The sequence below is a fragment of the Protopterus annectens genome, chromosome 1.part0 (assembly GCF_019279795.1).
Source record: "Protopterus annectens isolate FY-2018-M chromosome 1.part0, PAN1.0, whole genome shotgun sequence".
NCBI classification, from domain to species: domain Eukaryota; kingdom Metazoa; phylum Chordata; order Ceratodontiformes; family Protopteridae; genus Protopterus; species Protopterus annectens.
In genome coordinates, this window is record NC_056725.1 from 403,718,408 (window position 1) to 403,862,586 (window position 144,179).

A 144,179-nucleotide genomic window follows, 5' to 3' on the forward strand; every position below is an offset into this window, starting at 1 on the left:
GTTGCCTGCTACAGCAAAAGCCATAATTCACAAAGAGCTTACAAAGCATCTAAGGGATCTCATTGTTGAAAGGTATCAGTCAGCAGAAGGGTACAAAAATGTCCACAGCATTGGATATACCATGGAACACACTGAAGACAGTCAGCAAAAAATGTAGAAAATATAGGACAACAGTGATGTTGCAAAGAACTGGATGTCCCTCCAAAATTGATAAAAAGACATTACATAAACTGGTCAGGGAGGCTGCCAAGAGACCTATATATACACTAAAGGAGCTTCAGGAATTTCTGGCAAGTTCTGGTTGTGAACCACATGCGACAACAATTTCCCATATTTTCCATATGTCTGGTCTATGGGGTAGGGTTGCAAGATGGAAGCCTTTTCTTACACAGAAAAACATACAGGCCTGGCTAAAATTTGCAAAACAATACATCAAGTTTCCCAAAAGCATGTGGAAAAATGTGTTATGCTCTGATGAGTCCAAGGTTGAACTTCTTGGCCACAATTCCAAAAGGTACATTTGGCACAACAACAACATTTTACATCACCAAACCAACACCATCCCCATGGTGAAGCATGGTGGTGGCAGTATTATACTTTGGGGTTGATTTTCTTCAGCTGGAACTGGAGTTTTAGTCAAGGTGGAGGGAATTATGAACAGTTCCAAAAACCAGTCACTTTTGGCCCAAAACCTTCAGGTGTCTGCTAGAAAGATGAAGAGGAATTTCACTTTTCAACACAAGAAAACATACATCCAAATAAACAAAAGAATGGCTTCACCAGAAGAAAATTAAAGTTTTGGAATGGCCCAGCCAGAGGGCAGACCTAAATCAAATAGAAAATCTGCGGGGTGGCCTGAAGAGGGCTATGCACAAGAGATGCCCTCACAATCTGACAGATTTGGAGCGCTTTTGCAAGGAAGAGTGGGCAAATATTGTCAAGTCAAAATGTGCCATGCTGATGGACTCCTAACCAAGAAGACTGAATGTTGTAATTAAGTCAAAAGGTGCTTCAACAAAGTATTAGTTTAAGGGTGTACAAACACAACAAAGTATTAGTTTAAGGGTGTGCACACACAACAAAGTATTAGTTTAAGGCTGTGCACACTTATGCAACCAGCATATTGTACATTTTTTATTCTTTATATTTTTCCCCTAACAGATTTGCTTGTTTTTCAATTGAATTGTACAGGTTATAGATCACATTAAAGGTGGGAAAAGTTTTGATATGATTTATTGTGGTCTCATTTTTTTATATCACAAAAACCTGGCATTTTAGCTGGGGTGTGCAAACTTTTTATATCCACTGTAGGAGAAGGGGAACTATTTGAAACATGATTTTTTGATCCTCATGCAGTATGACTAAAGGAAAATGAAAACAAGGAATAGAAATATATGCAAAGGAATAAAAACAATAATTGAGAAATCATAGAATGAATAAAGAAATATATTAGCAATACAGTTATGGAAAGATCATATAACTATAAGAACATTTTATAAAAATTGATCTGAGTAATGGATAATATTTAAGGAAAATATAAAAATGTTTTTACAATGGCAATAAAATGTGAGAAAAGTAGAAAAAGATATATATATATATAAAAGAACACGTAATACGTTGTAAGGTTTAGAGCATAATGACAGAAAGTACTTTGACAAAGAAAAATAATTATAAGAAAGAATTAAAGAAAAAATACAAGAATTGTTATATAAGCAAAGGCAATTTTTACAAGGAAAAAGAAGTATTGAGTTACTTAAGCAAATTAGTAAAGGGAGATGGTAGTTTAATGAGACAAAAAGTATAAAAGGAGAAATAAAAATTTAACAGAAAAAGAAAATAAAGGGTTGGAAAAGGAGATTTCTTTAAATGTGCTAGCTAAAATATTAGGATAAGTAAATACAGAGTCAGTTGCAGAACCCGATGGAATACAGTATGAAATGTATAAAATTTAAGGGATTGGCAAAACAAAATAAAGATTTTGAATGAATGGTTAAATGAAGGTTTCATGTATTAAAATTTTGCAGCTGAATAGTTGAATTCATATAGAAGAAGTAAGATAGAAGACAATTAAAAAACTGGAGAAAGATGGTACTGAATAATAATGATTATAAGATCCTTATGAAAATAATGCAAAAGAGATTTAAAATTAAAATGCAAAATATTATGGAAGACAGTATACAGCGTATAAAGGGGAAGGGTTGTCACAAATTATTAATGATAGCTGGAGAAATTGTGAATGATATTATGATAGAAAAGCAAAACTAATGATATGAGACCTTAAAGCATTTGATACAATTGCACATGAAATCTTATTGGTAATAATAAAATAGTATATCATAAGTGAGAGTGTTTTGAAATTATGTATGCCAGTATATAATGATAATAAAGTAAAAGTAATTGTAAATGGTTATTTAAGCCAAGAGGTACATATGAAGGGTGGTGTAAGACAGGAATGTTCAATGAGTTGTATACTTCTTTCATTAGTTATGAATGTGATAGTATGCAAAATAAATCACAAAATAAAGGCAGTGGTCTATATAACACCTGAAGAGTTAAGAATTCCATTTCTGTAACTTATGCAGACGACATTATAGTAATCGCATAAAAACAAATTTGGATTCAAGAAGCAATAGTTTGCACATGTGAATGTCTAGAGGTGATAGGGATGCCTTTAAATAAAGAGAAAGGCAAAGGTTTGGGTGATGTAAAGATGGGGGGGTATATTTTGTAATGACTGAAATTTCTATGTTAAGTATAACATTTGGAAATACAATGTTTGCAGAATTCAATCGAAAAAAGAAATAGAAGAAATAAAACAATCTGGTCTTTTCTGGAGAACATATTAATTATAATTCAGAAAAAGCTTACTTGATAAATACAGTACTGATGAGAAAATATCATATAACAAGTGCATTTATGTTGCCAACAGTATTTGAAAAGGAATTATTGCAGACATTTTTTTTTCATTTATATGGAGCCCTAAATTTAACCCAGTAAAAACAGGACTTTTGTATTTAAATAAAGAGGAAGGAGACCCAGGGTTAATTAACCTAGTGGTATGTGTTGTTTTATTAAATTTTTACAAAGTGCTAAAGTGGATAAATAAAAAATATGAGAAATTAGTTGTAAAAATGTACAGATATAAGTATGATAAATTTTGGGGTATGGTAAAAAAGGGTAAAAGAGAAGTATATAAATGAAGAAATAAAATGTAACCAAGAAAAAGTATATTTGTAGAGAATATAAATTGATGATAGAGAAAAAAGACAGAAAAGTATGGTATAAGAATGTAATGATAAAATATTACTCTGTAAGATCATGGGAAAAATCTGTCTTGTGTCTTTCGGCTTTTCCCGGTTAGGGGTCGCCACAGTGGAACTCCGGTCCGCTAATGATTGGCAGTTGACTTTTACGTACCAGCTTGCCAGGCCTGACGCACAACCTTCAACGAAGGTACGCCCATTCACGCATGTCTCCACACAGAAGACGCTCTAGCTAAGAATCAAACCGGACAGCGTCTTACTGTGAGGCGACAACGCTACCGCAGCACCACCATGGCGAGTATCTAATGGATGAAAAAAAAATAAAGCTATAAAAATAAACAAATCAGAAAGTAGAATGCCAAAAGTTTTTGTGGTGACTGGTAATAGATAAATTGACAGCAGAAGGAAACTTGCCATATAAAAAGAAAAGCAATAGAATAATGTTTACATTGTCAAGAAGAAGAAACTGTGGAACGTGTTTTTGAAATGTAAAAGAGTAAAAAGTTATGGGGAAAACTATAAAAAGAAAATTTATTTGACGATATAAAAGAAGTAGATAAAATAAACATGGATATGATTAAATATGGGTATTATAAGAATAGAAAAAAAAATGTTAAAATAATAGATAAAATGTTATTTTATGTTATATGGGTTATATGAAATAAATGAAACTATGTTTAATGGTAATTGAATTTTAGTAACAATATTAATTAAAATCGGATGCATCCACGATGGTGCAGCAGTAGCATTCTTGCCTCACAGCAAGAGGTTCTCCCGTTCGATTCTCGGCTGGAGTGCAGGGAGTGCCTTCTGTGTGGAGTCTCCATGTCCTCCCCGTGGTTGGGTGGGTGTTCGAAAGACATGCGTAAATGGGCGTGCCTTCGCTAAAGGTTGAATGTCGAGCTGGCACCTCGGCGTTCATAAAAATCTACTACCAATCATTAGCAGACCGGAGTTCCGCTGTGGCAACCCCTAACCAGGAAAAGCTGAAAGACAAATAAATAACATTAATTAAAATCAGATGGTGATTATGGAAAAAGGAGAGGGGTCTAAGAGGGATGAAACTTTAGTATGATTGTAAAGGAAAATATGCATATGTGCAATTAGATTTGCATATCTATATACATTTGTAAATATTTGTTAAAACATAAATATGTTGTAAATAAGAGTTATTTATATATATATATATATATATATATATATATATATATATATATATATATATAAAAATGAAGGAACCCTACTCTTTTTATAGGTACCATGGGTTCTTTTGGATTTACCTGAACTACCACCAATTCACGCAGGTTATAGCTCATTTTAACATCTCATTCAAAAGATAATACACTCAAAAGTGCAGCACCCCCTTAAGCTGCACTGTCAGCAGTCTACTTAATGTGGGAATAGAACCCTCAACCTTCACTCCAAAGGCAAGGTTGCTAATTGTTGTGCCACTAACATTAACTTGCATACTTATTTTATACACAGTTAATTTACTGTAGCAGTTTTTGTTTCAATATGGTAAGGCAGAGATTAATCATGGAAGTTTTAAACATCAGTTTTAAGAGTTTCACAATACCTTTTATTCACTTATGATATCTGAAATAATATGTTATACAAAATAAAGCAAACTAATTTCATAATGAAATTATATACCCTTTTAGTTCACTGTCTACACATTTGAATTTGAAAGTGTAAACAACATTGTTATGGAATTAGAAACTGTACACTTTTATGAATATGAGTTCAGTACAGCTTGAGATTCAGTAATATGTATTTTACTGCATTAAAAAAACACATTACTTTTGCAGATCAGCTTTGGAGCTGGTGCTCTAACACTGAATGACAAGCATGAGTTTCCATCATTCCTGCGCACTGTGGCGAGTAGCCAGCTTAAACTAAGTGGAGTCGCTCAGCTATTTTTGCAATTTGGATGGAATTGGGTTGGAATCATTGCCGAGGATGATGACTATGGGCAAGAAATTAGTCAACAATTAAAGAATCAGTTTGCTGAGAAGGAAATTTGCATTGATTTTTTTGAAATGATTCCATTAGTTAACCTGGATAAAAAACATTTTGTCAATATTATTCAAGCATGCTCAGCAAATGTGATTGTAATTACTTCCTCTGCTAGCAGGTTGTACCCACTCATGGCTGAACTTTCTGTCAGTAATATATCAAGGAAAGTCTGGGTTGGTACTGAAGGTTGGCCTGACTCTATGATGTTTAATGAAAGACAATTTTATGACATCTTACATGGAACACTTTGGTTTTCTTCTCACAGCAATTTCATGGCTAACTTTAAAGAATTTCTTTACAACATCCACCCATCTAATAAACAGGGTGACAGGTTAACTAAAACTTTCTGGGAACACATATTTGGTTGCAAATGGAGTGACAAAGTCAGAGAAAATGCAACACTTCCTTGGAGTGAAACAAGTACACTTTGTACTGGACTGGAGAACTTACATAGTGTATCATCTCCATTTTTTAACACAGCTCACCTCAGCTTTCCTTACAATGTGTATAATGGAGTCTATACTATTGCATATGCAATGCATAATCTACATACCTCCAAATCTAGAGAAGGACCATTTAGAAATGGAACATACATAACTATTTCAAATTTCCAGCCATGGCAGGTAACCATTTTATTTATTCTGACTGCAATAGCTTCAAGAAGAAATTATTGTAAGACCAGGAACTGTATTCTGAAAATGTTCACTGTATTTGTTTGATAAAACACGCATATATAAATATCTGTTGCAATTGCTTTGCATATTTAAATAGGAACTAAGTCATGATAATACTATGTTTTCCATTTTATTTCATCCTTATGGAACACAGAATCAAATATCTTGCAAACTATATAAGAACATTCAAAAATTAAACACCACTACAGTTAAATTTTCACCAGTACTTCTCAGTTACCTTGAAGTATATAACATTATGCATGAAAAGCAGCTTCTTAATGTATTTCCAGGAAAAATGCTAGTTAGAACAGTAGCACTTAGTATTAGAAGGCTGGTTCAAAGATCATCTTTTCCCCAAGTGCAAAGTTTTTCTATTTGAGGCTTTGCTTATTCATCTAGCCATATGAATGTCTGAACATTACAGTGAACACAGTACTTACATGATGTTGATGTGCACAATGAGGTTCTTGACATACTCAGCAATGTGAGCAGTACCTGTGTCAGAACACTAAGAAAGACATTGAGCAGTTTATTATATATGTGATTGTCACTCAACATGTTACTGCTTTGTTATCACTCCCTTCAACAATAATTAAATGTGACACGTTCAGTATCTGGTTCCAATCCATTTATATGTGACACATTTAGAATCTGGTTCCAGTCCATTTCAAAGCTATATTTAGTATTTTCATCAGAATGAATTTGCAACTATTGGATACTAACACATGAATTGAGCTAACAAAAGCAGCATTATACTTCCAAGGGTTTTATCCATCACTTTTTTCACTTGGACATGTTTGTATGTTATCAGGGATTCACTGGACTTGTATATCTTCTTTCTAACCACATTGACTGTCCTCCCCTGTTTCTACCCCTTATCTCAGGTTGCCCAGGGAGACCTTACCATGTTTAACCTGAGGCATGATAACTTCCTCAAGGAGGCCTTTGTAGGCCAGTGATAGAGCCTTTCTGCAGTATGGAAATTCCCTACTCTAATTTTTCTCAGTCGCTCATCTCTGATAATATGGGTATTTTCAGGGCCAGCATTTATGGCAAGAAAACAAGGCAGCCACATACAGCATTGTTTTTCTAGATTCACAATTTTATTTTGTAATTTTTTTTTAAATATTTTTAAGGAAATCTCCAACCCTGAATAATGGCTGTACACAGACACACAATAAAAGTGTCTGTTAACTGTTATGACATACCCAGCCCCTCCAATGTAGTCCATGTGCTACCAATATATTGCAACCTACCTTTGATCTGTATTCAAAATGCATCCCACATCCCTTCTCATGTTTAACTCCACTCAGTTTTTGCAAAAAATATTTGGCATTAAGATGTGCACCTACCTTCCCTTTGCCAAATAGTCAAATTAACATCAGTTTGTATGATTTTTTTTTTAATTTTACTGCTCCAGTCAAGGTCAAGGCTCTTATTAAATTGTTAACTTATAAGTCCTGAAATACCCCTATGACTCTTGCAAGTTCCCAGATATGAGAAATCATTGATATATGATCTAAGGGTTAAAAACTACCATGGGAATGAAAGGCTAGGCTAGGTTTCTTAAGATCCTCACAGATCAATAGTCCCAGATGCACCTATAAAGAAAAAGGACCAGACTCTACGTTACTGGCATATTTATGTCATACACTAACACCAATGGGCAAAAAGAGTGATAATGTGTTTGGACAAACAGAGCTTACAGTTCTTTACTTCAAATTATTTCATGCAACAATCTAATATTCTAGGAAAAACTTCTGAGCAGCATTTGGTTATGATTAAGCTTATAGATATGCAAATCTAGTTTCAAGTTGCCAGGAGGTAATAGTCAAAAAATTGACCTAGACAAGAAGTACAGTTGCAAAGCAAATATGATCAACTAATAACAAGGTAAGCAACAAACAGAGCTACAGTAAAGGTGAAGCAGATAGAAAAGGAGTGGAATGATGACAAAACTGATGTTTTAAAGTACTCATGGCCAGTATAGCATTAAGTCAAACCCAGAGATTTTACCAGTTCTCACATGTGCAAGTGAAAACTACTATTGCATTAAGGCAAAGAACAAATAAAGAATTGAAGAATGCATTTCAGCTGTATGTGAATGCAAAGCAGAAAGAACCTGCTGCATGGGTGAATATAATGATCTGAAGTTGTTGTCTTCATTTGCTCTTCAACCTGTGGGACATGGAACCAGGATGGATCTGACTCGGCCAGCATTTCTCCAGCATTGGATTTGAGATCCAAGCTCCTCTGCTCCCCATAATGCCCCTGTCTTCTTCCTCCCTTCAGATCTTGTTTGCTTTGCTCATTGCAAGCATTGTGGTCTACTGCTACAGGCTTTTCTGTAGATAAGAGAGTTACATCTAGTGAGTTAAATCCTCTTTCTGTTTAATTTTTTTTTCTATCCTTTACCTTCCCCTACCCTTTCATGTTCAGGCATTGGTTTAAAAACACAAAAAACTCTCCTTACTCTCACTTTCTTTGTCCTATCTCTAAGTGTGTGTGCATGCATGTTTTCTGTTTGGGCTCTCTCTCTCTCTCTCTCTCTCTCTCTCTCTCACTAAAAATGCAAGAGACTCTCAAACCAGGCTTCTGTAAGTGCAAAAAGTGTGGCCATAAGCTTTCCCCAGCTGATAGCCACACTATGTGTGTTGTTTACTTAGGGGTTCCTCATCTCGATTCCTTCTTTTTGATCTGTGCAGGGTTCAATACCTGTGCATTGATCGACAGGAATAATAAACTTCTATTCAAGGGCCTTCTCCGTCCACCTACTACAGGGGCCCAGGCTACCCCTTTTGCTTCTATTCCTGTCTCTGCCCCAGCCTCTGGGACTCAGCCTCCCGCTAAGAGAATGGGGGATGGAGAGAAGCACAAGTACTGAGACAGGCCAAGGAAGCAGTCCCCTGATCAGTCTTCCTCAGCTGAACCACCAGCTAAGCTCCATTTTACTCCTAGCACTGGTTCTCCCTGACTCCTTTCTCCTTGCTTCTCCCTGGAGCCAGAGGTGCCTTGGAGCCGTTCCCCAGTATCGGCATCACCTCTCCACCTCTCTAGGTCAGTGTCAGTGGGCTCTTTCTGGAGATCCACCTGCAGCCTTTCCGAAGCCAAGGTGGACAGGATGATGTGGAGATTCATCTGCAGTCAGATAAAGATGGGAGTCTTGCCTGCCCCCTCTTCCTCTGGAGTGGGGGCCATGCAGTCCACCTTCAGCCCAATCACTCCTCTGACCCGACCCCCAGTTTCAGAGTCCTTGGGTCTAATGACCCTCAAGTTGAGGGGTCTGTGCCAATGGTACCTGGTACCTTGATTCTGACCCTTGTGTGCCTTATGTGGGTCCGCTCCAATGAGCTCGGAGCTGTCCTGCTCTTAGAGCCATAGCCTTGGCACTGGATCCAAGGGGGTGGTTTTGGCTGCAAGTTTTCCAGAGCAGAGCCTTCCAATTGGAGTCTCGGTGCCTGGAGATTCGGCTCCGGCTCCCCTGTTGATCCAGAGGATTATGGACCTGATCATAGCCTCAACTCAGGGGGTTTGTTCTCCTCCTGCCTTTGATGTGGTGGAGAGGGTTCTGTCAATCCCAACAAGACCCTTGACAATCTCACCCTCGGAATCTGTCCAGCTCCCTCTGTCTCTAGTCCAGATTCTGCCATCCTGCCTCTTCAGGGACAGCCTGCTGCCTCTCTGCCCTAGGGAGCTCCCACATGGGAACAGCTGGATATTTCTGAGTTTTCTCCAGAGACCCTCCTATGAGGAGGTTCTTCAAAAACCCACATGTAAAAGTAGGAACTTAGACTCCCATCTGGAGTCTCTCACAGAGGATACTGACTTGGAGGAATAGGAGGGGTCTCCCTGATCACCCCCAGAGGATGTCTCATTTGGAGACATCATGGGGATCCTGTGGTAGCACAGGGGGTGGTCTGTCTAAAAACCCAACCCTGATGAGTCAATGTTCCTGGAGGCATTTGGAGCAGGACAATCTACTTCCTGGTTGTCAACTCCCACAGATCCTCTGGTGGATCTTGTTGCATCTCAGATGTAGAAGTAGCCTGACATGATGGACCCTATCCCCAAGCACCCTGATAAGGTCCTTAGCACTCTTACTGATAAAGCACACTGGTCAAAGGGACACCCTGTCGATGTCATGGTGGTGGCGGCAGCCACCAAGTAGGAGCTCACACAGGAGAACTCCACATTCCACATGCTGGGCCGAGAGTCTAGGACCTTGGACTGTTTTTGGAAGCGGGCCTATGCTCCAGCAACATTCTCTGTACATGTGGTGCACTACATGGTACATGTTATTTAGCTACACCGAGACCTAGTGAAGGAGATCGCCGAGTCTACCCCAGGGTTCCTGTCTGCAGAGAATAGGAAGGTTTTCTCCTCTTGAATGGCCACTCTCACCTCCATTGACAATACCTCTATGCAGCTTCTCTCTCATGCTACTGAGGGAGCCGCTAGAGCTGCTGAGCAGGCATTGCCATTGCTGCACTTTGTACCTTCTCAGAGCCCTTCAGGGCATCATTTACAAATGCCCCATACAATGGTTCCACTCTCTTTGGAAAGGCAGTATGTAACACACTGGTCCAGTGCAAGAAGGACAGGAAGACTCTGTCTGCCATTGGAATCTGTGTCTCAACCCCTCAATGATCCTTCTCCAGGAATCAGCAGGGGCTGAAGAAGATCTGGTTCCGGACATTTCAGGGTTATTCCCAGGATTCTTAGAACTCACCTTTCCCCAGAGGCAGAGGGGGATTCGACAGACACTGCCCTCATGGCAGAGGGGGTTTGATGAACCAAGGGTCTCGGAATTCATTCTTGGACAGGCCTGCACAGCAGCCCTGAAGAGTTGTCTGGCTGCTCATCTCCGGAGGCAGCCAAGGGTCAGCTCTTGCTGCACCCAACAACCTGGGAGTTTATCTCAAATGATCAATGTGCGTTGCAAATCATATCCAGAGGATATTCAGTCCCCTTCTTTCAAAGGCCAGTTCGGGCCAGATATCACCCAGACATTCCACCCATGCAAAGGGAGGCAGCAGCACAGGAAATTTCCAAGCTGATAGAAAAACGAGTCTTGCCGCCCATAGCCCCAGACCAGTCTGGATTAGGCATCTATTCCAGGTTCTTTTCAGTGACAAAAAAAAAAAAAAAAACTAAACAGGGGACTTGAGGCCATTTCTGTATCTCTCTACCCTGAACCTGTCAGTTGTGAAGACGAAATTCTGGATGGTCACACTCCAATCTATCCTGCCCTTCCTGCAGGAAAGCAACTGGATGTGCTCAGAAAACCTTCAAGATGTGTACTATCACATCAAAATGGACAGATGCTCTTGGAGGTTCCTCCACTTCCAGCTGGGGACCAGTCATTACCAATTCAGAGCGCTACTCTTTGGTCTCACCACAACTCCCTGGGTGTACACCAAAGTGATGGCAGTGGTAGCAGCTCACCTGTGGCTGTAGAGCTTCCAGGTCTTCTCCTACTTGGACAATTGGCTCCTTTATGCCCCCTCCAGGAACCAACTAGGCCAAGCCAGGGATTTCCTTATCAAACCACCCACCAGCTGGGCATCACCATAAATCTCAACAAATCCCTGTTAAAACCGGTTCAAGTTCTGGACTTCATTGGAGCACAGTTGGACATCATTCAGACCAAGGTTTTCCTGACACCTGACAGACTTCAGTCCCTTAAACGTCATGTCTTGCAAATTCTTCAAGTTACATCTCCTCCAGAGGAGTTTGTTTTAAGGGCATTCGGGTCCATGATGGCCACGATCATCCTCATTCCCATAGCTTGGTTTCTCATGAGGGTGCTCCAATGGAATCTGGTGGTCCAGTGGTCATTTCTAGATCTACCACTGTCACATCCTGTTCGTCCATTGCGAGCATGTGCATATTCTCTTCTCTGGTGGATTCAGTCCCTGGATCTTCTACATGATCGCCCATTTATTCTTCCCCTCCCTCTGACTATGGTGACCACAGATGCCTCCCTACTCAGGTGGGGGCATTGCTTGGGAAGGACAGTTCAAAGCACATGATCTTCCCTGGAGACCCAGTTGCATAACAATGTCCTGCAGATGAGGGCGGGGCTATTGGTGGTGCAAGCTCTTCATGCCCATCTTCCCCTACGGATGATTGCCATCCAGACAGATAATATGTCAGTAGTCTGGTATATCAACAAACAGGGGGAACCAGGTTTTATCCCCTTTGCCACAAAGCCATGAGATTGTGGGAGTGGGCAATCTCCATAGGCTGTTTTCTGGTGGCAATGCACATTCTGGGGAGGTCCAACATTCTAGTGGACTGGCTCAGCAGGTCTATCCTGATGCCTTACAAGTGGTCTCTGAATCCCTCAGTAGTGAAACAGATCTTTCTAAAGTGGGATCAGCCTTGCTGTGATCTCTTTGCCTCTCCTTCCAATGCGAAGTGCAGCCAGTTTTTCACTCTGAACCCTCCCTCTAGGGAGTCCTCCAGAGATGCTCTAGTTCATGCTTGGCCCTCTGGTCTTCTCTATGCTTATCCTCCACTTCCCCTGATACCAAAACACATTCAGAAAGCACAACGGCTGGGGAGCTCAGTCATCCTCATTGCTCCCTTTTGGCCTCACCAATTATGGTTCCCTTCTCCGTGATCTCATGTAGTGTGTCCTCTCTGGATGTGGATCCGGTTCCAGATCTGATTTCAAATCCCTCAGAGATTCCACATCCAGATCTGGCCAGTCTGAAGCTCACTGCTTGGCTGCTCCAGTTCCCATGATAGTTAGAACTCTCGAGCTATCTTCTCCAGTCAAGAAGATTTTGATAGTGGCTTATAGATCTTCCATGAGGAAGGTTTATTCAAGTAAGAGGAAGTGTTTCTCAATTTGGGCATCTCAACAGGATTTGGATCCCTTCACTGATCTGGTTCCTGTTATCTTGAAGTTTCTGGCAGGCATTTTTCAACAGGGTGTCAGCTTCTCTATGGTTAAAGTTCAGCTGGTAGCTATTTCTAATTTCCACATAAGGGATAATTCAGCTTCTCTACCCTCTTCTATGCTCTGTAAAAATTTATTGAAGGGTACTATTCTTCTTAGGCCACAGATCAAGGACACTACGCATCCTTGGGAGCTTATTTTGGTCCTTCAAGCCTTGGTTTCTTCCCCCCTTTGAACCTGCTGCTTCAGTGGATCTACAGTTCCTTTCTTGGAAAACAGCCTTCCTGACTGCTATTACTTCAGCTAAAAGAGTGTCAGAGCTTCGGGCTTTATCGATTAAGCCGCCTTACATGATCTTTCATAAAGACAGGGTATCTTTGTGCACTAATCCTTCCTTTCTGCCTAAAGTGACCTCAGAATCATACATCAACCAGGTTCCCTGTCTTCTTTCTGAATGTCCATAATAAGGGAGAGTATAAATTCACCTGCTGGATGTTCATAGACAATTACGTTTTTACTTGCACAGAACAAAGGCCTTCCACAAGTACAATCAACTTTTTGTTTCCTATTATAACACATTTTTAGGGAAACCTGTATCAAAGGTCACCATTGCTCATTGGATTTCTCATTGTATACTATTGGCATGTTCAAGCAAAGGAGTGTCTATGCCAGGTCAAGTTAAGGCACATTCTAATAGGTCTATGGCTACTTCAGCTACCTTTTGGTCCAGAGTTTCCTTGGATGACATTTGCTCTGCAGCTACCTAGGCATCTTCACATACTTTCATCTCCCATTACAAGTTGGATCTTCTCTCCAGAAGTAAGGCATCCTTTGGCTCTGGCATGTTACAGAATATCCTTCCATGAGGGCCTCCCAGGTGTTTGGCAGCTGAGAACTCTGTCCCACAGGTTGAAAAGCAAATGAAGAAAGCAACTTCAGATAAAGAAGTTATGTACTCACCATAATGTTCCATCTGAGTTGTTGCTCTTCATTTATCTTCAACCGTCCCTTCCTCCTTCCCCCTGCCTTATATGGGCTGTGTGGTGGTCTGGCTGGAAAAGACATGGCCCTTTCTTTAGCATAAATGGTCATTCCTTATGGTACTATCTGGATTATTGTGCTAAGGGATAAGACATTGTATCAGGTTGGGTTGCTATGGTGGGCAGCAAACTCAATCTGAAGGGAGGAAGGAGACAGGGGCATTATAAGTAGAGGAGGAGCTAGGGTTGCCACCTTTTCAAATGCCCAAAGTGGGACATTTTTGGTACAAACGTCAGATTTTGCAGGCCGAAACATACCCACAGCCAGTACAAAGGACAGAACCTCACTTTTTTCCTAAATAAAAGTTTATTCTTGTAACATTTTAGTTGCTTATTCTGTTTCTTATAACATTTAGGTGTTTCAGATACAGAATAACTGCTTTATGCAACTATTACATAAAATATAGGAAATAATTTTGTCCTAAAATCTCAGGACATCTGCCATTTTTACAATGTTTTTGCAGGACACAACTGCCCAAAGAGGGACTGTCCCTCGCAAAGTGGGACAGGTAGTAACCCTAGGAGGAGCTTGGAGCTCGGATCCAGTGCTGGAGAAATGTGTCCAAGTCAGATCCATCTCAGATCTGTGTCCCACAGGTTGAAGACAAATGAAGAGCAACAACTCAGATTGAACACTATGGTGAGTACATAACTTCTTTGTAGTGCTATTTAAACCAAACAATAGCATCATTTCCATAAATGAAAAATATCTTAGAGCAGTTCTAAGGAAGGAATGAAGACATAATACTGCAGAATCTACTGCTTCTATGATGCCTAAGGCTAAATTTATGTTTGATTCTTACTAGGGTTTTCTGGTAGATCAAACATGATCCAGATTTTTTCTAAACTGTACACTTCAGTATCATTGGCATTTTGGTTTGGGGCAAATTAAAGTGGAACATGATAAGCGATTAAGAAAGCTGCTTGAAAGGCTGAGACAAAATAATCTCAAACAGAAAAAATACCAGAAATATACAATTAGCATTAAATACATGGGACATGTCTTGATACATCATAACAGACAGCCTGGTCCAGTGAAAGCCATTATCCAAACGAAAAAAAAAATAGATAAGCAGTCCTAAGATTTCTTGGCATGCCCATGTATTTATCTACGATTATTTGTTATTTGTTGTGAATGCCTGTGTCTCTAGCAAGTTTGCTTCAGAAATATTAAGCTTTGGAAACAGGGAAAAAAGAAAATTAATGACAGAATTTCCAGCTCTTTACTATCATGATGTGACAAAAACATTTGAGATAAACAGTAAGTCTGGTATAAGAACAGTTTTGTTTCAAGCTTTTCAACCATTCACCTATGGGTGCAACATATTGAATGAATTGCATAGATGATATGTTCAGCTTTGAAAAAAAATCATATAGATACTGTGTATGGCATGAGAAGTTCTACAAATAGAAGGCAAGACTGTACTGAGACAATTCTTAAGCTATTACAGACCATTACATTTTCCGATTGCTAGTGAAATTACAGAAGTCTGACTTGAAAGAAATGTTTTGAAACTGTAAAGAGAACCACATATTATTAATACATTTAGCAGATCACACACCCTCAAAAAATAATAAAAAGCAGTTGACTCGACTTAGAAGTGATATCAGTCATTCCCTACCTTCCTGTATCTGAGAATAGAGTGTAGGACTTTGCAATGCGTATGGAGTCTGGCAAAGAAATGTAGTTGCTGAGAAACATGGTAACATCAGAACTGCCAATGAAAGGAAACAAGCTCCATTGTTTATATCACTGTATTGCATGTGTCATGATAAGATCAGTTTAGGTGCAATTTTTGAGCTTTAAAACTACAGAATAATAGTTGTTAATCAGTTTAACGACAAAATGCTTGAGATAATACTTAAAGCCAGTGCTGGGATGGTCTGATGCTATGTTTGGCCAGGTATATATCATTTAATAATAATAAAACCAATTAAGCCCACTGGACACACAGTACCTTTTCAGGGACAACCGAGGAGCAATGTCTAGCTAAGTTATTTGCTCAGTGTCACACAGTAGACAAATGAAAGCCACACAAATAAAACCCCAGTCATAGCCTTAGCCTTCTGGACCAACTACCAGTCAAGATGATAGTAAAGATCTGCCAAAGATGTAAGGGGCTTTACAAAAAGCATGCGAAAACAAAAGATGATATCACTTGAAATTCCAGAAATGCTTGGAAGCAGAAGGGCTACCAGCTACTGATATTAAATTTCAAAACTGTCAATTTGATTTGTGAGGAATGATAATAACTGTATCCAGAAATGTTTCAAATTTAAACTTGATGGATACGTTGTAGATGCAAAATAGACTATGCAATTTTTTTATTCTTTTTTTCCTTGTTTTGTTTTTGACTTTGGTATTTTGCCTGTAGTTTATATGTGCAAGTATTCAGTCACTATGCTGTTCAGTGTAACATTCCCCATGCATGTGATTCTACATATCCTTATATCAGACAGTAGTCCTCTGTCTGTTAGTAAAAAAGTAAATTTGTTGAAAAACGGGAATTTTGAAATATTAGACAGCCTGAGATACCCAGAGTCCATGTTCAGGTTAGGAAAGTCATCTACATTTTTAACCATATCATGGGAAAGTGTTTTGTTTATGCAATGCATGAAAGATTATGATCAGGTTTCTGATCATAACCAACTTATTTTGTGCTTGACACGTGTTTGCCAAGAAATTCACCTCGAGTGAATCTCAGGATGTGAAACGGGGCATTCATGTTAAGAACACATAATAAGGGCTATGATCTGTGGCAGCTAATCATAATTCTTTGCAGTGCATGGAGCTTTGTGTGCTCCATGTATTAGCAGTTATGCAAAAAGGAAAAAGAAAAAAGTGTAGGACCTAAAGTGTTTTATCAGCTTTCAGAGACTGAAAGATGATAAAACACTTTAGTGCTTTTGAGCAGACAGCAACCAGAAATGAAGCATTCCTCTGAAGAAAACTGTCTTAAAAATTGCTGCACTTCTTTTTGCTATATTTTTTTTATTTTTAAGTGTGGCGGAGAGAGGTATCTTACAGCTTTGAAAGCAATTTTACCTTTTCCCAATTTTTATTTACCAGGCAGCAGTATCCACTGTCAATCGTCAGCATAATTTCTGATATTAACAGTGCTTAGGAGTACTTAAACACGTGTGTCTTTTTCATGTTTTAGAATGTAATCATGGCATTCCATGCACTATAGGATTGTTACATTGCTTTACTACCAAGGAGCAATACCTTGTTACAACTTGCTGAGTTATATATCTCTATCTATATATATCTATATATCCATATCTATATTTATGTCTATATGTATATCTGTGTCTATCTATACACACACACAAATGTATATATATATATATATATATATATATATATATATATATATATATATATATATATATATATACACAGATATATAAATACACACATTATATATATATATATATATATATATATTTCCACGGTGGTGCAGCGGTAACATTGTTGCCTCACAGCAAGAGGTTCTCCCTTTCAATTCTCGGCTTAGGTTGGAAGTGCCTTCTGTGTGGAGTATTCATGTCCTCCTGCCGGTCGAATGGGCGTTCGAAAGACATGCGTTGAATGGGTGTGCCTTCGTTGAAGGTTGGGCGTCAGGCTGGCAACTTGACACCATAAAAAAAAACAACTGCCAATCATTAGCGGACCGGAGTTCTGCTGTGGCGACCCCTAACTGGGAAAAGCTGAAAGACAAACAAAACAAACATATATAGGGTTTTATATATATATATATATATATATATATATATATATATATATATATATATATATATATATATATGTATATATATATATATATATATATATATATATATATATATAAAGGTATAGATATATATATGTGTGTCTGTATATATATATATATATATATATATATGTGTGCATACGTAGGTATATACCTATTTCATGTAGTAGAGTGATCGTGTGTGTTTGTGTGGTGGATGGTGTGTGTGTAGTAAAACCGCAAAATTCAAAACTTCTGGTATTCGAGGTTTTGAATTTCGTGGTTTTTACTTTTCATTGTTTTGTGGATTCAACTTCTTGGGCTCGAGATACTGAAATTCGAGATTTCAGTATTTCAGGCTTCTGAAATGAATGCTTTTCACAGAAAGGCACTTTCGTGTAAGTATGCCTGTTGCGGAGATCACACTACCGTGAGGATAAGGGAAAATTCCCTTTTTCCCACGGTAGTGCGACCTCGGAGTGAGAATATTTAAGTAGGGGGGTGTGGAGGGCTCAGCCCCCCACATGTGGGGTGCAGGGGGGCTTGCCCCCCCCTGCAAAAACATAAAAGTAATATTTTTTTTTAAGTACACTTTAATGAAAGCACTTTTTCGGTGAAAGCACTTTCATTTAAGTGTGTTCGGTGATTGTGGATTCGGACTATTATGTTCCATGCATGTACATATATATATATATATATATATATATATATATCTATAGGTATACATATATGTATATTTCACAGTTATTCATGGGGGAAAGATTACTTGTCGTCGCCTTTAGTATTACTTTAAGGTAACTCCAAATGCCAAAGAAGTGTGGTAACAAAAAGGAAACTTCTAAAATGGAACAGTGGTAAGAGGTTTTATCTTCTTTAAATCCAAAGGATTCAAGGCATGACATCTTGCTGATAAACATTTAGAGCAGAAAGAAGCTGTAATATTTATATCAGCTACTAGTCCTAAGTATTGCTTTTTGAGACAAAGTAAGGTCATTTATTTAGAACAATCAGAAAGCATTTATGCAAAATAAGTGACTTTATTCCAATGCAAAATTGCAGTGGAGAGACATTATTAAATGTAATAAAGGAATTCCAGGAGATGACACAAGGCACATACCATGTCTTGGCTTTCACATTCTTACTTTATTATTAAATTTCACAGCATCCCTAATGTTAATATTTGTGCATCAAACATGTAGGTTTTTATTTTTTCTCACAGAGGTATTACAAAGTCCATAAAATCCATCTATCTTGTTTATCCATATAGTAAAAATTTCTATAAGATTATATAATGTAACATAATATAGCAATATCACGTGTGTATATAGCATATTGGTTTACTGTATTAGCTGATGAAAAGTTTTTCCCCAAACCATTTTTTGAAAGCCAGTGAACTGAGCTTTTGTCTGAGATTTTGTGTGTGTGTGTGTGTGTGTGTGTGTGTGTGTGTGTGTGTGTGTGTGTGTGTGTGTGTGTGTGTGCGTGTGTGCGTGTGTGTGCATGTGTGTGTGTGTCTTAGCACTTGTTTGTTTTACATATATAAAATGTTTGAACCAACATGAAACTCCAACTGATTGCCTCAATCACAATGTAAATAAATAAAAATCCAATAAAAAACACTGTGAAACTCTGGCAAAAGTATGAAAATAATTTAATGTTGATTAGGCACTTTTGACCTTTAACTGGTCTTCTTCAGAATAAAAATTAAGTGCACGGAGAGCATTTTTACATCATCCAATCAACATGACTGTCCAATAAAAACACTTTACCAATTAATGTAATATATCCTTAAAAAAATATCAAGTCACTGCCACAAAATGCCATGAAAACTTTTCATTCTTTTTGTAGAGCATGGCATCCTGAGCCTAAACAGTCTCAACTGACTCCTTTCAACAAGGTATAGCAGCATTTGTAATCTGATGTCTTCCCAGATCGCTAAACTAATCACTCTGTCAAGTAGCACAAGCCTGGTTAACCTGCCAAAGAACCTCATCTTTGTTTCACATATCTATGGTCACATCCCTTCAGCTAAATTCAAAGCTCATGACTATAAGTGAGAACGAGGCTGTAGACTGACTCATTGTCTGACAGATGTAGCCTGTGATTCACCCTTGCCTTCCGCATCACTGTCTAGTATGATGTCTGCCACCATAGTATAAATTCCCAGCTTCCCAATCACTTCTGCCATCAGACAGGAATATGACCTCAAGATACTAAACATTCTCTAACCAGGATGACTGCTACCCCTCCCCTACCAGGATGCATTACAATCCTGCCCTTTTATTGAGAGAACAAATATGGTCGGTAGTAATCTGAATACTTGTTTAACATCTCTTGTTCTCTTGATACTTGCTTATCTTACTTTGCTCCTGTCATAGTACTGTGATTGAACCTTTAAGAGTTATGCAAGATTTGTGACAGTATACTGGTACAGGATAGACAGCTGTTTCCCATTTTGGTCCTACCTGATTTCTTTTCAGACTTTATCCGTGTGAACCAGGTAACCCTTCTTGAACACTTGTAAAGTCACTGTGCAATTTTTGACACAGTTCTTGCTTTGTTTGCCCTTAATTTGTGAGGCATTCTTAGCAAGTGGTTTCAAGCATAAATTCTTCTTCAAGTTACACTCACTTGCATGTTTTAGTTTAGTTTTAGTTTTACTCTTCTACTGTCCAAGGTGCTCAGCCTTCTACTTTGAGATGCCTTATTAAGGAAAGGTGTGCAATATCATTGTCACATTGGTGACATTCAGCATTGTCTGTTCTGTCAGGAACACATCTGAATTTATTCTTCTTGAGGGCTGTTTGGAATCTTTGAATTAATTAAATCAAGAGTGATGATGCTCAGTCCTGTATTGAGTGAGGCAGTTCTAGTGAAGGTACTGTCAGACATCTCAGGTTCCTTCCCTTTCCTATTATTTTTATGGGAAATAAGTTGGAATGTATTTTTTAGATGCAAAGCCTTGGAAAGTTCTTGGAGATATTGAAGCACCATTTACTAAGTATGGTTACATTATCCTATTTCCATACAAGATTTAAACACCAACTAAAATGGTCCATCATTGTGACAGTAACTCATATGCTGCTACCTTTCCAACTTGAGTTCTGCAATGACCTGTACTTTGAGTCATTCATAGCAGCTTGTCTGCCTGAAGTGTGAGCAGAATGTTACAGGCAAGCTGCAGACAAAAACATCTCACAGAGAACATATCACCCCTGAAATATGGGAATTGACTGGCTGCCAATAATGGCATGTTAGGGTTTCAAGTGCCAGAGTCTTACTTATTATCCATTACTGGCAAGAGTCCTCTCTGCTTCAAGGTTATACTGAATTCATTTTTAAAGTTCATCAGTTCTGGTGTGCTTTAAAAATGCTGCTGGTGTTTCATATATCTACCTGGAAACATCTGGACATTTTTCTTTTGTTCACTCAGCACATGCTCTGTGGAACTCATTACCTTCCCAATGAATAACATGAGAGTGCGTCATCTTTCATTAGGTCCCTTACAATACCACCTATGTAGGAAATATACCTAAAACTGGAACAAGACATTTACCACTGTTAGTTTGTTTTCAAGATGTTTCAGTCGAACACAGCTGAGTGCTTTTATGCAATTATTGATTATTCAAGGATGTAGCCAAACATTCTTTATCACACAGTTTTGTAATTTATTGATTTTGTATTTTGTGCCCCTAGCACTACTTTCATTATTTTTTTATTTTTTGCATACACTTGTCATTTAAGGAGTTTCTTTCATCACTGAAAAGGTGGAAGTACAGGGCATACATTGAGGACATTGGTGTACAGTTCCACAAACACTGGCTATACCCTTGTTATTTTATCTGTTTTATTTATATAAGCATCTAATTGTTGTTCTCATGTTTCTGCTGCTTGTTTATAATTTTGTAAAGTATTTGTATTGAAGCACCCAGTAAATATTAAATTACAAGAACTAGCCACCTTTTTATCATTTATATTCAATTATTGTTAGCAATATATCATTACTAATCCAGCCACTGGGGATGCACAAGCCAGTGCATTTCTTCATGCCAGTCCCAAGCCCGGATAAATGGGGAGGGTTACATCAGAAAGGGCATCTGGTGTAAAACCTCTGCCAAATAACATATGCGGACAACAATACAGATTTCCATACCAGATCGATCGAGGCCCGGGTTAACAACGACCGCCCCCAGTACTGTTAGCCAACAGGGTGCTGGCAAAAATTGGGCTACTGTTGGCTGATGGAGAAGAAGAGGGGGAAGGCATGCCCAAAAGCAGAAAAAGAGGAGAAAAGTTAGGAGTGTAGCAGTGAGGGTAGGAACTTTGAATGTTGGCAGTATGACTGGTATAGGTAGAGAGCTAGCTGATATGATGGAGAGAATGAAGGCTAATATATTGTGTGTGCAAGAGACCAGATGGAAGGAGAGTAAGGCCAGGTGTATAGGAGGCTGGTTCAAATTGTTCTATCATGGTGTGAATGGGAGGAGAAATGGGGTAGGGGTTATCCTGAAGGAACAGTTTGCCAAGAGTGTTTTGGAGGTGAAAAGAGTGTCAGATAGAGTGATGTTTATGAAGCTGGAAATTGATGGTGTAATGATGAATGTTGTTAATGCATATGCTCCAAAAGTTGGGTGTGCGATGGATGAGAAAGAAAAGTTTTGGAGTGAGTTGGATGAAGTGATGGTGAGTGTACCCAAGGGTGAGAGACTGGTGATTGGAGCAGACTTCAATGGGCATGTTGGTGAAGGGAACAGAGGGGATGAGGAAGTGATGGGCAGGTATGGTGTTAAGGAGAGGAATGCAGAAGGTCAGATGGTAATGGATTTTGTGAAAAGGATGGACATGGCTGTGGTGAATATGTATTTTAAAAAGAGGGAGGAGCATAGGGTGACCTACAAGAGTGGAGGAAGATGCACACAGGTGGATTATATCCTATGCAGGAGGGCCAGTCTGAAGGAGATTGGAGACTGTAAAGTGGTGACAGGGGAAAGTGTAGTTAGGCAGCATAGAATGATGGTCTGTAGGATAATGTTGGTGATCAAGAAGAGGAGGACAAGTGTGAGAGCAGTGCCAAGGATCAAATGGTGGAAGTTGAAAAAGGGAGATTGTGAGGTGGAGTTCAGGGAAGAGTTAAAACAAGCACTGGGGGGCAATGAAGAGTTACCGAATGGCTGGGTAACTACAGCAGAGATGGTAAGGGAGACAGCTAGAAAGGTGCTTGGTGTGACATCTGGACAGAGGAAGGAGGACAAGGAGACCTGGTGGTGGAATGAGGAAGTACAGGAGAGTATACAGAGGAAGAGGCTGGTGAAGAAGAAATGAGATAGTCAGAGAGATGAAGAAAGGAGTATAAGGAGTTGAGGAGCATGGCAAAGAGAAAGGTGGCGAAGGATAAGGATAAGGCATATGGAGAGTCATATGAAAGGCTGGACACTAAAGAGGGAGAAAAGGACCTGTACCGACTGGCTAGACAGAGGGACCGAGCTAGGAAAGATGTGCAGCAGGTAAAGGTGATAAAGGATAATGAGGGAAACATACTCAAAAGTGAGGAGAGTGTGTTGAGCAAATGGAAAGAGTACTTTGAGGGGCTGATGAATGAAGAGAATGAGAGAGAGAGAGAAGGTTGGATGATGTGGGAATAAATCAGGAAGTGAAACAGATTAGCAAGGAGGAAGTAAGGACAGCTATGTAGAGGATGACGAATGGAAAGGCTGTTGGTCCAGATGACATACCAGTGGAAGCATGGCGTTGCTTAGGAGTAATGGCAGTGGAGTTTTTAACCAGATTGTTTAATGAAATCTTGGAAAGTCAGAGGATGCCTGAGGAGTTGAGAAAAAGTGTTTTGGTACCTATTTTTAAGAATAAGGGTGATGTGCAGAGCTGTAGTAACTACAGTGGGATAAAAATGATCAGTCACAGCTTGAAGTTATGGGAAAGAGTAGTGGAAGCTAGGTTAAGAAGGGAGGTGATGATTAGTGATCAGCAGTATGGTTACATGCCGGGAAAGAGCACTACAGATATGATGTTTGCTCTGAGAGTGTTGATGGAGAAATATAGAGAAGGTCAGAAGGAGTTACATTGTGTCTTTGTGGACTTAGAGAAAGCATATCATAGGGTGCCTAGAGAGGAGTTGTGGTATTGTATGAGGAAGTCGGGAGTGTCAGAGAAGTATGTAACTGTGGTACAGGATATGTACGAGGGTAGTGTGACAGTGGTGAAGTCTGCAGTCGGAGTGACAGATGCATTTAAGGTGGAGGTGGGATTACATCAAGGATCAGCTCTGAGCCCTTTCTTATTTGCAATGGTGACGGTCAGGTTGACAGACAAGATCAGACAGGAGTCCCCATGGGCTATGATGTTTGCAGATGACATTGTAATCTGTAGTTAGAGTAGGGACCATGTTGAGGAGACCCTGGAGATGTGGAGATATGCTCTAGAGAGGAGAGGAATGAAGGTCAGCAGGACTAAGACAGAATATATGTGTGAGAATGAGAGGGAGGATAGAGGAATGGTGAGGATGCAGGGAGTAGAGTTGACGAAGTGGATGAGTTTAAGTACTTGGGATCAACAGTTCAGAGTAATGGTGAGTGTGAAGGAGAGGTGAAGAAGAGTGTACAGGCAGGGTGGAATGGGTGGAGAAGAGTGTCAGGAGTGATTTGTGACAGATGGGTACCAGTAAGAGTGAAAGGGAAGTTCTACAAGCTGGTAATGAGACCAGCTATGTTGTATGGGTTGGAGATGGTGGCACTGACAAAAAGGCAGGAGTCAGAGCTAGAAGTTGCAGAGTTAAAGATGTTAAGATTTGCACTGGATGTGACAAGGATGGACAGGATTAGGAATCAGTATATTAGAGGGTCAGCTCAGGTTGGACGGTTTGGAAACAAAGTCAGAGAGGCGAGATTGCATTGGTTTGGACATGTGCTGAGGAGGAATGCTGGGTATATTGGGAAAAGGATGCTAAGGATGGAGCTGCCAGATAAGAGGAAAAGAGAAAGGCCTAAGATAAGGTTTATGGATGTGGTGAGAGAGGACATGCAAGTGGTTGGTGTGACAGAGCAAGATGCAGAGGACAGAAGAAATGGAAACAGATGATCCGCTGTGGCGACCCCTAATGGGAACAGCTGAAAGAGAAGAAGACGTTAGCAATATATCATTACTACTGACTGTAGTAAGAACTATTTATTAAAACCATCCAGATTAAAAAAAATTCACTCAGTGTTTTGTTCCTCCATGGTGAACTGTCTGATGCATTACAGCAATGTCTCAATAAGAAAAAGAACTTAATGGAAAACAATATTTTGTTGCCGAACTTTCCATCCGGTAGCAGCACCACTCAACAATGAACATGTCTTTGCGACCAGCTATATGAACAAATGTGGAATACACCTCAACATAGCCATACCAGAGCCCTTCTTCCACACAAAATGCTGCCAAACAGTCTGTCTCCCTGCCCCTTTCAAACCTATCAACTTTCTCCCAAATACATTTTTCAAAAACAATGAAAGCTGAACAATAAAAACATCTAACCCAATATCATTAAGATGTACACAGTCACTATGGAAACAAGATGGACCCTTATCCATAAAGTTTCATTGCCCTATAACCAAAAATCCTAAATCACCATCTCCCCCAGCTATTCTGAGATTAAGAAATCTCCTGGTAAGCTCCATTGCCTTAAATTTATCATCACCACTCCAAACAATTCTGGAAATTATGGATAACCTAATTACCATAGTCCCTGGAAAACTGTGAGATACCACTAACAAACAGGTAAGCAACCTCCCTTTAGGTATATTTCTGTTATCATTACCTCCAGGATGTATTAGTAATACAACTGGATCACTTGATAACTATATTAGCTCCTCCATTCCTGGCAACAAATGACATCACTGCATACCTCAATGACCACACCATTGAACCTGCCACTGCACTGGATCCAGGTCCAGGTTCAAACCACCAGGTCTCAGTTCTGCTCATATGAACACCCAGTAAATAAAAGAGAGCTCCAACATGACTGAAAGCTTCCATCCTGCAAAAGAAAAAAAAAAAACAGATAATTAATATCATACTCATAAACATCCTCCCCTTTAATACCCTACTAAATGTAATCCCAAAAATGCACTAGAATGCCATCTTCCTGTTTTTTTTTAATCACCCAGAGACCTGTCTTCCTCTGCCAAATCACAGGGCCTTCCTATATGGAAAGAATGAGTGGCATAATTATCCATTCCTCCCCTTGCGCTCTCAAAGCCCTTCTAACCCAAGTCATTAATTCTCTGGCAACTACTCACTCTCCCGTCACATGACGAAAAATAAAGCCAGTGCTCAAGCCACCAGACATGATACATGTACTCCACTCCTTGGAAAGACCACTTGCTCACCCTTGCCCTTTTTATCAGACTTTGATCACCTTAACCAAAATCTACATTCACTGAAGAAATTCTAATATCCTCCAATTGCAGATAATCCAACAGCTCAGTTACTCAGAATGCCTCGACCTTCATGAAAACTGACAGTGTGAACCACAGAATATACTCAAAATAAGAAACTGTCATCTTGTGAAAGCCTGCCAACAATAATGGCAACATACACTTGCATAATGGTTAGCTGCTATCCACCCCATTCCCCTCCACAGGGCCTTCTCCCATATTTTCAACAACTTCAGAATCCTCCAATCCTTCATAGCACCCTGCAAGCGTGACATTTTTGCAGATGCACTCAGTGCTGCTATGTGTACCCTAGCCATACAAACTGGCTTACCATCTCACCTCCAGTCCACCAAATATCTCAACACTAACTCAGGTGACAAATGTCTAGATTTTGATTGCAATTTACTAACAAAATGCTTAAAAATGATCCAAGCCTTACTGTATGCCTTCCTAGGAACCTCAGACCAAGACTCCCAAACCAGCTAATTGGCCACAATAACTATCTCTCACACTGTTTCAGGCAGGATAGTCCAGCTTACCTGAACTCTAGTTTCCAGCTGCTGAAACCTGCAAAATTGAAAGCTTGAAAGACTGTCATCCAAAATATTACGATGGCCAAGAATATGTTAGCTGAAAAAGGTATGTTAATGTTCTGACAAAGCAAGATAGTCTTCCTGAGCAACCCTTGCACCCACCTAGATTTTGGTGTCTTCTTAGCCAGTACTTGCTAAGTTATCCAAATGAAAATCCCCTTCCTGTTCCCAAAATCCCCCTTCCACACTGCTAAGGTTGCTCAAATTGGCATCAACTTCAATAAGATGATAGCTTTCTGATGTTCATCAGCCCACTCTTTTGTCCAAGCTTCAGCAAACCAAATGACACTGAAGTATGTTCCCATACTCAGCCCTCCTGCTGCATCCATAAAGAGGCCTAGGTCAGGTGAGGATATTAAGTCATCTTACGAAAGACACTCCATTAAAGTGTCAGAAAAACTTCAGCCAAATAGACATGTCCTCTTTGAAGTGCCTGCTAACTCTTACCCACGAATACTTCCATTTCACAATCCTCAACAAGTTGTCCATGGCTCTTGCAAGGTTTGACCCAGACCAACTGCTCTGCATGCAAAAGTAAGCAGTCCTAAAACCTCCTTCACCTCCTTAATCCTCATCCTTTCTCTCCCATCATTGACTCCACCCTGTCTCTCACATTTTCCACAGTGTCACACAGCGACCTGAACAGTTCCAAATTGTAATCCAGCTCTAAACCCAAAAAAGTAAGTGTCTTAAACACACCCTCCAATTCATCCTTAGCCACTAGCATCCTGAATACCACATACAGCTACTTGAACAACCTTATCCCCTTTTTATTTACTTTCTTTCCTTCTCTAATCAATAATAAATAGTCCATGTAATGCACAGCCCCCATGAAACCTGTCCTCTGCTGTCATATCCAGGGCAAAGCAGTGCTGGACTTTTCAAATCACAAGCAACTGTGCAGCCTATAGGCATGGACTTGTTGAAATAAAACTTCATATTATTATGTATGTCCAAAATTTGGCATTCTTGATTCCTCACTGGTAATAAAGCAAAGGTTGACTCAGTATCCAAATTCTCCTGCCAGGGTCTTTGAATGATCTGATCATCCAAGATGAATACTGAACCTTCACAGCTGTGCTGTCAATATGGGCATTAAAAGAATTTCCTTCTGGAAATGACAAGTGATGTATTTATCTAAATTCCCCTGGAGACTTCTCAGGTATCATATCCAATGGGGCTATATGATAAGTCCTAAACAGAGGGACTTTAAAGAAACCTAACAATCTACCCTCTGTCAACTCCTTGTCTAACAAGGTCTGTACTATTTTCTCTTTCCTTAATACCAGTTTCAAATTCTTACAAATATAAATTGAACCCCAACCTTAGACTTTACCCCAAAACTGTGTCAAACTCCTCCCCCCATCAAACTGAGCAACTTCTGATCAGGGTAGCTGCAAAGATGCGACACTCAATGACCCATCTTAATTGATGAAGACACCGGCCCATTAGCTAGCACCTAAGTGAAAGAGTTGACTCCCCCTTGATACACTTGAGACCCCTTCCTCTTCCCCTTGGTATTCCTCAGTCCCCTTTCCTCTTCCCTCAACCTCTGTTCCCACACATGTGGGAACCTGCTCATGGACCAGGTGCACTTTCCATTTTTAAAAACCCAACAGGTTTTCACCTGGCTCCCTGTCACCTACAACTGCTATTTGACTGTGCTGCCCAACCTAACCACCATAGTCCCTGCCCAACTATCTAAATACCTCTTCTCCCACACTAAAGACTTATCCACAACCTTGAACTTATAAAAACATTGATTATACCATAGCCCATGCATTCCAGCCCCTAAGCATCTGGCCCTCCCTAACAGTTAAGAAGTAGGACAACAACAGCAATGCTTTTGTTGCTTCTTTTCCACTGTAATCATCATAAATTAAATAAACCCCAAGACACAATTGTTCAAGGTCCTTAGCCAATATCTTCCTGTGCCCCACTTCTCCAATGCTGCAATGGCTGCCGTGAGATATTTGACCCCAGGTGACTCAACCTCCACCAGATTTTGAACACCATCTGTATCTATGAGATCGAAACCTTTGACAAACCTCCCTGCAAAATCTTCTCTTTTAATACTTACAGAAAATGTGCTGTAATAAAAACTGCCTCACCAACTGATCTATTTAGCAGGACAGATTGTAACCACACCTCCAAATCTGCTGCCACTATCTGACCTCCCATACCTAAAACCCTGGCTCCAGACCCTGCTCTACCCTGACCCACAATCCACCCTTGCCAAATTTAGTTCCCCTTGTAGAGCCTGGAAATCTCCACCTATGTGCCATCTACTACTTTCATCCCCAAGGAAACTATCACCATGGGCACCAGAACCATAGAGCGAGGGGAGCCCCCCCACTTCTACAGATCATGCATACCTCCCAACTGTCCCAAATCACTTCATTTTTTGTGCTTTAGCTGAAATCATCACGTGTGCAATGACATCACCTCATCAGGGCTACCAGCCTGTCAGAGCTGAGCTCATCACCTCATCAGGGCTACCAGCCTGTCAGAGCTGAGCTCACAGCACACATATATCCAGGTTAAATACTTTTCCAAGCAGGAACGGACAGTTTTATTTTAATTAGCTGCTGCTTATCAGACTCAGAGAAGGATTTATTTTCAGAAGTTGCTGCTTATTTACTCAGAAGACTGAGGATGCAGTCTGTTGTGATTTACTGGGAGACATATATTATTTTCAGAGTGAGTAAGCTGCTGGGTGAACACAGGCATGTGTGTGTGTGTGTGTGTGTGTGTGTGTGTGTGTAAATGCCCCCAATGGGATACATCTGGTGGCTAGAGGTACTCAGACTCAAACCCTGTACCTTGGGTACAGGTAAAAAGAGCCTAAAGTCCCTAGCCACCATCACTTGTAAATTTATGGGATAAAAAACGAACTCTCCCAAGAACAAGTGGTGTAAAAACACAAACAATGAAGATAAAATAAAAGTAGATACACCACGCCACGGCAATGAACAATAAAATCCAAAACAATGTATTGCAATATCGGTAAGTGCTTTCACACGGAAATATGTGCTTCATCAGACCTCAAAAACAAACTAAAACACCAAACATATATATTCTCCATATCATCAATCAAATCAATAAAAATATCAGTTTAAAAGGACCTATAAAGATTCTACATCAATTAAAAAGAAACTTCCTGCTGGCCATATATAGGCATTGTGCTTCCAAGTGCAATATACCTATTAAATCACTTAAATAGAGCACATCCCTTCAAAATAGGTTTTATAGAAGTCCTACCATTGATGCCTGGATATTTTTCAGCCTGTAAACAGATTATCCAATGAAGCTCACATTCTTTCGTGTAGTTCCTAAAATCACCACCTCGTATACTGGGTATAACTATCTCAACAATCCTAAACCCAAATACATGATCAAAACCTACTTCTAAACAATGTTTAGCTAGTGTATTTCGTGAATCATGTCTATTTATCAAATATAAATGTTCCCTGATATGCTCAGCTACAGACCTATTGGTCTTACCAATGTAAAAACAGCCACATACTCTGCAGCTAGCCAAGTAAACCAAGTCCCTACTCCTACAATTAGTGCATGCCCCAAATTCATAAACCTTCTTGGTTACAGGGTGCATAAAATTGTGTGAAACATCTATATTATCACAAAAATTACAATTCATGCATCTCATTGTTCCTGTCTGCATATCATCATCAACCTCAGGTGTATTACATACATCCTTATAGCACAATTGTCTCTTAAGACTCGTCCTGTTTTTAAAAACAAAGTTGGGTTTATCCCCCACCACCTTCTTCAACTCATCATCCAGATGTAAAATTGACCAGTTATCTCTAACTACACCCAGGATGTGCTTAACATCACTGGTATAGAATAAGGAGAAAGGAACATCCTGGTTAGAGCAAATCGGTTCTTTACTAACAGGAGTATTCGACATGCAAGTATGACCATCAGAATAAAAAGGGCGAGCTCTCCCTTCTCTCTTCCTGCGACTCTCATGTAAAGCTACATCAACTTCACGTCTCCCATAGCCTCTAGATAAAAATTCATCACCCAATTTCTCAACACATTTATGAAACAAATCACCCTTATTATTCAGGCGGGAGACCCTCATTCCCTGCCCCTTGATTACATTCCTGAACACATGTCTCGGATGCATAATATCACGATGTAACACCGTGTTTCTCCAATAATCCTTCCTATAAAGAGCAGTAGTAAGTTTGTTTTGTTCATTCACAATCAACTAAACATCCAAAAAATCAATCTCCTTATCCGAGTACCTACATGTAAACTTCAGAAAGGAGATAGTCTGATTGACATAAGTAAGGAACTCCAATAAGGAAGCTTTCATACCTACCCAAATAACAAAGAGGTCATCCATGAACCTCTTATATACTCTAATACAGGAAGAGAATGGAGAACCTAAAATATATTCATTGAGCCATTACTAAGTTAGCATAGCTATTGGCACAGACATATGTGTGTGTATGTGTGTGTGTGTGTGTGTGTGTAAATGCCCCCTATGGGATACATCTGGTGGCTAGATGTACTCAGACTCAAACCCTGTACCTTGGGTACAGATAAAAAGAGCCTAAAGTCCCTAGCCACCATCACTTGCAAATGTTTGCTTCACATTTTTGTTCTGTTCCTCTGGATTTCAGGAGTGGTAAAACAAAACCTTTTATTCTAGCAATTTTTTAAGGCTATAAAATCAGTATTTGAAATGTGTCTTTATTTTGGGGCTGTATTCCCCCATTATTGGCTTTTTTCTGTATTTTTGTGCTAAGAGGTTGAGAGCTATGGTGAGAAGTGAGAACTGAATTCACTAAATGATATGATAGCCATTTAAGTTTGTCTTCCTGTCTTTCAAGAAGCTGCTGGTTTAGCTTAGTGGTATGTTGCTCTGATTGTAAAGCACAGGGTTCTGGGTTCAAGAGTTGGCAGGGAAATGCATGGTAGCAACACAATATTTTATGCAAGCAACTTTCCAAAATTATACAAGCAATGTTTAAAATGTGTCCTTGGTTTTTGGCCTTTTGCCCCACCAATTGAAAATAAGTTAAAGAAGCTGTGCAACATGCCTATGGCTTACACTACTGTGATTCTGTATTTATATATTGTGTGTAGAAGTAGACTGTTATCATGGAAATGTTCTGACTAGGGCAGTTTTGTCATTATTGGTGCATGCATTTTGCTTCATTGCCTACTGGAAAAATGTTCAAACAATAAATTTAAAATGCAGTTGTGTGTGGAAGTAGACCTTTATGATGGAAATGTTCTGAATAGGGCAGTTTAGCTACAGGCGCTGGAACCACAGGGTGCGGGGGAGGAGGACTCATGCACACGTAGCACACTAATTTAAACACAAAAGTGCGCGGAAAGCACTTCTTGCTGATAAGGCTCCCAAGTGTTAGCTCCATGGATAACTGCTTACTTCTAAGGCTCCAGTTCTGGAGTAAGGCAGTGATATTTCATTCTGTTATGCTTATGCAGTAAGTGATGGCCGTTTATTTTATGCAGTAGCTCTGAAGTGATAGTGATGGCCGTTTAGTGCTAGCTCCATTTATTTTATGCAGTAGCTCCGAAGCGATATTTCTGGCTCCGTTTATTTTATGCAGTAGCTCTGAAGTGATAGCGATGGCCATTTAGTGCTAGTTCCATTTATTTTATGCAGTAGCTTCAAAGTGGTATTCCTGGCTCTGTTTATTTTATGCAGTAGCTCCGAAGTGATATTTCTGGCTCCATTTATTTTATGCAGTAGCTCTGAAGTGATAGCGATGGCCGTTTAGTGCTAGTTCCATTTATTTTATGCAGTAACTCCGAAGTGGTATTTCTGGCTCCGTTTATTTTATGCAGTAGCTCCAAAGTGATAGTGATGACCGTTTAGTACTAGTTCCATTTATTTTATGCAGTAGCTAGATAGCTCACTTTGCCATTGGCCTAAATCTTTCTTTATCCCACTATGTTCTGTAAAGTGGCTGGAATTTCCCTCAATACCTTAATCAAAACAGTCACAAAATGGTACAGATTGTTAGAGATTTGATTGTAGTAATGTTAGTATATGCATTGCATTTTTAATTTTGTATTTCAAATATACAGAATAGAAAACATAGGAAGTAACAGTGCATGAGTTTACTGTACGAGGAATTGCTGGCTGTTCCCATGGTAATGTGAGAACAGTGTGAAAGTTGGTGAAATATTTGAGGCATTGCTTAGAATGATATTTACAAATTGTCATCAAGGTTTCAAAACATTTACAGTCAGTTATTTTGGCATTAGAATGGGCTCTGATGTTAGGTACCACCTGAGATTGCATAATATTCCAAGATGTTGATGACTGTTTCTAGAGGTCATTTGCACGTAATTACAAGTGTAATGCTTTGGACAAGGAGGTATTCAAGTTGTTTAATGTCTTGAATAATTTATGTGCTAGAGTTTGTAGGTACAATGCTACGGAATTTATATCAAAAAGGGCTGTAGCTCCAAAGTGATAGTGATGGCCGTTTAGTGCTAGTTTCATTTATTTTATTCAGTAGCTCCAAAGCGATATTTCTTGTGAGTAGCTCCAAAGTGATATTTCGTGTGTGTGTGTGTGTGTGTGTGTGTGTGTGTGTGTGTGTGTAATTGGGCTCAAACCCTGTACCTTAGGTACAGGGTCCTGCATTTTCTCCTCACACCACCACAAGTGATTTAAGGAGTTTGGCTCATAATTTTGGTATGTTCCTCTTAAGATTTGTGGCTTTCTGGCAAATCATAATGAAAGCCCTTTAAGTTTCAGTCTTACCATCTTTTTATTTGGAAACACACAGTAACACAAAACACTATTTTAGCAGCTTTCTAAGATTATACAAGCAATATTTAAAATGTGCCCCTGGTTTTAGCCCTTTGCCCCTCCCCAAATAAATGCTGGGTTTTTGCAGATTTCTTCTGCTGTGAAATTGAGAGATTTAGTTGTGTCAAGTGGATGGTGCAGTAGTAGTGTTGTTGTCTCAGAGCAAGAGGCTATGTATTTGGATTCTTGACTTGGGTGCCATCTGTGTTTTAACTGTATGTTCTCCCTGTATTTGGGTGGGTTCCCTCTGGGTACTCTGGTTTCCTCTCATGTTACAAAGACATGCATCTAGAACATTTCTCCCTGGGCCTCTGCCCTCTGCTGAAAATTGGCTTTCTTCCAAGTCTGACTTTCCTGGTAAAAAATGTTAAATAAATAAAAATATTTACAAGAAGCTGAGAACTTCAGGGCAAGAGAAGTTTAGCGCTGCGTATTCCAAGACTGTTTGCATTGTTAGCACAACAGGTAGTAGCTTACTTTTGATGCAGAAGGCTATGGGTTCTACTCCCACAGTATGCAGATTGCTGATACTGTACTATCTTGTATTTTAAATGGGGTGGATGCTACAGTCTTGAGAATGTCCTCCTTTGGAGGAGTTACCTAGTAACTATGAAGCTGTTATCAGTTTGCCATCCATTCCCTGTTGCAATATTATTAGCTTATCATTTTTTAATATAACATAGATAATTTATTCTTCAAGGGCAACAGCCAATTTATTTTTAGACGAAACAATGAAATATAGAGTTGTTTCCTAGCAGCAACCTCTTCATTAGTTAGAGATCCCTTAAATGTGGAATTATTTAGATGACTTACTTCTGCAGACATTTTGCATATTTACTGATATTGGTGGATTATGAGAAGTTTGAGTGGCCTTTTATGGTTGAAATTTTCTAAAATGGGTAGTTTTGTTTTGTCATTATTGGTTCATACATTTTCTTTCATTGCTTACTGGAAGACTGTTCAAAACTACAGATTTAAAACACATTCTAACAACTGGTGCTGCATTATACAAGGAATTGTCTATTGCGTTTCATATTTACTCAGTTGATTTAATTTCATGTAGTGTATGTTAATGAAATTGATATCGTATTTATATATTTTTATATATTTATAATAAGTTAACAATTTACTTAAATTGAATATAAATTTATGAATTCATCTATTAACAAATATTATTGCATTATTATAATGATTAGTTAAGCATTGGCTTATAGGTATTTTGTACATAAACATGTTCTATTAATTTATATATTTTTGAGCATTGTATGCTAGATGTTTTAGCAGGGATGTGTTGTTTGTTAAATGATGCCCTTAAATAGTAATGTGAGCTACTCTCTGGATGATTTCATTAATCATATTGTTTTAATTATTTTATTGGTGAATTGATTAATTAATTAATTTATGATTAATTTAGTGAATACTATTTAAAATGAGAGCTCTTTGGTATGTTTAGAGATCTGAAGAAGCATACTCAGTGTGTACGTGAAAGCGCTTATCCATATTCTTTCCATTGGATTAAAAGTTTTATTGACTTATCGTGGTGGTCCAACCTTGTATTTTTTCTGCATTTCGCTTTGAGCTTTTCAAGTCTGGACCTTTGGACAGCAGCGTTACTTTTTGTCTTAATTATACAAGGAATATAATTTAATACAATCAGGAAGGTGAATCAAGGAATGCATACATGTATGCATGGCCCTAAAAATGTGTTTGAAAACAGCCCAGAGGAAAGTGTGAAATGCTCAAAATCATGGGCAAATGTTTAAGCTTTACTCTTGTTACCAAAGCAATGGATGAAGGTAAAACAGTTCACACCACATTACATTGACCTAGCCAAGCCTTTTGACACAATCCCCTACTCAGGTGTAGTACAAAATATGAATAATGTAGGAACAAACACATCACCAGCTGCATTGCCAACTTGGCTCACAGGATGCAGAAGATCAAAACAGGGAAAGAGAACAGTCACCAATGGAGTCCCCCAGGGTTTGGTGCTGAGACTTCTTCTGTTTGGCATATACATCTCAAAAGTAAAAGGAAATACCAAACAGCTTTGGCCAGCTAAGTTTGAGATGACTGCAAGCTAGAAGAAGTTATTGAATCCCCAAATGACTTAGCCATCATGCAGGAAGGTTTGTCTCAAGTAATAACTGGTGACAAAATCATGACAATGCCCTCTGAGAACTGATCCAATTGTCTGGCATTTGGGAACTTGTGTTTACAGTGACCTAACTTTTGACCAACATGTGCCCAGAGTCATACAAAAGCCTTTTTATATTGCACAGCTTATAAACAAATTGATTGTGACTAGATCTAGTGATGTTGTTGTCCCCCTTTACAAAGCTCTCAGTATGTCAATCATTTTGTATAATGCCCACTTTGGCATGTATCTGTTCAGCCCCATGCAACAATTGGAATACCTTCAGAGATACCTTACTAAAAGGATACAAGTACTAAACAATAGGTCTTGCATGGACCACCTCAAAGATTTATTATTATACTCAGTATCCTACAGAGTGCTTAGAGGTGATATCTCTGGCATACAAAGCATCCTGAGTCATAATACAGATGGACCTACTGAACATCAGCAAGTCAAATGTCATCAGAAATACTCAGTCCAGGTATCTAATCTGAATGTTGTGGAGAGATGGATATATATCACAGAGGCTACCTCTGTTCCAGAACAGACTATCCATAAAAACAAAGCAAAGCTTATCCATCCATATTCAAATGCAACTTGGATCTAAGGATGGGTAATAGAAAATGTACTCCAGGATTTCCCCTCATGCCACTAATGGATAGAGGCAATTCCTAAATGCTGCATCCCTTACATGCCCCCCTCAAATTATCTATGGTATTATCACAGTTGTTCTCACTGGGGATAATATACAATTATCAGCCATAGGGATACTAAGACCAATCAGAACATGTTAATTCAAGCGCCAAAAGGGAATTGGCTAGGCTTAAAATGTTCTCCAAGTGAACCTATGTTGTTGTAGCAAATAGTTATAAAAAAAATTACCCTTTGTAGTTCACTAAGTGCCTCTGTCACCCTCCACCCCACCCCACCCCCCAGTCTTTAACAGCTTCCGGCACCTATGCCTATCAACTGAGGTCATATCTTGCACCGATATAAGTTACTCTGTGTTTCACATAATATTAATTCCCTCTACCCTGAAAAAGTATGATTATCAGTACCTGGCAATTGCTGATGACATGTGAGAGCATTTCAGTAACCCTCTCCTGTAGCCTCCTTGTCAGGCCTGTATCCCCACTGGATGCATCTTGATCACTAACATTCATGTCATTTTGGTCCTCTTTGCTGTACTTTAGGAGGCCTCCGTGACTGGCTGCTTCATGCAGCTTCATGACTTCTGCCCACCTGCACCCTCCAGAACAGCTCATCCACCTGCAATACCAACTCTTTCCACTTCTGAGCAAGATCTTCCAATGGCACCATCATCCTGTGACCGAAAGTATCTGGACCTTAAGTACAGAATGCTAGTTGATTGCCTGAACACTAGTAATCTGTAATGCCAAAGAGTACTTCCTTCCCCTTCACCTAACCTTATATATCACCCCCCCCCTACACCTTCTGTCTCATGCGCTCACTCCTCTTACCTCCTCCCCTCTTCCTAACTAACGTTTCATCACTTCTTAGCCTTAAAGGTACAGCCCAGCAGCAAATTAGTCTTCTAAGCAAATTCCATTTTCTGGCATTTCCAATTGAGCACACATCTACTTAGGGATATCTTGTTGGCTCAGATTTATATTTATAATCTGTATGCAAAGTGAAAATCCTTAAAAAACATATCTAACAGTCATGCAAACATGCACATGAGTAATACAACACATGTAGATACAAGATATTGTTCACAGCTTTTCATACATGACTGTCTTACTGTTTATAATGATTCATACAGTAAACAAGAAAACTAGGGTGGCCATGGTGGTGCAGCGGTTAGAGTTGTCACCTCACAGCAAGAGGTTCTCTGGTTTGATCCTCAGCTGGGGTGCCTTCTGTGTGGAGTCTGCATGTCCTCCCTGTGGTCACGTGGGTTTCCTCTGGGTGCTCCAGTTTCCTCCCACATCCCAAAGACATGCTGTAGGTGGATTGGACACTCTAAATTGGCCCTAGGCGTGAGTGTGTGTGTGTGTGTGTGTGTGTGTGTGTGTGTGTGTGTGTGTGTGTGTGCCTTCCGTGGAAGGTTGGGTGCCGGGCTGGCAACTCGACATCATAAAACTCTACTGCCATTCATGAGCAGACAGGTGATCTGCTGTGGCGACCCCTAACTGGGAAAAGCCAGAAGAAGACAGTAAGCAAAAAACTGTCCTAGCAATAGACCTTAATAAAAACATTATTAAAATGACTTTAACAAAATTAGGTTACCACTTCAAAAACTGATAGAACAAAAAAATGGCATCACCAAGAAACTACATAAAATGGAATGGCAACCATTATCTTATCAAAGTAGACAAATGTTTGTGCCACACTGAGCCAGAGATGGTTTGATGGTTTTATAGTGTGGCTCTGGAATACTCATAGTGCAAACACTGTTGAGTGCAGCTAGCAGAACTGCATTGTTTAAATTAGATCACAGCAGTTCCCTTTTCCCACTATACAGTGGCTTCATAGTTTATCAACTGATTAACACCTAGCTGGACTGCAATTTCACACCTCCTACCACCAGCTGATTTTTTGGCTGGACAGCTTTGGCATAAGCTAAATTCCTGAGCATGAAGTTTTCAACCTACATATAAATAAATAAAGTTAAAACGCAGACATTCTTTAGCACATGGCATTCTTCAGCATACACTCCTCTTCACAAAGGTAATATTAATATGTCAGTTAAACATAAAGTACTAGATAATACATACATTTTATCATTACAATTATACATACAACTATTATCTATTGAACCACAGTAAATAGACCTCAACTATCAATGTGACTTTTGTTTATTCACAAGTGATCTTCATTTAGCTGCAAAACAATTTTATGGATGTAACTCCATTTTTGAGATACATAATTATGATGTGTAGGCAAATTTAATGAATAAATAAATGTTATCTGCAAAATATTGCTAGTTAGACACACACTACTAATGTAAAGTTTTTTCCAGCATTGTACATGCCTTCATTTGATACCATGGATACCATATTAACATGTTCTGTTTCAAGTTATTAAAATAATTATTAACATATGGAATATATTTATGGTGTTTCTGGAAAATAACTCACATTTTATCTTATACTGAGAACCCTATTTTATGAGGAGATATTTCTGACCTTCAAGGTGAACATGCATGTGAAATGCTATTCCACAAGGTATCCAGGTAAGCAATATCTGAGATATTTAAAGGAATACATCCATACATATATGCATACTTTAATAGTATATGTTTGCAAATTGGTATGAGGCATACAGCATGCATCAGTAACAATATTTGTAGCATTATGTAAGCTTTCATCTGATACCATGAAGTACCTTATGAACTCCTTCTTTGCAAAATTATTTAAAAAATGTTTATATGATACAATCACTTTTCCTCACTAAATGACCACCTCATTTGGGTCAGCAAACATTAATGATCTGTATGCTGAGCTGTCTAGTGAAATGGTATTTCGCAATACTATTATATGGACACACTGATAGAGATATTTACACAACATATACAAATATAAAGAAATATCATAGTCATTGTTAAATGAATACAATAGTTGCAAAATGTTGATAGTTTTGAGCATTGTACAGTATATGCTTTTATTTGCTACCATAACATCCATCATAAACTCCTCCAGCCTTAAGTTATGAAAGAAATATTAGCATGGCACACTTTCATAATTATGCATGAAAATAAATCATGGGATCGATTACTGAGAACTCTATTTGTGTCCAAATCCTTCCCTGACCTGTGAGTTGATGTTTATAAGTGGACATTGTCTAAGAACTCAAATAATTTTGCCTGTCACAGAATACCGTAACACAAATAGAGGCTTCTGTATGACAACCAGCAATTAGTCATATAAGGACCTACATCAATAACTTAAACTCTCTTACAGCCTGAATGCACAACAGAGCATAGCATGACAGGCAAAGCGAACATGCCAATAAACATAACTTTCCAGAGAAACACAGGCACACTATAAAGGTTGCTAAAAACAAATGTTTTAGAAAGATGTGCAAGCTTTAATTCAGAAAATTTCCACATTGTCTTAGGCCTTCCAAATTCAGAGACTGTGCAGCCACTAAGGTTTTTTCCTTGTGAGGGTCATAGCACTGACAGTGGTCTCATGGGTGAAGCTGCATGCTAATATTGTAGACTGGGGAAGTGGTTATAGGTTCATTGTTTCATAGATGTGTACTAGGCTAATGACCACTGAGGCCTTTTTAGGTATAGCCATGCATCCCAAATCTCTGACAAGTTCTGGTACTTTTCGTGGTGTAAACAGGGGCTTGGAAGATGAACCATTTACAGGCTGCCTGTGTTCATTAGAGATATCTATAGCAAATCAGTAATGAATTTCCTGTTACAAGTTCAGTTGTCTGTGTGACACTTGAATTGGATAGAGAGCCTGTTCAGAGAAGGGGTAGTCTTGGGGATACATACCTCTCTCTCCAGCAGCCAACAGGTCCAATTTATATCACGGGCAAGGTCTTTGGAATGGGTAATTCTGGTGCTGTCTGTTTTGCAGATATGCAGGAGATCCATCATGGCGGGATCCAACAGTGGCTTTTATGTCAGTCATAGATCTCCTTTCAACGGTCAGTAGGAGGCAGAATACAGGGAGAGGATTTACAGGAGGTCCGCATATTTATCTATCTATCTATCTATCTATCTATCTATCTATCTATCTATCTATCTATCTATCTATCTCTTTATGTATTTATCCTTTGTTGACTGGGTTAGTCCCACTAGGCTAGTAACTTCTATTCAGGGGCGATCCAAGGTAGTATTTATACTACTAGGAGAAATTTGGACAGGGTACTGGAGAATTTCCCCTACTCAATTGAAATCTTTATTTACAGAAGTGGTAGCTGCAAATTTGTGCACAAATCTCCTTCCAAGCACAGTGGCAGCTGGGAGGACAGTGTGTGACATGGAGGAAACAGTACATGGAGTGGAGGTGAATGCAAGCTCAAAGAAAAGGTTTTTTGACAATCTAGAAGATTCAGAAGACTTATTTCAGCAGCAGCTTTTTGGTAGAATGATCAGGACGACCAGGGAAGAATGTATAGCTACAACCCTCCAAATGGGAGGGTTGGGGGATGATTTATTGAAGGATTTAAGTGAGTCAGAGAAGGAAGTTTCATGGGGGAACATCATGGACAGAATCCATGGGGAAGATACATAAGTAAGACCAGAAGAAGCAAATATACAGAAGAAGAGAACACATGTAAAGATAGTAGAAATTATACAAGAAATGTAGAAGGAAAAATGAAAAGAAAATATACTAGAAAGAAAAATTATGGTAAGAATACAAAGTAAAAAGAGCCAATAACCAAGCAGCTACAATGTATGGGACAATTTATTATTACCCATGGGGTTGAAAACATATGAGATAAGATCTTTTATTTTGATTAGCGAAGAGAAATTTGCAAAAATGTTGCATGGTCTTGGCTAGAACACCACCAGAGATCATTTGAAGACCTTAAGTAGAAAATTGCCACTCCACCTACATTAACATGCTATGAAGTCAATAAACTAATCAGTCTTTCCTGTGATGCTTCAAAAATTGGCCTTGGCACAGTTATTCTTCAAGAGGGCAGACCAGTAGCCTATGCATCTAGAACTCTTACCCAAACTGAGATGCAATATGCTCAAATTGAAAAACAACTTTTAGCAATTCTATTTGCATGTTTGAAGTTTCATGATTATATTTATGGTCAAGATATCCAGGCTGAAACTGATCATCAACCTCTAGTTACTATTTTAAAGAAGCCTATGCATTCTGCTCCAGAAAAATTACAAAGAATTATGCTCAAATTACAAACGTATAACTTCAAAATGGTCTATACAAAAGGCAGACTTCTTTATCTGGTTGATACCATATCCAGATCACCCAAAAATACAATGTAACAGCTTGAGAGGCAGAAAAGTTTAACTTTAATGTCATGGAAGTGCATCACTTTTCTACCGCAAGACTTGATGAGCTGAGAGATCATACAAAGATTGATCCTGTTACACAAAAGCTCAACCACTTCACCAATGTAGGATGACCATCTAGGCAATCCAGTGTACTGCCTGAAGTGCAGCCTTATTTTTCTTACAGAGATGAGACATTGATGAAAGGTGACATTATTTTCAAATGTCCTAAAATTGTTGTTTCTAATTCCCTACAATGTGGATATATCCAGATTTTGCAATGTGGCCACCCAGGTTCCGAATGTACCAAAAGAAGGGAGAGAGGACTAGTATTTTGGCCTTCTCTAGCAAAAGTCATCGACAAAGTATTTTCTTCTTGTTCAGTATGCAATAGTACTAAACTGCATCTGCAAAAAGCGCCACTTCAGCTAAGTCAAGTTCCTGAATACTCACAGTCAAATGGACTAGCTGAACATGCAGTGCAGAGTGCAAAGCAATTACTAGACAAGTCAAGGTGTGACAATACCGATGTCTTTTTGAATTTACTCAACCTCAGAAACATACCCCATGAAGATTTACTTAGTTTGCCTGCTCAGAGACTTCTATCTAAGCAAACCAGAGCAACATTGCCTATCAGTTCCAGTTTGTTGAGGCCTAAAGCTAAAAATGACAGCGCAATCAAAGCCCAACTGTTCAGAAAGCATTCTTTCCAGAAGGCCAGTTATGATAAATCGAACATATTTCTTCGTCCATTGAAAGAAGGAGGGACAGCAAGGATACAAACAGTGAAAGGTTCAACCAGATTGGTCAAGCAACAGGTAGATATACCAAGCCAAGATCCTACTTTGTAGAATCTGTGAGTGTGGAGTACAGGAGAAATCACAGACATCTTCTACCTGTATCAGAACAGATATCGCAGCATTGTTCCTGTGATACAGGTTCTAAATCTCAGAGCAATTCAGACAATGTTTCTGTTGCAGAACATGTTGTAATTACTACTTCCATTCTTGAAGATGTTCCTGATGTCCTTAAAGTTGAACATTCAGAAGAGACAGTCCCAGTTGTTAGACCTAATTCTAAATTCTATGCACACAACCTGGTCGCATCTCCAGACATAGTGTGAAATACACAGCAACCTGGACATAATTATTTATATGTATTTACTTCTGTATAATTGCATGTCAATTAATTATTTTGCATTAATTGCATATCAATCAGTGTCATCAGTAATGCATCCACTGCAAGAGGAATGATTTCTGGCCCAGAAATTGTAGTTTATTTGTGCAATTTTTCCATCTCTTTCAACTTTTTGGTTCAAAAGCCTGCATTTGTGCTTGCTCCCCACCTTTTCTGTAACTAGTCTAGTCCAAGTACAGATTTGCTGTATTCAGGACTGTTAGTAAGCTTCTGAGCCCCCAAGCCTTTCTCTGCTGAAGAGAAGCCTTCTAGCTTATCATTTGGAGTGTAAGTACTAGGTAGCCTATCTACCACATGAGGAGTGGTTGAATTTGTTGTTTATTGACCATTTGGGCAGTTTTTCCATCTCTTGCAACTTTCTGGTTTAAAAGTCTGTGTTTGCGTTTGTTTCCCACCTTTCCTGTAACTAGTCTAGTCCAGATACAGATTTGCTGTATCCAGGACTGTTGGTAAGCTTCTGAGCCCTGCAAGCCTTTCTGTGTTGGAGGGAAGCCTTCTAGCTTATCAGTGGGAGTGGTAAGCACTAGGTAGCCTATCTACCACAAGTTGAGGGGTTTCTGGCCGAAAAATTGTAGTTTATTAGCCGTTTGGGTAGTTTTTCCATCTCTTTCAACTTTCTGGTTTAAAAACCCACGTTTCTGCTTGTTCCCCACATTTCCTGTAACTAGTCTAGTCCAGGTACAGATTTGTTGTATTCAGGACTGTTTGTAAGCTTCTGAGCCACCCAAACCTTTCTATGCTGGAGGGAAGCCTTCTAGCTTATCAGTGGGAGTGTAAGTACTAGGTAGCCTATATACCACAAGAAGAGTGTTTTTTTGGCCCAGAAATTGTAGTTTATTGACCATTTGGGCAGTTTTTCTATCTCTTTCAACGTTCTGGTTTAAAAGTCTGTGTTTGCATTTGATTCCCACCTTTCCTGTAGCTAGTCTAGTCCAGATACAGATTTGCTGTATCCAGGTCTGTTGGTAAGCTTCTGAGCCCCCCAAGCCATTCTGAGTTGGAGGGAAGCCTTCTAGCTTATCAGTGGAAGTGGTAAGCACTAGGTAGCCCATCTAGCACAAGAGGAGTGGTTTTTGGCCCAACAATTGTAGTTTATTGGCCATTTGGGAAGTTTTTCCATCTCTTTCAACTTTCTGGTTTAAAAGCCTGCATTTGCACTTGTTTCCCACCTTTCCTGTAACTAGTCTAGTCCAGGCACAGATTTGCTGTATCCAGGACTGTTTGTAAGCTTCTGAGCCCCACAGGCCATTCTGTGTTGAAGGGAAGCCTTCTAGCTTATCAGTGGAATTGGTAAGCACTAGGTAGCCTATCGCCCACATGAGGAGTGGTTTCCTGCCTTTCCTGTAACTAGTCCATTCCATATACATATTTGCTGTATCCAGGACTGCTTATAAGCTTCTGAGCCCCCCAAGCCTTTCTGTGTTGGAGGGAAGCCTTCTAACTTATCAGTGGGAGTGGTAAGTACTAGGTAGGCTATCTACCACAAGAGGAGTGGTTTTTGGCCCAGAAATTGTAGTTTATTGACCATTTGTGCAGTTTTTCCATCTCCTTCAACTTTCTGGTTTAAAAGCCCATGTTTGCACTTGTTTGCTGCCTTTCCTGTAATTAGTCTAGTCCAGGCACAGATTTGCTGTATCCAGGACTGTTTGTAAGCTTCTGAGTCCCACAAGCCTTTCTGTGTTGGAAGGAAGCCTTCCAGCTTATCAGTGGGAGTGGTAAGCACTAGGTAGCCTATCTACCACAAGAGTAGTGGTTTCTGGCCAGAAATTGTAGCTTATTGGCCATTTTGGCATTTTTTTCATCTCTTTCAACTTTCTGGTTTAAAAGCCCACATCTGCACTTGTTTCCCACCTTTCCTGTAACTAATCTAGTCCAGATACAGATTTGCTGTATCCAGGACTGTTGGTAAGCTTCTGAGTGGTGCCAAAGTCTGCTCTTCAATTTTTCCCTTAGATCTGCTAGTTCTGTCCTCTCCAGCACTTTTACTAGCTTATTAGTTCAGCACTTTACCAGACTTCTTGTAGGAATTATTGTAGCACACAAAAGTGTTACCAGCACTAAACGTTCAACAAGGAAACAGCTCCAGTTCTTATTAATGCCCACCACTCCAAGCATGTCTAAAGGTCAGTTCCCTGTGCTTTCTCCTATTAACCTAGTGAACTTGGGCATCCTGAGGCAATGTAGCAACTGCCTCATGTACACTGACAACCCTCTCCTCTTACCTCCCAACACTCAAACTTGTGAGAGATGCACTTATATATTCAAATTGGAAGTCATGCACTCTCCAGCCAAGACTGGAATAGCTGGTCAAGAGGAGAAGGTCAACACTTGCACCACACCCCATGGAACACATAGCCCTCCAGAACACACACCAGCACTGCCTTCACATAAAAACACAAACCACACAACCACCTTCGTGGAGGCTCTCAGTAAAAATCTACCTAAGCAGCAGAGATGTCCAAGGCAGAAACGCACTCGACCAACACAACTCAACACTAATCACGAGACACATAACTCTCCTAAACAGTGTGCCACTCAACCAAAGCCCCTAAGGCAAAACAGCATGCCCAACACACTAGTCATAGGTGACTTGATAGTGAGGCACACAGATGTCCCACTCACTTGGCTGAATAAGGAGAAAGTAACAATCAGCTGCCTGTCAGGCACCAGGGTCCACCACATAATGCACGCACTCAGGTCCCTCAACAGCAGGTACAAATATGACTCTGTCATTGTACACGTGGGCGTGAATTACCTTAGATTTATGTCCCTGGACTACATGAAAAGAGACACGGAGGAGCTCTCAGATTATGTAGCCCAGATGGGTATGACCCTAGCCCTGAGCAGCATCCTAGCATCACCCAGAATGATATCACAGTACAAGCAGAAAATGATTGATTTCAACAACTGGCTAAATTTCTGGTGTCATTCTACGGGGATCCAGTATCTGTCTGCCTGGGATGACATGAATGACAGACCTCGATGCTTTGCCAGAGATGGCCTACATCTGTCACCCCTGGGCTTCTGGATACTGACCAAGGCTCTTGCCATCCCTATAGTGCCTTATTTAGGCAATGTTCCAAAGAACAAGTTACCTCCGTAACAGCTACAAACAAGAGTCATGCAGCTCAATGCTAGAAGTCTAAATCTCAAAATGCACTCACTCAAAGCACTCCTTAAAATGGAGAACATTGACATTTGTGCTGTAACAGAGACCTGGTTTAAGGCAGCAGAAAGCACCCCTGCACTACCAGGCTATAACTCATTCCACACTTTTCATTCCCAGAACTTGGACTGAAGCTCGAAAGGCAGTGGTGTTTCCATATTCATAAAGGATGTGCACACCTCCAGACTGGTAGCCCAACATAACGCATCTAAGATACTTCTGGTGCAGCTAACACTGGGTAAGACAGCGATTCTGGTTGTAGCCTGCTATAGGTCCCCAACTGTGTCCCAAGTCTCCCACACCATGTTCCTAAGCACCCTGGAGAATATTAGGGTCCAACCTAACACTCTCATACTGGGCAAATTCAACTACCCCTCAATTAACTGGAAAAACTATGCATGTACCAATACACTTGCCCAATGCTTTCTGGACTTCATTACTTCCAATGCCCTGGACCAGCTCGTTCTTACCCCCACTAGAGGTAGCAACATCCTTGACCTGATCATTACTAACATGGGCGACCATTGCTCTACACAAATAGTCAACTCCTCCTTGGTTAGAGCCGACCACAAACTGATCACCTTGGAAATCCTCATCCCTCCAACCCCCCCACAAAGGTAACCACGATGAAAAACTTCTCTAAAACTAACTTTGGGCTCCTAAAAACAGAGGTGGCTAACTTCACGGCACCCATGCAAAAGGAGAATAGTTGCATGACCGCCAAATTATACACAAATGCACTGTACGAGCACGTACACAAATGCATGGATCTCACCATATCCAATAGAACCAAGACACTCTCCTCAAAAAAAAAAAAAAGAAGCCAATCTGTTGGTCCCCTGCCATAAACAAACTCTACAACAGAAGGAGGAAACTGATGTGGAATAAGCTGAAGTCCCAAGACTGGAAAAACTCCCTTATCAGCCTCAACAAAAGGTTGAGATCCCTCATCAAATCCTCTAAAGCCAGCTATGAAAACAGAATTGAAGCAGATAGTAAAGACAACCACAAGGCCTTCTATAGTTATGTAAAGAATCTCCACAGCAATACCCAGATTTGTGCTGAGCTACTGCACAATGGTACCTCCTATACTGATTCAACAGATATTGCCAATATACTGTCTGACAGTGTTAACTTTACCCCTCTCGCTCCCCAAAAGAACCAATCACAATACCAGTAGATTGCCAGGCACCCAGCATTACTGCTGCACAGATTAAAACAGCACTGGCCAAGGCAAGAATACAGCTTCTATGGGACCTGACAATATCCCTGGCTTTTGTTCCACATGAACTACAGAGTGAACTGGCACCTCACCTGTGTGCACTGTTCAATCACAGCCTCTCCTCAGGCTTTGACCTTACCAAATGACGCACTGCTACAGTCATCACTCTCCACAAAGGAGGAGTGACTACAGACCCTGGGAATTATCGCCCCATTAGCCTGATGAGTCAGATATGCAAAGCTATGAAACGCATCATCATGGACCTAATAAACAAGGATATAGGGAATCTCCAAACTCTGTATCCTACACAGTTTGGTTTTGTGAAGGGTAGATAATGCCTGCTTAACTTGGTTGACTTCTTTGATGCAGTCACCAGAGCTGTGGATGAATGCAAGGTGCTTCATACAGCCTACCTTGATCTAACCAAGGACTTTGATACCATTCCCCACTCGGGAATCATAGAAAAACTCACTAAGCTAGGCATCAACCCCTATATCACTAGGTGGGTTGCAAATTGGCTCACAGATAGAACCCACACTGTAAAAGTAGCTGACTCCAAGTCAGTCTGCTGACCAGTCATGAGTGGAGTCCCACAGGGTTTGGTCCTGGATCCTCTCTTTTTGGTATCTACTTCTCTGAAGTCCAGGCCAACATGAAGGGACTCTGACTAACAAAGTTCACAGATGATTGCAAGTTAGGAGCTATTATTAACTCCCCAAGTGATGTTGACATCCTACAAAATGGCCTCAATGAGACCAACGACTGATTTTGGAACCATGGCCTTAAGCTCAATGCCAAAAAATGTGTCGTCATCCCCCTTGGAAAAAATCCACTTCCCTTGAATTACCACATTTATGGTAGTCCACTGTACACAGAAGGCATTATAAGCAGTGGCGGCTGGTGACTTCAAATTAAAGGAGGGCTGCAGGAGACAGCTGAATGGGTGGGGCCAGTGGGAAGGGTGTGGTCAACTAGAAAGGGGTGGAGCTATGCTCAAAACCACAGCAACTGGAACTTTAATTAAATACGCTGCCCTGGGTGCCAAACAGTCATTATGAGAGTCCAATCAAGACAAAATGAAGTGTAGAAGAAAAAATATTTCAATGCATTGGCTACATGACAACTTACTTAATATCCAGATGGAAACAGGTTGTGAGGCATGAAAAAATAAATTACTTTTTAAATACATTACTGGAATGCCAGTCAAAATCAAATATAAAAAAACAAGTAGCACTCATCTTAAACCACTACTCCTTGCACTGCAGTTCTAATTATAATTTATATTCAGCTTTATAAAATTACCAAGTAACATGCTGAAAGTAGCAATCTCTGTGATACCCCCACTTGTAAAAATATTTTTTATCCAAAAAAGACCTGCTGCCTGACACAACTATCTACTTGTTTCATGGGGAAGACATGATCAAAGTAAAAAATGAACAGCAAACAAGAAACAAGCTCAAGATAAATTGCTTAAAGGATTCCTGCACAAGTTATGGACCACACATGATAGATTGGCATTCTGTTTAGTTTGCAAGTAAAGCCTGCAAAGATGACTGCAAGTCTCCAACAAAAGATGACTGCAAGTCTCCAACAAATGTAATGAGCTTCTGAAAATACTGTAATCCTGTCCTTTTATTACAAATACTGTCATATGCATTTCAATACCCAAGACTTATACACATCTAGTTATGTAAATACTATCTGCATGGCAACAACGAAAAGGCTTTCAATGCTGGTAATTTTTTAACAGTATGCTTATTAAAGCTTACTTGCATCTTACAATCTCCAACAAGCTTACCTGATGGTCATTAAATCATTGTTACTTAAACAGAGCAACAGGGCACTGTGATGTTATGCATTTCCTGAATAATAAGAAGCATAAATCAACAGTATAAAAATATGACAGAAAACCAGAACATTCTGCAAAATCAAGGACAGATGAAAAGCCATGGTCGTACTTGTGGTCTACCTTGGATGGGGGAATACTCTGCACACTTACACTGCATAACCACTCCTTGCCTTCCTTGGATACATCCAGAGCCACTATAATGGGGAGTGGGGTGCAACAAGTATGTCACAATTTGAAATGTCGCTGGCTGACGGTGATGGCTCTGACACTCATACCTCTCAACTTCAGAGCAAGAAATCTGGACAAAGCCATACATATAACTAGAAGTGGGACACAGGCCCAAAATAAGGACAATTTTTAAATATTGCTCTTATTAACTTAGATAATAGAACAGTAGTAGGTCTTGCATTAGTACAAATTTTCTGAAGGGTATAAAATCTGAAACTCAAATGTCTGCCATTATTTTCTAACTTCAATCTTTAATGACTTGCCACTAATTTGCCATAAAACCACAATTTTATGAAAAACAAACCAAAAATGTGATGCAAAAATATAAAGTTGCCACACAATACAGCTGGGAACCTGTCAAAAAAGGGACACCTTTTTAATATTAACACTGTTAACTAGAACAGCTAACAAAATAAGAGCATCTACATGCATTTCTGAAATAAAAGTAATCTATAACTCTGATCATTACAGTTATATATAATTGTAAACCCTCCACATTTTCTTCCAAAATTGCCATTTTGAGGAGGGATTATTAGGAGAGAGCAACATTTTGAGCCAGAATTGGGGACAATTGAGAGGTTTGGATATTCCTAATTCTACAAAGCGATTTGCACATACCTCTCAACCTCTTAACGCAGGAAATCTGGACAAGGCCAAATATATTGGGGGAACATACAAACACTACTAAAAATTGCTCTTGTATAAACTTAAGACAGTTGATAGAATAACAGATCTTGCAATAGCATGCATTTTTCTGAAGTTTATGACATCTGAAACTCAATGTCTGTCATTTAGTGACTTCATTCCTAAATGATTTGCTATAAAACCACAAATTTTATGAGGAACAAACCAAAAATAAGAAGCAAATATCTATTCATTCTGCAAAAAAATGGACAACTGAGAGGTATAGTTCAACCGGGACTGTCTGAGTTTGCTACCCTTCCCCCCCACAAAATCATGGTCGAATGGAGCCTCCCCCCTGCAGCCATTCCAATGCCCCATTCATTGGTTATTTTGCCCCATTTACCATAAACACTGCAATGTTCATACTGCTTTACTTCTACAATGATTTAGATTTCATTTGAAAGTTTTATTTTGCATTTTACAGCACAAACCCTAATAGATATCTGTTAAACAAAGCAATGCAGTCTCACAATGAAAATAGATTTAGCATTAAAACTTCTCTGCCCTTGAAACTCACATGCATTTAAACAGCATTGAAACCCACTTTCAAAGAAAATACATTTTGCCAGTGGCAGACAAAGATTAACTTTGGGCTGTTTTCAAAATCATAGACCCCTTGAACATGAAACCTACACATGCTCTTTCATACACCTTCCTGACTGTATTACATTATATTCCTTTTACAATACAGTACAGTTGTTAGAGGGCATTTTAAATGTATTGTTTTGAACATTTTTCCAGTAAACAATGAAACAAAATGCATGCACCAATGACAAAACTGCCCAATTCAGAACATTTCCATCATAAAAAGTCTACTCAACCTTCTATAGTCCACCAGTATCAGTAAATATGCACAATCTCTGAAGTAGCAAAATCCACATTAAAGAAATCTGTAACTAATAAAGAAGTTGCTGCTAGCAAACAACTTTATATGTTATTGTTTCATCTACAAATAAAGTGCCTGTTGCCCTTGAAGAATAAATTGCCTATGTTGCATGCATTAAAAAAATGATAAGCTAGTAATACCATAATAGGGAATGGATGGGAAACTGACAACAGGTTCATAGTTACCAGGTATCTTTGCCAAAAATGAACTGCAGCATCCACCCCCTTTACAACACAGTATCAGCAATGCATCTACCTACTGTGGGAGTAGTACCCACAGACTTCTGCATCAAGAGCAAGTACACTACCTGTTGTGTTATTAACAATGCAAGCAGACTTAGCATAAGCAGCACTAAACATTTGTTCCCCTGAAGCTCTCAGCTCCTTGTAAAATCTACTCGACACTCAGCTGTATCTCTGAACTTTGCAGCACAAGAAATCTGGAAAAAGCCAAAATGTATTGGGGGGGGGGCAAAACCCCAAAAACCAGGGACACATTTTAAACATTGCTTGTATAATGTTGGAAAGTTGCTAGAATAAAATGCTGTGTTACCACCATGCATTTCACTGCCACGTCTTGAACTCAGGGGACCCTGTGCAAAACAGTCAGAGAAACATACCACTATGCCAAATCAGCTGAAACAGAGGAAGACAAACTTAAATGGCTGCCATTTAGTGAATTCAGTTCTCACCATAGCTGTCAACCTCTTAGCAAAAAACACCTGAAAAAAGCCAATAATGTGGGAATACAGCTGCCAAACGTATTCAGTGAATTCAGTTCTCACCATAGCTCTCAACCTCTTAGCAAAAAACATGTAGACAAAGTCAGTAATGGGGGGAATACACCCCCCAAACATTCAGTGAATTCATTTCTCACCATAGCTCTCAACCTTAGCACAAAACTCCTGGACGAGGCCAATAATGGGGGAATACAGTCCCAAAAATATGGGCAAATGTTAAATATCCATGTTATAAACTTAGACAATTGCTAGAATGAAAGGTTTTGTGTTACCATGTACTTTCTGAAGAATATGAAGTCTGAAATTCAAATGCCTGTTATTTTTAAACCTTTGTTAACCAGGAAACTAGTCTGACTTGGAACAAAACAAAGCCAATTTTCAGCATAGCAGGGAGAAACACTTCAGACACATCTTTATAAGGGATGGGAGGACATGCAGACTCTGCACAGAAGGTACCCCAACCCAGAATCAAACCAGAAAACCCGTAGCTGTCAGGCAACAATGCTAGCAGTGCACCACTGCGCTAGAAACCTTTGCAAGGAAAAATGAAGATACAGAAACCACAGATTTTATGAGGAACAGAACAAATATGAGGCAAAAATCTGCATTTTTTTACAAGTAGTGGTGGGTAGGGAATTCAGGTCCTTGCCACATGCATCCAAGGTACAAGGCTAAAGCCTGTGTATCTCTACCCACCACTATGTGTTAACAGGGGAATTTTACACACACACACCACAGTAAATGTGTCCAGAATCCTTCAAACCTGTGCTTGATTTCAATGCTTCCCTGCAAAAGCTTAAAGCTCAACTTACCTCTCGCCTGATTGGTCCTGTCTGCAGATTAAGCAGTCCGGAGCTCCTCTGTTCTGTGTGGTTGTCTACCGCACAGATTCCTGGGCATCTGTGGGGCAGTCTGAGCAGGTCTGCACATGTGCGGAAGTTCTGGTACTCGTAAAAAATAAATTGTTTTTATCAATTTTATGTTTCACATTTTCTATTTCTCTTATTTCTAGGTGGGAGGGCTGCAGCCCTATAGCACAAGCCACCCCTGATTATAAGAGATCTGGGAACACAGGTTGACAGCAACCTCTCTTTTGACCACCACATTGCCACTGTGGTCAGAAAGTTCTTCTATGTGGCACATCTCATTACTAAGAGTTTTGCATCCAGGAAGAAAGATGTCATTGTCTACCTCTACTCTTCCCTCATTAGGCCAATCATTGAGTACAATGCCCCATTTGGCATGTACCTCACTAGACACCTGCAACAACTGGAGAGGCCACAAAATTACCTCACAAAGAGGATCCTAGACCTTAAACACTTGTCCTATATGGACAGACTCAAAAAACTCCAACTATTCTCTGTCTCATATTGCCTACTTAGAGGCGATCTCTGCTTGACTTACAAAGCCATGTCTGACCCAGCTATGTTAGAAATGCTACATCTGAAGAAATCCCAATCCCTCCACACCACATGCTCCAGAGACCTCAACCTCATTACCACAATCAACAGAACAAGCTGGAGGGACAGGCTCATAACCCAGAGACTGCCCATACTATGGAATAGACTTCCTATACATGTCAAGCAGAGCACCTCACTGGCCCTCTTCAAGAGAAATCTTGATGAGTGGATGGGAAATAGAAAATTCACCCTGGGATCACTCTGCTCGACAGACACACTAGGAACTAAAGTCGGGTGGCACAATGCCAGGGTAATCCTATGGGCTAGGCTTGTAAAGGCTCCAGGGCCATTAGCCTAGTACATACCTATGAACCTATGACTTATTTCTCAAAGATGGAGGATGTAGAATATGTGTGTGTTGTACCTTTAAGAAGCATTTCCAAGAACAGCACATGCATATAAATAGCAAGCACATGCTAGCTTCAGTGCCATTTTGAGAGTGCAGCCAGAGTGTGAGCATGTATGAGAGAGATAGTCAGTTTGTTTAAAATTTTATTTAAGTTAAAGTTACTAAGCCTCAGTCCTGATGTGTTTGTACATAATAAAGCTGCTTAACAGAACCCATGAATGTTCGTCTGTTTCATCCTGCCTGGACGAGCATCAGTAAGAATATACAAAAGGTAAGCATTTCAAACAATAAACATTGACATAACCTTGTCCTTCAAAGATTGCAAAAAGAAAACAGTTCAATTTAGTTATCTTTAAAATAAAACCGTTCTACAGCACTAAGACTTAATTTCTTTAAATAGTAGTAGCATTAAGGGTGTTGAAGGTAAGGTGTAGGCTTAGGCTTAGTGGTAGGAGTAGGGTTACGATTAAGGTTAGCATGTATTACTAAGGTGGGCATGGAAGCTTCAACTACCTGTAGCACCATAGTAAAACTTGTTAACCTTAGCACTAGTCTGGCTCTTACCCTTAACCCTACACCTTAACTTAAAGAAAATCTTTCCATAACACTACTACTGCTATACAAGACAGCTCAGGTGCACACTACATATAAACACACACACATTCCATGCCACATTCACACACTAGGTCTATCCCCTTAATTAAACTTAACATTAACCCTAATCCACAAACACTAACACATAGACAAAATCTATTCCTTTATCTGACAATAACCTGTAAACAAATACAGCCACACCCTCAAACCTAATATAAACCTACTTGTGTCAACAACTCAAACTTTCAGCAACACAGAGAATTGAAAAAATGAAGGTTCAACAAAAATGTCTCCTCATTACATTTTTCAAAAAATCAGATTAAATCTTCAAAAGCCATTCTGGACTGAATTCTACTCTAAGTTCATTTGGCAATATATCTCTGTTGCCCAAAGATAGTCTTATGAAATTTCCTGTCCTGTACAATATGCCCTGAGATTTTAAGTATTTTTCTTCAGATTATTTGCTAGGTTTTTCTGCATAGCCGCCTACTTCGAGCATTTTCTGGCTTGTTAAACTTGATTTCTGCATTAGTAACTGTATTTAGAGCACAACCTAGAGCTGTTTACTGAATTTCCTGTTTGCACTTATTTTTAAAATCGTTTTTTTTTCTCAAAACTTGCATTTTATCTGTCTCTGGCATAGCACTCAAGTGTGGGGTCATTTACTGCACTGTTATAACTTGTTGAAACTTGTGAACCTTTGCTATCTCTGAAAAAAACAAAAAAATCTTGCTTTTTTCCCACTTTTCTGAGATTTAAAAAGTTCAATTACAGGCTTGCTGTTCTGAACTGTTTGTAAGTTTCTTGGAGGCCATTTTTTGCTTGGGCTAAAGGAAAGTCTCTCTGTTCATCAGTGGCAGTGATAAACATTGAGCAGCCTGCCTGCCCCTGTGGGAGTGGTTACTGACTTGAAACTGTAGTTTTATTGGCCATTTTGGGTCAATTCCAAATTCCTTGATCTTCCTCTCTTAAATCCCTCTTTTGCACGGTTTTGTGCATTTTTGTGCATAGCGCAACAACAGGCAGCGCCGCCTAATTGGGTTTAAACTATTCCTGGCTCCACAAAGTCTGCTCTTCACTTTTCCCCTTAGAACTGCTGTAGCTCTCAATTTAAACACAATATTCTCATTCTAAGGCCCTTCACTGGTCCAAATAAGTAATCTTACAAGTTAGCACTATTAAACCATAAGCACTACTTTCTCTTATACTCTCTATGATTACCTTGTCCCCTATTGCTCCGTCTTAATTCAGTTTCCCTATATTACTCTAGCATGTCCAAAGGTCAGTCAATGGTTTCCTCTCCAGTCCAGCTGGTGAATCTGGGAAGTTTGAGGCAATGTTACAACTGTCTCATGTACACAGACAACCCTCTCCTCCTCCAAACAGGTTCAAATATATGTGAGAGATGCAACCATATAGCCAAACTGGAGGCTCAGCTCTCTCATCTCAAAACTGGTGAAACCAGTCAGGAGGAGAAGGTAACCTCACACAACACAATTCCAGTATCACATAGTCCCACCACATCAGTGAACCAAACACATAAATACACAAAAACATACTCGGAGGCTCTAAATAAAAACCTACCTAAGCAACAGAGACCTCCAAAGCAGACATCCAAGCAAACGCTACCCCAAAACAAAACACGCACAACACATAGCCCACAAAGTCAGTGTGCCAAGCAGCCACAGCCCTTAAGGCTGAATAACACACCTGATACTCTTGTAATAGGTGACTCTATTGTCAGACACACTGACGTCCCGCTCACCAGGCTGAATAAAGAGAAGGTCACAGTGAGCTGCCTGTCGGGCGCTAGGATCTGCCACATAACGCAAGCACTCAGGTCACTCCAAAGCAAATACAAATATGACTCAGTCATTGTACATGCTGGTGTGAATGACCTGAGACGTACCTCCCTGGACTACATGAAAAGAGACATAGAGGAGCTCTCTGATCATGTAGCCCAGGCCGGTATGACCCTGACCTTGAGCAGCATCTTACCCTCACCTAGAATGATGCCACAGTACAAAGACAAAATGATCGATTTTAGCAATTGGCTAAAATTTTGGTGTCATTCTAAGGGGATCCAGTGTCTGTCAGCCTGGGATGACATGCTCGACAAGCCACGTTGCTTCGCTAGGGACAGCTTGCACCTGTCACCACTGGGCTTTCGGATATTGGCAAAGGCTCTTGCCACCCCCATAGTGCCTTTTTTAGGCAAGGCTCAAAAACCCACCTCCATAGACAGCACAAAAAACAAGAAACTAAGGGTAATGCTGCTAAACGCCAGAAGTCTTAACTTCAAGATGCACGCACTCGAAGCTCTCCTCAGTATGGAGAACATCGATATCTGTGCAGTGACAGAAACCTGGTTCAAGGCTCCAGAGAGCACCCCAGCACTACCAGGTTATACCTCATATCATGCTTTTCGGCCCCAAAATCTGGACCGAACCACAAAAGGAGGGGGAGTTTCCATATTTATCAAGGATATCCACACCTCCAGGTTAGTGGCATTGCACGAACTATCGGAGACCATCCATGTGCAACTAACAGTGGGCAAGACTGCTTTTCAGTTTATAGCATTCTACAGACCACCCTCTCAAAGTCAGGAATCCCACTCGGCTTTCCTGAAAACATTGGAGAACATGAAGATCTCTCCGAACACCATTATATTGGGCAACTTCAACTACCCAAACATAGACTGGGTGCACTACTCAAGCCCCAGCACCTTATCCCAAAGGTTCCTGGAAATTATAAACTCAAATGCTATGGAACAACTAGTCACCACTCACACAAGAGGGGATAACATACTAGACCTGATCATTACCAACATGGGGGCTCTATGCTCCACACCTGAAGTATATCCCTCATTGGTAAGATCAGACCATAAATTAATTTCACTGGATGTCCACATCCCGACCCCACCCCCAGCCCAGAAAACCACAGTGAAAAACTTCTCAAAAGCGAACTTCTCACTTCTCAAAACCAAAGTGGAATCCTTCAAGGCTCCAGGGCCACTGGAAACTACGGCCCAAACTGCAGAATCCTATATAAACGCATTCTACGGACATCTCCAGGAATACATGGATCATGCTATCCCAAACAAAACCAAAACCCAAACATCCAAAGGCAGGCATCCAGTCTGGTGGACCCCAGCCATAAATAAACTGTACAACAGAAGGAGGAAGATACTACATGATAGAGCAAAATCCCTAATAGGGAAGGCATCTCTGATCAGTACTAGCAAAAAATTACGATCCCTCATAAAATCCTCCAAGGCTAGCTTCGAGAGAAAAATTGCTCAGGACACTAAAGACAATCATAAGGCTTTTTTCAGTTACGTTAGGAACCTGGGATGCAACTCCCAGACTTGTTCTGAGTTGATTCTAAATGACAAAAAATACACTGAACCCACAGACAATCGCCAATATCCTGGCAGACAGGTTCAGTGCAAACTTCTCCACCCCCTCCCCCCCAAAAAAGAGCAAGTATCTATCCCGGCAGTGGGCTGCCTCCCAAACATCTCTGATGCTCAGGTGAAGGCTGCCCTCTCCAAAGCAAAAAACACTGCTTCCATGGGACCAGATGGCGTCCCGGGTTGCGTCCTACATGAACTCCAAGAAGAACTAATCCTTCAAATAAAACAGCTGTACAATCTCAGCCTCACTACAGGATATGTGCCCACAGAATGGCATACAGCAACATTGGTCCCACTCCACAAAGGTGGAGCCTCTACGAACCCTGGAAACTATCGCCCCATAAGCCTGACTAGCTTAGTCTGCAAGGCTATGGAGAGGATCATCATGGAGCTCATAAACAAAGACATTGGGGACCTACAGACACTAGATCCTACCCAGTTCGGCTTCGTCAAGGGCAGATCCTGCCTTTTGAACCTGGTTGACTTCTTTGAAACAGTCACCAAAGCCATAGATGAAGGGAAGGTAGTCCACACAGCCTATCTGGACCTAGCAAAGGCATCTGACACAATACCCCACTCGGGCATCATAGATAAGCTATCCAGCTTAAATATAAACCCCTATGTCACAAGATGGGTCGCAAACTGGCTCAAAGACAGAACCCACAGAGTGAGAGTTGCTGGAGCCATGTCAGACTCGAAACCGGTCACAAGTGGCGTCCCACAAGGTTCTGTCCTGGGACCGCTCTTGTTCAGTATATACTTTTCCAAGGTACAGGCCAACGTGGGAGAACTATGGCTCACCAAGTTCGCAGACGACTGCAAACTAGGCGCCATAATCAACTCTCCAGCTGACACAAACATCCTTCAAAAAGGTCTCACAGAGACGGATAACTGGTGCCAGAGCCATGGTCTAAAGCTAAATGCCAAAAAGTGTATAGTCATACCCTTTGGCAAAAACAATGTGCCCACAAATTACCACATAGGCGGTAACCCATTAAGTACAGAGAAAGTAATTAGGGATCTGGGGACCCAAGTTGATAGCAATCTCTCCTTTGACAACCACATTGCCAAAGTGGTTAGAAAGACCTTTTACATAGCCCACCTCATCTTGAAAGGATTCACATCTAGATCAAGAGAGGTAATCGTGCCCCTTTATTCATCCCTCATCAGGCCCATTATAGAATACAATGCCCCTTTTGGGATGTACCTTACCCGACACCTGCAGCAATTAGAAAGACCCCAAAAGTACCTCACCAAGAGGATCAAGGGACTCAAACAGATGCCATATGCTGCTCGGTTAAAAAAACTCCAGCTCTACTCAGTTGCATATCGCCTACTTCGAGGCGATCTATGCCTGACATATAAAGCTATGTCGAATCCAGAATTAATGGACATGCTCCACCTCAGTAAATCTAAATCCCTTAGAGCCACATGCTCAAGGGACTTGAACCTCAGCACTGAAATAAATAGAACTTGCTGGAGAGACAGATTCATAACCCAGAGGCTCCCTTTGCTCTGGAATAGAATTCCAATTCATGTTATGCAGAGCACCTCACTGAATCTCTTCAAGAAGAATCTTGATGAGTGGATGGGGGATCGTAGGTTTGTCCCGGGGATTACTTCCGTGTCACTATTAGACAGAGGCACAGCAAACTTAACCTTAAAAAGGGCACAGTATACTCAAATCAAGGGGTGGCGTAAGCCAAACAAAATCGGGCTAGGCTTATAATTTCCCCAGGGCAGATAGCCTAGTATGAACCTATGAACCTATGATAATGCCACTTTTATTTTGTTTTCCACAATTTAAATGAAGTTTGGAACAGACAAAGTTGTCACAGGACATCTTTAATGGTGGTTGGGGCTAGGATTTAAGAAAGAAGAAGCAGGTAAGGTTAGTAGTAAGTGAACTTAAAGGGAGTAGGCAGGAAAGGGTTAAGCAGGTTGGAGACTAAGGGAGGAAGTGAGGTAATGTGGGGGGTGGGTCCTGAAGGCTTTTGAGGTGGTATTTAGTTATTAGAAGTCACAATTTGGTGTGGTCTTGTTGAAGCAGGATCATGTCCCAGATGACCTGAGGAGCATTAAGGTAGGCCTTGGAGTGGTTACAGAGGTGGTAAGGTAAGCTCAGTTTCTGGTTTTACAAGGAGCGGGAAAGAGGATTTAGGTACATAAAATTTTTTTTCTGTTTACTGTGGAGATCTTAGGGCTTGTAGGTGAGAGTGTATTATGATGGGGAGGTTTGGGGAATGAAGATAGCCCCTGTTAAGTGCTGTAGGTTTTCTGTAGTTGTGGGTAGAGGGGCTTCTGCACATGTTTCATTGCCTTCCTGCTCTTAATTTAAGGGAAGACAGTTTGCAGTGTTTTTCGTTGGTGTGCTCTGCTGATGTAGATTAGTTGTTTTATGGTTTTCCTGGTGCTCATTGTTGGTTTGTAGGCTGGGGGGAGGCAGTGCAGCTTTTCATGGGTGTCCCACAGATAATTTATGGCTGGTGGGGTCAGGGTGCCTTGGTAAGCTTAGCTTTGTTGTTTTATGTGTTCGTTGGTGGTTAGGGGCAGAAGGAAGGCAGTGTGCCATTTTGCGGATGTCCCGATGATGTTTTATGTCTGGTGGGGTTAAAGTGCTTGGGTAAAGTATAGCATTTTTTTATGTGTTTGTTGGTGGTTAGTGGGCAGAGGGAAGACAGCACGGCTTTCGGTGGGCTATTCCCAGCTGTTAGTGACAGTCGGCACATGAGCGGCAATGTCAGTGGCATCGGAGAGAATTTAATAAAAAAGAAATAAATAAATATATCATCTATAGATATAAATTTTGCATCATGACCCAAACAGTATAATGTAATGTAGATGGTCTGGGGACCATGGTGGTAGTGTAGGTTGTAGTTGGTCCTATTTTGTTGGTGGTTAGTGGGCTAAGGGAAGGCAGTGTGTTACTTTGCAGGCTTCCTTCTGGCCTTTTCTGATTGTGCTGCACATCCATGGTAATGCCGATGCTGTGCATGTATAAATAAATACAAAATAAATATATACATATATTACTGTAGGGGAATATGGTTACAATAGCACTTTGGAGGGTAGAGGGTGAGGGCTGGAGATGTTGGGCAGCTGGTTTCTTTGTTTGCTGGTGGTTAGTGGGCAGAGAGGAGGGAGCATGGAATTTTGTGGGCCTCCCTCTGCTCTGTAGCCATGGCCATGCATGCACAGTAACAGCAGAGACATTCATAATTTCAAAGTTAAATAAATAATAAAAAAAAAAAAAAAGGAAAAAAAGAAATAGAGGTTAGTAAGCCATAAGTGACTTGGGGGGTGTAAGCTGATTGGCTTAGTGGTGTGTTGCTTTGACTCTAATGCATGATGTTCTGGATTTGAGACTTGGCAGTGATGTCTTTTAAAGTATGTTAAGTTGTTAACCTTAATGATACAAGGCACAGGGTTTGAGTTTAACCTCTGGGTTTTGGCCATATTTTAATGTTGGTGAATTTGGCATTGATATGTGTTTTGAAGTTTTTGATTTTTTTTCTCATGTACTTACAGTGTATGTTTGTTTTTCAGGTAGTGAATTGGAAATCATGGCAGAGGTATGAGCGTTGAGGCAGAAATGGGCGGGTATCGTGGCACAAGCAGAGGACTTGTTTCGGGAGTTGCCGAATGAGGTTGTGATGATTAGGATGCAGGGTCCTAAGACTCAGAAGAGGCAGCAGACAGGGAACAGTACATGAGCATCCAGAGCCAAGAGATCAGGACAGACGATGACAGTGGAGGAGAGGACAATGGAGGTTAAAACACTGGTGGCACCACCTTCAGCCCTGGCAGATAATGATTTGTTAGGCTCTGCTGGGGGGGGTGGGGGGGAGCTGAAGGACAGGTAGCAGGGAGTGATTCTTTAGGGTTGAGTGTGGGGATGCAAGGCAGGGTTAAAAGAAGGCCCAGGGTTTTGCAAGGTGTAGGTGGAGGTGCTGCCATTGGTCCAGGTTTGCAGGCATTAGCAGGTCATGATTTCAGTTTTGATAGTACCCTTTCCTTGTTGGAGGAGGACATGGACCCTTGTTTAGATTAGGTAGGGTCAGACCTTGGGACACGGCCAGGGGATTGGTTGACAACACAGGCATTAGGGCAGGAGGGTGCAACAATCCTTTTAACTGCTCATACCTTTCTTGCAGTGAAGGAGAAGATTTGGAAAGGGGAATACATGGATATTTTTGAGTTAACTGATGCAGATGGGGTACGGCATTTGATGGAAGCTGAGACGGTGAATGGGAAGGACCTCTTGGCAGCCTTGGTGGCATTAGGTCGCAGGTGTGTGGATAGGTTTCAGCAGAGGACATGGGAAAATTGGGTCTTGGGCTTTATATATTATATGTCAGTGTGGTTGGAGAGGGATACTTCTTTGGCTCTTCTGTTCCTCATGTATTTTTTGACTATATGAGAGTCACAAAGGATACAGCCAGATAAAGCATGGCTATGGTATGATCAGAAGTTCTGCAAAAGGATGTTGACAAGTCTATGCATTGGGAAGTTAGACACCTTGATATCTGGTTGTCCACTATGATGGACAGCTTTGGGTTGGGTAATAGAATGGGTAAGTCAGCAGAAGGGGGCATCGGGGTATGTTGGGCTTTTAATGAGGGGAGATTTTCTTGGAGAAGTTGCAGATTCTCCCATACTTGTTCAAATTGTATGGGTGCACATTCAGTGGCCCAATGTGTTAAGAGTGAGAGTCAGTTTGGGGGCCAGGTGTCTTACTTTCTGGGTCAAAGAGGATGGATTTGGCCTCCCATGGGACTACTAGGGGTTCAGGGCAGAGCCAATTTTCATGGCCAAAGGGGGGGTCCTTTCAGGGAACTAGGGGGTGCCCAGGGGACCCATTCACCTACTAAGGTCCAGGTCCTGCAGGAGTTGCTGGCACAGTATCTGCTGCCGGCAGTGGCTGGGGAATTGGTTGAGGGTTTTTCAAGGGGATTTTTGATCAAGTCTAATTTAGTAGGTGATGGTAAGGTGGGAAAAAATTTGGCCCATTTGATAGTTCACAATTTACTCATTTTAAAGTGTCACCTTTGGGTTTGGTTCCCAAGAAGAGGCTAGATGAGTTCTCTTAATACATCATTTATCTTACACTGAAGGCAATTCTGTTAATGATTTCATCCCTGGGGAGGTGGTTACAGTGAGATATGCATCTCTAGAAGTTGCGGTCCGCATCACTAGAAATTTTGAGGACCCTTGGCTGGTGAAGGTAGCTATTGAGTTGGCCTTTCATCTGTTGCCAGTTCGGGAGGAGAATTAGCCATTATTGGGCATTGTAGTGGAGGATAGTTTCTATTTTGACACAGCTATGCCGATGGAATGTGCAGTGGCTTGTTCCACTTTTGAAAAGTTTAACACAGCCTTGCATTGGATATGGCAACAGAGGGTGGAAGGGCAGAGAGTAGTACATTACCCAGATGACTTCTTGCATCATGCCTGAAGAAGCCTTCATGGTGAAAAATGTTCTTGCCTGCTATTACAGAGGTTATTCCATTGTGGTTTCAGTAGACTATTTTTTCATTTGTTTGCTGCATTTGGAGCTGCTGAATTCATAACCTGCATACTGTGCTTTTCAGGCTTTTCTATTGAAAAGAGGTAAAAGTAAGCACCACAAGGTAAGGGTTAGTAACTTAGCATGGGAGGACTTAGCTTTGTGGTTACAGTTTCTACATCAGTTTAACGGGATCACATTTTGGCAGACAGAGTGGGTAGTTCAAGGGGATTTACGGTTGTTTACAGATGCAGCTGGGGGTCTGGGTATGGGAATGTTTTTTGGGAGGCAATGGTTTTCAGTACCATGGCCTCCTCATTGGCCTGAGGAATGGAAGTGGGATATTGCCTTCCTGGAGCTCATGCTGATTTGGGCTGCATCAGTGGTATGGCAGGATCAGCTGAGGGAGAGGAGGGTAGTGTTTAATTTGGACAATATTGCGGAGATGAGAGTGTTGCAGGTTAAGACTGCTAAATCAGCACAATTGTTATTGGTTCTTCGTAAGCTAGTGTTGCAGAGTTTGTTGATTAATTTTTCTTTTACAGGGGTGCATGTGCCAGAGAGATGAATGAGATAGCTGACAGCCTGTCTCATTTTCAGTTTTGCAAGTGTTGATAGGTGGCTCCAACAGCAGCAAAGGACACCATGGTGGCACCAGATGAGATTTGGCAGATTGGGCAGCAGTCATCAGTGGGTTGTTGCAGCAGTCGTGGGCAGTATCCACCAGGAAAGCATACTGTAGGGCATTGTATGATTTTGATAGTTTTGTAAGGCAATTATCGGAAGAGGAGTGTGTGTAGTTGGAAAGTTTATTCCTATGTTATTTAGCCATGCTGAGGATACAGAGCAAGGCAGTAAGATTGGTGAGGGTGGTTTTGGAAACAATTGGTGTATTTGCTCGGTTGGCCAAATTGGAAGATTGGACTAAGTCATGGACAGTTGAGCACATTTTGAAAGGTTGGGGTAGAGGGGAAGGCCCTCCTAGGGATAGGAGATGGCCAGTGATTGTGGAGATTTTAAGAATGTTGTTAAAGGGCTTAAGCAGAGTATGTAGAAGCTCAGAGGAATATGTGATGTGGGGTACGGTAAGTGTATGGATGTACTGTGGAGCTTTCTGTGTGTCAGAGTTACTGGGTTCATTGGTGTGGGAGGACATGCTGATATTGCCAAGGGCAGTGCACATTAGGTTGAGGCCATTGAAAACTGATCAAGAAGGGAAAGGGATCTCTATAGTTTTGGGGGAAGTTAGGTCAGTATGCATGTGTCTGGTGGCGTGGTGAAGAAGACTGTGTGCAGCTAGAGAGAGTAAGGCACAAGGGTTAGTTTTTGCATCAGTAGGTGGTAGAGCATTAATGGGGGAACAGTTGAATTTAGTCATGAGAAGGGCCCTTCTCAGTGTGGGCTTAGAGGGGGACAAGTTTTCTACTCATTCTTTCAGGATGGGTAGAGCATTTGATCTAGTGAAAGGAGGCAGTTCGATTGAAGTCATTAAGAGGGCTGGGCGGTGATCTTCTAAGGCATTTTTGACTTATATTAAATAAGGTTTGTTATATTTATTTTGTGATTATTTTTGTTTTCCTAGTAGAAAGGATTGTTATTTTAGGCCATTCATTCATGTATTGGGCAGCTAGCCGGGCTGTGGTTAGAACCAGTGGCATGGATTTGGGCTTGCAGTGTTTCGGATTGAAGATTACCTGGCATGGTATTAAAAGGTTGCTGTGGAACTGGAAACTTCAGGTATTTATAATGTTACAGAGCCAGTGGGGGTTTCCTCAAATGTTGTTGATTCATCTAGCGGGGAATGATTTGGGCGTGATTCCGAAGAAGCAGCTAGTTTATAATATTTGTGAAGATGTTTTATCTTTAAGGAAGCTTTATCCATCAGTTTGTCTGGTTTGGGTTGGAGATTATTACCGGGTTAGTTTGGAGGGAGGCAAAGAATCTTTCAGCAATTGAGAGGGCTTGTAGGTATGTTAATTTTACGCTGAAAAGCAGTTGAAGGCAGATGGGGGTGCATACTATCCGGCACAGTGAGTTTGAGGAAGGGATCCCATGTGGTATAGGGCGGATGGGCTTTACCTTAGTGAATTTGGACTTGATTTGTTTAATTTATACTTGGGGTTATTTTTGGAGGGATTAGTTAGTGCGGTTAAGATGTGAGGGGGATCAGCCCATGTGGCTGGTGGGAGGAGAAGAGGGACAGACTTGCCCCTCTTCTGTTCCCCCTCTGGTGGATAATTGGTGGAAGGATTTAGAGGTGGTGAAAGATTCATAGTGGAGGTGTTTTGGACCTGATGTTTTGGATTGGTGAAGAAATGCTGAAGGTGAGCAGTGGAAAGCTGCCTTATAAGTGTGAGGATAAGTGAGCAAAAAGGGGACACTGCTTATTCCAAGGGTGAGTGGTTATGGTGCCCTTACAGTTATTTATTTTATGTTTTCTTTTACAAGGAATTGAAGCTGTATTGTGTTTAATAGAATTTCATGCTTTTATTATTTATTATGTTATACAATAAAGGATGTCAAAGGTCTTTGGGTGTTTGAGTGGTTTATTAAAGTGGAACATGACAATAACTTTTAGGAAAAGGGACAACATAATCCCAAATTTGGTCATGTCCCTCAGATCATGCAAAATAGTCATATTATTATAATATATAACAATTACAGCAAATATTACTAATTCCCCAGAAAACACTATTATTTTTGTTTGTCATTTCAAAAGAGCACACCAGTAATATGAATCTGAGTCAGCTTGAAAAATGTTACATATACATTATTTTTTCTGAAACGAATGGCACCATCAGAACATCTGAAAGGCTGTGGAAGACTATCCCTGATTCGTAGCAATAATGGACAGCTTGTGGAAAATGTACTATAGCAAAGTTTTTGAAATATATCATTACCCTCAGCTACAAAATGTGCTTAGTTGGTGCTTCTAGGTATAAAAACACAGATAAAACTTTATCTTCTTTTAATGCAGTTTGCTTGCAAAACAATCTAAAGTGTGTGGGGGTCACAAATCTAGCAAGAAAAATAACAGAACTTCTGTATTTTGGAGAAAGTTGTTTATTTATTTATTTATTTGAATTTGTTTACCAAGGGAGAACAGTGATCAATTCTGACTATTTTCTGTCTCAGCCTGAGGTCAAAAACTGACCAAACATACAGACTAGACAAGAGTACAGTAGCACATAAGTGACAATAGAACAAGTAAATGGTAGAGTAATGCTTTGAATACATAGCAAATCCAGCGTATTAATTTAAAATATGTACAAAAGTTTCAAAACATTTGAAAAATCAGTGTAAAATAAATTAGAGATGTGAAAAGGAGAAAAGGGTCTTAGTGGTTGCGTTATGGTAAAGATAAGTTAAAGTAGAAAGTGATATGACCGGGGGAGGGCATTCTCCTTTAATAACTAAATGGGATTTAGTAGAGAACTGAAGTTAGAATAAGAGGATGAATTTTTAATTTCATGAGGGGAGAGAATCCCACAGTTTGGGCTCAAGAAATAAGAATGTATGGTCAAAGATGTGTGGACTGGAGTGTGGGGTTTGTGTTTTAGGGCCTAAGTAGTTCAAGTTTCTTATGTTGTATGTGGAGGCATGTCTTATTAGTTTTTAGGTTGAAAAGGCAGAGCATTTTCATGAAGAAGATTGAACAGCTATAATCTTAGGAACAGGTCGAATCTTTAGTTAACTGGATGAAAGTTTGCCTTTTAATGCTATGTACTGCTGTTCATTTCTTGAAAGGTTTATAATAAATCTACAAAGTTGTTTTCTAGTGATTGAGTAATGGTGGATTTTTAGTAGAGGCTGCTGACATAAGAGGAAGACTGAATTTAAGTTAACTCATTCCCTCCAGTGCAGCTCTTTTGAGTATGTGCCTTTAACGCCCAGTGGGTGTGGCTTGAACCTTTAAAAAAATTAACTTCTCACCTTACAGTTCTAACAAATATTCATTGACAGAGATCAAATATCAATACAATTATGTCTGCCACCATGTATGGTTCAAGGTAAAATATTTTGATACCTTGTATGTAGCATGGTTTTGGAATTATTAATGTATGAATAAGCAATCTTTGACACCTAGAAGCGCAGTAGGAGGTAATTGCAGAAACGCCTGGAAGCGCACTCGGCTGTAATGAAGGAGTAGGATTTTATTCACTATTGCAGATCTGGTGGAGTGCGAGAGAAAGAGAGACATTGTTCTGCCCAGAAAAGTATGGCATGTGTTTCTTAAGTGTATTATCAAGATGTAGGTGAATGCTGAATTATAGGTCTAACCAATGACCAAGATAGCTAAAAGAGTAGATTTACTCAAAGGGATAGCTGTTCTGATCATACATTGATGAAGTTTCTTTTCGACCTGCTAAGTTTTTCTTTATTACCAAAAAGTGTAGATTTACTTTTTGGATGTATTTAGTATGAGATTTTTAGTAGTAATCACTGAGGCGAATGAAGTCAGATTATAGATATTGCTGTAAGGCAGATAGGGAGTAGTTGGAGCAGAAGAGGACCATGTCATCTGCTTATAGAAGGAAAAGAAGGCAGGGAAGTTCAAGTGGAAGTTTATTGATGTATATAGCGAACAGAATAGAGAGAAGAATAAATCCTTGAAGTAAAATTTTAAGTAGTGGAGAGAAGACAGGCACAGGAGTTATATTTAACTGACACAACAAATACATTGGATTCTTTGCTTATTATGTACTAACAACCCCAAAAAAGAAGGCTTTTGGGCCATTATTTCACTGATCAAAATCAACCACAGCACTCAAAATAAAAATAGAGTATGATGCAAAATGTTTGACCTTGGCAGTAAAGTCAAATGAACTAAAGCTACTAGGGCCTGTCTTTCAAAGATGTAGGTCAAATTGTCTTTGCTATTTCTGTAATAAACCTTCAGGTAATAACAACAGATTATTCAGGCTAGAAAACTTACCTGAGTTTGCAGTTCTAACTGTAGTGCTTCCAGTGTAGCACACCTCTGTATTTGACTCCTCAGCTTAAGCAACTTGAAAGCATTGGATTATAGCTGCAGTGTGTTACAACTGAAAAAATATATTTTTTCTGATGAAATATATAAGATTTTATTTTTGAAATTATAATGACATCTTGGAATACATTTTCTGGACAACAGTTTTATTCAGCCTTTTATCCAGAGGTCAAATATCCTCCAGATGTGAACAATGCTTCATGACAAATTGTGACAACAACTGTCTGAAAAGCTGGGTTTAGTATCGGCATGTAAGAGACAATATTTCAGTTCCTAAGAGGTAGTTCACAAAAAATAAAAAATCGTGGACTTCTAATAAGAAACTTGAGTTCACAACAAGCACATAATATCCCAGTGGCATGTGTCTTTTCTGAGTGGGTTCACTAACTTTTACTGAGAAGGAATCATGTGAATGCAATGATCATGTGGCTCTATGGCTGATAATGTTCTTCACCAGCAAACCATATCAATAATAATTCAGAAGTGATCATTTAATTTTCCTTTATTTTTGTACAACACATTCTCCACACTCACATAAAAAGACACCCAATTCTGGCAATCCCATCAAATATGGGATTGCCAAAAGTGGTGAAATAGCTACAGTAATGTATTCCCCCTTGCTTTTACAGAGTATCCCTCTCCATGTTGATTTCCATATCCAAGAAAAAAAAAAAAAAAAACAAGTGAATGGTGATATAGGCAGTGTGTGCTATAACCACCTCCTACAGTTCTATCTAGTTTTCTGCAAAATAAGTGAAAAATTATCAGCAAATATATTTTGCATTGGAGCTTTCAGAAACTATATTTTGTATTCTTCCAACCCCCAAAAAGCTACTGCAATGATCATTTTATTATGATCACATTAACTGTCCTTTACTTTCATCCAAGGACAACAACCCATATAGGTTACCACTTCTAATGATCACATGATATCCACAAAAATATCCTTAAAAATGTTTTTCAAAGTGATCACACGTGGTCATCAAAAGGGAACAGTGTCTGCTATTACCACTGGCACAGTTCTATCTGGTTACTGTCAGAAAGTAAAATACAAAAAAACTACCTGCAAGAGAAAACCATCCCTGATGACTCTCATGTCTGCCCATCCAAGTAGCCTTTAAGCATATGACTAGAGATGCCATTAAGCACTATGATCTTTTGCTCAATATATCAAATTGCTAGTGCTTAGACTGTATAGTAATAGGCCATGGACTGGCTAACTATGTGTTTTTACTATATTCTTGTTTTTCATTTTTTATTTTTATTTTAAAACTATCTTTATGTTGATTCTAAAATAAAAAACATGCACTAAAATCAAGGAAACTCAACACATGCACCAGTGGATCAACCATGCTGTGACACTTTTACTCATAAACTACACTTACGGGGTTAAGTTAAAGAGAAATCAACATGTGTTATGCAGGGTTTACATTTACAACATTGCAAATAACTTATGTGGCTCACCATATAACCGATTCTAAATGTTGGAAACTGCACTTTCGAATACTGAAAACACCGAAAGTGCTAAAGAACAAATTCGACATTCTGGGAATGTTGAATGCTTTCGAAACACCCGTCATTTCTGGATGTCTCCAAACACCGTTATGCACCCTGCTAATTTAATACACTAACTCTGAGATCACACTACAGTGAGTGAAGGGATACATGTTCCGATCCCCACTGCAGTGCAATCTGCACTCAGAATGCCAAATTCACATGAGCGAATGCACACTGGCATTCACTCAGTTGTGATTTTTGGCAATTCGTAGTTCAGTATTACGAACTTTTGAAATCATACTTTTGCATATCTGGCCATCACAGATGTGCACTTCAACCTTATGAAGGTAAAGCGTTATGCAGCGATGAATGTCACTGGGTCATTTCTAAAGCATCAGTCATTCAGTAGCATTGTATGTAAAAGAAAGGCTTTACACTTAACTATTAAAGCAAAGTTAAATTCTATAAACAAATGGAGTCTATGCCATAATGCAGCTATAATGCCATACTTTCAAGTAGCTTCTTACCCAAGTGAGACGAAGAGGATCAGGAAGACTTTGGAGACCCTGGAGATTTTTCATTAATGAATCCAAAATATATAGCACAAACATGTCATTGACAAGCAAATATTCTCACGGTCTTAGTCCCCACTGCTTTGACGAAATTCTGCAGTACATCTATACCTGTTTATGTCTGTATATCTATATAGAGATATATATTAAACATATGTAGAAAAAAGTTTTTGTCATTAAGAGGGTAGAGGAGAAAGATGCAATTTGATATCTAATAATTTGTTTGCTGTTTGCATTTTTTAATTAGAGTCACTTATTGACAGTACAGGCAGTGTGGACTGCGGAATCCGCTGGTTTCACCTCTAATGTTAAGTCTGCAGCAGGTGATTTTGTTGAGAAATTGACTGACAGCTTGCTTTAGTGCTTTTTGGGACATCAGATAATACCTCAGCTTACATTTTTTGGTTATGGGTAAAGGAGTATTGCATGTTATGAGTTAGCATTACACTGCAACAAATGTATCTATAGACCATTTATATTTTGCGTTTATTACAATGTAAGAGTTAGTAACTCTCTCAAAGCACATATTTATAATTAAATTGGTTTCCATTTCTGTTGACTTAACATAATTAGTACAGATGAGTTTTAAGTGAGCTTTACATTTGCCCAGTAATCTACAATTCAAATGTCATGATGTTGTTCCATTCCAGAGAAATAATACATCTATGAACAAAATGTTGTTTATAATACTGGCATTTGTTTGCTGTTTGAGGAATTACCTGGACAGAAATGTACCTAAACCTTTCCATGTAATGTCTATGCAATAACCTAATACACAAGTACACAAAAGACAGTCCTTATGATTCTGAAGAGAATGAACAGAAAGTAACACCGTTGTATATGCAGACACAAACACACACACACACGCTCACCTGAAATAAAGGGTCTAACTCAATAGATAAATATGTGATTGGTCTTAAGCACACAACATAAGTCTTTGAATTTGTTAGCTTTAAAGATTCTGTGATCAGAAATACAACTTGTTCAAACTTAGAAGTTATCAGGCCAGAGTAACTGTTAAGTGAAGCAGAGCAAGCACTGGATAAAGCCAAAATGTATGTACAGTGCAAGCCGGCTATCTAACATTGAGCTTAAATATATGACAGAAGCAAGCAGTAGAAGAATGCAAAATAAATGATCCTGAGAAAAAGAGCAGGGTGAAGTTTAAAGCTACTAAGATAAAAAAAATTATCCTGAAAGTGCTGGTGAACAGGCTAATAAAAATGACATGCAGCAAGAAACAAGCATTTTGAAACAATGTTCATACAAGTATTATGGCTTCAGGCATGAGAAATCATCCTGAAAAGCTTTTAATGAGATTGCCAGTTTTCTGGAATTTAAGGATATTTTGTATGAGTATGTAAAATTCAAAATAATGTGTTGCAGTAAGATGCAATTGCATAAGAACAAGTACAATAAAACAATATTGAAATGTAGGAAGGAAATGCAGTCAATACGTTAAATGACAGTAATACCAAGAGAAACTGCAAAATTGGTAACCTGAATGCAGTTCAGATTGCTAACCACAACTAATTGCTAGACCGAAAAGCTAATGATCATGGATATGTCTGTAATATTTGTTAGATAGTCGGAATAAATATAATGTTCTACTGAATACGTAGTCTAATCTCTGAATGTTAACTGCAAGTTTCTCAAGTTTGCATGCTTAGTTTTGACTTATACTAGGTACAGACTAAAGCCTATAGGCCAGGTTTGCCTGGACTGTGCATACAAATCGATGAAACTTAAGTCATTTCAATTTGTGCCATTTCATTTTTTTTAAATGACCTTCTATTTTAGGGGATGATGCATATAAGAAAAAACTCAAGGGAAAGAAACCTGTGTAGGAAGACATTCTGTTGCACTCAGAGCCAACACTGAACAAGAGCTGAAAAGTATGGAAGTTATCAAAGATATACTGAAATAATCTTAACTTATTGAATTGGTACACAGCATGAGATTAGTTAAGGAAAGTTAAGGATATTCATCGAGTCTCAAAATTTAGTACTTGGATCAAAAGGAAGCAAAATTAAATTCCAACCATAGACAAGGTAGTTGTTGCAATGCCCAATCAAACCATTTCTTTCTGCTTGATGCTAATAAAGGTTTGAGCAAGTTAAGTTACATTAAATTGTTGTAGAACTCGTTTTTGAGAGCTGTGGGCCAGGTGATATAGAAAATATCATGGATGACTTTTTTTTTTATTCTGAGGTACAGCATATCTGGAACATCATCAATGGATATGTCCAATTCAACTACTTGACTGGGTGAGACAAAAAGGCTTAAAGCACAATATAGGCAAATGCCAAATATATGCCACTTCTTTCAGGCTGTTTAATGCAGAAGACTAAGGTTATGAACTGTTAAGGAGCCATATGCTGTAGTTTTGAGTTTGATTCTGTGAATCTCAATTTGACTACTGTGTAACATTGTGCATGCCACTTAAACAGTCAGTGCTACCTGGCCTCCACTGAAAATGGGTCTCAACCAAGTTGGATAGGTTTAATAAAAAGGCTGTAAACGCAAATGAGCCATATTTTATTATCAGAACAGCTGATTTTGACAGAGCAAAAGCTATTATTTATAACCAGAAATGCATATGGATGATAAAGTATCTCTTATGTGATTTTTAAATGCGGTATATTATCAGTTTAAACCAGTGTCATTATGAAAGATTCTAGAGAGCATTGTTGAATGATTTGTTCAAAAGTACAGGAAAAAACAGGTAACTCTTGCTTTATCCCATCCATGAGTCCCTTCAAATTATTTATAGTATGATCCTAGTTATTCTAATTAGGGCTAGTATATAATTATTGACCATGGGATGATTAAGGCCAATCTATAGCCAAATTAGATAGCTTATTTTGAGCACAAAAAGAGAACTTGTCTTGGCGTAAACTGGCCCATAAGGGCAGTTAGTCTAGTACATAACTATGAAGCTATAACAAGCTCCAGCAGCTGTTGGCCATTATAAAACCTCTGATCAGAGTTTGTGACTTATCACAACTTACTGCACTGCAAATTAATGCAAGCCAGAATGAGCTTGGTACAGTCTTCCTGAAGGAAGGCAGACCATTTGCATACAGATGAAGGTCTTTGACAGGTTCACATCACAAATTACAACAATGCTATGCTCAAAATGAGAAAGAAATATTAGCTATTGTGTTTGTCAGAATTTTCTTGACTAGGCTCACACTACAGATCACAATAATGCTATGCTAAAGGTGAGAAATAAATGCTAGCTTTTGTGTTTATTGACTGAAATTTATAATCAAAGAAACAAGGGAATGGATCATAACATAACAGCAGAACTTAATTATTATCCTAAGCTTGATGAGCTTATGCAGACATCAGATATGGCAGGCAAAATGTACATAGAGCAGTGTAACAAATACTTGTTTGAGAGAGATCTTGGAGTGCTGTAAATTTATCCTGAACTGTCAGTCTATGCCAAAAAGCTGCAATAACTTAAAATCTACACATTATATAACAATAGATGTTGACATTCACTCTCCTCCTTTAGTTTGATATTTTTCTTTAATTTTAGGACAAGCAATTACAGGTCTTGGAATTATAACATTGAGCAGAAATGAACAAACAGAAAGAAAGGACTCATAATGTCCTGCACTGCTGTCAAATGAATGGACAAATAGACCAAATGATTAGAAACTTTAAGGCCTATAATTCATAAAAGAACTAGAAAGGAAAATTCAAACTTTGCAGAATTCTAGCTTCATCCTGGATGAAACTTGGTGTAGACTTATTTCAGCACAAAAACATCAATATTACAGATGGGCATAAAACAATCTACAAGTCAAGTAATGCAGGAAAGGGGAAACAGAAATTTTACTTTGACAATGAAGGTTTCTATTTAAAATAAGAGGAAACAAGGGTCATATAGGTAGCATATCAGCTATATGGAAAAAAGAAAAGAATGGCGGCAAAGTACTTTCACAAGCAAATGATCTTATGTCATAATGAGAACTTAAAAGATCTGCTACACTCTTACTCTCTGGGAAGACTGGTAGAGAAGGGTGAAAGCTGCCAGCCTAGTTAAATAGAATTTGATACATAATTCTGGCATTTGAAAATATAAATGTAAAATACAGGCGTGTGTCTTAAGTGTAAAGAAATGCTGTTTCAGCAATGTGGCAATGTTGCCATCTGCTGTAAGGAAAACTAAGTCAGGCATTTCTTATTAGGCCTTTGAAATTAAAATTACTTTATGTCTGTTTCTTTGAAGTTAGAATTTGCAGTTAATGAGTCTGGGGTAAGCATCCTGCCTATTGATTTAAGGTTAAAGTTAATGACCAGAATTTACATGTGGAATGTCCTTTTAAGTGTAAAATAATGTAAATGCAGTTTCTGTGTGGCCTGGGAACCAGGAAAGTGTAAACAAATGATGTAATGTTTTATCAGAACTGCAGTTTCAATTTAAACAGTGAGAACCAGAGATTATTAAGCATTTTTGTCTGACTATCTCAGTCAGCACTACCTTGCTCTATGTAAGCAAGTTACTTTAGAAGTAAGTTTTCTTGTAAAAATAGCTAGGACTATACAGATTAGACTAAGTGTTTTCCTAATATGTCAGAACAGTACTACATAATTATTTTACGTTTCTGTGTGATCTCTGAACTCTTGAATAGCAGTGTGATGTAGTAGTATTGTCTTGTGTTTTTAGTATTTATTACTAAATATTTTTAAAACCTCTTACGTGTGGCTGGTTTGTGTAGAGTTAAATTAATCCCTAGAGTACATTGCATATTTATAGAGTTTATTGTACAAGGCCACACTAATAAGCCTTGACTGATTAGTCACACTTACCAACTGGATAATAATATTGCACAGTAATAATTGGACACCCTTTTAAGGGCCTTTGGTTAGCTGATAATTATTAGCTGGTGGTGGCAGTAATTACTACCATATAGGTCTGGGTAAAGGGGCACAGCTGGAGAATCTGTGTCAGCCTTTCGCAGGAGTGTCTGTGAAGTTGTATAAATATTTATCTCAAAGTGTGTGTGTGTGTGTGTGTGTGTGTGTGTGTGTGTGTGTGTGTGTGTGTGTGTGTGTGTGTGTGTGTGTGTGAGCTACCTGGGCAGAGACATGAAGCACTGGTTGGACAGACAGGGTACTGGAGGTTAGATTGCCAGCTAGGTTGAGATCTGGACCCTATAGCTCTGCCAGTGGTGAGTCTTATTGGGGACCTGGGGAGCAAGGGAGCAACCAGCCCCAGACAGAATGGGATCTCTGTGTGCACTTAAGGGAAATTTTACTTTACTGTGTGTATTTGTTATTCTTTCCCCTAATATGAGACATCCTCTCTGGTGTTAGTGGTGAGGATTGAGGCTGCTTGATTGCTGGGCTAGGGCATGGGTGTCACATGTGGTGGCAGTAGTGGGATCCACTTCACATTTGTGGTTTGCAGTGGTTGGGATATCCACATCACATATTAAATAGTTGGCAAATACTAACTGGCTTGTAGTGGTGTGGGTAGAGTGAATCCTGTAGCTTATGTACAGTGATCTCTGAAGGTGTTTTGCACTCTAAATCAACCATTCAGTGAATATTCAGTGTTCAGATCACAATTGTTTTATTTCTTTTGAAAGCTTAGTTAGTCAGGGTGAGCAGGCAGCATGTCAGCAGAGGAGTATGGAAAGCTGACAAGGAGCCAGCTGGTGGAGATGTGCCAGGCTAGGGGACTGGTGCATGGAAACCTGACTAAGGCAGACCTGATTGCAGCCTTGGTTACAGCTGCATCAGAAAACAGCATCCAGGAGGACAAGCAGACTGGCAGTTGAGATACAATATCCTCAGAGAATGGACAGCTCAACCTTTCTGTGAAGGACAATCATACTGGCAGTGAAGATACAATAACCTCAGAGACTGGACAGCTCAACCTTTCTGCAGTGGACTTAAAGATCCAGCTAGAGCTAAAGAGACTTGAGTTGGAGGCCAGGCATTTGGAGATAGAAGCTGAAGAAAAGAAGCATCAGAGGAGGCATGAGAAGGAAATGCTAACTTTTCGCCGGAGTCATGGAGGTAATATGTTCATAGGTTCATAGGTAGGTACTGAGCTATCTGCCCGAAGGCATATATTAGCCCAACCACATTGTGTGGTATTCACAGCCCCTTTGGTTAGTTCCCTAGGCCCTTGATCTAGCAGCTAGTACCCTTGTCCCCTATCTAGTAGAGCTGTTGGTATGATCCCTGGTGTGAACTTTCTGTTACCCATCCACTCGTCAAGGTTCCTCTTGAAGAGTGATAGTGAGGGGCTCTGTCTTATGTAGATTGGGACCTTGTTCCATACCAAGGGAAGTCTTTGTGAAGGGAATCTATCCCTCCATCATGTTCTATTCTATAATGGGGAAGGGAATAACTGGACCACAAAAGCACAACAGGTCAGTACATTTCTTCCGCAATTTGAAGAGGGATATAATTTTGATAGTTTCATTCATATGTTTTAGAGGGCATGCAAACAGTATAGTGTTGACCAAAGGCTCTGCATATGGTTCCTGACCCCCTTACTCCATGGTAAAGCTGTAAATGCATTGGATAAAATGGCTGATGCTTTCTCTTTTGATTATACTGCTGTAAAAATGTCTTTTAGAATGTGTAAAGATAACATCTGAAATGTATAGGAAAAGGTTTTGTGAGCATAGACGCAAGGCAGATGAAAGTGTGTGTGAATATGTTGCTGAACTGAGAACCTATTTTCATAGCTGGGTGAGTGGATGTCAGGTCACCACTTTTGAAGGGCTGGCAGACCTTTTGGTGAGGGAACAATCCCTTAGCACTTTGCCTGAAGACATGAGGATCTGGTTAGCTGATAGACAATGTGCTACTTCAGATGAGTTGGGGAAGAAGGGAGACTTATACCTGGCAAGCAGGGCAGCCCTGCACAGGAAGGGGACCCTCAGTATTGCTCATGTGTCTAAAGGAACTCATGGTGGGCAGCACAGACTACCCCAACAGAATCTGTCAGTAGCAGGGGAAGCCACTAGTCCAGGTACACCTCCAGAAGCTAGAGTTAAATGTTTTTAATGCAACCAGTGGGGCCATAGTGTACAGGTGTCCACAGAGGCAAGGTGGGGGAACCAAAGGTGAGGGAGCCAGTAAGTGGGAAAGACAAAATTCCAATAGTAGGTTGTCTTGGGACAATAAGAGTACCAAACCACCACCAGATGCTATATCTTATTGTATTGAATGGCAAAGAGGCCATTGCCAAGAGATACACAGCCTCTGATATAACCATTGTAAAGCCTGCAATGGTTACAGAGGAGCACTACTTACCTGGGCAGTCCACTTCAGTCAGGGCTTTAGGAGGGATCCCATTCCAAATACCTTTGGCTAGGGTTCACCTTGAATGGGGGTTGGAAAAGTAAGCCAGCAAGTACGTGTGTTTGAGGATATACCGGCAGATGTCCTAAGAGGGAAGGATTTGGATGAGGCAGTACCATGTACTTATGCAGTTACACGTGGTCAGGCTAGGAGACAAGCATGTGGGTCTGGTAGCCGATGGGAGACCCAGACAGACTGCATACTTGCAGCCAGGACTGGTGAGGTGGATACTTCCGGGAGTGAGCTACACTGTAGCAGTGAGACTGAATGTGAGCCACAGCTGCTTGTGGGTACTGATGTTCCCTTGGACAGATTGACTGCAAAGGTGGAGGTGAGTACTAGTACCCAGGCTGACAGTGAGGCACCACTGTCAGAGGATGCCAGACTTCCTGTGGAAGGGGAGCTGGGAAGGGTTACAAGGAGAGAGTTGATACAGGCTCAGCTCTCAGACCCTACATTGCAAGGCCTGAGGCTATACCTAGGGAGGCACCTGATTCACAAGGAAAGGGGGACTCTGTATACTGGGACAAAGGGTTACTATACAGAGAGTGGATCCCTGAGGGAGGGCTAGAAGGTGAGAGAGCACAGCAGTTGGTAGTGCCCAGAGCCTACCATCTGGCGTTTCTAGCCATAGCCCATGATATTCCCTTTGCAGGTCATATGGGCATAAAATATAAAAAGAAGCATATTATGCAAAACTTCTATTGGCCTGAAATTTCCAGAGATGAAACAGGGTACTGCAGGACCTGTGAGCAGTGACAAAAGGTAGGCAAGGCAGGAGACAAGGTGAGAGCCCTTTTGATACCTTTGCCTGTGATTGAGCCATTTCATAGGGTAGTTATGGATATTGTGGGTCATCTGAGTTCCCCAAGTTCCACAGAGAAAGAGTATATCCTAGTGGTAGTGGATTATGCTACACAATACCCTGAGGCAGTGACGTTGTCCTCCATTGAGGCAGAGAAGGTGGTAAATGCTTTGTTAGAGATTTGCAGCAGGGTATGTTTCCCAAAAGAAATACTGTTTGACAGAGGTGCCGATTTCATGTCAGACCTGCTGGCTTGTCTGTGGAAGTCCTGTGGAATGAAGCACATGAAGACCACCCCCTACCATCCCCAGACTAATGGTCTTGTTGAGAGGTTAAACTCTACAATCAAGTCCATGCTACGGGCATTTTCAGATCAGGTTAAGAGGGAGTGGGACAAATATTTGCCCCATTTGTTGTTTGCTTACAGCGAGGTTCCCCAGGAATCCACAGGTTTTTCACCTTTTGAGTTGCTTTATGAGCATAGGGTGAGGGGACCTCTAGATTTAATTCGAGATGAGTGGGAAGGTGAGTGCGAGTCTCACAAGCAGTCTGTTGTGGCATACGTCCTAAACATCAGGACAAGGCTCAAGGAACTCAAGGGCTTGGCCCAGGAGAACCTGGCAGAAGCCCAACAACAGGAAAAGGTGTGGTATGACAGGAATGCTCGAGCTAGAGAGTATGCTGTGGGGCAGCAGGTAATGGTTCTCATCCCTGTCAGACACAACAAGCTGCAAGCAGCTTAGGAGGGTCCCTACAAGGTGGTAAGAAAGGTAAGTGATGTTAACTACATGGTTGAACTGCTAGGCAGACAGCAGGGGCACAAATTGTACCATGTTAACATGATGAAACCTTACCATGATAGTGTGGCCCTTGTGCTGAGCATTTATAGTGGGTTGCAGGAGTCTGAGGGAGATCTTGTGATTGATCTTCTCAGTGAGGCTCGGGCTGACACCTCAGTGGAAGGGGTAGCAATGTCCAGGCAGCTATCTCCTACCTAGGTTCGAGAATTCCGAGCAGTGTTGCTGGAATCTGGGGACATGTTCACTGGGAAACCAGGGTGCACCCACCTGGTGCAGCATCAGGTGGATACAGGACCCCAAGGGACTATTAGGCAGGCCCCTTATAGGGTGCCTGAGAGTGTCAGGCAGAACCTAAGGGAAGAAGTACAGGAGATGTTGAAACTGGGGGTTATTCAAGAGTCCAACAGTCTCTGGGCCTCCCCAGTGGTGCTGGTGCCAAAGAAGGATGGCAGCACCAGGTTCTGTGTGGATTACAGGAAATTAAATAGTCACACAGAGTCAGAGGCTTACCCCATGCCTAGGAAAGATGAGGCCCTAGAGCAGCTGGGTGGGGCTAGGTATCTTACAACCATTGATCTTACCAAGAGTTACTGGCAGGTGCCCTTGACACCCAGTTCTAGAGAGAAGTCAGACGATGTGACTCCTTTTGGCTTATATGAGTTCACAAAGATGCACTTTGGGATAAATAATTCCCCAGCAACTTTCCAGAAGCTGGTAGATCATATCCTAGTAGGAGCTGGATGGTTTGCCCTTGCTTACCTAGATGATATTGCCATCTACAGCCATTCCTGGCCAAAGCACCTTCAGCATGTCAATGAGGTGCTGGGCAGACTACAGAGTGGAGGGTTGACCATTAAGCCGAGCAAATGTCAAGTGGGTATAGCGGAGGTCTCTTACCAAGGACATAGAGTGGGTAGTGGTAAGATAAGGCCAGATCCTGCCAAAGTGGAAGCTATTCAGGCATGGCCCGCACCTGTTACTGAAAAGCAGGTGAGGGCATTCTTAGGGACAGCAGGGTACTACAGAAAGTTCATCCCTAGTTATAGTTCCATAGCTGCTCCCCACACAGACCTGACAAGGAAGAACAGGCCAGATAATGTAGTGTGGACCCCAGCATGTGAGCAAGCATTCCAGAAGCTTAAAGAAGCTTTGGGAGGACCCCCTTTATTAGCCAATCCTAATTACAGCAAAAAATTATTGTACAGGTGGATGCTTTGAACTGTGGGGGGAGGGGGGCTGTACTTAGCCAGATTTCTTCAGGGGGGAAGAGCACCCAGGGGTTTATCTCAGTTGTAGGTTCCAACCCTGGGAAGAATGCTATGCAGCTGTAGAAAAGGAATGTCTAGCCATAGTGTGGGCACTGCAGACACTTCAGCCCTATCTGTATGGAAGAAAATTCACTTTAATGACAGATCACAGCTTCCTAATATTGTTAAACAGAGCCAGCCAGCAAAATGCCAAGTTGCTAAGATGGAGCCTGGGGTAGCAAGCATATGATATGTCAGTGCAGCACCGCTGTGGGATTAGCAATGCAATGCAGATGGGCTATCAAGACGGTCAGATAGACCTAGCCCTCTCAAGCAGCATTTATTAAGGGTCACTTGAAAAACTAGCTTGGGTTCTCCATTGGGGAGTAGAGATGTGAAGATTGATAGAGAAGGGTGAAGGCTGCCAGCCTAGTCAAATATAATTTTATACATAATTCTGGCATTTGTAAATATAAATGTAAAAAACAGGCTTGTGTCTTAAATGTAAAGAAATGCTATCACAACAATGTGGCAACATTGCCATCTGCTGTAAGGAAAACTAAGTCAAGCATTTCTTATTGGTCCTTTGAAATTAAAATTACTTTATGTCTGTTCCTTTGAAGTTAGAATATGGAGTTGATGAGTCTGGAGTAAGCTTCCTGCCTATTGTTTTAAGGCTAAAGTTAATGACCAGAATTTACACGTGGAATGTCCTTTATTGCTCTAAGTGTAAAAGAATGTAAATGCAGTTTCTGTGTGGCCTGGGAACCAGGAAAGTGTAAACAAATGATGTAATGTTTTATCAAAACTGCAGTTTCAATTTATACAGTGAGAACCAGAGATTATTAAGCATTTTTGTCTGACTATCTAAGTCAGCACTGCCTTGCTCTATGTAAGCAAGTTACTTTAGAAGTAAGTTTTCCTATAATAATAACTTGGACTATAAAGAGTAGACTAAGTGTTTTTCTTTTTTGTCAGAACTGTACTACGGAATTATTTTACGTTTCTGTGTGATCTCTCAACTCTTGAATAGCACTGTGGTGTAGTAGTATTGTCTAATGTTTTTAGTATTTATTATTAAATATTTTTAAAACCTCTTAACTGTGGCTGGTTTGTGTAGAGTTAAGTTAAGCTCTAGAGTACATTGCATATTTATAGAGTTTATTGTACAAGGCCACTCTAATAAGCCTTGACTGATTAGTCACACTTACCAATTGGATAATAGTATTGAAAAGTAATAATTGGACACCCTTTTAAGGGTCTTTGTTAGCTGATGATTATTAGCTGGTGGTGGCAGTACTTACTACCATATAGTCTTGATAAAGGGGCACAGCTGGAAAATCTGGGTCAGCCTTTCCCAGAAGTGTCTGTGAAGTTGCATAAATACTTATCTCAAAGTGTGTGTGTGTGTGTGTGTGTGTGTGTGTGTGTGTGTGTGTGTGTGTGTGTGTGTGTGTGAGCTACTTGGGCAGGGACACGAAGCACTGGTTGGACAGAGAGGGTACTGGAGGTTGGCTTGCCAGCTAGGCTGTGATTTGGACCTAGCTGTGCCAGTGGGGAGTCTTATTGGGAATCTGGGGAGCAAGGGAGCAACCAGCCCCAGACTGACTGTGATCTCTGTGTGCACTTAAGAGAAATTGTACTTTACTGTGTGTATTTGTTATCCTTTCCTCTTATATGAAATGCCCTCTCTGGTGTTAGTGGTGAGGATTGAGGCTCCTTGATTGCTGGGCCAGGGCACGGGCATCACACTCTCCTCTTTGACTTTTCAGACTATCAGATAAGGAGATGGTGGCAGTGCTTAGACTTAACTTGAGACCCCAGTACAGATTTATTTTCCTTGCCATGGTCTTTTAGAATCATCTACCCTCTCCTATCCAGGTATACAAAGACAAATATTTTGTGAGGAGGTCCCAAAATTTCTATATTTTGGAGAGTGCACTGTGAATTAGGAAAAAGTACCACTCTCTCTTTAAAGCTTTTAAAATTATAAACAGGCTTCTTAACTACTAAATTAGAGTTGCATTGTTTTAATGCTGTTTATCCACTAGGGCAGTACAATTTTATTGCACTATCATGTCACTCTATAACTATGTTAATAAAAATAAACAAATAAGGTTGAGATAAAAATAACAACAGGGGAAGAAAATAGTCAGACTATAGCTGACAGAAAACTACAGAATGATGCAGACAAAAGAAATTCAAATTCCTCTGGAGCTTAACATCAGCTACTCCTCATGTAAGTGTTAAAACTATCTGTAATGACTTACCCAATATGTTTTAATTGATAAACATGAAGCCAATACTTCATGAGTTTGAGATAACTAACCTCAAGGAAAATAGACAAAACACTTTTAAAAGTTACCCCACCTGAAATTAATGCCATCTAGTACTGATAAAGTGACTCAATTCAGTGATACTAGTGGTACTGTTACTTACATGTACTCGCATTAAATACGGTAAACTAATAGAGTAATTTAAATATTCAGATCTCACATTATTGAATGAATGTAAAAGAGTACAGTAAATTTCACGTTCTATTATTTTTTTAATGATCTGAGTATGTTTGTGCGGCATGCTGCAGTGCACAAACATGCTTTTATGAAAAAAATAAAGAGTAGAAAAAACAGAATGTATTAGTATGTGACAGTAATGTATTATAGGAACCTGTGTGGAGTATCTACAAAGGTGGAATGGTTCTGTTGCTAATGAAGCAGGGCCTGGGACTGTGTAGTTTCTAGGCTGCGTGCAAGGATCCCTATGCAAATGAAGTGGGGTTACTGAATATCACAAATGGGTATCTGTGTCCGCAGATCCAATCTGTGTAGGCACACAACTGTGTTGGGGTCCACAGAAAAGGTAGCTGATATCAAGGGAGGGTGTGTCTGAGGACTTGTAAGCTCATTAGAGGTCATCAGCACCTGTTTGCTTGGTGTGCTGCTGTGTTGAGCATGGCTTTTCATGGTGGTGTGTGCAGTGACTGCTGAGCATTGTTTACCTCCGTGGTACATGTTTGTATGGCGCACCGCAGTGCTGAGCAAGGAAGGCTGTCAAAAAAAAATTGGCTGAGAAAGCCAGGGATATATTAATTACTGATTACTCCTGTTTCATTTAAACTAGGGCCATTAACAGTCCTTAATAATGTACTTGGAAGGTGGAATGCATCATAGGTACCCAATCATGCAGGCTGCACCTACAGCAGAGCACTATAAAGGTTGCATATACCCTACAATCTGATTTCTCGCCTATACTCTGCAACAGTGGAGTACAGACTTGGGATTTTTAACTGAAGGAATGCTAGGGGCTGCTGCAGGTCTGCTACATCTGTATGTACTAGATGCTGAGGTCAGTGCTGCTGTTCTGGTTGCAGACAATAGGCCTAAAATGAGACAGAGAAGAGTGTTCAGGCCCAGGGTAACCTTCCAGGAGCTACATGAAATGGAAATTGTACCTCTCTACAGGGTGGACAGGGACATATTACAAGAGCTCTGCCGACCCCAAATCAGACCTAGAGCCAACAGAGGGGAACCCATCCCAGTGGAAACAAAGGTATGTGTAGGTCTTAGGGTACTAGCTACAGGTTCTTTCCAAAGACCAACTGGGAACATGATGGGGGTCTTGCAGGCATCAGCATCAAGGGTACTCCACCAGTTCATCCAGTTCCTGGATGTCATGCTACCACATGCTAGTGAGTACATTTATTTTCCCCTTTCCCCTGAGGTGAGGGCCAGCAATATGCAACACTTCTACCATGTAGCACACTATTCTGAGGTACTAGGTGCCATAGATTGCACTCATGTACACATCAAGGCACCACCCAGTGAGGGGGGTAGAATCTACATCAAGCACAAGGGGTATCACTTCACCAACTGTCAGGTCATGTGAAATACCCAGGGCATTATTATGAATATGTGTACTGGCAGCCCTGGCAGATATCATGACTCCAATATCTAGCATGTGTCACAGCTGTACCAGATATTTGCTTGGGGGGACATCTTGCATGGACATTTACTGGGGGATGGTGGGTACGTACTCGAACCATGGATGATGACACCCATCAGAAATGCACACACACTCATGGAAGAATGCCATAATGAGGCACATGTACACACTAGGAACATCATAGAGCATGTGTTTGGGCTGCTGAAGTCATGCTTCCAGTGCTTCAATATATTTGGTGAAGCCCTGCAATACTATTTAGCCACATGTGCACAGATGTTTACAGTATGTGCCATGCTGCACAGTATGATCCTGCGGAAACAGCTGCAGCAAATCGGCAAAGGGAAGGGATACACAGCTTCTCACCAGCGCCTATGTCTTCACAGTCACGCCAACAGGAGGACTCAGAGGAAAAAAACCCTGAGGATGTCCCTGTAGGTAGATATAGGCATGCCCAGTATGCCCTGGCTTTGGCCAAGAGACAATGCATAGCACATGCACTGACAACCTAGGGCCCTAGGGATTGACACCTTGCTCTGACTACCATACATATAGTAAAAAGGATGCCAGCCCACACAACCTGTACCTAACCATGTATTGGCTTTGTAGTGCGTGATTAGACAGAGTCATCCCCAAACTACAAGTCTGTTGAGTGCTGCATTCGTAAGGTAAGTCACTCACCTATACACCACTTGTAAGTGGTACTAGAATATGACAGAATATATATGGACCTGCGGCATGTATGCATGGAATTAGTGGGCTACTGGGCTATTTGGAGAGATCTAACAGCCACTTGGGACAACAGGTACTCTGTCCAATAATATGTGCTCCATAATATTCACTAAGCCACATGGCTGGAAAATCCACTACATTATTTAAGGGAGATGGCAAACAGTGGGATCACAGGGCAATCACACAACTGTCTTTGCCAGCAGATCATGGGCTGGTCGTCCCCCATCCCCAACACATCAGTGTTCCCATAAAACTGCTGTAACAGTAAGTCAGTAATGATATATCAGCAGACCAGCCAGTTCCAGGGCTGTGACATAGAACCTGGCCACATGTTGTATGTCTCACGTAATGCAGGGGTGACAATGTATGTCCGTATGCTGTTGATTGTGTGTGGAATAACACCTTTGGTGGCTGGTGTAGCTCACTGGGCTAGGGACGTTAGTATGTGTGATAATGCTGATAGTTTGAATCTGGCTGCATCCACATCTTTTGCATGTGAGGTTCTCGTAAGGTGGCATTCCCACAGACTGTCATACCCCTCAATCGGTTACTGCAAGAAATCTAGACAAAGTAACAGAGAATGGGGGGGGGGCTAAAGGGCCAATACTACCTCTGATTAACCTAGAAGGTGGCTAGTATAACAGCAGGTTGCAACAGAACAGAATAGCTGCAGTATGTAATGCCGTCACTTAAATGTTTCAGTAGTTAGTACAGTTCAGTGACTGCATTATACAATATTTTACCAGAATACCAGAAATATATGAGGAACAGACTAGACATATTTTGGGTGAAATGTGGACATTCTGCAAAAGCATGTACAGTGAGAGGTATGCAGACTGTCACCATGTGTGCAATGTTGCATTATGTACCCCAGTCACATATTAAGTACAGCACATAGCAGAGGAATGCCATGGACAATTTCAGGGAAGTGCTGTACTGCAGAAACAGGTGCAGTAGCCAATGTCTGCAGTACACAAAATCCTGGACTGGAGTACAGGTATCTCTGGCCTGGAGTCACCTTGTAAGCACTGACAGCCCACTGGGCATGCTACTACACTTAGCTAACTTGGGCGCAAGTCTGTTCTCTCTTCATCACAAAGACCTGCTATGTAGAAATATATATGTGCATACAGAGAGCTACGTATATATATCTGTATGTCCCTATCCCCCTCTCACATGATTAGTGTAACAATCAATATGTACCATATATACATATGATACTAATATATATATATATATATATATATATATATATATATATATATATATATGTGTGTGTGTGTGTGTTCATATGTGTGTACTAGGCTAATGGCCCTGGAGCCTTTACAAGCCTAGCCCAGAGAATTACCATGGCATTGTGCCATCCAACCTTAGTTCCCAGTGCCTCTATCAAGTAAAGCCACTGGAGTGATCTCTGGTGTAAATTTTCTATTTCCCATCCACTCATCAAGATTTCTCTTGAAGAGGGCCAGTGAGTTGCTCTGCTTGACATGTAGGGGAAGTCTATTCCAGAGCATGGACAGTCTCTGGGTTATGAAAATGTCCCTCCAGCATGTTCTGTTGACTGTGATAATGAGGTTGAGGTCACTGGAGTATGTTGTTCAGAGGTATTGGGATTTCTTTAGATGTAGCATTTCTAACAGAGCTGGGTCAGACATGGCTTTGTAAGTAAAGCAGAGATCACCTCTAAGTAGGCGATATGAGACAGAGAATAGCTGCAGTTTTTTGAGTCTGTCCATATAGGACAAATGTTTACTTCCTAGGATATATATATATATATATATATATATATATATATATATATATATATATATATATGTATATATATATATATATATATATATAGAGAGAGAGAGAGAGAGAGAGAGAGAGAGAGTTATATAAATACAATGTTACATAGACTCTCTACATATATCTACATACCACATATATATATATATATATATATATATAACATGCATGCACAGCAACATTTAAAGAGACAGTCCTGTTATACACACACACATATATATATATATATATATATATATATATATATATATATATATATATATATATATATATATATATATATACATACATCTATATCTATATATATATATATATATATATATATATATATATATATATATATATATATATATATATATATATATTTGTGTGTGTGTGTGTGTGTGTGTCTGTGTGTGTATGCATGTGTGTGTGTGTGTGTGTGTGTGTGTGTGTGTGTGTGTGTGTGTGTGTGTGTGTGTGTGTGTGTGTATGTACGAATGTCCCCACATACCCTAAGCTTAACTTATTGAATTGGTACACAGCATGAGATTAGTTAAGGAAAGTTAAGGATATTCATCGAGTCTCAAAATTTAGTATGTGGATCAAAAGGAAGCAAAATTAAATTCCAACCATAGACAAGGTAGTTGTAGCAATGCCCAATCAAACCATTTATTTCTGCTTGATACTAATAAAGGTTTGAGCAAGTCAAGTTACATTAAATTGTTGTAGAACTCTTTTTTGAGAGCTGTGGGCCAGGTGATATAGAAAATATCATTGATGACTTTTTTTTTTATTCTGAGGAACAGCATATCTGGAACATCATCAATGTCCAATTCAACTACTTGACTGGGTGAGACAAAAAGGCTTAAAGCAGAATATAGGCAAATGCCAAATATGTGCCACTTCTTTCAGGCAGCTTAATGCAAAAGACAGGTTATGAACTGTTAAGGAGCCATATGCTGTAGTTTTGGGTTTGATTCTGTGAGTCTCAATTTGACTACTGTGTAACATTGTGCATGCCACTTAAACAGTCAGTGCTACCTGGCCTCCACTGAAAATGGGTCTCAACCAAGTTGGATAGCTTTAATAAAAAGGCTGTAAACGCAAATGAGCCATATTTTATTATCAGAACAGCTGATTTTGACAGAGCAAAAGCTATTATGTATAACCAGAAATGCATATGGATGATAAAGTATATCTTATGTGATTTTTAAATGTGGTATATTATCAGTTTAAACCAGTGTCATTATGAAAGATTCTAGAGAGCATTGTTGAATGATTTGGTCAAAAGTACAGGAAAAAACAGGTAACTCTTGCTTTATCCCATCCATGAGTCCCTTCAAATTATTTACAGTATGATCCTAGTTATTCTAATTAGGGCTAGTATATAATTATTGACCATGGGATGATTAAGGCCAATCTATAGCCAAATTAGATAGCTTATTTTGAGCACAAAAAGAGAAATTGTCTTGGTGTAAACTGGCCCATAAGGGCAGTTAGTCTAGTACATAACTATGAAGCTATAACAAGCTCCAGCAGCTGTTGGCCATTATAAAACCTCTGATCAGAGTTTGTGACTTATCACAACTTACTGCACTGCAAATTAATGCAAGCCAGAATGAGCTTGGTACAGTCTTCCTGAAGGAAGGCAGACCATTTGCATACAGATGAAGGTCTTTGACAGGTTCACATCACAAATTACAACAATGCTATGCTCAAAATGAGAAAGAAATATTAGCTATTGTGTTTGTCAGAATTTTCTTGACTAGGTTCACACTACAGATCACAATAATGCTATGCTAAAGGTGAGAAATAAATGTTAGCTTTTGTGTTTATTGACTGAAATTTATAATCAAAGAAACAAGGGAATGGATCATAACATAACAGCAGAACTTAATTATTATCCTAAGCTTGATGAGCTTATGCAGACATCAGATATGGCAGACAAAATGTACACAGAGCAGTGTAACAAAGACTTGTTTGAGAGAGATCTTGGAGTGCTGTAAATTTATCCGGAACTGTCTATGCCAAAAAGCTGCAATAACTTAAAATCTACACATTATATAACAATATATGTTGACATTCACTCTCCTCCTTTAGTTTGATATTTTTCTTTAATTTTGGGACAAGCAATTACAGGTCTTGGAATTATAACATTGAGCAGATATGAACAAACAGAAAGAAAGGACTCATAATGTCCTGCACTGCTGTCAAATGATTGGACAAATAGACCAAATGATTAGAAACTTTAAGGCCTATAATTCATGTAGCAAAAAGAACTAGAAAGGAAAATTCAAACTTTGCAGAATTCTAGCTTCATCCTGGATGAAACTTGGTGTAGACTTATTTCAGCACAAAAACATCAGTATTACAGATGGGCATAAAACAATCTACAAGTCAAGTAATGCAGGAAAGTGGAAACAGAAATTTTACTTTGACAATGAAGGTTTCTATTTAAAATAAGAGGAAACAAGGGTCATATAGGTAGCATATCAGCTATATGGAAAAAAGAAAAGAATGGCGGCAAAATACTTTCACAAGCAAATGATCTTATGTCATAATGAGAACTTATAAGATCTGCTACACTCTTACTCTCTGAGAAGACTGGTAGAGAAGGGTGAAGGCTGCCAGCCTAGTTAAATAGAATTTGATACATAATTCTGGCATTTGAAAATATAAATGTAAAATACAGGCGTGTGTCTTAAATGTAAAGAAATGCTGTTTCAGCAATGTGGCAACGTTGCCATCTGCTGTAAGGAAAACTAAGTCAAGCATTTCTTATTAGTCCTTTGAAATTAAAATTACTTTATGTCTGTTTCTTTGAAGTTAGAATTTGCAGTTGATGAGTCTGGGGTAAGCATCCTACCTATTGATTTAAGGCTAAAGTTAATGACCAGAATTTCCATGTGGAATGTCCTTTTAAGTGTAAAATAATGTAAATGCAGTTTCTGTGTGGCCTGGGAACCAGGAAAGTGTAAACAAATGATGTAATGTTTTATCAGAACTGCAGTTTCAATTTAAACAGTGAGAACCAGAGATTATTAAGCATTTTTGTCTGACTATCTAAGTCAGCACTACCTTGCTCTATGTAAGCAAGTTACTTTAGAAGTAAGTTTTCTTGTAAAAATAGCTAGGACTATACAGATTAGACTAAGTGTTTTCCTAATATGTCAGAACAGTACTACATAATTATTTTACGTTTCTGTGTGATCTCTGAACTCTTGAATAGCAGTGTGATGTAGTAGTATTGTCTTGTGTTTTTAGTATTTATTACTAAATATTTTTAAAACCTCTTACGTGTGGCTGGTTTGTGTAGAATTAAGTTAATCCCTAGAGTACATTGCATATTTATAGAGTTTATTGTACAAGGCCACACTAATAAGCCTTGACTGATTAGTCACACTTACCAACCGGATAATAATATTGCACAGTAATAATTGGACACCCTTTTAAGGGCCTTTGGTTAGCTGATAATTATTAGCTGGTGGTGGCAGTAATTACTACCATATAGGTCTGGGTAAAGGGGCACAGCTGGAGAATCTGTGTCAGCCTTTCGCAGGAGTGTCTGTGAAGTTGTATAAATATTTATCTCAAAGTGTGTGTGTGTGTGTGTGTGTGTGTGTGTGTGTGTGTGTGTGTGTGTGTGTGTGTGTGTGTGTGTGTGTGTGTGTGTGTGTGTGTGAGCTACCTGGGCAGAGACATGAAGCACTGGTTGGACAGAGAGGGTACTGGAGGTTAGCTTGCCAGCTAGGTTGAGATCTGGACCCTATAGCTGTGCCAGTGGTGAGTCTTATTGGGGACCTGGGGAGCAAGGGAGCAACCAGCCCCAGACAGAATGGGATCTCTGTGTGCACTTAAGGGAAATTTTACTTTACTGTGTGTATTTGTTATTCTTTCCTCTAATATGAGACATCCTCTCTGGTGTTAGTGGTGAGGATTGAGGCTGCTTGATTGCTGGGCCAGGGCATGGGTGTCACATGTGGTGGCAGTGGTGGGATCCACTTCACATTTGTGGTTTGCAGTGGTTGGGATATCCACATCACATATTAAATAGTTGGCAAATACTAACTGGCTTGTAGTGGTGTGGGTAGAGTGAATCCTGTAGCTTATGTACAGTGATTTCTGAAGGTGTTTTGTACTCTAAATCAACCATTCAGTGAATATTTAGTGTTCAGATCACAATTGTTTTATTTCTTTTGAAAGCTTAGTTAGTCAGGGTGAGCAGGCAGCATGTCAGCAGAGGAGTATGGAAAGCTGACAAGGAGCCAGCTGGTGGAGATGTGCCAGGCTAGGGGACTGGTGCATGGAAACCTGACTAAGGCAGACCTGATTGCAGCCTTGGTTACAGCTGCATCAGAAAACAGCATCCAGGAGGACAAGCAGACTGGCAGTCGAGATACAATATCCTCAGAGAATGGACAGCTCAACCTTTCTGTGAAGGACAATCATACTGGCAGTGAAGATACAATAACCTCAGAGACTGGACAGCTCAACCTTTCTGCAGTGGACTTAAAGATCCAACTAGAGCTAAAGAGACTTGAGTTGGAGGCCAGGCATTTGGAGATAGAAGCTGAAGAAAAGAAGCATCAGAGGAGGCATGAGAAGGAAATGCTAACTTTTCGCCGGAGTCATGGAGGTAATATGTTCATAGGTTCATAGGTAGGTACTGGGCTATCTGCCCGAAGGCATATATTAGCCCAACCACATTGTGTGGTATTCACAGCCCCTTTGGTTAGTTCCCTAGGCCCTTGATCTAGCAGCTAGTACCCTTGGCCCCTATCTAGTAGAGCTGTTGGTATGATCCCTGGTGTGAACTTTCTGTTACCCATCCACTCGTCAAGGTTCCTCTTGAAGAGTGATAGTGAGGGGCTCTGTCTTATGTAGATCGGGACCTTGTTCCATACCAAGGGAAGTCTTTGCAAAGGGAATCTATCCCTCCATCATGTTCTATTCTATAATGGGGAAGGGAATAACTGAACCACAAAAGCACAACAGGTCAGTACATTTCTTCTGCAATTTGAAGAGGGATATAATTTTGATAGTTTCATTCATATGTTTTAGAGGGCATGCAAACAGTATAGTGTTGACCAAAGGCTCTTCATATGGTTCCTGACCCCCTTACTCCATGGTAAAGCTGTAAATGCATTGGATAAAATATCTGATGCTGTCTCTTTTGATTATGCTGCTGTAAAAATGTATTTTAGAATGTGTAAAGATAACATCTGAAATGTATAGGAAAAGGTTTTGTGAGCATAGACGCAAGGCAGATGAAAGTGTGTGTGAATATGTTGCTGAACTGAGAACCTATTTTCATAGCTGGGTGAGTGGATGTCAGGTCACCACTTTTGAAGGGCTGGCAGACCTTTTGGTGAGGGAACAATCCCTTAGCACTTTGCCTGAAGACATGAGGATCTGGTTAGCTGATAGACAATGTGCTACTTCAGATGAGTTGGGGAAGCAGGGAGACTTATACCTGGCAAGCAGGACAGCCCTGCACAGGAAGGGGACCCTCAGTATTGCTCATGTGTCTAAAGGAACCCATGGTGGGCAGCACAGACTACCCCAACAGAATCTGTCAGTAGCAGGGGAAGCCACTAGTCCAGGTACACCTCCAGGAGTTAGAGTTAAATGTTTTTAATGCAACTAGTGGGGCCATAGTGTACAGGTGTCCACAGAGGCAAGGTGGGGGAACCAAAGGTGAGGGAGCCAGTAAGTGGGAAAGACAAAATTCCAATAGTAGGTTGTCTTGGGACAATAAGACTACCAAACCACCACCAGAGGCTATATCTTATTGTAGTGAATGGCAAGGAGGCCATTGCCAAGAGATACACAGCCTCTGATATAACCATTGTAAAGCCTGCAATGGTTACAGAGGAGCACTACTTACCTGGGCAGTCCACTCCAGTCAGGGCTTTAGGAGGGATCCCATTCCAAATACCTTTGGCTAGGGTTCACCGTGAATGGGGGTTGGAAAAGGAAGCCAGCAAGTATGTGTGTTTGAGGATATACCGGCAGATGTCCTAAGAGGGAAGGATTTGGATGAGGCAGTACCATGTACTTATGCAGTTACATGTGGTCAGGCTAGGAGACAAGCATGTGGGTCTGGTAGCCGATGGGAGACCCAGACATACTGCATACTTGCAGCCAGGACTGGTGAGGTGGATACTTCCGGGAGTGAGCTACACTGTAGCAGTGAGACTGAATGTGAGCCACAGCTGCTTGTGGGTACTGATGTTCCCTTGGACAGATTGACTGCAAAGGTGGAGGTGAGTACTAGTACTCAGGCTGACAGTGAGGCACCACTGTCAGAGGATGCCAGACTTCCTGTGGAAGGGAAGCTGGGAAGGGTTACAAGGAGAGAGTTGATACAGGCTCAGCTCTCAGACCCTACATTGCAAGGCCTGAGGCAGGTAGCTAGGGAGGCACCTGATTCACAAGGAAAGGGGGAATCTGTATACTGGGACAAAGGGTTACTATACAGAGAGTGGATCCCTGAGGGAGGGCTAGAAGGTGAGAGAGCGCAGCAGTTGGTAGTGCCCAGAGCCTACCATCTGGCGTTTCTAGCCATAGCCCATGATATTCCCTTTGCAGGTCATATGGGCATAAAATATACAAAGAAGCGTATTATGCAAAACTTCTATTGGCCTGAAATTTCCAGAGATGAAACAGGGTACTGCAGGACCTGTGAGCAGTGACAAAAGGTAGGCAAGGCAGGAGACAAGGTGAGAGCCCTTTTGATACCTTTGCCTGTGATTGAGCCATTTCATAGGGTAGTTATGGATATTGTGGGTCATCTGAGTTCCCCAAGTTCCACAGAGAAAGAGTATATCCTAGTGGTAGTGGATTATGCTACACAATACCCTGCGGCAGTGACTTTGTCCTCCATTGAGGCAGAGAAGGTGGTAAATGCTTTGTTAGAGATTTGCAGCAGGGTATGTTTCCCAAAAGAAATACTGTTTGACAGAGATGCCGATTTCATGTCAGACCTGCTGGCTTATCTGTGGAAGTCCTGTGGAATGAAGCACATGAAGACCACCCCCTTACCATCCCCAGACTAATGGTCTTGTTGAGAGGTTAAACTCTACAATCAAGTCCATGCTACGGGCATTTTCAGATCAGGTTAAGAGGGAGTGGGACAAATATTTGCCCCATTTGTTGTTTGCTTACAGAGAGGTTCCCCAGGAATCCACAGGTTTTTCACCTTTTGAGTTGCTTTATGAGCATAGGGTGAGGGGACCTCTAGATTTAATTCGAGATGAGTGGGAAGGTGAGTGCGAGTCTCACAAGCAGTCTGTTGTGGCATACGTCCTAAACATCAGGACAAGGCTCAAGGAACTCAAGGGCTTGGCCCAGGAGAACCTGGCAGAAGCCCAACAACAGAAAAAGGTGTGGTATGACAGGAATGCTCTAGCTAGAGAGTATGCTGTGGGGCAGCAGGTAATGGTTCTCATCCCTGTCAGACACAACAAGCTGCAAGCAGCTTAGGAGGGTCCCTACAAGGTGGTAAGAAAGGTAAGTGATGTTAACTACATGGTTGAACTGCTAGGCAGACAGCAGGGGCACAAATTGTACAATGTTAACATGATGAAACCTTACCATGATAGTGTGGCCCTTGTGCTGAGCATTTATAGTGGGTTGCAGGAGTCTGAGGGAGATCTTGTGATTGATCTTCTCAGTGAGGCTCGGGCTGACACCTCAGTGGAAGGGGTAGCAATGTCCCAGCAGCTATCTCCTACCTAGGTTCGAGAAATCCGAGCAGTGTTGCTGGAATCTGGGGACATGTTCACTGGGAAACCAGGGTGCACCCACCTGGTGCAGCATCAGGTGGATACAGGACCCCAAGGGACTATTAGGCAGGCCCCTTATAGGGTGCCTGAGAGTGTCAGGCAGAACCTAAGGGAAGAAGTACAGGAGATGTTGAAACTGGGGGTTATTCAAGAATCCAACAGTCTCTGGGCCTCCCCAGTGGTGCTGGTGCCAAAGAAGGATGGCAGCACCAGGTTCTGTGTGGATTACAGGAAATTAAATAGTCACACAGAGTCAGAGGCTTACCCCATGCCTAGGAAAGATGAGGCCCTAGAGCAGCTGGGTGGGGCTAGGTATCTTACAACCATTGATCTTACCAAGAGTTACTGGCAGGTGCGCTTGACACCCAGTACTAGAGAGAAGTCAGACGTTGTGACTCCTTTTGGCTTATATGAGTTCACAAAGATGCACTTTGGGATAAATAATTCCCCAGCAACTTTCTAGAAGCTGGTAGATCATATCCTAGTAGGAGCTGGATGGTTTGCCCTTGCTTACCTAGATGATATTGCCATCTACAGCCATTCCTGGCCAAAGCACCTTCAGCATGTCAATGAGGTACTGGGCAGACTACAGAGTGGAGGGTTGACTATTAAGCCGAGCAAATGTCAAGTGGGTATAGCGGAGGTCTCTTACCAAGGACATAGAGTGGGTAGCGGTAAGATAAGGCCAGATCCTGCCAAAGTGAAAGCTATTCAGGCATGGCCTGCACCTGTTACTGAAAAGCAGGTGAGGGCATTCTTAGGGACAGCAGGGTACTACAGAAAGTTCATCCCTAGTTATAGTACCATAGCTGCTCCCCACACAGACTTGACAAGGAAGAACAGGCCAGATAAGGTAGTGCGGACCCCAACATGTGAGCAGGCATTCCAGAAGCTTAAAGAAGCTTTGGGAGGAACCCTTTGTTAGCCAATCCTAATTACAGCAAAGAATTTATTGTACAGGTGGATGCTTTGAACTATGGGGGGGGCTGTACTTAGCCAGATTTCTTCAGGGGGGAAGAGCACCCAGTGGTTTATCTCAGTTGTAGGCTCCAACCCTGGGAAGAATGCTATGCAGCTGTAGAAAAGGAATGTCTAGCCATAGTGTGGGCACTGCAGAAACTTCAGCCCTATCTGTATGGAAGAAAATTCACTTTAATGACAGATCACAACTTCCTAATATTGTTAAACAGAGCCAGCCAACAAAATGCCAAGTTGCTAAGATGGAGCCTGGGGTAGCAAGCATATGATATGTCAGTGCAGCAGCGCAGTGGGATTAGCAATGCAATGCAGATGGGCTATCAAGACGGTCAGATAGACCTAGCCCTCTCAAGCGGCATTTATTAAGGGTCACTTGAAAAACTAGCTTGGGTTCTCCATTGGGGAGTAGAGATGTGAAGATTGATAGAGAAGGGTGAAGGCTGCCAGCCTAGTCAAATATAATTTTATACATAATTCTGGCATTTGTAAATATAAATGTAAAATACAGGCTTGTGTCTTAAATGTAAAAAAAAGCTGTCACAACAATGTGGCAACATTGCCATCTGCTGTAAGGAAAACAAAATCAAGCATTTCTTATTGGTCCTTTGAAATTAAAATTACTTTATGTCTGTTCCTTTGAAGTTGGAATATGGAGTTGATGAGTCTGGAGTAAGCTTCCTGCGTATTGTTTTAAGGCTAAAGTTAATAACCAGAATTTACACGTGGAATGTCCTTTATTGCTCTAAGTGTAAAAGAATGTAAATGCAGTTTCTGTGTGGCCTGGGAACCAGGAAAGTGTAAACAAATGATGTAATGTTTTATCAAAACTGCAGTTTCAATTTATACAGTGAGAACCAGAGATTATTAAGCATTTTTGTCTGACTATCTAAGTCAGCACTGCCTTGCTCTATGTAAGCAAGTTACTTTAGAAGTAAGTTTTCCTATAATAATAACTTGGACTATAAAGAGTAGACTAAGTGTTTTTCTTTTTTGTCAGAACTGTACTACGGAATTATTTACGTTTCTGTGTGATCTCTCAACTCTTGAATAGCACTGTGGTGTAGTAGTATTGTCTAATGTTTTTAGTATTTATTATTAAATATTTTTAAAACCTCTTAACTGTGGCTGGTTTGTGTAGAGTTAAGTTAAGCTCTAGAGTACATTGCATATTTATAGAGTTTATTGTACAAGGCCACTCTAATAAGCCTTGACTGATTAGTCACACTTACCAATTGGATAATAGTATTGAAAAGTAATAATTGGACACCCTTTTAAGGGTCTTTGTTAGCTGATGATTATTAGCTGGTGGTGGCAGTAATTACTACCATATAGTCTGGATTAAGGGGAACAGCTGGAAAATCTGGGTCAGCCTTTCCCAGAAGTGTCTGTGAAGTTGCATAAATACTTATCTCAAAGTGTGTGTGTGTGTGTGTGTGTGTGTGTGTGTGTGTGTGTGTGTGTGTGTGTGTGTGTGTGTGTGAGCTACTTGGGCAGGGACACGAAGCACTGGTTGGACAGAGAGGGTACTGGAGGTTAGCTTGCCAGCTAGGCTGTGATTTGGACCTAGCTGTGCCAGTGGGGAGTCTTATTGGGAATCTGGGGAGCAAGGGAGCAACCAGCCCCAGACTGACTGTGATCTCTGTGTGCACTTAAGAGAAATTGTACTTTACTGTGTGTATTTGTTATCCTTTCCTCTTATATGAAATGCCCTCTCTGGTGTTAGTGGTGAGGATTGAGGCTCCTTGATTGCTGGGCCAGGGCACGGGCATCACACTCTCCTCTTTGACTTTTCAGACTATCAGATAAGGAGATGGTGACAGTGCTTAGACTTAACTTGAGACCCCAGTACAGATTTATTTTCCTTGCCACGGTCTTTTAGAATCATCTACCCTCTCCTATCCAGGTATATAAAGACAAATATTTTGTGAGGAGGTCCCAAAATTTCTATATTTTGGAGAGTGCCCTGTGAATTAGGAAAAAGTACCACTCTCTCTTTAAAGCTTTTAAAATTATAAACAGGCTTCTTAACTACTAAATTAGAGTTGCATTGTTTTAATGCTGTTTATCCACTAGGGCAGTACAATTTTATTGCACTATCATGTCACTCTATAACTATGTTAATAAAAATAAACAAATAAGGTTGAGATAAAAATAACAACAGGGGAAGAAAATAGTCAGACTATAGCTGACAGAAAACTACAGAATAATGCAGACAAAAGAAATTCAAATTCCTCTGGAGCTTAACATCAGCTACTTCTCATGTAAGTGTTAAAACTGTCTGTAATGACTTACCCAATATGTTTGAATTGATAAACATGAAGCCAATACTTCATGAGTTTGAGATAACCAACCTCAAGGAAAATAAACAAAAAAGTTACCCTACCTGAAATTAATGCCATCTAGTACTGATAAAGTGACTCAATTCAGTGATACTAGTGATACTGATACTTAGATGTACTTGCATTAAATATGGTAAACTAATAGAGTCATTTAAATATTCAGATCTCACATTATTGAATGAATGTAAAAGAGTACAGTAAATTTCACGTTCTATTATTTTTTTAATGATCTGAGTATGTTTGTGCGGCATGCTGCAGTGCACAAACATGCTTTTATGAAAAAAATAAAGAGTAGAAAAAACAGAATGTATTAGTATGTGACAGTAATGTATTATAGGAACCTGTGTGGAGTATCTACAAAGGTGGAATGGTTCTGTTGCTAATGAAGCAGGGCCTGGGACTGTGTAGTTTTTAGGCTGTATGCAAGGAACCCTATGCAAATGAGGTGGGGTCACTGAATAGCACAAATGGGTATCTGTGTCCGCAGATCCAATCCGTGTAGGCACAGAACCGTGTTGGGGTCCACAGAAAAGGTAGCTGATATCAAGGGAGGGTGTGTCTGAGGACTTGTAAGCTCATTAGAGGTCATCAGCACCTGTTTGCTTGGTGTGCTGCTGTGTTGAGCATGACCTTTCATGGTGGTGTGTGCAGTGACTGCTGAGCATTGTTTACCTCCGTGATACATGTTTGCATGGTGCACCGCAGTGCTGAGCAAGGAAGGCTGTCAAAAAAATTGGCTGAGAAAGCCAGTGATATATTAATTACTGATTACTCCTGTTTCATTTAAACTAGGGCCATTAACAATCCTTAATAATGTACTTGGCAGGTGGAATGCATCATAGGTAGCCAATCATGCAGGCTGCACCTACAGCAGAGCACTATAAAGGTTACATATACCGTATAATCTGATTTCACGCCTATACTCTGCAACAGTGGAGTACAGACTTGGGATTTTTAACTGAAGGAATGCTAGGGGCTGCTGCAGGTCTGCTACATCTGTATGTACTAGATGCTGAGGTCAGTGCTGCTGTTCTGGTTGCAGGCAATAGGCCTAAAATGAGACAGAGAAGAGAGTTCAGGCCCAGGGTAACCTTCCAGGAGCTACATGAACTGGAAATTGTACCTCTCTACAGGGTGGACAGGGACATACTAAAAGAGCTCTGCCGACCCCAAATCAGACCTAGAGCCAACAGAGGGGAACCCATCCCAGTGGAAACAAAGGTATGTGTAGGTCTTAGGGTACTAGCTACAGGTTCTTTCCAAAGACCAACTGGGAACATGATAGGGGTCTTGCAGGCATCAGCATCAAGGGTACTCCACCAGTTCATCCAGTTCCTAGATGTCATGCTACCACATGCTAGTGAGTACATTTATTTTCCCCTTTCCCCTGAGGTGAGGGCCAGCAATATGCAACACTTCTACCATGTAGCACACTATTCTGAGGTACTAGGTGCCATAGATTGCACTCATGTACACATCAAGGCACCACCCAGTGAGGGGGGTAGAATCTACATCAAGCACAAGGGGTATCACTTCACCAACTGTCAGGTCATGTGAAATACCCAGGGCATTATTATGAATATGTGTACTGGCAGCCCTGGCAGATATCATGACTCCAATATCTAGCATGTGTCACAGCTGTACCAGATATTTGCTTGGGGGGGGCATCTTGCAAGGACATTTACTGTGGGATGGTGGGTACGTACTCGAACCATGGATGATGACACCCATCAGAAATGCACACACACCCATGGAAGAATGCCATAATGAGGCACACGTACACACTAGGAACATCATAGAGCATGTGTTTGGGCTGCTGAAGTCATGCTTCCAGTGCTTCAATATATTTGGTGAAGCCCTGCAATACTATTTAACCACATGTGCACAGATGTTTACAGTATGTGCCATGCTACATAGTATGATCCTGTGGAAACAGCTGCAGCAAATCGGCAAAGGGAAGGGATACACAGTTCTCACCAGTGCCTATGTCTTCACAGTCATGCCGACAGGAGGACTCAGAGGAAGAAACCCCTGAGGATGTCCCTGTAGGTAGATATAGGCATGCCCAGTATGCCCTGGCTTTGGCCAAGAGACAATGCATAGCACATGCACTGACAACCTAGGGCCCTAGGGATTGACACCTTGCTCTGACTCCCATACATATAGTAAAAAGGATGCCAGCCCACACAACCTGTACCTAACCATGTATTGGCTTTGTAGTGCGTGATTAGACAGAGTCATCCCCAAACTACAAGTCTGTCGAGTGGTGCATTCGTAAGGTAAGTCACTCACTTATACACCACTTGTAAGTGGTACTAGAATATGACAGAATATATATGGACCTGCGGCATGTATGCATGGAAATAGTGGGCTACTGGGCTATTTGGAGAGATCTAACAGCCACTTGGGACAACAGGTACTCTGTCCAATAATATGTGCTCCATAATATTCACTAAGCCACATGGCTGGAAAATCCACTACATTATTTAAGGGAGATGGCAAACAGTGGGATCACAGGGCAATCACACAACTGTCTTTGCTAGCAGATCATGCGCTGGTCGTCCCCCATCCCCAACACATCAGTGTTCCCATAAAACTGCTGTAACAGTAAGTCAGTAATGATATATCAGCAGACCAGCCAGTTCCAGGGCTGTGACATAGAACCTGGCCACATGTTGTATGTCTCACGTAATGCAGGGGTGACAATGTATGTCTGTATGCTGTTGATTGTGTGAGGAATAACACCTTTGGTGGCTGGTGTTGCTCACTGGGCTAGGGACGTTAGCATGTGTGATAATGCTGATAGTTTGAATCTGGCTGCATCCACATCTTTTGCATGTGAGGTTCTTGTAAGGTGGCATTCCCACAGACTGTCATACCCCTCAATCGGTTACTGCAAGAAATCTAGACAAAGTAACAGAGAATGGGGGGGGGCTAAAGGGCCAATACTACCTCTGCTTAACCTAGAAGGTGACTAGTATAACAGCACGTTGCAACAGAACAGAATAGCTGCAGTATTTAATGCCGTCACTTAAATGTTTCAGTAGTTAGTACAGTTCAGTGACTGCATTATACAATATTTTACCAGAATACCTGAAATATATGAGGAACAGACTAGACATATTTTGGGTGAAATGTGGACATTCTGCAAAAGCATGTACAGTGAGAGGTATGCAGACTGTCACCATGTGTGCACTGTTGCATTATGTACCCCAGTCACATATTAAGTACAGCACACAGCAGAGGAATGCCGTGGACAATTTCAGAGAAGTGCTGTACTGCAGAAACAGGTGCAGTAGCCAATGTCTGCAGTACACAAAATCCTGGACTGGAGTACAGGTATCTCTGGCCTGGAGTCACCTTGTAAGCACTGACAGCCCACTGGACATGCTACTACACTTAGCTAACTTGGGTGCAAGTCTGTTCTCTCTTCATCACAAAGACCTGCTATGTAGAAATATATCTGTGCATACAGAGAGCTATGTATATATATATCTGTATGTCCCTATCCCCCTCTCACATGATTAGTGTAACAATCAATATGTACCATATATACATATATATATATATATATATATATATATATATATATATATGTGTGTGTGTGTGTGTGTGTGTGTGTGTGTTCATATGTGGGTACTAGGCTAATGGTTCTGGTGCCTTTACAAGCCTAGCCCATAGAATTACCGTGGCATTGTGCCACCCAACCTTAGTTCCCAGTGCCTCTGTCAAGTGAAGCCACTGGAGTGATCTTTGGTGTAAATTTTCTATTTCCCATCCACTCATCAAGATTTCTCTTGAAGAGGGCCAGTGAGTTGCTCTGCTTGACTTGTAGGGGAAGTCTATTCCAGAGCATGGACAGTCTCTGGGTTATGAAACTGTCCCTCCAGCATGTTCTGTTGACTGTGATAATGAGGTTGAGGTCACTGGAGTATGTTGTTCAGAGGTATTGGGATTTCTTTAGATGTAGCATTTCTAACAGAGCTGGGTCAGACATGGCTTTGTAAGTAAAGCAGAGATCGCCTCTAAGTAGGCGATATGAGACAGAGAATAGTTGCAGTTTTTTGAGTCTGTCCATACAGGACAAATGTTTACTTCCTAGGATATATATATATATATATATATATATATATATATATATATATACATATATATATATATATATATATATATATATATATATATGTATATATATATATATATATATATATAGAGAGAGAGAGAGAGAGTTATATAAATACAATGTTACATAGACTCTCTACATATATGTACATACCACATATATATATAACATGCATGCACAGCAACATTTAAAGAGACAGTCCTGTTATACACACACACACATATATATATATATATATATATATATATATATATATATATGTATATATATATATATATATATATATATATATATATATATATATATATATATATATGTATACATACATATATATATATATATATATATATATTTGTGTGTGTGTGTTTGTGTGTGTGTCTGTGTGTGTGTGTGTGTGTGTGTGTGTGTGTGTGTGTGTGTGTGTGTGTGTGTGTGTATGTAAGAATGTCCCCACATACCCTTAGAATGCTGAAGCTGTCTGCACTTACACATCACAAAGGAACCAGACCAAGGCCGCAACAGTACATAATCCGCTCAACCACAGACCCCTGTGCCTGAGGAATGTCACCTTGTAGACAGACACAGGTGAGCAGGTGGTGGAATGTACAATGGTTTCAACGCATGCCCTGGACAGGCCATATTGTCCCTGGCCACATGTTTGCCTATCTAGCTGAAACTAACCATTTATGGACATACTGGTAACTGTACACACATAGCAGGGATAGTAACAGGTATCCCATTCATAGGACACTAAATACATTAACAGGATGAAGCAATATCACTTTGCAGGCCACACATGCTGTCTAACACAAGGCTACTTTGCGTACTCCACAAGTACTGTGCTTGCAATCACATATACAACAGACATAAACTGTGGCATGTACAATAAGTACTGCGAGCTGTAGTGTGTAATAGTAGATAGGTTGGAGTTCTAATCTCACAGCAGCCAACTCTGTGTGTGCTTGCAAATATAGCCCCTTGCAGCACTATGGACATGCCACTATGGGCTATCTCCATGGGGTCTATATCACCAAATCAAAAAGACCCATAATCAAATGGCATTTACATCCTAAATGCTGTTTATCAAAGTCGCTCAGCCCCCACACCCTGCACTAATTATATATACCAACTCCGAGACTGCACTACAGTGAGGAAAGGACACATTTTCCCATCATCACTGTACTGCGATCTCACTATAAACACCTTGATGAACAGCAGTTCGATGTGAAATGCTGTTCAATTATGGGTATTTTCGATTTTGTGATATAGACCCATCTCTGTGCAATTGTTATGCATGTTATGGCCCTGTACCTAGCTGCTGGCCTCTAAATTGCCCTCCTCTACAAGGCCTGTTGACATCATCCAGCTTAAGAGTGCTGGCAGACAATCTAATATCAGAGAAACTCCGGCTCATATGGTAAATACTGTGAGCTATAGTGTGAAACAGTAGATAGGTAGGAGTTCTAATCTCCCAGCAGCCAACTGTGTGTGTGTGTGTGTGTGTGTGTGTGTGTGTGTGTGTGTGTGTGTGTGTGTGTGTGTGTGTGTGTGTGTGTGTGTGTGTGTGTGTGTGTGTGTGTGTGTGTGTGTGTGTGTGTGTGTGTGTGTGTGTGTAAATATATTCCCCTACAGTACTACGGACATGGCCATATGGGTTATCGCTGTGAAATGGTTATGCATTTTATGTCCCTGTAACTAGATGCTGGTCCTAAATTACCCTCCTCTACATAATCATAATGGATGTCTGCCACCTATCTGACCTGGACAGAGGATATTTGTAGCTGTGTCAATTACATCACAACTCCTTCTAGATTTGTAAGTTCAGAAAACCCAGGTGACACATATCAAGGATAGCAGACCTTATTTTAAACTATGAATGTGTGATTACGCTGAATGCTTCCATTGTCCCTGATAGACTGCTCTACACATATGCACCTAAGGATTCATGCACGTATACTGACATACCTTGTTGATGTCATATTTCTGCTGTGCTGCCATGCCATCCTGTGCCATTGTATTTCTGCAATGTGTCCATAGTTTATCCTCTCAGACTCCTGGAACAGAAACATACACAAGTCCGTGACACAACTGTCATTCTGTAACACTACATCCAGTACAACATCATGCAACATAAGATACAACATGTTTGATGCATAGTCATGACACATGCCAGCATACAGTACATGCTGTGGCTCACAAGTGGCATGGCAAAACAATAATACACTACACAAGTACATGTCAAGTAATATAATTACCCTGTGCAACAGACACCTGGTAACATTTCCCTGCATCAATGGCATGGATGGCAGGGATGGGGCATAGGTATCATCACGTGCACAATGTGTGGTGTGAGGGTGCTGGAGGCCTAGGCTGTGCCAAACAGTTGACAGCATGTGTGTGAGTCAGAAAGGGGTGGGGGAAAGATGGGCCATGGAGGTGCCGTATGTGTGTCTGTTGGTGACCTGCATGTGACAGTGGTGTTTGAGTGTGTGCATGTACACAGTCAAGCCCAGTGCTAGTCCTATATGTGTGTATGTTGGACAGCTGTAGATCTTACATGGTAGAGTGGACAGTTCACCATCTCCAGCCCCAAACAAGGGAACAGGCTCTGCCAGGAGTAGTACTGGCACCACCATGCCAATGGTCAGATTTGGTGCAAGTACTTGATGGTGAATGCTGTCTGCTGTGGCTGTGTCACCCATAGGAATGCCCAGGACCAAGTACCCATGACCTGCCACATCATAGGTAGTGCTGGAGGTGCTGCCACTACAGGACTGTGACTATGCATGGCCACGTGGGCTATCAGCAGTTGTTTTTCTGACCTACGTCCACATGTAGGATGCTCAGCTCCAACCAGATGTTCCAGCACAGACATTGTGCGGTCCAAGAAAGACAGTGTCTCAGCCCACTGTCGGGCCACTGCATCGGTGAACTGATACAGGGTGTCCCCAATGTGGTGGAGGCAGTTACAGATGTCAGACTGTGCTGGATCCATAACCCTAAGCATCTATCTTGTGTTGCATTCAGAATGTGCCTGTGCATCCATGACAGCCTGAAACATGCGTGGAGTGACCTATGATGTGACACCTGCAACAGACAGTGGATGAACAGCAGTCCTCTGAGCAACCCTGCCAATCTGTCTGTGTGCTGTGTGGGACCTCATTGGGTCGCTGGCTATGGCCAGTGTCTACACACCCTGACACCATAATTGCCACACTATCTTGTTCAATGTCACCACCCTCTGATTGTCCAGTATCTGTGGCCTCTGGGGACTTGGTATGTGTGGGCATACTGACTATGTGCTGTGACAATGGGGGCAGAAGAAGGATGTCAACCTCTAGTACAAATTCAGCCCATGACAACCCCACCTGTGCCTCACTATGGCCACCATCATGAGACACTGACATCAGGTTGTGAGTGGGACAGACTCTAACCATCCCTGTTCACCTGTGAGAAGTAAGACAAAAGCAGTACATTAATACCTGCACTATTATGTATGGTAATCTACACAGACTCATACAGATTAGAATCCACAACTACATTACCAGTCCCACATCTCCTCATCTCCACTGCCATGCACAACAGACAACCTCACAACAACATGCACAGACAAGTAAAGCCCTTTATCACATGCACTTCAGCTACATCCAGTTCGTTGCCAGTACAATATACATGTAAAGTATGCAATATGACACTATACATGATAGAACTATACATAAAACCCAGTACAACTATCTTGAGAATGGTATGCAATTACTAGTTTCACTGCCTCAGGTATGTACCATCTCTATTTTGTGTTTGAACAGGCATATTGGAGTAATTGCCTCATGTATACCAGGCTGTGTAGTCGCTCATAACTGTAAGTGCAAATATGATGATGTTTGTTGAAATACACACCTGTGATTACCCAGTCTATGAACTGTAGTTAACGGTTCCAGAATGGAACATACAAATATTCTACTATGGCTAAACACAACCTTTGTGCATAGAGCAATATGGTAGCCCTTAACTTTCATAGGGTATATTTGATCCATAAAAAAAACAGTATCACACTTACCAGGTACAGGACCATGGATTTGGGCCACACCTGATGGACCTATGAAAAGGAGAGGGAGAGGTATTGTCAGCACCACCAAATGTTGCAGCACTGCAAGGTAATATGTGCATATATCCACATGTACAGTAAGTGCTGTGATACTGGCTGTATTGTTGACATTCTGAGTATGCGTGCACAACTGAGCATCATCCCCAATCCCCCCAAAGCAGATAGACCTGATACCCTTGTACAGGTATGTACAGCCTGCCACAATGACCGAAACATTATTACACTGGTTAACACAGTAAGTTTACCTGGGCGTCTACTGCTGTGGGCACTGTGGCACCTACCTCCATGATGTATGGTGTGATGGATGCCTGGAAACTGTTGTGTGTTCCAAGGTTCACCAGGAATTCCTCTGTGTCAGAGAGTGGTTGTTCTGTTGCAGGCCCGGTGGGGGTACAGTCCCTGGCAACATCAGCTGCCCTTTGTCATGCAGCATTCACCATGTCTGTGGCCCAGTGTCAGACCTGCTTATAGGTCCTGTCCTGTTGGCCAATCTCACTGACATCCCACACAAGGTCTGCCCACAATGCTGCCCACTATTCCTGATTATGTCTCCCCCTGGACAACAAGATCTGATGGTGCTGTCTCAGTCCATCCACTATTATGTCATTTTCTGCATCTGAGAAGGGGGCATGTCATCTGTGGTACATGTTTCTTGAAAGACAACAAAAGGGGAGCACATTACAGGACCAGATATGTGGATGTCCACTATGTACAGATGCAGCACGCCCATAATGGCCTTCACTATCCACTGCTCCCTCACTTGTCACACCCCACAGTCTGGCAACATACTACATGTGTGGATACCACCAAGATTGTAGCAATACTGGGGTGTATCCCTGTGTGCTGTAACAGACTCTGCTATATGTTCCTAGACGCAGCACTGCAGTCTATTTTATTCATGTTCTTACTTTGTACAAGCAATATTTAAACACTGTCACTGAGATTGGGCCTTTCTCCCCCCATTAATTATGGCTTTGTCCTGATTTCTTGCTGTAAGAGGTTGACAGGTATGTTAGGCATAGTTGTCAACCAAACAGGGACCAGTGTCAACAGAAACAGGGACTTAGCCAGTGTACATCAGAGACATTCAGGGACATTCAGGGACATTCAGGGACATTTTAAAATGTAGAACTATTTATGTGAGACACTGACAGAATAAGAGGAAGTGAATTACAGTACATTGTTTGATGTTGCAGGAGTGTACACCCTTACTTATTGTCACTATGTATTACGTGTAATTCACTAGCTTTCATACAACAGCCAACCATTGTAGGAGGGATTAACAGGGACAGAGCTAAGATGTGAGTGAAAATCAGGGACAGTTGAGAGGCATGCCTGTAGATGTAGGACAGCACAGTATCAGTGACATGTCATCACCATAGATTTAAGACAGGCTTACTGCTGTAATCCCTATGCCCCATACCTCCATCCTCCCATCTGCATCTTGTTATATGAAGAAACCTATTAAATACCTGGTAGGGTGCAGTACTCCTTTGTTGAACTTTACTTCTGGTAATCTTTTGAAAATACATTATCTGTGTGAGTTAAGTCTCATACAGACCTGTTCCCCATAACCAGCTGCTTGCCTTTTTAAGGTACTGCTCAACAGTAGGTAATTGCCTCCATCAATCTGTGGCTCAGATTTGCTAATTGCAGCAAAAACAGCTGATCTACACTATCATTAGCCAATGACATGCCACCACAGTGAAATATATAAGGCCTTCATGTAGACCTAGGCCCCTTTCTTAGTTAAGATGGACATTAATGAGATGAGACTACAGCATTGCAAAGGGTTGGTACCATAACTGTCAACTGTAGAGATGTATGCAGTATGTCCACAGTTTCGCTTCATATGTGTGGTCAGTGTCTCATGACATTGTGGTCATCTGGCCGTTCACTGGCAGACATTGTGGGTTGAGGTCAGTAATGACAGACACACATTTGAGTGTCAGACTTCATACCCATCAGAATATGTACGCTAATGTAATAGCTGTTATTCTATCAACTTACTATCTTTATAGCAGAAAACTATTAAACATGTCCCTATTTCTGGCCTTTGTCCTCTCCCCCCATTAAGTATGGTTGTGTCCTGTCCAGATTCCTTGTTCTTGGAGGTTGGGAAGTATGGTAGGTCTGTAGCAGTTACCTCTACATACAGCTGTGTGTGCTACAGGCTGCAGCTGCTGCTGCTGCAGTCTAGAACACATAAGGGGGAGTGTGAACACTTTTCAGGACAACAAGCTGTATGTGTAACTGTGGCAGCCCTGTCATTATGGCAGAACCAGGATAAGGGTACCCTTTACAGTCCAATCGCTGCATGTGATTAAGGTGTGTCTATTATGCAACACTGATAATAACTGAGTAGTAGGTGACATATAGTTAGGCTATATGGATATGTGCAGTGTGTCCCTACCTGCAGGCCTTTGAGTTGCAAAACTGAATAGCAGTTCATTATTTAGCAGTAATCTATGCAGATAAAGATTGCAGGATTCAGTTATTACTTGCTGTCTTCACAATAATGTAATTGAACTGCAAAACAAAACCGAATTTGAACCCAGGACTGTGTGTGGTAAAATGTACTGCATGCAAAGCATTTAACAGACTGAACTACTAAATCACTACTATAGCAGGTGTATTTGCAAGGTATATGTGCACGTATACAGGGTGTGATACACATTGTCTGCATCCATCAGTATGTGCCTGACTTTCTATGGCTGTATTTCTGTACCAGGGTCCCAATTGAAGATGTACTTTGCCATTGATGCCCTAGCAGGTGTGTTTTTACATGTTGCTGATAAAAGGGCATATTTACCTGCTATCACAAGCCTCATTTACATCCATTATTATGTCTTTGGCTGTTAAGTGGTATATTATTGCAGCAAAGTCCATGGTACGCTCCAATTTTTCCCATTAGTTTTTATTCCATTTTTGTGTGGTGCAGCACTGCATGCATCTCCGCTGAGACAGACCTAATTACTATAATTGGGAATCACTATGTTTTGATGAAAACACCTGTTTAACTTAAGATCTGTGTGGCATAGTGGGTTAATGCAGTGTGCTGTAGGTGTGATGGGCTTGGGTTTGAAACACAGCAGATTTGTTTATTTTGTACATGTGTCTGGCAATGCATTAAACACATTTAATCATTTAAGCTCCACTTAAGCTGAGCTAAGAGAAGTGGAGCAATGTGCCACTTCACGCAGCTTCTCACAAACTGACAATAAAAAATATAAAGAAAAGAAAAAGGGGATGATAGGAAAGTAGTGAAATGGAGGCAAGTGGAGGAAAAACATAGTGAAAGGCAGGTAGGGATGTGCAGGAAGGGTGTAGGAAAGAACCATAACTATCCATTTCATGTACAGCAACAGCTGTGCACTTTGACAGATTTTGTAGATGAATTTGGACTCTCAAAACCCAGATAGAGGGGTGAGGACAACATAACTGCATTGTCAAGCCAATTGCACCAAATTACTTGTGCCCAATCAACATGTTTGCAGAATGGAAAGCTATGTATGGGGCAATATTTTTTGGGGGGACAGGTGCCCATTTTATTTATTTTTTTATTAAGGTGAGAGTGGAATGTGGGGAAGGGACATAGGTACATGTGGGGAGGTAAACTGGATAGGAGAGGATGCATTCGCAAACAGACCAGACAGCAGATGGGGCAGTGTGCAACACATGAGGTGGGTGAACACCTTGAATGGGGAGGGTGTTGTGGAATCCATGTCACATGTGCCTCCAGTTAGCAGCAGCGTGACTCACGTCCTCACCCATGGGACTGGTGGCACTGATCCTTCACTACCCTAAGGGTGGCTGTGCTGGAGGCTGGGTGCCAGAGTGAGGTTGCCCCACCAGGTTGGCCAGAGTGGTCTCAATTTGGAGCAGGCAGTGTTCATAGCTGTGAAGGGCAATTCTGTGCACCATGACTGGCAGTTGATCCTAGGTGACAATGGCTCCTCTGCCACCATTCCCAGAGGGAGGCTGGGCCCATCCCCTGAGGCAGTCCCATCCAATTCCACAGGTGATAAAGAGGCAATAGAGGGGGCAACATTGGTCTGTGTCTCAGATGTGCCCATATCTGGTGCCATGGCCAGTTGAGGCAAGGTAGGCAGATCAGCCAGAACCAGCCTACCTTAATGGAGGTATAGCAATAGGTTAGTTGTGAACAAATCATTGTTAGTAATAACAGCATGGCAGCACATTGGAAATAACCCAATTACATATCAATAAAAACACAACAATAAATAACAGAACAGTCAGTATATTAACAGCATGCCAGTAATAGTTAAAGCATAAGCCCCACAAAATAGGTAATTTAACAAGATATGTATTATAATGGTTGCATATTAAACTAATATTAATAAAACACATGTCCCAAAATACAGCCAATGTAACAACATATGTTAAATAGTAAACCATAACCAATGAATAACAATAATAAATAAATGAAAAAAAGGGGTGGGGAGAGACACAAACAGTCCATTAGAGACAGTGCAGGTTATTTCCCTGCCAACAGTACTACTATCTACTCTACAGGTCTGTATTTTCTTTATGTGTACAGTGACTACAAGTCTCCTATAGCTGATTTAGCATGTACATACCTCTCAAGCTATTTGCATGGGACACTATGGGCTAAGCAGTAACAACTGTGGGTACACAGTTACACAGAACACTTGCACATCAGGTGGACCTATATAACTACCAAGGTGCTCTGTGGGCTGATTTAGTGATACTTTGCAATTTAAGTATTCATTTCTGTGGTAATCCTGTGACAGATGGATTAAGCAATATTAATTACAGAATGTGAAATTGTGACACTTGAAAGACATGTACGTGTACAGTACAGACACTAAGCTGTCATGCCTTGGTTGGCAGGCATGGGAATAGAACCCAGTAGCAGTGGCTGCAGGGGACATCTGCATAGAATGTGTTAATTGACTGCAGCAACTTTTAACATACATTCCGGGCATATAACTATACTGGGACTATACATTTTATTTCTGACTGAACATTGCTGATGAACACATTCTTGCTAACAATTTTAAGAGTCTGTGACATCTAAACACACAATTATCTACTCATAATGCTACCTCACCCATTTACCTGTAGTTCCTGTGGAGAGAGAAATTGTGGACATTATGTGACTGCTACTGTAATATTTACTACTACATACCACTGGATTCGAACCCTGGACTGTGTATGGCAAAATGTACTATGCACAGAGCAATTAACAAACTGAGCTACTGAGTCACTGCTGATTACTGACTGACTGATATTTCCCTAGAGCTCACCTGGAACCAAAATGTGACCTGGTAGTGCTACTACAGTGTTATACCAGGCTGCAGTGACTGTAGATCGCACATGCATGAAATACAAGCATAACACAGATATTAGGTAAGCTATAGTTTAGTATCAACAATGCTGGTGTACACATTTTATTGTTAGTGGTTTAAAATATCTGTGAAGTCAACACACAGTATCAGCTCATGGAGTGGGCTACCTCACCCATACACCTTTATTACCTGATGTCTGTGGATGACAGAGCATTATGTGACTAATACTGGCCTAAAAACAGCCTTGAACAGTACTATATGAGTGAACCAATACATTTTGCAGCCATTAGATTTGCATTCTGTAGCTATTACAGTGTTATACTTGACTGAAGCACCTTACCTTACAGTCTCGGTATATACAGCTCTACTGCAATGGCTGCAACAAGACAATCCTGATGTACACCATTTTTCTTGGTGTTATTGGTACTGTTTCAAAGTTTTATTGAACTACAGTTGGTATTATGCATATATTGCACTACAGCTGTAATCCCATGTTTATTGCACTACAAACTTTATTGTATATATTTTATTGCAGTTTATTGCACTACAGTTGGCATTATTCATCAATTGCACTACAGCTCTAATTTCACATTTATTGCACTACAGACTTTACTGTATATATTTTATTACAGTTAATGTTTTACTCTTTCTTGCTTATTTCACTACAGTTAGCATAATACATATGTACTCACCACACTCACCGTGCAACCTGGCCAAGCGCTTGGCATGAGAGTCAACATAGTGAGCCATCTGAGCTACAGCTGTTGGGACAGAAACACATGATTATGCATACCAGTTTTGCAGACATTCAGATTACATATTGGTAAAACAGAGGTAAAATTACTTGCATACTTGTGGGGCATTCCCTTCCCTCATGTCTTGGACCCAGGTGTCCAAGATTCCTCTCTTTCACCTTTTCAGGTCATCATGGTGGTGATGACACTGCTCACCTGTGCAGGGGATACCAATAACCCTGGTGAGTTCTCTGGACAGCTGGTCCCAGGCCTCTGTCTTATACTCCGGGCCTTGTAAACCACCCTGCAGCAGCCCATCATCATGGTTTTTTACAAGGATCCCAACCATGACCCTGGACTCCAGAATGCCCCAATGTTGTGCCTGAAAGCACACACCTTTACCAAAACCACCAGCCATAGCTTCAGTTAATCAATCTCCAAGGGATTCTGCTGAATTCCTGCTTATTGGACTTAATATAGACTGTTTTCCCACCCTTACACATAATTGGGCAACATTCAAAAAAGCTCTGTGTCACTTAGCAGTGGGCAAACTAGGAAAGCTGAGCTGAGAAGTGTGAAAATTCACAAAATCTTAGTCTTAGAGAAGCTTAGCAGTACACAAACCAGTCAAGCAGAGCAGAGCAGTGCATAAACATTGCAGACATTACCATGTTTATGAGGTGCTTAGCTTAGTCTTGAGCAGAGCATAGCAGAGCACAGTGGGGTCAGATTTTAAAATTGTCTGCATAATATGTATATCAAAATGAAATACATATTTTCCCTTTCAGGTATTTAAACCCTGGACCTACTAGACATGAAGCCAGAACTCAACCTCTTTAGCTACGTAGATATTAAAAAATTGGTATAACTTCATATATACCACTGAGCAGTGTGCTGCTCTGCTCAATCATGCTTAAACACAACTTTAAATAAATAATGAATTATATCCGGTTTCTATTTTTAGATGTCTGGCAGGTGTCTGCTATCTTATATGTGAGCACAGCTTGAAATTGCTGTGCTCTGCGCTGTGCAGCACAAATATGTTTTTTTTTTAGAAAAAAAATATATAAATAAAAATAAAACAAAAGGACATTGCAGGGAGCCTCATACTCATCTGCAGCCACTGTTAGCACTACACCTCTCCATACACTGACTCAATAACAGTGTTCACCGGCTCTCCCTCTGCAATGCACCATCATTAATATGCATTCCATGTAGGCTCTATGTGTCTATACGGGTTTTATTAAATCCTGGGGATAAAGTACTGTTCTATCCTGCTATATAAGTGAATATGCTTTTTTAGTACACAAACATTTCACACTTTTGTCAAAATATAATCTTTTTGGTTTCATCTTTGAATTATTTTTCTGTAATACTAACCTTGGGAGGAAACAGTGGCATCAGTACGAAATCATGACATTATCAAATAGGAAAAAATAAAATACAGATAAATAGCTCAATAAATGCATACATTATGCTGGCTACTGAAATCATCTTTTTATTTCCAGCTGCTGCACTATATAAAAAATGTCCACTTCTTTGATAATGTTGGTGAGGAGTTTTTCTTTGATGAAAATGGAAACCCCCCAGATGTTTATGATATACTAAACTGGCAAGTGATATCACAAAACACTGTGAGGTATCACAAGGTAGGCAGATTTGACTCAGGAGCTCTTCCAAGCAATGCCCTGAAAGTTAACATCAGTAACATCATGTGGAACAGTGGGCAAAATAAGGTGAGAATCATTTTATTACATATATAGATAGTAAGTGAAATGCAACTGAAAATGCAACACTGAAAAATTGTTGCAGTACAACTCGGAAGAGAATTATCATTCGAAAAGTTGAGTTCTGTGTGGTGCACCCCCATTAATCAGTTGCAGGGATACAACTATTTAAAAATATTGTCTTATTCATAATGAATTTCTTACTCATTAGTAATGTTTAGGCTTATTAAAACTAGTTCCAAAATATGTACTATGATACATTGCATAAAGTAATTAATATAAATACATGTTTACATATACATGCCATGTATGTTGTTATCATTTTGGGAGACAGGATGAATCAAAAACCCAAAACCACAATCTCACAGTTTCACATTCAAACATACATGACATTCTTTACATCATACTTACAAAATAGCTGCTTATTATTAGATGTTAGTTGTAAAGCAACTATACTGCAACAGGCAGGGCAGTGAAAACTTATTTATGAAAACAAATATGCCAGAAAACAGTAAGGCACATGGCACTCCCAATATCAGGAAGATGGTAATATTATATCTGGAGGTATCCTCGCAGCTTAATGCGGCATTGAAATGATGACACCTCAAGATATCAGTCATTATGGATTCTGTTATATGATGACTCTTAATCTAGAAACAGGCATCTTATTAAGTTCATATTTTCCGTTCTATATAAATTATTTGTTACATAAACTCTCTTCTGAAGGACGATTACTGTATGATGTGACATTCATTTTTATTGCTTGAAGATGAAATGATACATGCTTTCTGGTACATACAAGGAAGTCCGTTTGTGTTCAATTGTTTGAGAAAAATATGTTAAGCAATATTTAAGACACGCTGAGCCAATTTTCTGAACTTGCTGTGTTCCTGTTAAGTTTGCAGAATTTGGAAATGTCTTGTAAAACACATTTTATTGTATATTTTAATGATTATGCAGTTTGATCAGACGTAGCATGGGCATTTTTAAGTGGAATGTATTTCCTAATTCTGATATGAAGTCATAAAACTCAGTGACTTACTGTCATGGCCACTATGTTAAATTTGATAATTGGTTAATGGGTTCATATGTATTTCAAGGCTATTGATCTGTCAGGATCTTAAACTTAGTCTTACATCGCCCTTGGCAGTTTTGCATATGAGTAACACAGATAATGGCCAAACAAGGCTATGCCGGGGCATTTACATTTCCCTTACCCATGAGGGATAGGGCTGCTAATCCTAGGGTGAATTTGTGATAACCATACATTTAACCAAATTATGACTGAGTAGAGTGAGAGAATCATTTTGCTTTATGTAGAGTGAAAGATGGTTCTATAGATGTGGCATTCTCTGTGCTACATACCTATCCAACATGTTCTATTTATTTTGCAAAACAGATTGAGATTTCTTCTGTGGGTGTTTGTGATGCCATTGGAATTATGAACGTGTAATAGGTCTGACAGATTGGGTTCTATTGATGGTCTATACATGTAATAAAGGTTACCTGTAAACAACCTGTAAAATACTGAGAAAAGCGACAAGACTTTGAGAGGATGTGCATACTTTTTATGATTTAAGTCTTTGATTTTTTAAATGAGAATGCATTGTGGTCATTGCTGTTGAGATAAGTATTTGGACATATACTCGCATACATAAGTATGCTTACAAACTTTGTATACTGTTTCGGCACATATCTTAAGTTAAATGTCAAATTAAACTCTGTAAATAATGTTTATGCTTTTACTGTTCCAACTTGAAAATGTTAATGTTTTTGTTTATAACACTATTTTCATTTACATTTACAATTTCACTGTAAATTTGTGGAGCTTTTCTTCCTGGGTCTCTGCTGAAAAAGGGCTGTTAGCTCAGCCAGACTAACCCAGTCAACAAATGTAAAATAATAAATAATACATAGTGAAAGGGACTTTATACTCAATGATTAGCCTAATAACTGCTGCATACACTGGAATGATTACTTCCTTAGACCTGGAGGTGATACCTTTAGATATAAGCTGCGTAATGAAAAAAGACTTCCTTACATAGTTTGATACATGGTGATCAAAGGACAGTTCAACACTGTTTACCTGATCCCTAACTATGGGATCAATTTTCATGGGTGTGTGATCAATGTGGTAGTTACAAATAGAATCATGCTTGCTGAAAGGTACTATTATGTCCTTCTTGGCATTTAGTCCACAGTTTTGAAAACAGATATTTGTTTGGGACAGGTCTTCTTGGAGGATCTTTGTGTCCTCTGGAGATTTTGTGATGGCACCAATTTTACAGTCATCTGCAAACTTGAAGCGACCCTTAACATCAGTGAGAGTAGGGCCCAAGGATTGAACCCTGGGGTACACCTCTAGTTGCAGGTCTTCCAGAGGAGATACACCCACCAAAACAAATCTCCCAAATACTATTTGTGATCCATTTGAGTTACATTTTCAAAGAAGTTGATTTGGTTAAGTAGACAGAATCTACCCTTGATGAATTCAAACTGGGCTGAGTCAAGAGATTTTAGGTTACCTATAAACATTATTTATTAATTCCATAATGATCCTTTCCATAGCCTTAAGTAGGAGATTAGTCAGGCTTATGAGTTTATATTTACCTGATTCCATTAAAGCCCTACCGTTGTATAAGGGAATGACTGCTTCTGTTCTTCATTCATTCAGCATGAAGCCTGTTTTAAGGCTGATATTTAATAGTTTTTGTTGGGAATCAGACAAGTCATTGTTTAAGCTGACCAGCAGGCAGCCTCATCTATTGTCTGCTTGGATAAATGTAGTGCTCTTAACCTTAGATGGCACTTTTAGAACGTTTCTTGGGACATTTGAAGGGCTGTAGGTGTGGGTATGTGATTCAAGAATATTGGAATGGAGAGGGAGTGACATTTAAGCAAAATCTTGTAGATTGGGCCTGAATATAAGATTTCATTTACTATTAGCTCTTTACAATGCTGGACATTGTTTCTGAGGTTTTTAACATAATTAAAGAAGGCTTTGTGGTCACCCTTCACCTGGGTGGCTATTTGTACTGCATATCTGGCATAGGTTAACTTGGCCAGGGTTTGGAGTTCCTTGTTTAATTTAACAAGAGCATTTTGGCATATTGACAGTCAAATTTATTTTTATTGCACTGAGCATTTTTTTTTCATTTTTATACAGCCTGTTTATATATGGTTTCCACCATACGGATTTATTTTGAATTTGGTTATGTATTTATTTCTAATGGTGACAGATTCATCTACACAGCTAATTATCTACCATTATAATTATTTCCATCCATTACTTGAGGTGGTAGTACATACCTTACTAATTATATTTGTTATTATTCTAATAAAGATGCAATTTGTTTTTAACCACGTGTTCTAATTACCAGTTTTAAGGAAGCTGACTAGTGAGTGATTTGCAGGGATTATAGAATCATTAACAGGCACTCAGCTGCAAAAATAGTGTGACAAAACAAAATGCAGCATTTTTCCATAAGATGGAATGTTCTCTTTCAAAATAAGATTTTTATAAATGGCAAATATAAAAACACAATAACTGTTAATTAAGTTACCCAGGCTTATCTTGGATAATGGATATCCTCTAGTTCCATTTCTACATAACTTATTATCTAATAACAACTAAAATGGTTTATACTAACTTATGTTCAGAGAAGGAAGTCTATAAACAAACAATATTTTAAAATGTCAATCAGTAATTTGAGTACTAACCATTACACTCAGAGAACGTTGCCTAAATGATGAATATTTTAAATTTATGGCCAGCAAGTTGAATATTTTTCATTAAAGACTTTAAGAATCAGGGCCACTTACTCTAATTTACATTTGATGCACTTTGATACATCAGTTGAGAGATTTCTTTTCCACCATCTTCCTTTATTTCAGTGGGATTTGGCATAATGGTTAAAGCATTTGCCTCAGAGACACAAGACACAATATTTGATTCTCACTGTGGGTTATTGGCTAGGCTTAAAATGACCCTTCAGGGAAGTTAGCCTAGAATTCATCCACAAACCTATCTTGTACATCTGTAAGCATTCCTTTTCCATGAATATGGGATGCTGTTAAATGCTTTCTTTATATAGGGGATTGCCATAATGATTAAGGAATTTACCTCACAGATACAAGATTCAGGGTCATATTCCCACCTTTGAATGGAGAATGACTAGGCTTAAAATGGTCTGAAAGAGCAGCTCTCCTAGTACTTATCTCTGAACCTATGATAACTAGGTACTGATACAATAGTGCCCTGCTTTGTAAACCACTTTTCTGTGATAACACAATACTATTAAGTATTTCACAAAGAAAACTAAATCCAGATTGATAATGTTTGGCTCTTTCTATGGCCACTGGTGGGCTTAATCTATTTTATGAGGATGATGTGATGAAGTACTATTCACATTAGTTTTTTTTTAATCTCCTTAGCAGTCTCCAGAAAGAAGGAATTTGATATAATACCCCACTCAATCATTGTAGACAAACTGATGGAATTAAGTATAAACACCTGTGTCACCTGCTGGATAGCTGGGTTGCTCTCAAATAGGACCCAAGAAGTTAAGATAAAGGAGTTCACAAAGAAGACAGTCATTAACAGAATCCCTCAGGGCTCCATGCTGAGTTGGCTCATTTTTGGCATCTAATTCTCTGAAGTTAAAGCTAACATCAAAGGCCTCTGGCTAACCGAGTTAGCAGACAATTGCAAACTTGGTGCAGTCATAGAAACTCCCTAGGGTTGCCACCTTTCATCGTGGCTAAAACCGGAGTAAAGCCACACCCCTTGTGTCACCAGTAACCCCGCCCATCCCACCTCCTCTCCTGCCCACATTCCACCCATTTTGTGACATCACGATGACATCACTCTGTGAGGCCCTTTTTTTCCATTCATGCTGCCTGCTTTCAGCTGATTTACTATGTTTTTTTGTAAAACAAGCATAGTAAATCAGCCGATTTACAAACTCCAATAGTCTGTTTCCTTTCTGAAACAGAATACTGGAGTTTGTACAGTACTTTCTGGAATACTGGAGAATCAGTTTGATTTCCGGATAGTCCGGAAAAAAAACGGAGGGGTGGCAACCCTAAACCTCTCCCCACCCCCACCTCTGCCAAGACACTAATATCCTAAAAAAAAGAGAGAAGCCTGACTCAAACAACTAACTAGTGGCAGAGTCAAAGTCTAAAATTCAAAGTCAAGAAGTACATAACAGTATCCTTTGGGAAGTCTGCTACCCTTGGAAACTACCTCATTGATAACACCCACCACAAAGAGCAGACCCAGTAGTGAGGGATTTTGAAATGCATGTAAACAGTAACCTGACTTTCAACCATCATGTGTCTATGGTAATAAGGAAATCATTCCATGTTGTACAACTTATAAGGAAGGGTATGACAGCTGGTTCCAAAGAAGTCATCATTTCACTGTATTCATCCCTCATCAGCCCAGTCATTGAGTATAATGCTCCCTTAAGTGTGTACCTCACCAGGCACCTGCAACAACTGGAGTACCACAGACATTCCTCACAAAAAGAATACAGGGGGTAAACATGTTTTACATGGTTCATCTCAAAGCCCTTTCCCTATACACAGTTTCCTACAAACTCCTGAAGGGTGATCTACACCTGGCATACATGGGATCCTTGGAATCCACTCTGATGGATCTTCTGCATACCCGCTGAACAAACAGCATCAGAATTACCCAGTCTAGGGACTTAAACCTTGCTTGATAGAAAAACAGGAAATATTGGAGGGACTCGTATGTGTCTCATAGACTACCCCTTCTGTGGACAGGCTTCCCATCCATGTGAATCGGAGCTTTTTCCTAACACTATTCAAGTGTTACTTGGACCAGTGGATGGGGGGAATCAGAAATTCACTACTGGTCTGGCACCTGTGTCTCTAATGGACAGAAGCAACCTGTAAATGCTTGACCACTCAAACCCTACCCTACATATACCATTTAAAATAATCTTAAGGTACCCAAACCTGTCAAATACATCTGGGATGCAAGGTTAGCCCTAAAAAGCTTATTATACACCTATAATGAGCCTATGAAGTGTCATTTTATTACACTATGAAAGCACTGATGCTGCCAGCTGCTGTTTCTAACTCTTATATTTTATTTCTGTTGTTGTTACAGTGCTTGCATTATTATCAAGCTCATAGGCACAAGACTAAGAAGCCTAGGTTATAAACAGTGAGCAGTTGCATGGCATACATAGTGGGTCAGAGTTTAAGGTCTCGGTCTCACAGGATGAGGATCTAGGGTTCAAGCCTGATCTGCATTTATTGTCTATCTAGCATTTGCATGCTCTTCTTGCATCTGCATGGGTTTTCTGTGGGTGCCCTGGATTCCTCCAACATCTCAAAAACATGATGAATTACCAATACTATATACCTCCCTTATTAGATGTATACTTGAAATCATGGCACCAGCTGGTGTTAATCTCACCAAGTACTGTGATCAACTGAAAACAGACGAAAGATTTCAGTTTAAGGGAATTTCAAGACTGCACAATATAAGCTATAATGAAAGATTAAAAGGCCTTTACATCTTATCTGCCTCTTATAGACCCCTGAGAGATTGCAACTGCCTACCCTTTTTTAACCACTGAAAAATTCTGCTTTTTTGACCTTCTCCACCTTCAGTGAACTAATGGTATAATGCTCATCTTAAAGAGCTCAACCTCCACCCCAGTATTGACAATACTACTGGTGTGACTGTCTCATAACTTAACACATCTCCTGTCCTTGGAATAAATTCTGCACATCAAACAAGGTAATACCCTATCTAGCTTCAAAATCAGTCTTGACAACTGGATGGATGATTTTAAGTCTATGCCAAAGATGTGTAGCAATAATTTCCTTACTAAGGGAAGCTAACAGTACAGCAGCTACGTTTCTCAAAGACACTTCAGCCATAAACTTAGTATGAACCTGTAACCTATGACACCAAGAATAGGTCATACAGCTATAACTTCTATTAGAAGGAATTTCACAGTTTGATGGTGCTGTCTGTGCAGAGTCTTCATGTCTTTCCTGTGTTTGCATGTTTTTTTCTCTGGGCGTTCTAGTTTTCTTCGCATTTCAAAGATATGCAATAGGTTGGTTTGATAATATAAACTCACCATAGATGTGAGTGTACATTCAAATGAGTAGTATGAAACAACAACCACAGCAGGGCTAGCCACCCAGCAGTGTAAACCTTGCCACTAGATGATCGGCACTATTAAAGTGACACCTCTGCCCCATGTGCAAAATGGGAAAAGGGGCTGTGGATGCATGGATGGGTCATCATGAATTCAGTTTATTTTTAAGATCCTTAACATTGAGATAGTTTGCATATCATACCACTCCTTTACAAATAATGTTAGCATTACTTCATCTATAGGAAAATGATTTAAAAAAACACAAAGGATCAAATGGACAAAAACAACTGGTCAAGCTTTAAACCTAATGATGCTTCTTCAGATGTATTTTTTGTGCAGTGGCAACCACTCTGCACCTCATATCCTCTTACTTGTGTATATGAACTGCACTGTTACAACAACCATAAAGAAAAGAGAAAATCACAAAACAATCATTGTTGGCATATTCATAGAAACCAGACCATTTATGATTTCTTATGAAGAGCAATGACTGAGGGAATGAACTTGACAAACTAGCACACTGTTAACAATACATTCGAGCACTAGTATGGATCCCATCTGTATCATCTGTAAACAAAAAAACAATGATGGCAGCTACTTGATCAAAGAAATATGTTATAATGTATTCATGTCACCCATCAATAATTGATTTTTAAGAACAAAGAAATGTAGACTATTAGGTAAAATCTAAGCATCATTTATTATAGTGGAAATCATTGAGAATATTAAAATTATAATACTACCAATTAGCATGGCACAGAGTATAGGAGAAACAAACATTAATTATTTACTATGAAGGTATATATTAGAAAAGTATACAGGATGGTTAAATAGCTCAGATGTCTCATATCAGTCTAAACTACTTCAGGATATCACTGTTTTATCAAACAAAAGGACTGCAAAAATGAAATGCTTCTTGAAATTAAATGTTTTCAAACCTGAACTAAAACTTTAAAACAAGGACCCATCTGTCCAAGTTGCTGGTAACATATCTAGGGGCTGCATTTAATAAACCCTACATGGCTCTCTAAAACCACGTGCTGATAAACATTGTGGCATATCAATTATGGCATAAACAGCTGAACTGTATGCTAATCAACAAAGTCAAGATATCAGAGCTATTCAACAAGCTATAAAGCAACCGTGTACACTTAGTGTAGCCTTTTGCCTTGTACTCCAAAACCTACTTGAATACAACCAATGAAACTACTCTGGAAGGAAGGAATGTTAGGGGCTGCTGATGCTCTTCTGCATGTGTGTGTGTGTGCAACAGGCTCATGTCTATGCTGCTGCTGCTGATAGACCTCAGGCAAGAAGAAGGGTATTTAGACCACATTTAACTTTTCATAGTCTGCATGATGTGGAAATGGTAAAGTGCTACAGGGTGGATAGAGGCACACTACAGGAATGCTGCAACCTCTGTTGTCCTCATCTGAGAATAAGGACAAACCGAAGGGAACCAATACCTGTGGAGATCAAGGTATGTATAGCACTTAGAATATTAACTACAGGAAGCTTTCTGAGACCAACAGGATGACATAAGGAGGTTGTCAAAGGCAGCAGCATTCAGGATCCTACACCAATTACTGAATGCTGTGTTACATCATGTCAGTGACTACACACACACACACACATATACATATATATATATATATATATATATATATATATATATATATATATATATATATATATATACATATATATATATATATATATATATATATATATATATATATATATATATCTACGGGATCTGTAGAGATGCTTGACTGCATCTTTCACTGCATCCCAATTTGGTGAGCATACTTGCGTGAAAGTGCTGTTCACTAAAGCAGCACTTTCGCGTAAGTATGCTTGTTGTTCTGGTCGTACTACGGTACGGTAAAGAGAAATCCCTTTTCCCCGCTGTAGTGTGACCTCGGAGTGAGAATATTAAAGTAGAGGGGGTGGGGGGTGCATGGGGGGCTTGCCCCCCTGCATTCAAGTGGATTTTGTGTGTTTTTTTTTTTTTTTAACATACTTTAACGAAAGTGCTTTTCTGATGAAAGCCCTTTCGTTAAAGTGTGTTCGGTGGGTAATGGATTCGGGCTTTTGATCTTTCAATCAAAAGTCCTAGATTCATATATATATATATATATATATATATATATATATATATATATATATATGGATCTAGGACGTTTGATCAAAAGATCAAATGTCCGAATCCATTAAGCACAAGCATACTTATGCGAAAGCACTTTTCACTGAAGAAGCACTTTCACGTAAGTATGCCTGTTGCCGAGGCCGTACTATGGTGCAGATAAGGCAAAATTCCCTTTTCTCCACTGTAGTGCGGTCTCGGAGGGAGAATATTAAAGTAGGGGGGGTGTGGGGGGCACATCTCCCCACATGGGGGGTGCAGGTGGGCCCCCCTGCCAAAACATAAATGCAGTGTTTTTTTTTTTATTGACACGCTTTAACGAAAGCGCCTTTTCGGTTAAAGTACTTTCGTTAAAGTGTGTTTGGTGGTTACGGATTCGGACGTTTAATCTCTCAATCAAATGTCCTAGATCCATATATATATATATATATATATATATATATATATATATATATATATATATATATATATATATATATATATTTCCCCCACCACCAAGAAGAGAGCTAGAGCTCATGCAGGAGTTCCACATGTAGCACACTTCCCTAAAGTCTTGGGTGCCATAGACTGAATGCATATTCAGGTCAAAGCACTGCCCAGGGAACAGAGAAGGCTCTATATTAACAGAAAGGGGCTCCATTCCATTTACTGCCAGGTCATGTGTAATGATAAAAGAATCATCCTGAATGTGTCTGCTGACAACTCTGGCAGTTACCACGACTCCCATATCTGGCACAGCTCACAGTTCTACCAGAGGTTTTCCAGAGGTAATGTCCCACAAGGATATTTATTTAGGACTGCATGGTATGCACTCAAACCATGGCTGATTACACCCATCAGAAATGCACACATGCACACGCACCCCCACAGAATAACACTATAATGAGGCACACTCTCAAACAAAAAATATCATAAATTGTGAGTTTGGGCTTTTGAAGTGATGGTTTCAGTGCCTAGATACATCAGGGTGTCGGGGGGAGCTCTGCAGTACACTCCCAGTACTCATGTCAAAATTGTCACATTATCCTACACAATATCATCCTGTGAAAACAGCTGCAACAAGAACATCAAATGCTAGGATCAAATGTTCCACCACCACTAGAAAGGTCACCACATCCACATTTAGGTGAGGAGTCAGAGAGCGAACCCCCCAGCTGCTATGTGTGCAGGTAGAAGTAGGCATGCACCATATGCCTCTGCCCTGGCCAACAGGCAATGACTAGCACACATGCTGACCACCTAAGGGGTACACCTTTCATCCTATGCACATACATATAGTAAAATTCATGTCAGACATATCACAACACTAACATGCTGTAAAAAATCAGAAAATAATTCCAAATAACATCACCAATCCACCCCTAAGCACTCATTTAGCTGTTCACTCTGTGTATCAGACAATATACATACATAACCCTGAATCAAAAGGGTAGAGACAAGGTTATGGCACAGTTATCATTTGTACAGGGTGGGTGGTGGGTGGCAGGAGGGCAAGGTTGACACCAATGTAGTGAGTATGTGTAAATAAGAAACACAGACAGGCATACATGTATATACTATCAAATGGCCACTGAGATAGAATTACCTGCAACCCTCATTTGTGCCTCATGTAGCTGTGGAATAGTATGTATATTTGCAAAATGTTCAGGCTGTCTACACTCTGTGCTAACACTGCATACTGGCATGTCAGACAGGTATGAGCTGTGCATGTTAGAGGTATCAGTTCATTGTCAATGCCCCCGAATGTGAGAATTTTCTCTGCCAGGAGCTGCACTGGCATGTCCATACCCATGGTCAGATGTAATGATGCCATCTGAACATGAGCAATTTCTGCTGAATGAGCTTTCCTCATCACTACACCCAGATCCATGGCCACATGGCATACCAAGTCTGGGTATAGACACCTCAACCACAGATGGAACAGTGGAAGTAGTGCCATAATGAGAGGAGGATCGAGCATGGCCATATAGGCTAACATCAGATGATCTTGTGGCCTTATGGCAATGGAGATGCTGTCCCCCTCCCAGCAGATGTTCCATCACAGGCACTGCTTGTTCCAGTATGGCATTTAGCCAATCCACTCAATTGACCACACAATAGAGGCAGTTATGCATGTGAGCTTCACCACTTCTAGAATACTAAGCATGAACGTAGATGCCCTAGTGGAACAGGCCTGTGTCTCCATGATCGCCCTAAACATACTTCAAGTGGCACATAATGACACACAAGCATCAGGTGGACAGCAGACAACAGACCTCCACTGAAAACCCCTACCAACCATCCTGTGTAGTACCTCTCCCAGACTTTTGGCTACAGACAGAGTCAACCAGCACTGAAACTGCAGTAACCACACTACCTTAATTAACTGTGCCACCTTAACCTGTCCACTGTCTGAGGGCTCAATGGAATGATTATGCATACGCATATTGACTGTGTCCGAAGGATATCCAGGGCATGTGCAAGTCACAACATCAATGTCAGATTCAACCTCTGAACTCCTCAACTGTGCCTCGGTTTGGCCAGCATCATCATCAAAGCCTACAGATACTCTGGCATCAAGTGGTAGGAGTCCTATACTTCCAATGTCAAGATCAACTGTTAAAATAAGCAACAAACGCAGGAATAACATTACTACTTCCTTAAATATTAATCCAAAATATCCGAACAAAAAGTAAAACTGTTCGCACAATTGCAGATTCTAAAGCAATACATACACTCATTAAATAGGCCTTGAAGAAATGAAGCAATGAAAGTATGGCAAGTAAGCATCACAATAGGAATAATTCAGGGACAGTGAATACACAGTCACCTCTGTGCCCTGCAAAAATAGTTCTGAGACTTGTCTGGGTCATCCACCCATACCCATGTCTACTGAACAGCTCTTTTGTGTAACTGTATTGATTTATTAATAGGTACCGTGACACCCCTGCACTGGCCCATAATCAATGAGCCTCAATTCTCACCACTAACGCCAGCGAGAGACATGCACATTGGGAGGATGGCAAGTACACACACACAGTAAAGTACCACTTCCCTTAAGAGCACACAGAGATGACAGTCAGTCTGGGGCTGGTTTCTTCTTCTCTCTCCAGATCCCCAGTAAGACTCCCCACTGGCACAGCTATAGGGTTAAGATCTCAGCCGAGTGTTCAAGCCAAAACCTCCAGCACCCTCTCTGTCCAACCTGTGCTTCGTGTCCCTGCCCAAGTAGCTGACACACACACACATACCCACACACACACACACACACACACACACACACACACACACACACACACACACACACACACACACACACACACACACACACTGAGATTTGATTTATATACACACAGACACTCCTGGGGAAGCCTGGCACAGGTTCACTAGCTATGTCTCCATCTGCCCAGACTATAAGGTAGTACCAGTTCCCACCAACCACCCTTTATCAGCTACTTTAAGGCCTTTCCCAAAGGGTGACCAATTCTACTGTGTAATGTTACTGTTAACCAAATGGTGTTTCCAAGACTTTAAGACTATTTAAGAGTGGCCTGTACAGTGTCACCAAATACATATGCAAGTACTCTGCTTCAGCAGCTCTAAACAAACCAGCCACAATTAAAAGGTATAAATATATTTAATAATAAATAATAAAAGCACAAGACAATACTCAATAACACAACACTGACAACATAGTTCAGAATCGCAGGAAGTACTTTAAAACAACATTGCAGGACAGTCTTAATGTCTGTCTCTAAGATAAATAATATACCTAAATCTTACTTACAGAGTCAGACAAATGCAGGTGCTGAATGGATTTTTCTAGGTTCAAAGACAAATACAAAATGCACAGACTCTCTCTGATTGATAGTGCTTAAATTAGTAATACACATTACTGCTGGGTTAGCTGGATGACATCACTGTTTGACACCTCTGTGTCAAAAATACTTATCTCTTAGAAGTTTTGCCTGGAAATGGAAGTCATAAAACAGTTAAATACTTTTACCTTTGAAACCTGTAATTATTTCTGTTTCCAGACAATAGAAAAATTTCTAGCTGCAAACATTCTGTATCTTTGCATTAACTAACTTTATAGCACAGTCATAAACAATTTCAACTTATTTTCTCAGAGTTTTGCAAGATAACTCTGTATGTTCCAACTTCTACCATGAAAACATACATTTGCACAGGCTTATAGTGTATACACATTTCTGATCATTTCCAGCAGGGTACACTGTGGTTACATTTGTAAGACAAGCATACATATCATATTACTATTCACAAATAACAGAATTATTTGCTAGCTGGGCTGGCAGCCTTCTCGGGTACAGATACAAAAAACATGTGTCACAAGCAGTAGCAGCCAAACTATGTGTTAGTCTACAAGTCAATATAATGTTGCCATATGCAAGAAGCTACTCCTGGGACACACATGACCTCCCAGCCAAATCAGCAAAAGCATAAAAGCACACAGTGCAGAGGTTACACTGAGCTGTCTGCTTCTCTGACAGGGGACATGAACTCTTCATTTGGTGTCAGTGGTGGTTCAGTGGCAGGACCACCCCCATAGACAGCTGTTCTCAGGCAACTGCAGCTGCTCTCCTCTGATCTGATGAAATCACTGGTTCCACATCTCCTTTCTGGCAGCCATATCCCCCCAGCCTCTCTCAAGTAGGAAAGGCCCATAGCACCTCAGAGCCTAGATGATTACCATATCCTCAAAGTCAATAAAACATTTTTTTCTTGGATTTTTAGGCTTGGCTGTCATAATCCCTTGTGACATAAAACAGAGATGGTTAAAACACATTAATATCACATAAGTGATGTATTTGTTCACAAAAATACTCAGTCTGTGTACCTTTGTCAACATAAAGCACTTGAAACACACTTCTCATTTAGGACAAAAGAATGGTAGGTGCCCCCCCCCCCCCCCACACACACACACACACATAAATGAAGGTCTGTACAAACCAAGCAATACCACATAAGTAATGTATATATATTTACCACAAAATTATCAGGCTGTCTAAGCAATTTCAACAGAAAAGCACTTGAAACAAACTTCTCATTTAGGACAACAGATTGGTACTTTGCACTCCCACACACTCCCTCCCATCCCTTTCAACTTTATGGTTTAAAAGCCTATGTTTGCACTTGTTTCCTGCCTTTCCTGTAACTAGTCTAGCCCAGATACAGATTTGCTGTATCCACAACTGTTTGTAAGCTTCTGAGCCCCCCAAGCCTTTCTGTGTTGCAGGGAAGCCTTCTAGCTTATCAGTGGGAGTAATAAGGACTAGGTATCCTATGTACCACAAGAGGAGTGGTTTCTGACCCAGGAATTGTAGTTTACTGGCCATTTGGGTAGTTTTTCCATCCCTTTCAACTTTCTGGTTTAAAAGCCTACATTTGCACAGGTTTGCACTTGTTTAAGCTCCGGGCAGTGGCACCGAGCTGAGGTAAACTGTTACTGGTGCCAGAAAGTCTGCTCTTCATTTTATCCCTTAGATCTTGCTAGTTCTTTCTCTGTCTCTTGCACTTCAAATAGCTTAATCACTTTGCACTTCAACAGATTTTTGTAACAATTATTGTAGCACACCTAAGTGCCATCAGCACTAGTCATTCTTCATGGAAATAGCTCCAGTACGTAGTAGTTACGACCACCCCTTCTGGCATGATTAAAGGGCAGTTCCCTCTGCTTTCTTCTAATAACCTGGTGCACTTTGGAATTCTGAGGCAGTGTAGCAACTGCTTCATGTACACAGACAACACTCTCCTCTTACCTCCCAACACTCAGACTTGTGAGAGATGCACTTATGTCACCAAATTGGAAGCTATCCACTCCCCAGCCAAGACCAGACTAGCTGGTCAAGAGGAGAAGATCAACACCTGCACCACACCACATGGAACACATAGCCCTCCAGAGCACCTATCATCACAGCTTTCACATAAAAACACAAACCACACACCCACCTTCATGGAGGCTCTCAATAGAAATTTACCCAAACAGCAGAGACCTCCAAGACAGAAGTGCACTTGAGCACCACAACACAACACAAACCACACGACACATAGCTCACCTTCACAGTGTGCCCCCTCAGCCTAAGCCCCTAAGGCTAAATACCTTGCCCAATACACTAATCATAGGTGACTCATTAGTGAGGCACACAGATGTACCACTCACTAGGTTGAATAAGGAGAAGTTAACAGTCAAGTGTGTATCAGGTGCCAGAATCCGACACATAACACAGCACTCAGGTCACTCCACAACAAGTACAAGTATGACTCTGTCATTCTCCATGTGGGTGTGAATGACCTGAGATGCACTTCCCTGGACTACATAAAAAGAAACACGGTGGAGCTCTTGGATTATGTGGCCCAGGCAGGTATGACGCGAGCCCTGAGCAGTATCCTACCGTCACCCAGAATCATACTGCAGTACAAACAAAAAATGATTGACTTCAACAATTGGCTAAGTTTCTGGTGTCATTCTATTGGGATCCAGTATCTGTCTGCTTGCAATGACATGACTGACAGACCTCGTTGCTTTGCCAGAGATGGCTTGCATCTGTCACCCCTGGGATTCCGGGTACTGGCTAAGGCTCTTGCCTCCTCTATAGTGCTATTTTAGGTGCTGTTCCAAAGACCAAATTACCACTGTAACAGCTATAAATAAATGAAATCTGAGGGTCATGTTGCTCAGTGCTAGAAGTCTAAATCTCAAGATGCACTCGCACGAAGCACTCCTCAAAATGGAAAACATCAACATTTGTGCTGTAACAGAGACCTGGTTTAAAGCAGCAGAAAGCACCCCTGCATTACCAGTCTATAACTCATTCCACACTCCACACCTTTCTGCCCCAAAACATAGACCTAAGCTCCAAAGGCGTTGGTGTCTCTATAAGGATATGCACAACTCCAGACTTGTAGCCCAGCATAATGCATCTGAGATTCTTCAGGTACAACTAACATTGGGTAAGATGGCGATCCAGGTCATAGCCTGTTTTAGGTCCAAAACCATGTCCCTAGCCTCTCACTCCATGTTCCTAAGCAGCCTGGAATCTATCAAGGTCCAATCCAGCACTCTCATACTAGGAGACTTCAACTACCCCTACATCAACTGGAAAAACTACTCAAGCACCAATACACTGGACCAACGCTTCCTGAAATCCATCAATTCCAATGCCTTGGACCCACTCATTCTGACCCCCACTAGAGGAAGCAACATCCTTGACCTGGTTATTACTAATATGGGTGACCATTGCTCTACAGCAATCGTCAGTCCCTCCCTGGTCAGATCCAATCATAAACTAATCACCATGGAAATCCACATCTCACCCACATCCCCCGCAAAGGTAACCACATTGAAAAACTTCTCCAAATCTGACTTTGGGCTCCTAAAAACAGAGGTGGCTAACTTCACGGCACCCATGCAAATGAAAAATAGCTGCATGACTGCCAAATCTTACACCAATGCACTGTACAAACATCTACATAAATGCATGGAACTAGCCATACCCAACAGAACCAAGACACTCTCCTTCAAAAAAAGGAAGCCAATCTGGTGGTCTCCTGCCATTAATAAACTCTACAACAGAAGGAAGAAACTGTTGCAGAAAAAGGTGAAGTCCCAAGACTAGAAAAACTCCCTTGTTAGCCTCAACAAAAAGTTGAGATCCCTCATCAAATCCTCCAAAGCCAGCTATGAAGGCAGAATTGTGGCAGACACTAAAAACAATCACAAAGCCTTCTATAGTTACATCAAGAACCTCCATGGCAATACTCAGATTTGTTCTGAGTTACTGCACAATGGTACCTCCTATACTGAGCCAACAGATATTGCAAACATACTAGCCGACAGATTCAGTGCCAACTTTACCCCTCTCACCCTCCCCCCTACAGGACCAATCACAATACAGGAGGAATGCCAGGCACCCAGTATTATTGCAGCATAGGTTAAAGCTGCATTGTCCAAAGTGAAGAATACAGCTTCCATGGGACCCAATAATATCCCTGACTGTGTTCTACATGAACTACAAAGCAAATTGGCACCACATCTGTATGCCCTGTTCAGTCACAGCCTCACATCAGGCTTTGTCCCTATCAAATGGTGCACTGCTACAGTCATCCCTCTCCATAAAGGGGAGCAACTTCAAACCCTGGGAATTATTGCCCCATTAGTCTGATGAGTCTGATATGTAAAGCTATGGATTGTATCATCATGGACCTGATTAGCAAAGATATAGGAAATCTCTAAACTCTAGACCCCACGCACTTTGGCTTTGTGAAAGGGAGATCATGCCTACTCAACCTGGTTGACTTCTTTGAGTCAAGCACCAGGGATGTGGATGAAGGTAAGACAGTGCATACAGCCTACCTCAATCTGACCAAGGCCTTTGATACCATTTCTCACTTGGAAATTATTGATAAACTCACCAAACTAGGCATCAACCCCTATATCACTAGGTGAGTTGCAAATTAGCTCACAGATAGAACACACAGTGTGAATGTAGTGGACTCCAAGTCAGACTGCCAACCAGTCTACAAGTGCAGTCCCACAGGGATCAGTCCTGGGTCCTCTCCTGTTCGGCATCTACTTCTCAGAACTGCAGGCCAACACAAAGGGACTCTGGCTGACCAAGTTCACAGGCGACTGCAAGCTGGGAGGCATTATTAACTCCCCAAGTGATGTAGACGTGCTACAGAAAGGCCTCACTGAGACCAATAACTGGTGTGAAAACCATGGCCTTAAGCTTAATGCCAAAAAATGGTTGTCATCCTCTCTGGTAAAAACTCAGTTCCCACTAATTACTACATTGATGGGAGCTCACTGAACACTGAAGGCATTATAAGAGATCTGGGGATGCAGGTTGACAGCAACCTCTCCTTCGATCATGACATTGCCACTGTGGTCAGAAAGTCCATCTATATTGGACATCTCATTACCAAGGATTTTGCATCCAGGAAGAAAGAGATCATTGTCTCTCTCTACTCTTCACTCATTAGACAAGTCATTGAGTATAATGTCCCATTTGGCATGTGCTTCACTAGACACCTGCAACAGCTGGAGAGGCCACAGAAGTACCTCATGAAGTGAATCCTAGGCATTAAACACGTCCTACACGGACAGACTCAAAAGCCTCCAGCTATTCTCTGTCTCATATCGCCTATTTAGAGGCGATCTCTGCTTGACTTACAAAGCCATGTTTAACCCAGCTCTGTTAGAAATGCTACATCTAAAGAAATCTCAATCCCTCCACACCACATGCTTTAGAGAACTCAACCTCATTACCACAATCAATGGAACATACTGGAGGGACAGGTTCCCAAAGACGGCCCATGCTCTGGAATAGACTTCCCATACATGTCAAGCAGAGCACCTCGCTGTCCCTCTTCAAGAGAAATGTTGATGAGTGGATGGGTAATATAAAGTTCACCCTGGGGATGACTCCAGTGGTTCTACTTGATAGAGGCACTGGGAACTAACGTCATGCGGCATTATGCCAAGGCACTTCTATGGGATAGGCTTGTAAAGGCTCCAGGGCCATTAGTCTAGTACACACTTATGAACCTATGAACAAAAATGTAAGGGTTTGTAGAAGCACCCATTCTGTCAATACTCATATAGTAAATACTGAAAAGTTATGTCATTGATTACTGGATGACAATTATCATTGCTAAATAGTAAAGAAGTCAATTTATAAATGTCAGTCAATTTTCAGAGTGCTCACACCTCTTGTGGAGTTTGCCCTGGGCCATCTGAGAAGCATAACACCAGTAGCATTGACTTGTACATTGCAGTCCTCTCCAATCCCATGTAAAATTGCAAAAGCAAATGTTAAAATTATAGTTGTGCTGAAAGTATAACCTGTCTATCTCACAAATGTAAATGCCTGCCAAAACTGCCTATGCAAACAGTGCAATGTAAGAAGTTTCATTTTTCTACTGGCTACATTTCCTTAAAGTTTGCAAAATGTAAAATGAAATTGAATAATAGAAGCATACCTTAGCAAAATAAGTGCAGAGAAATCACATTCAAAGAAATACCAAGCTTCTGTTTTGTCTGAATACACAAGTCTCCTCACCTTCAAGTTAACTACTTTCACAGTTGTCCTTTTTATAGTATAGATTCAGCTCCCTGATTACTGTAAAGATTCAAATTAGGTGTGAACACATTAGATTTGCAGAATACCAAACTTTTTACTTTGTGTAGCACATGTAAATATAGTGCAGCCTCTTCACAATTGTTAAGTGCTAATGGCTTGCAACTTTGAATGATTACTTTGACTGAAAGAAAACACAACAGCATTTCAGAAACCTATCCCTGTAGTCTGTGCCAGTGAGGATACACTTAAAATATGTGCAGCCAACTTTAATGAGCTTTAAAAAAAAGCAAACTAACACACATGTATATATTTTTTGCCCATAATAGCACAACTCTTCTGCCTTTGAAGAAAACCGTTGCTCACTATTATGCATTTTTAATCCCACCTTGAAAGCAAAATGATAGAAAATGCACTATAGGCTGCATGTCTGATATTAAAGCAGAGATAAGGGAGGAATGACCAGAATTCACAGAGAAGACAGGGCTGCATTTCTGCAAACATATTCATAAATACTAGTGTGATCACTAATTGTACTAAATATGTTAGTCATGCATGCACAACCAACTGAGAATGTCCAACTTTATGAACTGTTAACACTGGATATGAAATGAAAATTGCTTGTATGCACATAATTTCATTGGTGTCACAAAGCTGTGTGTCTGTGGCAAAGTGAGATCACCCTCTACATCTGTGTTGCGTAACTGCAATAGTGTGATGGTTCAGTTCCAGAGCTGTCTAATCGTTTAACCGTTGTTTCACTTTTTTCATCTTTTCTGATTTTATTATTTATTTTATTTCACATTTGTTAAACAGGTTAGTCCAAATGGGCTGCAGAGCCCTTTTTTAGTGGAGATCCGAGGAGAAAACCTCCACTGATAAACAAATACAAAAACAAAACATCATACAATATTAACATACAAGTGTATATACACAGGAGAAACAGAATACAACTTATAAATGATATAAATGGGATACTGAGGGTTTAAACAGCATCTAACAATTACCATCAGAGAGAAATTCAAAGTCAGTAGAATATCAAAAAAACCTTAAATGAGTAGTTGTGGTAAAGTGTGAGACCTGAGGGGGAAGGGAAGGGAGAGAAGGAGTAGTATAGGTGGTAGTGGGTCAAAAACAGGTCCAGGAATTAGTAAATAAGTTCTTTAAAAGTTTTTTGAAGTTAAGAAAGTTGCTCTTTGTTCTTAGAGAAATGGAAAGTTTGTTCCACACTGGCAACTGAATGGCTGTATAAAAGTTTGTCAATATTTTTATTGGGTTTGTAGATGTTTAAGGGGTATAGTTTGCGCTGCATAGGTTATGCTTAGGTGAATCAGGTATGATGAGGTCCGTGAGGGCAGGGCAGCAGGAGGATTGGTTTAAGTTGCTGTGTTTGAAATGAAGTTGGTGAAGAAGGAGTTGGTTATGAAGCTCAAGCCATTGTAGGTTTTTTAAAGCTATGTAGTGGTAAGAGCAATAGATAAAGGTGGCAGTGAATCTGGTTATTTTGTTGTAGGTTGTTTCAAGTTTAGCTAATAGATTGGATTGAATACTGGTGAGAATAGAGGCTGCATAAATTAAGGCTGGGAGAAGGAAAGTCTGTGCTAAAGAATATTTGGCATTAATAGTGAGGTATTTTTTATGTCTGTATAAGATAGCAAGTTTTTGTTGGGTCTTTTTGATGGCTTGCTGTGTCAAACTTTAGTTGCCTATCTATGATTACACCCAGAAGTTTAGTAATGTGGTTCAACAGAGATAAGTGTATTATTAAGAGAAGATACTGTAAAGGTATTTTTGTGTTGCTGTAGTGATTTGGGAAGGAAAAGTAGGAGTTTTGTTTTTTTTAAGACTGAGAAGTAGTTTATTATTGGTCAGCCATTTTTCGACTGAAAGGAGGGAATCTTGAGTAAGAGCAAGGAGGTGGGGAAGGTTAGAAGAGCATGAGATTATAATGGAGTCACTGGCATATTGTATTAGTGAGGAATTTGGACAGGAAGTGTGTAGGTTATTTGTGAAGATATTAAAAAGGAGAGGTCCAAAGATTGACCATTGTGGGACACCTGTTTGGATTGGGAGAAAGGGGAGGAGGAGAAAAGCCATTTGATGGATTGGAATCTGTTGGAGAGGCAACTGGAGAACCACAGAGTAGTAGAAGAGGAGTGGTTAAGGGAAGACAGTTTTGAGAGCAGTAGGGTATGGTAAACAGTCTCGAAGGCTTTATATATGTCAAGGAGGAGACATGACACTAGTTTGTTATTGTCCTGTGGTTTGGCGATTTTCTCTGTAAATTAAATGAGAGCTGTAGAGGTGCTGTGGTGAGGATGGAAACCGTGTTAAGAGGGAGTTAACAAGTTGTCTTGTATGATGTGTTTGAGAATCTGGTTATGAATACATTTTTCTAGAATTTTGGATAAGGGGGATAGTATGGTGATAGGTCTGTAGTTGGTTGGTTCAGTTGAATTGCCACCTTTAAGGAACAGAGGAGGTAAGTTGTCAGCAGAGGGGGAGCAGGTTTTCATTTTGGTAAGAAGAGATTTGATGTAAGTTGTAGGGACAGGTTTAAGACAAAACTGGGTGGGATTGGTAGAAGGAAGGGGATCAGAAGGGGAGAGGGAGGTGCTGTCAGGTTTAGTTAAGATTTTTATAGAGTTAATGAAGAAGGAATTAAGAAAGGAGGTAGTGTCTGTTGGTGAGCTGTTAGGACAGGGGTTGGAGACAGACGTGTTGCCTGGATGCAAGAGTTAGTTGATACTATTCCAAAACTTTTTTGTGTTGGATTTGGGGTTATCTAGTGAATTTTGATAGTATTGTATTTTGTCCAGATCGACTTGTTTCTTGGTTAGGTTCCTAAGTTCTTTATAGGTTTGGAGATGGTGATGGGAGTTTGTTTTTTTTTCCCAGGTTTTCCAGACACTGCCTCATTTAAGCATTAGTTTACAGGTGGATTGGGTTAACTATGGAGCAAAGTTTTTTTTTTCTTATTTTACTAGTGGGAGCTAAGGAGTTTAGGATATTCAGGAAAATGTTGTTAAATTTGAAGACAGCCTAATTGAGAGGGAGGGCATAGAGAAAGGACCAGTTAATAGAGGAGAGGAGATTATCAAAGGTATATGGGCAGAAATTAAAAAGATCACAACTGTCTTTGGGGTCTATATCAGAAGATTGAAGTTCCAAAACTTCAAATCTGTTATGGTCGACACCATATGATCAAAGTTTTGAAAGTTTGAATCTTTTAACGGAGATCTCCATACAGCGCGGAAAGGGAAGGTTTCACTTTTCTGCACTGTAATGCAATCTCAGAGTTGGTATATTTAAGTAGCGGGGGGAATGCGGGGTACAGCCCCCCCACGTGGGGGTGCAGGGGGGCTTGCCTACCTGCTTAGAGCATTTAAATGGTTTATTTGTGTAGGTTATTGTGTTTTTATTACATTTTGGAAGTTTCAAAATTTTGATCATATGGTATCGACCATATCAGATTCAAAGTTTTGAAACTTCGATCATGTAATATAGACCCCTGTCTTTGTATTGGTGAGGTTTTAGCTGATGAGGTGAGTGTTGTAACACATGAGTAGGGAGATAGCCACTGAGACAGTCAGGTAGAGTGGTGACATTGTGATAAAGATTTGGGTTAGAGGTGAGAATCCAGTCAAGGGTAGTGCTGTTATGTGTGTGTTTATTGATATGGGTGGGAGAGATGATGAGTTGAGAGCATTCAAAGAGATTGATGCTAGTACTGGGAAAGTAGGAATTAAGGGAGTTCTAGCCAATATTGACATCACCTAGGATGATAAGCTCATAAGAGATGCTCTGAGATTCCCAGGAGAAAAAGTGTTTGAGGGTAGGGATGTTGTTGCCAGGTGGGATATAAATTGCTACTATGGCTAGGAATTTGTGATTATTTAATTTGCAATTAGCAATAAGAATTTCAGCTGGATGGAAATTGGGAGGAAATGTAGGTAGAGGATAGAGAGAAAGTTTGTCACAGTGTACGATAGCTACACTACCACCTTGTTTCTTGTGTCAATCTAGGTGGAGGATGATGTAACTAGGGGGAAGGATTTCAGAGTCTGTAATATGGGGTTGTAGCCATGTTTCAAAGAGGGTAAGAATGTCAGGGTTGTAGAGAGAGATAAGGGCATAAAAAGATGTAAATTTGTTAGCAATGCTTTGAATATTGATGGAGGTTATTTTCAAGGTTTTGGGGTGTGAGGTTGAGGAGTTTGGATAGGAGGTATTGGGGGTGAGGAGAGAGAATAGTCAGGTAATGTAGTGGAGATGTTAGAGGGGGGAGTATGGGTACCAGTGGTTGGGTTGGAGGGTGGGCCAGGGTTGTGGTGAATATCCACAGACAGCAGAAGGCTTGGAAAGGAGGATTTGGATGCTATGGTAAAGGGGCTGTAGAAATAAGTTTGTGTTTAGGTTTTGTAGGGGGAGAGGGAGGGAGAAGTATTTTAAATGTATTTAAGAGAGTTTGAAAGTGAGTAAACAGTGAGAAAGATATTGAGAACTTTATAGAGGTTAGTGGATTGTAGTGATTGAGGGACATAGTAGGAGAAGAGTGGGCGTGGTGGAGTGGGAGTGATATGAGGTGGAGTAGGAAAGAGTGAATAGGAGGAGGGAGTTAAGTCAGATGAGTAACATATTGCATGATGAATGAAAGAAGTGAGGGTAGTTAAGAGTTAATTAGAGTAAGAGAGTGGAAGCAGTAGCTTTGAGTGATTAGATAGCTAGGATTGGCTGGAAGGAGGAAATTGAGTGGTTGTGAGGGTGTGATTAATTAAAGTGAGTGTATAGGTTTGTGAGAAGTGGAGGAGGGACTGTAAGCAGAAACATAGACTTTAATAAAGGTGTAAAACTATAAAAGCACACAAACACAGCATAAAATAAAACCTTAGAAACTTGTATTAGGTAAACGCTTTCATCTTGTTACAATCAAGACTTCATCAGATATAGTAAGTTTAATGTAACATGTCTAAATCCCCCTTTACATTGACATCAGGCCAGCTTTAAAGTCAATCAAAACACAAAGTTGCCAGAATCTCCCCCCAAATGTTATCAGTTAAAAAACAGCAATATTATATATACAAAACCATTGACTACTAATCCTGAATAAAATTTATATAGTACACAGTTATAATACAGCCATATCTGTGTACCACCCTGTCTCTCCAATGATTTTAATCTTAAAACACTAATGATAGATATATGCTCATTAAGGCCTGGGTATCTGGTTACATTAATCTGTAACTGCCACTACAATTCCTTCTTTTACAGAGGCATTGTCCGGGGCCCACCCCTATAATTTTGTTTCACTTGGTCCAGGATGGTAAACTTAAATGAATGTTTCTTATTCAGGGTTATATATTTAGCCAAAGCGTTGTTATTATTATTTTTCTTAATATTGTAACAGTGTTCATAAATATGCTCTTTTAATAATTTTTTGGACTTACTTATGTAATATGTAATACAGGCTTGGCATAATGCTAGATACACTACACCTTTGGTGATACAGTCATATCTATCATTAATTTGTACTCTGTGTCCATTAATGTGTATACTGTTACCTAACAAATTATATTTACAATAGTTACATCATCCACAACACATCCTACAATAATTTACAGACTTGGTCACTAATACTGGTCTCTCCAAAATGTTCTCATAGTTAACCCTTTCCTTTAAATAATAAAGGGACGTTCCTCCAGCTTCAACCATATATCAGGATCTTCTGTCAAAATTGCCCAGTTTTTCACCCATATAGCCTTACCCAGGATTCAGCAAACTTCCGTACAGGAATAGCTTATTTCTATACAGAAGGTACCGTTCCCATGTAGCATGGCAGCGCTGCATGCACATGCATGAAGGTGCGCTGCTGTGCTGTAATATGTACATAGCAATTTGTATGAGCACAGGGTGCTTGTTTGAGAGCAGTGCTCTCACAAGATACACTCCCCCTTCACAATAGAATTGTTGTACGGCAATGTAAAATGAGCGAGAATGCTCATAAAACACCCAACTCATCAGGGTAAGGAATCTGTACCAAGCCATAGGGGACAATCGTTTAGCATAAGCAACAAAGCACACACCTCCCAACCCATCAGAGTAAGAATCTGTACAAAGCCACAAGGGACAATCATCCCACCAAGCCATAAACTTGATAGAATAACAGGTTTAGCATAAGCACATAGTGCACACCTCCCAACCCATCACAGTAAGGAATCTGTACAAAGCCATAAGGAACAATCATCCCACAAAGCCATAAACTTGATAGAATAACAGGTTTAGCCTAAGACCATAGGGCACATCTCCCAACCCATCAGAGTAAGGAAGCTGTACAAAGCCATAAGGGAAAATTGTCCCTACAAAGCCAGAAAGTTGCTAGAATAACATGTTCAGCATTAGCATGGATATACTGAATTGTAAAAATTTAAAAACACAACAAATATATATTTTTTTAATATGCAATAAAGTTTAAGCATAGCTGCGTGGGTGTACCCGTTGCTTAGCTATGCTTAGGCCAGCTGAAACAGCACGATAAGTTAAAACGCAATAGACATCCAACATAAAAATAAGGGCAACAGTGTAACAGTTAGAGCGTATACCTTGCATGTAGTCATTCATAGTTTGAGCCTCACCGAAGCCATTTCCATTTTATATGTGTAAACATTACAAATTTAATTTATTTGTATATTTATGCAGGAAGTCATTTATTTTTCTCAACCAGAGTAGTGTATTATGCTCAGATGTGAGTTGTCATTGTAATAAAGTAGTGAAACCCCCATATAAACACAAGTGCCCCATACAGTGTAGTCACACAAAAATAAATTAATTACAACACATTGGGGGATGTCAGGGAAGGTAAATAATTCTATATTATGTAATGAATGATGAATCAATCCCATACAGGTGTTAGACCAATATAATAAAACATAAGCAATGCTAAGCATTGCACAGCTATGCTGACTGGGTGTAAGCATTGTTTACATATGAATTCTAAGTAATGAATAGCCCAGATAAGTGGATTTTCCCATTTGTAAGCAATGCTGAACCTGCCCCTTTAAGCATTGCCAACCTTAACAAAGCAGGTTTGCCCATAGCTTAGCTTAGCTGAGCATTTTCAAAACCCTCCAATCATGGCAAAGGGTGAGAAATTGGCCATATTTAAACCCCACAGGCAGGAATACAGTTCATAACTGGTTGTACCTCTCCACTGTAGGCAGTATGGCAGGTGTTGGAGAGGGCATGCACTTTCAAGTGCAGCACTGGGGCATAAAAGAGTCCAAGATCATGGTAGGATTCCTGGTAAAAAAACATAACATGAAACTGCTGCAGGACCAGTACCAGGGCTCCCAGTATAAAGTGGAAGCCTGGGAAAGTCTTGGACATTATCTCACCAGTTCCACTGGCATTCCCTCACACTGGTGAGCAAATCCAGCACCACTATGCTGACTTGAAATGGAGGAAGAGGGAGCTCTTGGAACAGTGGATCCAAGAAGCAAGAGATAGGGGAGATGTCCCAGCAGTGTGTAAGTATTCATAGCAATAACTGTTTACCAAAGTCCAACTTGTGTATGTGATGGATAGGTATGCATAAATATTTCTCTATTTTCATTACAGCTCCAGCTGAGCGGGCTATGAACCAGGAAGCGCATGCCAGCAGGTTGCAAAGGCTGCATCCCGAGGCTGGTGAGTAACAATCCTGCTTGTAGTAATCATACCAAATGAATATAAAGGAGTAAAATGTCACATGATAGTACAAAAATCATGTATGTTTTCTATTGAATAAACCAGACAATATGACAGTAATAGTCTCCTATAGGTCATATTTAAATAAAAGTGTAATTGCCTGGCAATAAAGTTCTAAATCCTGGACTGGTTGTGTTTACTCTGGCATTGTATGGCCTCGCATGTTGCATTCACCTAGATCTGATATCCCAACAGTACTGTTGTGTTACCCACTGTTTCTCACACTGTGCTACATAAAAATATGTCTAGGAATGTCTGTATAAGAATGTTGTAATTACAAGGTCAGATTGTACAACCAAGAGAGACTTAGAAAGAAAACAGTGAAGGAAGAGACAGCAGTGTCTAAATAGCTCACTCTGATGAAACACACATTGTTGTATCTTTAGCAGACACAGCCATAGTTTGAATCCCAGGTGAGGTAGTAAGCTGTATGCATAATCATACCTCTCAACTGTACAGATTTTCACAGAGTGTCCAGATATTTGGCTCAGAAAATGTATTTTAAAACAAATCATGTTACTCAAGCAACTTTCTAAGTTTATAAGAGCAATATTTAAATTATGTCCCTATTTGTACCCTCATTTTGTCAAGCTTTGTCCAGATTTTTTTCCATGAAGAGGTTGAGAGGTATGTGCATAATTTCAACAAGGAATCTGGAAATATGTGAAGAAATAGTCAGGGAGTGTTAACAAACATTTCTCCCACAGGTCTACCAGGTAAGAGATGTAGAATGTAGCTATAAGACAGTTGAAGTACACACTGTGTGCAAACATACTTCTGCCCAAATCAAGGCCATAGGGTATTGTAATAATACCTGTAGAGTAATGATTATAGCAATGATTATTAAAGTTGTGAGCACTGCAAGGATATACAAGTTGTTAATTGACATCTCTCCCCCCACCATATCTGCAGAAATAAACTAAATGCACAAATCAATGAGTATGTTTTACACCAAACCTAATGTTGGGACATGTGTCCTATTGTTCAACAAATATTGAAATGTGTTTCTGTTAATGTTACATGTTGAAATACTATAATTTGTGGCCTGTTGTGTTGCTATCAGTGTAATCTGCATGCCATTGTAATGGCCACTGTGGTTCCATATATGCATGTGTTCTGTTTGCAATGCAACTGCTCCAAATTGTTAATTTGGGTTAACGGAAATATCAATGCATGCTGTTATAACTAATCCTGGATTGTATTGGCTATTACTAATCCACATATGTTCTAAAACTGCAACACCATAGCACGTTTGGGAAGATCGGTCCCAGCGGACCCACCTCTCCCACATCATCTATCCATGGAACTGGGCCCCAGCACATCTGGGACCCCAACAGGACCTCCTCATCTGCAGGTCCTGCACCACTTTCAGGTGGAACTGCCTCAGGGGATGGGGCTTGCCCCCCCCAGGGAGTGGGCATGGACAGAATACCATCACCCAAAGCCAGGTCCAGGGACTGGTGTGTAGCGAGCTCCGAAAGGAGTTTGGAGATCTGCTACGCCAGCTTGAGGGCCACATGGTGCAATTAGAGGGTCAGCCTGCCCCTTCTTCTCAGGCCCCAGCACAGCCACCTTTGGGGCCGTGAAGGTGCAGTGGTGATTGACCATGGGTGGGGACTTCAGTCCCACTGTTTCCATTTGGGGGCTCATGGGCTTCCGATTTCCAAACACCCCTCCCCGTCTAAGTTGTTTACCCCCCACATGTGTCATATACCGCCCCTGTATGCTGTCTTGTCTGTCTTAATCTACAACCTACCTCCCCAAATATACCTACTATCCTTCCCCAACATCCCACTCTCACCTTAAAAAAAAAAAGTGCAATCTGTTCCCAAAAAAATTTAGCCCCATACATAGCTGTCCATTTCGCACACGTGTCCACTGGACACATGTAATCTGGTCTAATTGGCTTCACAACACATTACTGTCATCCTCATCCTTCTCTCAAGGGTATGATTGTCCAAATATACCTCCAAATTCAGTATACATGCACAGCTGTTGCAGTAGAACACATGGACAACTATGGACCTTCCCTACACCTGTCCTGCACATCTCTAGCTAGTTTCCTTATTGTCTTTTCCTTTGTGTGCCCCCTTATTCACCACTTTCCTATCACCCCTTTTTTTTTTATTTTAAAGAAATAAGTGAGGGGTAAGTGGGAGTAAGCTCTTTTAAGCAGTAGTAAGCGGGATTAAGCCTGTTTGTGCAGTGCTAAGCAATGCCTATACAGATTAAGCACTATAAAGGCTAACTGTAAGTATATTTAACCAGAAGTTAGCATTGCTTACCACCATGAAAACCCACTTACAACTGCTTAAAAGTGCCTTAATCACTCTGTATCCAACAGCCCTTGTTCTGCCCAGCAACAAAATTGTCAAACTTTGCAAGTCTCAAACCCAGGACCGTGCAGACCATAACAACAGTAATTTACCCCTAAGCCATCTGAACTGTAGAGATGTTTGATGTTTTCTCAAACATATCATGCAGCAAAGTCATTCAACAGTAGGGAAAATGTATTTATATATGTAGACATATATATATATATATATATATATATATATATATATATATATATATATATATATATATATATATACAAAACACACAGACATATATATATATATATATATATATATATATATATATATATATATTTATATATATATATACATACACATATGTATATATATATATATATATATATATATATATATATATATATATATATATATATATATAGTGTATTCGGACATTGGATCCACATTCTGAACCTCTCACTGCAAAAATTCTGACCAAAGGCAGTGTAAATGGGGGTGAAGGGGCCGAAACTATGGACCTTTTGTAATTATATCCCTTATCCCATCCTCCACAGCTGAACTGTTCTGCCTAACAAGAAAACAAAAAGCCCTTGCAGGGCCCTGTACATCATAGCCACAACAGGTTACCACTAAGCCATCCAAGCTATAAGAAGTTGGGATGATTTCTCTAACATACCATGCAGAACAGTCAGTCTACCATAGGGAATGTACAATGTGGAAGCACTAAACATTCTAATGAGACATATACATGCACACACACACACACACACACACACACACACACACACACACACACACACACACACACACATAGACATGCACACACACAAACACACAGACACACACACACACACATATATATATATATATATATATATATATATATATATATATATATATATATATATATATATATATATATATATATATATATATATATATATATATATATATATGTATATAGGGTGCACAGAATATCAAACAGCCATTATTCCTACAATTGCCACCTTTTCAAATGGCCAGAGTCTGATTTTTTCCTACAAATGA